General features: G+C 38.6%; 4 protein-coding genes across 9 annotated transcripts; all 4 read right to left on the minus strand.

Moving 5' to 3' along the window:
- Window positions 1–759: 759 nt before the first annotated feature.
- On the minus strand, window positions 760–18914 carry hgfa (hepatocyte growth factor a). The gene is made up of 18 exons (XM_079453995.1): window positions 18707–18914; window positions 15746–15890; window positions 15286–15398; window positions 14762–14876; window positions 11489–11631; window positions 11206–11326; window positions 11001–11119; window positions 9815–9980; window positions 8501–8634; window positions 7405–7498; window positions 6036–6172; window positions 5758–5790; window positions 5282–5390; window positions 5073–5147; window positions 3788–3925; window positions 3568–3674; window positions 2962–3104; window positions 760–2878 (listed from the first exon to the last, which is right to left on the minus strand). Exons 1-18 carry the CDS (start codon window positions 18768–18770, stop codon window positions 2696–2698), a joined length of 2139 nt encoding a protein of 712 aa, XP_079310121.1. The 5' UTR covers window positions 18771–18914; the 3' UTR covers window positions 760–2695.
- A 15967-nt stretch (window positions 18915–34881) lies between these two features.
- Window positions 34882–87395, minus strand: cacna2d1a (calcium channel, voltage-dependent, alpha 2/delta subunit 1a). The gene is made up of 38 exons (XM_079454090.1): window positions 87045–87395; window positions 78995–79076; window positions 77755–77871; window positions 69969–70028; window positions 67760–67795; window positions 67463–67562; window positions 62797–62928; window positions 62372–62444; window positions 62171–62221; window positions 60757–60856; window positions 59965–60123; window positions 59419–59526; window positions 59066–59144; window positions 58926–58975; window positions 58742–58825; window positions 58553–58615; window positions 57793–57867; window positions 57014–57088; window positions 56544–56615; window positions 56223–56294; window positions 55644–55705; window positions 55032–55108; window positions 50690–50750; window positions 50264–50364; window positions 45245–45326; window positions 44924–44989; window positions 44741–44853; window positions 44594–44665; window positions 44451–44518; window positions 44267–44305; window positions 43910–43981; window positions 42028–42180; window positions 40478–40530; window positions 40329–40384; window positions 39635–39761; window positions 39289–39395; window positions 38758–38840; window positions 34882–36316 (listed from the first exon to the last, which is right to left on the minus strand). Exons 1-38 carry the CDS (start codon window positions 87146–87148, stop codon window positions 36200–36202), a joined length of 3201 nt encoding a protein of 1066 aa, XP_079310216.1. The 5' UTR covers window positions 87149–87395; the 3' UTR covers window positions 34882–36199.
- A 7655-nt stretch (window positions 87396–95050) lies between these two features.
- On the minus strand, window positions 95051–108449 carry cdhr5-rs (cadherin-related family member 5, related sequence). Of its 6 annotated transcripts, none has more exons than XM_079455409.1 (15): window positions 108131–108375; window positions 105767–105854; window positions 105065–105273; window positions 104845–104901; window positions 104605–104697; window positions 104297–104434; window positions 103828–103938; window positions 103567–103737; window positions 103295–103385; window positions 103092–103198; window positions 102743–102943; window positions 102495–102626; window positions 102222–102300; window positions 98487–98680; window positions 95051–96427 (listed from the first exon to the last, which is right to left on the minus strand). In XM_079455409.1, the coding sequence occupies exons 2-15, from the start codon at window positions 105822–105824 to the stop codon at window positions 96389–96391; spliced, it is 1680 nt and encodes a 559-aa protein (XP_079311535.1). In that variant the 5' UTR covers window positions 105825–105854; window positions 108131–108375; the 3' UTR covers window positions 95051–96388. The 6 variants fall into 6 exon arrangements, with proteins under 6 accessions (XP_079311535.1, XP_079311536.1, XP_079311533.1 ...); XM_079455410.1 differs by having other exon boundaries at window positions 95052–96427; window positions 104348–104434; window positions 108131–108449; XM_079455407.1 differs by having other exon boundaries at window positions 95052–96427; window positions 104252–104434.
- Window positions 108450–118002: 9553 nt separating this feature from the next.
- On the minus strand, window positions 118003–123091 carry drd4-rs (dopamine receptor D4 related sequence; the record flags this gene model as incomplete). Its single annotated transcript, XM_079454394.1, has 4 exons — window positions 118003–118211; window positions 120034–120725; window positions 121507–121619; window positions 122855–123091. The coding sequence occupies 4 exons, from the start codon at window positions 123089–123091 to the stop codon at window positions 118003–118005; spliced, it is 1251 nt and encodes a 416-aa protein (XP_079310520.1).
- Between the last annotated feature and the right edge of the window lie 8130 nt (window positions 123092–131221).

The raw sequence follows: 131221 nt of genomic DNA on the forward strand, positions 1-131221 counted from the left end.
TTACCAAACCACTGAGGCATAAAATGAGTTGCTCGAGAGTCATAACAGACCGACAAATGATTCTCATCAGCACCGCATTCCTTAAACGCCTGTCAGATGCTGTGGAAATGTTGTGTTATTTCTCTTGATTAAATACAAAACCTCTGGGTTTTACAGTACATTGGAGTCCTATTGAAGATCGGCCGTTTAACTCTGGAATAGTGTCTGATCCAGAGCTTTATAGCTTATCTCCTCCGGGACCCCACAATAGCATAATTTGTTCCAGTCTTGAACTAACACATCTGATTCAACAATAATCAACTGCTATTGGATTAATTGAATCAGGTGTATTGGTTTAAGCTCATGTTCCGACGCAAATCTATAGGCTGGAACTAAAAAGAGCTTATGCATGAGAAATGTATCTTTAAAAAGAATTACTCTCAGCTATGATTGTTTCACCATACCGCGCTTTCACTTTTGACCGAAGTACCTCTGCGCTAACAGGTTTATAATTCCGGCTTTTCAGCGGCGCGAACTCTGACCTTGGACCTCTGCTGATTTAAGCGCTCTGAAGGAAACAGGAGACTATTGGTTTGGCTTCATGCGCCCTTTCTCTCACATAAAAGAAATAAGAGAGCTATTGGATGTGATGAGGCGGTTTTCATCAGCCATGGGTCGCCCGAACACAACCTGTTGAAAGCAAACTGACCTTTACACTTGATGTTGAAACGTCAAACGTGAGAGAACTGAAGCTCTCAAGAGTCACAGATAACACTATCAGAACATTAATGATGACTTCTTTAATGTAAACAGATAAAAAATACAGAAAAACACTTTCAGATGTTCTCCACAAATAAAATAGAAAACGGCGGCAGGAAGCCTATATGTATTGAAGGTTTAAATACAAATACAAAATGGTGTTTAAAATGACAGCAGCCAAGATGTTTATAATTAAAGGTACAGTTCACCCAAAAATGAAAATTCTGTCTTCATTTACTCACCTTTGAGTTTATTTGTTCTGATGAACACAAAAGAAGTTCTGGGAGACCATTGACTACCATTGTCATTTTTCTTACTATGGTAGTCAATGGTGGCCAAGAACTGTTTGGTTACAAGCGTTCTTTCAAATATCATTCTCCGTTTTCATCAGAAAACGAAATGTATGGAGATTGGGAACAAATGATGACAGAATTAACATTTTTGGGACAACTGTCCCTTTAAGACCATTGACGGCAGCAGCGTTAAGTGAAACCACAACACTGAGTTAAAACAAACCAGGTATAAAAATGGATAAAATGTCATTTATAAACAAAACACAGGCACCTTATATACACAGCAAACATATTTAAAACAAAACATTTTCTTGTTTGTTCACAAACATTGGAAAAATATACCCTGCCTGTTAAGAGCTATAGTTAACTGCTTTACCCTATTTAGCATCGCAGTCTCATGCACCCTTTGGTAAAACTACTTAAAAGACTCTCCACTTTGAACTACATACATGTGCAGCTTATGGACCTTTAGGGAGCCATCTTTGCGTCTGGACACTCTTTTACGGCACACCATATTTTCCTATAGTTGGACAATTGCTCATTTGTTTTGTTTACAAATGTTATTTTTCAAATCTACAGGCCAGATAAAACACAATAACCACTTTTGGAAGATAAAATGGCATGAATTTTGTAGATTTACAAACGTTATAAATAAATATTTTGCAAACTGCTTATAAAAAAATCAACAGATATATTACACCACGAGTAAGATAAGACTTCAGATACTTGTAAAATGAGATCTATAAGACCCACTGACATTCAGAGTGACATCAGCACACTCTCTGGAGTGCAGTAAAAATAATCCTCAACACACAAACACAGCCCCAAAAGAGCCACAGTACGCTCCAAACTGGAGTAAGGCAAGGTGCCAAACATTAAAATGTCTTTGAACCTTCTAGGAGTTTGGAAATAGATTTAAGACGCTGAGATAAACCCACTTGGGCATGTGAGGCAACCCCTGTGCATTTTACATTGTTCGTGAAGATGTATGTGGACGATGGTGTTTTAGAAACAATTATTCCAAATGTCACTTTTAGAAATGAAACAGACCATTGTCAGTGGCTGAAGGGGACAGCGACATTGTCCTGGCCCCCATTGGTCTGGTTCAGTCTTTAGGCCCGATGAAAGAAGAGACCGCCAGAAACATACCAGCGACGTCCGTGCCAGAGCCTGATAAATGAGATTATATCTCCGTCTCCACCTCAATAATCAGTGTGAATCTAAAGAAAGCCCTCAGAGTCACAAACCAAAGCTCCACCCTCCGCAAATGTTGAGTTATTGCCATATTCAAGTATCTCCAGGGAATGACACTTAGAATATATCTGCTATGGTCTAAGGCAAATACGTTAAAACGATCGAGCACAGTTCATTTATCCATCTGTTCTGGATTTTTAAGTGCTCACTCACCAACCACAAACTCCTCATAAAGCATTTAGAAGTCTTCACTCAGTTCGTTGGTTTACCAACATGTAACCAATGTCTGATCGCCTGAAATCTGAACCATTCACAGTCTGCAAGTTCTTCACCTTTTTCGCAGTGGATTAATTCCAACCTCCACACTTATATATGCATTTTTTTAGCAACCATCATGTTCTTTGTGTTGACACGGCAGAACCAGAACGTGTCACGAGTTCCAATACCACACTGGTGGGAAATGTAATTGTCTAGAAACCTGTCTCCATGTCTGAATAGTATTTGAAAACTTTACGGATCCACTCAGAGTAAAAGGCCACGTTGACGAACACGGCAGGACGCCGGGCGACTGCACACCCACGACCGTTGATGCTCACGCCCACTATGACCTTGCTCTCTCGTTCCTGGCACACCAACGGGCCGCCGTAGTCTCTCTACAAGAGATGAACCAATACGATTACAACTATAGAAGTGATACTGTTAAGTGATTCCCGAAAACAAAGGTTTTGAATGATACCTCGCAAACGCCCTGGTCTCTCTTGCCTCCAGCACAGATTTTGGTCTCGGTGATGGGCAGAATGCCCTTGTGGCTTTGAGAACACTTCTTGTTGCTAACAATGGGAAGTCCCACCATCTTTAGACTGCCCTCATCACCTGTGCCTAAACAGAGGTCAAAAGGTCAGTTCATTGGTGTTATATTATATTATATATATATAATATATGAAATAACATGAAAATATGAATATAACAGTATACACCATAGAATAGAAAAATAAATGTAACAGAAAATAAAATAGAATACAAAATGCCATAGAATAAAATAGAATATAATACTATATTAACCATAAAAGATTTGTTGTTAAATTAATATATAACAGTATAGACCATAACAGAAAATAGAAGAGAAAAGAATTCAAAACGAAATGGAATAAAAAATAGAACATAATACAAAATGCAGTAGAATAGAATACTTATACTATTATTTTCTATTATTTGTTTGAATTAACAAAACGCAAATATTTTAGTTGTTACAGTATAGAAGAAAATAAAGAAAAAAGTAATATAATACAAAACACAATAGATAGAATAGAATAGAAAATGGAATACAAACTGAGAACAGTACCTTTTGTGTCTCCCCAGCCATACATTAGGCAAAAAGTGCCATCTGCAACAGCGCAACCCGCGACAGGAAGCTGAATAGTTCGCACATGGTCAGAAAGAGGGGCAGGCCTGGGCATAAAAGCATGAATGAATGAAATGGATGAATGAATGAATGAATGAATGAATGAAGGAATGAATAAATGAATGAATGAATCCACAGGCAGATGGATAAACTAACTTACGTAGTGAGTTTGAGCAGGGCCAAGTTAGATCCCTCTGGCCCGCAGACCACGTGTGCTATCCGGAGACCCTGTGCACCGGCGGAGGCGTTGAGATGAAGAAGTCCCACCTGGACTGTGTACTCCGAGAGATCAGGAACACTGAGGAAAACACAAAAAACTCATGATACCCTACTTACAAGAGTATTCATCAAAACCCAACCCATTCACGAGAGGTCTGCCTGCATCTGAGGTATCGTAGTAGAATGGTGATAAGTCAGCCTTTTGAAACTACGCAGTTAATGCGGATCACAGGCAGAGCACATCAACCTTTCTACATGCATGAGATTCGCGAGTTGGCGCGCGTTCCTGCTAAACTCATCCGCAGACACCATCAAGGCGCAGAGGTCAGTTCAGCGCCTCAGCCAGAGTCCAGCAAGGTCTGCGTCTTCACGAGGAGCATCAGATAACTGAACCCACCAGGGAACGGATCTGGTAAATGAAGAGATGATCGAAAACCCAGGCATGCTCTTTCTCCCTCTCTTCTTTATCCTTTTCCCCTGTTTTCTACCTCTGTCCCCCTTTCCACCCTCAAATTAAACAGAGACAGCAGGCTTTCACTCAAAAACCACTGAGGCAGATCCGCGGACATATATCAAGCAGCCAAATGCAGAGGCTAAGCAGATGCACCAATGTCAAAGCAGAGAGCCATCACTCAAAACCCCCGAATGGGCCTGTCACTGCGCTCTTTTAAACCGGAAACGCTGGATCCGCATGGCTCGCGGAAAACATCTTCTGACAGTTAGAAACATGAGGCCGGTTTAGGGCTGCGTCCATATGGAATCACGCATACCACGAATGTTTATTATAAAACTTTAAAGCAAAATGATTAAAGCTATAATTTCGGTGAAATACAGTCCCTGATATGGAAATATGAAAAGAAAGTTGCTTTGCATTTAAATCCAGGAACAGAACTATCGGTTTAATATTTAAAGCAGCGATTTGTCGCTTCTTTTATAAAAAATAAACAAAACTGTTATTGAGAATGTTTCTGAGAAACTGTGATTCATAATGGAAACTTTTATATAATGATTTATAGTTTGAGCTGAAGGGCACAGTTTTTCCGGAAATGTCAGTTTTTGATGTCATGTGACTTCAACCCATGTAAAGATAAGTATTTAAACTAACCCCCAATTTTGAGATGGTGATAATAAAGGCAACAGTTAGTGTAGTGTGGTATGGTATGGTATTTTCAAATCTGAGGTTAGGTAGTTAATAAAGTGAGATATGAGTTCAATGGAGGGATTACCAGGTGGAGAAGCACTGTTGATCGGTAAGAACCCATTCCTCTCTGATCAGAGAGCCACCACACCAGTGTTTGTTTCTGTGGAGGGAGAACCAAAGAAATCTGTCAGATGATTGAGCATGAAGAAGCAAGAACTAAAACACAGAGCTCATTTTTTTTCTGTAAGCACCCACAGATCTGCTTCTTACCCTGATCAAACAGGAAGTGTATACCTTTTTTGAATGCTGACCACCCAGCTTCCATCCTCTGCCCGCTGCACCCGCATCCCTCCAACAATCCGTGTGGCTTTGTGAATAAAACAAGATGGTTTTGGTCTCCCACCTGCCGAAGAAAGGGTAAATACATTTTTTAGTTTGCTTGTTTATATATACTTATTTTTATACATTTTTTAGTGCCTATTGAAAAAAGTGATCACCAAGTAAGGACACATACTGTAGTTTTTTCTACTGTCCTGTATTCTGTGCAAATGTCTGCATACATGTATCTCTAAAACTTCTACAAGGTCAGCTGCAAAAACAACTGTGTCCACATCTTTCATGGCTAACTTTGTGTCTTTAGCCAAAAGAGGAGTTCATTCCATATGCCTAAGTGGTTGGTTTATGGTCATTTAAAGGTGTGAAAGCAGTCAAAATGTGAGACTATCCAAGCGTTGATGTTTTCTTAAAGTTAAAGGCATAAACTCACTTACTCATCTGATGGTCATCGGAGAACATCGATTTACCTGAATAACAGAGAATTTGTTTTTGACTTGTTCCCAAAATATAAAATCAAATATTTAGCATGACCACAAAAACTTGAAAGACAAAATAAACAACATAAACAAAGTTATCAGTTTGCGGAAAATATTAGATAAACTAATTTGACAAGCCAAGACCAAGTACAACCGATCCGTCAGCAAGCCCAGATCTAAACCAGCATAAACCGCTATAAAGGAATCAGATAAGACACATGAAAAAGGAAACTCACAGCGTTCCAGTCTGCAGTAATCCCAAGGAATGGAGGAGTTAGACGTGAAGCACCATGGCCCATGCTTATCACGGTCAGGATTCCTGCACAAGTTCAACTCCAAGCTCGTGCTGGCCGCTGCTGACCGTATGTCTCTCCTACACACAAACACACAAAGAGGAAATCAGCTACTATGCTGAGAGGCACAGGCCAGGGCAGAAGGGATGGAAACATTGACTTGTATGCGATTTTTTGACATCCCAAAAAGACCCTCAAGGAAGGAATCTTTTCTAGATTTTCTCCTCCAGTAACCATAAAAGATGAAACGAATGAACCTGGGACCGTCACTGTGGATCTGCGTATTACACCTCCTGTCATGAGCCAGCTCGAAACTGCACGCCAGGCAACTTTTACAGAGTCGACTTACTAAGAAAATAAATCATGGGGCGAGACGGACAGTCCTGGTTGAAAATCCAGAATGAAAAATGTGTAGGAAGCGGTAAGTGGTAGAGGAGAGGTAATTTCTCGTCCCCCGCGACCACTGAACAAGCCGATGTTGAGTTTTCTCAGAGACGACCTCTCGACCCCGTGTGAGGCAGACTCACTGGCTGGCCTCCATTTGAAGAAGCTGATTGGCTTTGATCTGCCCGTTCTTTGAGAGCGGGGGACACCGCTTCCTGGGGTCAGAGGGCGCTCCTGGAACATGTCCGTCTGTCTCTGCCATTTTGGCTTTTAAAAGTCCTGTAAATTAAGTAATGTTAACAGCTTATCCCGAGCGCAGGGCCTGCAGGACGCTGAGCAAGCTGCTTTACGAGGGCATTATTTGTCTCCCTGGAAACGGTGTGTGGTATTTTCTGTTCTCAGTGTGGCAGTGATGAATTTAACCTGCCCGGCTCCCATTTCTGCTTGTTATCATAGACCTCTTTCAATGTTGTAATACTGCTTGATAATGGCTTTTCAAAACAAACTCAACATCAGCGCCTATACGTGGAGTAAAAGCTGGAATAGAAGTTTTCCCAACATTCTCTAAGTCTTTCCATTTGCTGTTGGGTGACTTTATATAGTTTCTGATATTTGTTTCTGTTGAAATTCAATAGACACAGGACTGGAATTGTTGTTTCCTACAATTTTGTTTTATATTTTTCATATTATTTCTTTTTTAAGCAACTTAAAATGCAAGCACTTGCCTACCTGTCATTGGTTGAATAACTAGTCCCTAACTCACCAGTGTTTTCCTAAAATGACCCGATCTTAATGTATATGTTTTCACATAGTCAACCTTCAACCTGTTGTAAATGAACATTGAAATGGGATAAATAAGCACTGTAACACAAAACAATGAACCACATCTTCAAATGGTTTCAATCATATCATGGAAACATCTGTGTACCTGAATGTGTGGTCAGACCACAGTCCACAAGGAAATCCAGATCTTGTTTTTGACAAATTACCGCGGTAACTCTCTCCGTTGTCTTCATAACAATCTAGGACACATATATAACAGACATAAAACCATCATAAACAACATAACCCGCATGGCTGCAGTTTCCAAGCACGTGTTCACACTCACTACTCAGTTACGCTTCATTTAAGCAGCATGTTTGTTTAAGACGTTTCTCCTAAAATACAAAATGCACGTGAATGTGTTTGAGATCCTTCCAGAAACATGAGACACATGAGAAATTACCAGGGTCTTTTTCTCAGGAATAACATATAAGAAGCATATTGAGCCTTAAGGCAAAAATCTCGATTTCATTGGCATTTAATCTCATTGTCTTGGAGAATCAACTCCAAGATTTTAAAGAGTTCTCACTGTGATTTTACTTTCCTGTCGGAATTCCTTTAGTAAAATCCACACCTATTCACAGCTCCATGGTTAGATTATTTATGGATTTTCAGAGTGTATCCATGCAGTCGTGAAGCAAGCATGTTCAAATCGCATTTTATTGGCGGGTGAGGGCCAATTTCACGTCAGGGGCGCTTTACAATTGGTAGTTGGCAAACACGTAGAGGAAAAATGTTTTGGTCTGTGCCAAGATCTGACTGAAGTCAGAGTGAATCCAGAGAGTCGCTAGCCTGCATCGCTTACCTAAAACCTCAATGGGACACTTCTGGGTGAATCACAATGTTACAACGTACATGAAGCATGATTTTGAAACGCTTTCAAAATACAGGATTTACGTTGAAGAATCTTACATTTTAGGGGCTTGTGATTTGTCTGACACATTGGACTGGGAATGTGAGGGCACCGAAAAAAAACCACACTTGAGAGGGTGCCAAATATTTACAGGCAATCAATGACGGCGCCTATGCAAAAAACATCTTTCCTTCTCTTCATCATTAAAATGCTTGCGTATTATGATGAACTAGGATTTTTCAAGCAACAATTTCATCATGTGGCCAAATATGGCTTCTCCACACAATATAATACATGTGTGGGATTTTGCGGTTGTGTGTAAGCGTGTTAGAAATTTGTAAGGGCTCACCTGTGCTGTCAGAGTTCTCAGATTCACATCTGGGGATGTTGGTACAGAAAGCTTTGCGGATTTTGGGGTCTGTGGTAAAACACCAGGGGATTTCGGAGCCATCTGGATTTCTGCAAAAGTTCTCCCTGAGATCCCTGAGCGACACGCATACACAAAGTAACGGTACAATCATTTTTGTATGCATGTACAGTTTCTATTTGGGTTTTTTCAAAGCTGATTTAAAATCAGTCAAAAATTAAATGATTGTAATTATTAGTCAACTATAACTATAAGTCAACAGGAATGGTATACAAAGGCATTGCAAAGTATTCCCTATGTAACCTTAGTAACTTAGAATACTTATATTGTTGTGCTATAACTTTTTAGGAATAGGATGTGTTTTATAGTTGGAGTATGATAAATGGCGGCAAAATATCTTATACAATAATTTGAAGGGGAAAAAAATCTGGATTATTTTGTTCCGCCGAAGCTGTAAAATAAGAGCAACATGAATACACTGGTTTTTACAGTTGCAGAGCAGATATTTGGGAGATTTATTATTCCTCAAAAGAAACGGTTGAATTTTGCAACAATGGATGTTTTCTAAAGCCATGAAAATGATGAAGGGAAAGAGTGGCAATAAGGTAAGCAAAACCAGTGGTTCTCAAACGGGCGGTTGTGGCCCCCTGGGGGGGTCCCAAGATGGATCAATTTTATGAAATATAGAAATGTTTCATACATTTTCTGCTACCAAACATCAGAAAAATAAGACCAACCATAAAAATTGTCGTTTCAGCATTGTATAACTGAACATGTTTTTGGTTTATTTAAAATTCTAAGTTTAAGATTATAAGTCTTTATTTTTGGGAGTCGCAAAGCAATGCACTCTACACAAAGGGGACTTACAACCAAAAAGTCTGAAAACCACTGAACTAAACGCTATTACATTTATAAGTTGTCTTTATGTAGTTCATTTCTAGTTTTTAAATGCATACTATGAAAAACAAATATCAATCTAAACCCTACCTACTGTATGTTAAAAAACATACTTTCTCTAGCTTTGTTTCAAAAAGAAGAAAAGTTAAATTCGCCGAAGTATAATAGCCCCCCTTAATGCAGCTACTCAGATCACCCTAGCAACCTCTAAGCAATGCCTTTTAAACCACTCAGAATACCAAGCAACCACATATCAACACCCTGGCGACCATCCACAACACTTTAAGCATCACAACATCAGATTTTGCAGAGGCTGGCACCCACATATTTTCTTCTCAATGAGTTACAAGCTATTTCTAAAAACCCTGGCCTTATAAAACCAGCAGAGACCCGACTCACTTGCATTTGTAGTTGTGCGGCGTGTAAGAGTGATTATGAGGAAAGAGAGAGTCCCAGCGCTGACAGGTCACACCTGCAGAGGTGACATTGACAGTACCCCTGTACCCCTCCCCCTGACTCCGGAAACAAGATGTGGTCACATCTACTTCAACATCATCATTCAAGTCTGAAAAAGAAGATGCAAAAGAAAATGTCAGGAATTCGAGAAATGTTTCTCCAGAAAGATGAAATGCTATGGACGAAATGCAGAAGTAACAAGTGAAGATTTATGGCGAGCTGGAGCACCTGTCCTGAATACCAACTAAACTAAACACCCCAGATGAAGAAAGGCGTCACATATATTAGAAACATGTAGCTTTTATGCACATACATAACTATAACCGCCATGGAGATTATACGTATTAAAATCAAAAGTATTATAAGATAAAAATATATTTGTAATTGGACAATTGCAAAAGTATTTACCTACTCCTAACCTTATATATTCTTTGCACACATGTACATATATACAATCAGTCAAGCAAGAAAATAAAGCACGTGTTCAAGTTTACTGTAAAATGAGGACATTTTTGAGGCTCTTTAAAGGTGCTGTGTGTTATTTTTTAGCTGCATCTAGCTATAAGGTTCACTGTACCCCCCCCCCCTTCCTTTTCGAAGCAATATGGAGGCCAAGAGAGGATTAAGATATTGGCACCCGTGCTGTAAGTACCTTAATAGAAATAGCCAATTCAAAAGTAATAAAAACATAATGCTTCATTGTGTAAGGTCATTATACACCTCTGAACACATAGTAATGCATATTATACTGTATTTCTGTCAGTAGATCCTCAAAAAAGCTACACACTGGACCTTTAAAACAAATATCTAACTAATGTTCTTAATCATTTGTTTATTCAAAACAGAAAAAATAAAACGAGTGAAGATATTCAATCGACGGTAACTTTACATTACTGTTCAATCAGGTACAAAATAATAATTATGGACTTATTACACAACACACACATTATTTCACTAATATCTTTTCCCCCTATCATCATTCTCCTTTAACGCTAAAACATAGACACACGATCATCCTAATGAAACATAACCTGAAACATTACGCCCATAATAACCAAAGCAAAACAGTGCAGCCTTTAGCCAAAGGGCTTTCCTTTTTACAGTTAGAAAGACAGAAATGCGAACAGACCACACACGCTGATGCTGCAGTACTCCCAGGGTGTATTTCTGTCCATCGTGTAACACCACGGCCGCACGTCATTATTGGGATTACGGCAGTAGTTGTCATCCAGGCCTTTATCAACATGCCTGTACATATGGAACACATAGAGTAGGCTGTCGTAAATCAGTGCCCTGTGTTTGTTTGGCTGTGTACTGTATGTGTTTTTGCAAACCTGTGAGGCTGGTAGGTATGTTTATGAGGTTTCTGCGAGTCCCACCTCTGACACTCTTTTCCACCTTCGGTGTGATCCATGGGTCCTCTGTAGGTCTCCCCATTACACCTCATACACTCCACTACAAACACACACACATATGCACAGACAGCAACCACACAACAGACGCACACATGACAAATTTAGTATACAGAAGCATGAATAGCCTACACATGCTATCGACACAAAAACACGTAACATCGGTGAATGGCACAGAAATAACGTTTAATCATTAATATCTAACCGTCTGAACACTGGGGCAGACCGCATTCCTGATGTCGAGTCTCGGTGAGTTCTGTGAAGCACCAGGGTCCGCTCGGATCGTTGTCTGGGTTTCGGCAGAAGTTCTGACGCAGGTCAAATCTTTTGTGTCTGGCAGGCTTGAAACTGTTTGATAATTATATGGATAGACAGATATTGAGAGAGAAAAGAGAGAGAGTTAAAAGTCACACTGATTTTCTTTCATGCGTTATGGCAAGCAGTCAGTTGAAAATGACAGGATGAATTCAAGTCAAGATGATCAACCGTTTCAAGCTGTCCTATAGAACAAAGAAAACCTGATCAGATTAGACCAGAATCAATCTGTAGTTACAGTTGTGCTGGTTTAGCTGGCAGACATAGCATGGTTGTATGTTGACCAAGCAGAAAGGTCCCAAGGTGCTCGAGTCTACAAAATTGACTAAACCTGGTCAACCACCCAAACCAGTTTGGACCGACCAAGGAGGTTCAAACTGTTTAGAACCTTGTTAAGCCAGCTATCATGTTTTTCATGATTCATAAAGTCCATTGGTTTAATGTACATTGGATATTGCTTGTGATCTAGAACGTCTAAAGTGACCTGGAAAGACTGCAACACCTAAAATAAAGAAAAGACCTTTCACCCCGCATAAACAATGGCACCAGATCCGGAACACAGAACTTCATCTAAACAAAAACAAGAGAGCAGATTAAATCTTTGCCTAAACAACTGGGTTACAAAAGGCCCGTAAAGCTGGACCGGACTGCGTTCCTGCATCTGGATCTTGTGCCTGGTTCCACATGAGGCCTGTGATCTCTACGGCTAATGATGTTGTGCTAACAGATGTTAGCCAGCCATTCCTCTCAGGCTGCCAAGAGACACTCTGAAACTCTAAACCATCTTTAATTCCATAAACACACGCATGTTTGACTTTTTCACAGCAGCAGAAGGTCAAATGGGTCGGAAATGGGTCACTTATTGGAAAACTTTGAATTTGTTTGTGTTCGAAAATTGCGTATGTAGGTTCGCGTTGACAAAATGAACATTTCCTGGCAGTGTGTCGGCGGTAGTGATTCATTATCTGATAACTCGCACTTAGTTTCCTCTGCCTAGTAATGACGTAAGGACGCAAACTAGCTACGTCAATACAAATGGTGTCGCTAGCTACGTCACCACATAACCTGTGTAAACAAATCAACATTGCAGTAGATTTATAGTTTTGTAAACAAATTTGAACATCTAAACGATGGATCAAGCCCCTATGCTCTAACCCGAGAGTAGAGGTCTGCATTCATATAAAATGTTTGGGATAAAAGAAGGTAGCAGTCGGAACCTCTGTTACTATGGACGGGAGCAGGTCTTTGGACGGTTGCCCACTCCCTACATCCTTCTAACTGACCACAAGTAGAATCTGATCTGAGGACTGTGTTACAGATGTAATGTGCATTCACAGAGTGCACCTTAGAGAAGACAGAGAGAGCGTTCGTGTTTTTTAGAGGGGAGATGGTCATCAGGACATTTCTTGCATGGATGTTATTTTGCACGAGCTCGCTATAAGCCAACGGTTTTCGTTTATTCATATTTTCCTTAAAGTTTGAGTGAAAGACGACGTACTTAATGTATTTTTCTCTGTAACAATTTGTCTACTGTATTGACATTCAAATATAAGAACTATTTTACATATTGACAAGACGAAAAAAATAACTGATATGTTTTTGTATAGCGTATTTTATATTCGTTATGGAGAAATTTGTTATCTTAAATGTGAGATCTGGCGGGATTCGTTGGGCCGGGACGAAAATCATTCTAAGCACACGCAGATCTCAGCGGGTGAACATAGAGCGAATTTTCAGCGGGAGCTGGTGGGTACAGAAATCTAATTTAGCGGGAGGGACGAAAAAAAAGTCTTATTCGCCCTCATGTCATTCAAAACCTGCATGTGGAACACAAAAGAAGATATTTTGAGAAATGTGATTTTGATCATACAATGGGGGCTAGTGTTGTATGGTTACCACTGTTCTTCAAAATATCTTCTTTTGTGTTCTGCAGAGGGAAGAAAGTCATACAGGTTTGGAATGACATGAGGGTAAGTAAATTATGACAGAATTTTCATTTCGGATGAACTATCCCTTTAAGCAAGACTTAAATTTAATACAAATTAAGAACTCCTAGTTGCCGACTAGTAAATAACTATTTGCTTAGGCATTCACGTCCACATAACTCATAACTTCACTTCAAGGCCTCAATACTGCTTCCATCCAGTTTGGCTTGGTTAAACGGGGCAGGTGGATTCATTTATTCAGTGAATTGAGTCTTCCTGAGAAATCAAGACTGAAGTAGTAGAAAAATATTTTAATCACAAGAAAGAAAGAGAAAATGCGACGGGTTCCAAACGGAATCAAACTTAAAGGGAGGAGAGCATCAGCATCTGTGTTGAGCGTATTTTAATGTGTCTGCAGATTTGTGAGCTCAGCTGGAGGGCAGACAGAACATGACTTCAGTCCATAAATCCTCTGTCTCTATTTCTTTCTTTCTCTATCTTTCTTTCGTTTGCTCTCTCACCTCTAAAATCTTTACACAGCTTATAAGCAGCAAAGCTCGTAGAGCTAATAACCACTTGGCTAACGAGGGCAACGTTCTACCGCAATAACGGCAACTTTCCAGTTAGCGCAGTTGAGGCGTCACTCAATGTAGCAACTTCTGTTGTTGTGCTAATGTTCAGACTCAGACGACAGGGCCGAAAACAATCTCAACGGCAGCCTGAACTAATCTGAGACTGTTAACAGACATCACGCAGCGAGGATTATTATGAACACTGTTAGCTGTCAACGGCCATATGAATGAAAAGAGAAGCTAATTGAAAAAAGGAGTTTGAGTTTAGCGCACACTACACGAAAAGTCACCGCCCTGCATCTTACTTTTTCATTGTTGTTGCCGTTACGTCAGTTAACACAAATGATCGTAGACTAAGATCTTTCTACTCTCATACAAATTTATACACACAGTTCTTGAATGGATTTGAGTTTCAGATTGTTGAGTTGCCAGTTTCTAACACTGACTGCCTCGCCCTCTTCTCACAATTTCATTGGCCGCTGCTCATTGCTGCTGGCTTAAATGTCAAAAAACAAGCAAGGCTAGATTTTAAAATGTATTGTAGCACCTGTGAGTACTCGGAGACTGTCTCACATACGTACACGCTTATGTCTTGTAGTATATTCAATAGGCCTTACAAAGACTTATGTTTCTTGAGAGAAAGTAAAAAAAAGACAGAGTATTTACTTGTGCTCATGTGGTACGGACATATTCCAGGCTTGACACGTAATTCCCGTCTTCGTAAAGGATCTTCTCCCCTTGTAGTTGACACCAGAGCCGATGATACACTCCTTCACATAGTCTGTGGTAAACATTCAGCACACAGCTATTCAAATAATCTGAAACTGTAAAAGTTGTTTACTGATTATGCTTCTCTCTGACATCCTAGGGGGATTTAGTGCTAAACAAGACTTTTTAATTCACAACAACGTCATAAATCTAAATCCTCAAATCAAACTCTTGGGGGTCACATAAACATGCGCCAACTTCGCAACTTCACGATTTTTTATTCTGTTTGCTTCCAAATCTCTTAAGCGTATTTCGTTTATAAACGACGCAGGTGGATTTATACACAAGGAGTGCTTTTTTGCTCAGTAAGCAGTGTAAACAAACACGACTGTGGAGTTTCTACGTACAAAATGTTCGAAGTAGTGATAAAGTAAAACGTCAAGTGCGAGTGAACGTCTTCGATGGGAAATAAAAATATTTACCTTTCTTCTCGTAAAGGCCGTAGTTGGGTTTTCGTTCCTTCTGTGCGCCTTCAGAGAAACGGTCGAAGGGAAGCAAGTGGCATTTCCTGTTTAATTGGTCAAAGGAGAACGCCCTGTAAGGAGACAAGCAAAGAAAAAAGGATAACTGTAAAAAACGGCTTGAGAATTTAAGTATTCTTTACGAAATATAAAAATACGTACAAATGGGATAATTGTTAACTATCGTTTTATAGTGAAATCTGTAAATGTCAATTGCAGACTGCTGAGCAAATCTGAACATTGTTTGAATAATTGAAATCTCTTTTGAAACTCCAGAGAAGACGACGTAGAAACAGAATATACAGTTCAGGTCATTTGTGTTTGTTTTTTTCAATTAGAAGAAGCAACAGGATCAGATTAAACTCTCGCAAGAGCTGCGTGCCAGTGTGTTTGTTCGCGTGATTCAATCTGTGTCCGTCACCTGCAGGACTTCTTGCTCTTGCTGCATTTGCGTGCACAGTCGTCCAGCGAGAGGCTCTTCACTCGTGGAGACTCGGAGCAGTCTGTACACAACAGCCTGGTGTTTTCAGTTTTCTGGTACCTCTGCAATGTCTGTTTCTTGCACTCTGAACAAAAATGAGATGGATTAAACACAAACACATTAAAAAAAGTTGTAACGCATGGAGCAGTGGACACGAATTTCAACAGAAGGGTCATTCTCAGGAATCTGCGCCATTTATGCACCAGTTATGTCTCCATGACTTTCAAGGTATAAAATATTACAAAATTAATGATGTCTTTGTCCCTAATGTGATATTTGTATGTTTCTGGTCGTATTTCAGAGATTGAAAGTGTTTTGAGCCTCCTGTATATTGACAAGTGTAGGATTTCAACTCTTGGTGAAATATTGGTGAAATATTAACCTTTTGCTTTCTCGACCAAATGAAGCTCTGCAATAAAATATTGAGTAAATACTATTGTATGCTGTGATCATTTTAGCTGGTTAGAGACATGGTAATCAAATTTTTCACCATGTTAAGCCCAAAACGTTTTATATGTAACAGGGTTACAAAAATGAAACGATTAATAAGAAGCCAAGAATCTGAAAATGACCCTGAAACACGCAAACATGCAAACTAAACATTCTCACACACTTCTTATTACAGATGCTCTGAATCGAATGCCATTCGTAAAGAAACAAGCAAACCATCACACACTTGTTTATAAAACATGAAAGGGATTGCTCATTAGCTGTAATGCCCTTTTATTTGCATTTGTAAAATCCATTATGGCTCACTTTTACAAACGATTTTACAAACGATTTTTTCTACAGATTTTTTGACTCAGAAATGAATGAGTCAAGCAGAGGAGCTCCAGACACGTGTGTCATGATCCACTTTGCTCAGACTTCACTTACATGCATGTGCAGAGCTCACACGATGACCCCTGCCCAAGAACACATTCCTAATCTTCCAGGCAGGCCGCACTTTAGAGGTCAGGATGTTGTACCCCTCCGTAAGTTTATTTGTACGTTTACTGTGAATTTCGAATCCACACTGTGAAACTAAAAGAAGTAAATAAACTCTTTCCCAAAGGTTGTTTTTGCACTCAGCATGGGCAAGGACTTGGAAAGGCTTTGCTCAGTAGCCCTTGGCCCGCCGCTCGTACTATCAAGTGATTTGCAAAACTATTAAAATGTAGCGGTGTAAGGTAACAGACCTCAGAAGGCTTCAGACGAGTACAGTTTTGCGCAGCCGTATCCCCCGCCGAACTCCTGTGGCTGAGGTGGTTTTTGGTGAGAAGAACACATTATTAATGTTTGGGCCGCATCGGAACACATATGGCTTTCATCAGGCCGGTCTTCAAACATTGATCTTTTCCTTCAGCACCCCAATTAGACTCCTTTAAATTCTTCTCTGTGGCCTGTTGGGGGCATCTTTATCTCCCGTGCCGCTTATTAGATTTGGCGAAATCTCTTCCTCTAATAACAGCAGGGAAATGCCGAGCGTAACGCTTATGGTAGCGACGGGCAACGGCGAAAGATCAGCATTAATGGGTTCAGGCCGGCTCGCTAATGTCTTTCCTTTCCTTGAGCCTCGGTGAAAGTTTGAAGAGCCTCTCGTTCTGTGTTTACCCAGCACATCTGGTCCGATGAATATTTGCAACGGTGAAATATGGGAGAAATGGCTCTGTCCAGATGTTGCGCGGGGAGTCGATAACGCACGCTTTAAACAGCGCATTCGCTCCATATGTGCTCTTGCCCGGGACATGTGCGACCTGAGAGGGGCTCCTTCGCTGTGATCTGTAGCTTTTTTGGACATTTTCGTGTAGTGCATCTGCAGATGCACGTCAGTGCTATTTAGCATCAACTGGAACGTTGAATTCACTCCATTGAAACAAGACTGAGGCAGTTTATGTTTTGGGGTGGAGAGTTCAACTAATTACGCATTTAGCTGATGCTTTCATGCAAGACGGCTTTTATCGGCAGACCTCCGAGGGTGAACTGGGGTCAAAAGACTTACCAAAGGGCACGGTGCTGGTAGTTCATGGATAAATGTTTGTGAGGATTGAACAAAGATGTGATTTAGGAAGTGTAATTTAAGAATTAGCCATTGAGAAACCAACCTAGAACTGATACTATTGACTGCTATTCTGGGCATTGGGGGTAATGGTCTCAATGTCTTGGATGGCCTTGAGTTTGAACCTATGAACTTTTGTTACCAAGCATACCCTCTTTGACTATAAAGCTCCAACGTCCCAGGTTTACGTGATGGATGCAATGATATTAGGCTTTAGTTTATAAGACTGAAATATGAGATGGGCTCAAATGATTTGCGTAAACTCTAAACTAAATATACATTTGTGCCAATAGGGACAGTATGAAAACCTTGGACCTCTGAACATCTGTATATATACAGCTTTCTCGTTTATTCACCTTCCCTGAAATTAGATTTTTTGTGGTACTGAGAATTTACCTCCTCATTTGAGAAAATGTATCCATTAAACCCCAAATCTACAGGACTGTCCATGATCTTCAGCAACATTAAACACCAGAATCAAATGTTATACACACAAACAACTTTCATTCGTAGTTTCCCCTATACTGTTAAACTGTAAGATTCAATTGTAATCTCATTTAAGTTGTATACAACATGTCAAAGTTTTATTACAGTAACAACAGCTGCAAAGAGAAAACTTCAACACCCTGGCAGATATTCTATTCTACTGTAATTCTCTGCAAAAGAGACTAAAAAAGAACGTGCAATAACCACGAATCTAAAACGTATTCACAAAATTAAACGGTTTGGTTCTTAATATGCCTAATATAAGTTATAAATGCTACGTAGGAATACGCACAAAACAACTTGATAAGCGAATGGATAAAGCGCACTCCAAACTTACACGCGCATTGCGCATTACGCATTACGCACGGATCACTTACCCATATCCACGGACAGTAAAACGCACAGAAGAGCTTGATAAATCCACATTGCGTCCGATTTCATGATTCCCGATGTGATATTCCCGGATTTGGTGGACTGATTATAAGGTCTGGTGCTGCTGGCGTGTGTGATGAACAAGTAAAGGTCTCAGCGTATCCCGTTGCGCGATTTCTCTCTCTCCCTCTCTCTTCTCAGCTCACCGATACTGGAGCCTACCGCAACCTGTTTAATCCTGAGTTGGGGGGTGGGAATTGATCAGAACATGAACGAGTCATTTTATAGGACAAGTTTAAGACATGTCTAATCATGACATTGCGGTTAACTTAATTGCATAAAACCATGCAGGGTAATGATAAACAACACGCACTTGCGACTGTACAGATAAATTTATGAGAATGAGTGAAAACCTGATTTGTCAATAAATACGTTTGGAATGCATCAACATATTTAACCATAGCATAGTGCACACATTTTACAGATACAATGTATGCAAAAACTTTGTTTATATGCAAAAACTTACCCGGTTGAGCAAGAAATGGGAAAGCTGTGCAAGTGTCAACATGTTAGATTATAATGCGGTATACCCTTTGATATTAATGAGATTATTGTTGGTTACAGTTTCATCGCAGTGATCTAAGATCTACATGCTGAACAAGCTGAAAGAAATACAAATCATTTCAATTGTAGAAGGACTTTCATTGCTAATCGCCGAACATGCATTTAATCACAGATTAACATGTTTAAAACCACCAAAGTTGTTGATCTTTTTGCTTTACGTGGCATTCAATAAAATGCATGGCTCACAGAGCAACACTTTGGCTTTCAGCAGGCGTTCGATCCACTGAATCAGATAAAAAATACAGAACCAGTCCCAGACAGAATTTGGACTTCTGAGGAGTTACAGCACAAAGTCCTCCACCATAAAAATAAACTATCCGAGACGTTAAAGAAGTTGTCCGCCAGGCCACCTCCATGGCACACGGTTTTTAGATGGCAGTCTGAAAGAAATGAATGAAATCACACTTCAATAAAGAGCGGTGGAATGTGAATAGCTGACCACTTCACACCCTCCCTTGTATTTCGCAGAAAAGCCAATATATGCAATATATGCGCCACACCATCAATAAAGAGAAAGTTCTGATGGATCTCTCTCGCACTGGATGTCGGTTGGTCGGACACAGCTGGAAACAATCCCATTCTGATTGCCGTACGCTGGGCTTCATGTTTAACTAAGTGTTCTTGAGTATTTAGACATGAACCATGTGGAGGGCACAATCGTTATTTCACAGGAAATCCACACTTTGGCCGTTAATGGGCAGCTCTAAATGCCCTCTTGAGAGGGAGAGAGAAAGGGCGAGAGACATAGAAATAAAGAGAGAGGGGGTGGAATGATTTGAGGTAACGCACAGACCACAGATTCCTTCTCATTAAGTCGCGTGGAGCTTTTAAAGTTGGGATTACTGTTGAAATGTTTGCATTGCAGTGTGTGTGTGGGGGGTGAGCAGGTGTGCCCGAGCCGCGCGCCAGGCCGGGAGTGGTGGAATCCAGGTGTCAGGGTGTCACGTCAGTCAGAACGAAAGAGCTGTGCCTGGCCGGGCTGTTGGGAGAATATAGCCAGATTAAATGCCTTTACTTAAATACATAAGCCTTGGCTTTGACCACCACCCAATCCCCATGGGCGGCCTGTCCTAGTGAAGGCTGTACAAAGCTGTTGCAAAGCGACACAATCAAAGTCGCTATGAATTCCACCTTATCCACAGAGGGTTTAACAGTGAAAAGACTTTTGTACTTATCCTACGTTTTACGATAAGATGAAAGAGTTGTTATTGAGCAGCTGATAATGGAACAGCTCCATTTGTCAGAGCATCTGTCCATGTTGTGCATCACACTTCAGTATGACAGTGGTCTGCTTACAACAACATTTACAAGATTGAGCATTTTAATCTCTAGGACAAGAACATGCATGTACAGAACATTGTTTTTTTACATGATTTTACTGTTTTTTCACATAGTTTGAAATACGGTTAAAAAACTTGAAATTACAGTAAAGACTGCAAATTTACAAGAAAAACATTAAAAGCAATTCATTTGAGGTAAAAAAACTGTATTTTTCTGATGCCCAGCAGTTTTTGATAAGATTTTTTTAACTTGTAGCTAATAAAAGCTCAGTTATACATAAAAGTAAGTGTTTGAATGACCCTTCAACTGTTAAATAACTTCTGCCAACACAATCTCACCGGAATTTATAACGGTTTTATGAGGTGGCTAACTTGGATGAATTCATGCGATCTTAATCGTTCGGATAAGTGCTCTTTGCGCCTGTGAGGTAAAAGAGTAAATATTTTGAGATTTTTAAGGTCCTTCTTTGTTTTTGGAGAACATACACGGTGTAAAAACACTTAGATTTTCTAATAATAGGCAGTTATTGTTACCTTACTTCTTGACTGCCTCTCAAATGTTTCGATCAGCGATTCATTCGTCTAATCCCCTCTTTTCTGTCAGCCTAGTCTGATCTGATTGGTCAGATGTTCTAGTCTGCTGTGATTGGTCTACCACGTACATCGTCGCAGTGTCGCAAATGGAACTAGAAGTGAAATAAGAACAACAGACGAATCGTTTGCGTGATTCAGAGTAGACTTCTTTTTTCTCAAGCCAATAATTTTCTTATTTTCTTTCACTTTGCGCTTTACAACTCGGCAGACTGCTTACATTCACACACAGAAATACACTGTATGAAATGTAATTTTAAGGACATTGTAATAGTTTCTCTTTAAGTATAGAGCTGGGGTTAAAAGAGGGATTCTAGTATTGAGTTTTCCTAATAATTGGATTCACATCGTACGAATAAGCCATTTTGTAAAGTAGTTACGAATTCCTGTGAGATCAGGTTGGTTCTGCTTGTACCTTGTTACATTTTTTTCATGGAAATAATTCAGGCCACTTGTTAAGAAAAGATGTGGTATTACTTTTTTATTAATTCGACATACAATTGAACTTGGTAGATGATAAAATGTGTGCAAAAAATTCTTTAAGCCCTACAACTACAAGCAATGCAATACATTAACAGAAAAAAAGGTCTTTCATGTAAGAACCCCTTAGTCATTGCATAGAAACACCCTAGCAAAACCATGGCAACCTCTAAAAAAACCCTAACAACAACATTAGAACATATCACACAGAACATGGTGGCTGATGATAGAAAGTCTGGACTTCATAGCAGTGTCACTGGCCAAGGACTGCCTAAGAGGGTGATGGACAATCACAGACCATTTCGTTCAGCATCGTGGATGTTAAAAACATTATTTTTATTCTTCTGTTTCTTAGAAATCCTATACAATTCTAAAGTGTTTCCAGTTTGGTTTGCCTTATGCATCTCAGCCAACACTCTTAAAAATAACAGGTGCTACAAAATTTGGTTTCCCAATGAACCATTCAGTTAAAAGTTCAGAAATGTTCCTTGTGGAACCATACAGCAAAAAATGGTTAGTTGATGACGTCATGTAGCATCTTTATTTTCCATGGCCATGACATCTGAGGCGTGTATACACACAGCCACATAAACCCAGAACATAAATCCTGTTCCCTGTCCACCCTGCTCATCCCCTTCTAACGTAGCTTCCTTTATCTCGCTGACCTTGAGTGTGGCTACAGCATCTCGGCTCTGTGCCAGTAGAGCCATCAAATCATTGAGTTTGTGAGTTTACGAGTGTGTCTGTGATCTCGTTCCAAAGCGATTGCTGCTCGTAGAGAACACTTCATTAAACTACCATCAGAACTCCCGTCTGAAATGATCAGCTGCTCCCCTCAACCTCGGTCTCTTTCCATCTCCTGTCGTCTCGTTCATTAATTGCCGTTTCGATTCTTTGTGATTGTATCTGTTGCTGACACTCCCAAACAGTCTCACATATTCTCTGCATGGCTGCCTTTGCTCAAACGCTCCTCATCAGTGTGTGTGCTCTGTGTTCAGACGTTATGTTGCAGCTGGACAGAGTAAAGGCTCAAATATCAGGGGAGGGAAGGCAAACCACGAGCACAGGGGTCTCAGAGTCACATTAGGACAACTTAGGCCTTTTAAACGAGAACGTAAGAGATTGAGGTTCAAGTCAGCTTTGGGGGTTGACTTTGGTGCCAACAAGTTATCACCAAAGCATCTCCAATGAGGGGTGTTTAAAACTAGTTGAGTATTTTATTTCCAAGCAACATCTAAACCTCATGGCTCAGAAATGTATGAAATTGTTCCTTATAATAGTGAACCACATTTTTGCGGTGCCATCAGCATTTCTGTGACGTCACAGCCTTGCAGCACAGTCACTACATGCCCGCACACACACACGCATACGTGCTCAAACATAACATTTCATACACACCACTCACACTGGTTTATTTGAGGTGATATGGGCTTTGTCTTTCTTAGACGTATTTTACATAAGCATAGGCACACACACACACTACAGAAAGGTTCAATGCAGAGCTATCTTTCACACACACATCCACGCACGCATGCACCCCCACGAACACACACACACACACACACACACAAACACTGTCTGGTTTATTATCTCCGTGGGGACAGTCCATAAGCATATTGTTTTTATACTGTACAAACTGTAAATTTCATCCCCTACATCTAACTCAACCCCTAAACCTAAAGACCATAACTTTTAGCATTTTTTGATTTTTAAAAAGATTGGTCTGTACGATTTAGAAGCTTTTTTGCCCATGGGGACCTCAATTGTGGTTTGGTGTGCATTCAGGTTTCGGTCCCCACTGGGATATAAATACAAGGCCACACTCAAACACACAGAGGGAACGGAGGGTCCTCACACCAGAGGCTAAAGGGGAACACTTATTCTCCAAGGCTGGGGTTTGTCGATGTGCAGTAAATGTGTGCGTACTCACAAACACAAGTACCCTTCCCTTGTGGGACTAAAATTTTAACCCTCACAGAGGGGCCTACTTATTAGTGTGATCACCTTTCAGTGATCTTTGACCCCTGCTTGTCAAAGAAACAACCTTGCGCCCCTACATTCAGTCACCAATGAAAAGTTCTCTGTCTGCCGTCACTTCATGTTTGTCTTAGTCTCTCACCACTGTAATGTTACAATGTCGTAAGAAAGTTGATATGACATTGTTAAGGTGTTATTCTTGTTTTTAGCCTGTTGGTTGCTAGGGTGCTTTGGGTGGTTGCCAAGTACTGGACCAAGTCTAAATAGCCTATCCACAGGTCTCTTTGATATTCCGCTCCCAAGATGGTACTTCCCTTCTTTAATGAAACTCCATGGGACGTTTCCAACAATTGTATCATTCACAATGTAAAAAAATCATAAGAAAAGTAATAGCACACCTCTCTACAAAACGCTTGATTTAAGGCATCGTTCAAGTCTGTAACACAAAAAGTGTCCTTCCAAAGTGTTTACCGGCCCATGGTGAATTGAATTGATGCTTGCTTTAGCATTACTAAATCTATAAAAAAAGCATTGAAACAGTACAAGATGTGTGATCGAAGTAAAATTGGAAAAGGAGTTACGGGGAAAAAGAGAAAAGAAGATGTTTGGAGAGTTTAGTGGGAATACATACATGCACAGCAGCGACAGAGCGGCGAGTGATTGCATCCGCGCGCAAGTACCGCAGTTCCCTGGTGCTGTAATAAAGCAGCTCTATGGATCTGATGCGTCTGAGGCTTTCCTTGCTTGTTGTGTAGCGAGCGCCGGTCCTGCGCTCTAATAGAGAGCAGATGGCGTGCTATTTCACAAGTCGCGCCTTGGAAAAACATTCCTGCACATAAATCCAATTACAAACGAGCAGGTTTTTTAACCCTAGTCCGCGCCAAGGCCGCAGTTCAGATTGGTGCTGCTCGCGCTTTTTCCAGATAACAATGTAGGAAAACAAGGAAAAGTGGACAGACCTGACTTTTGTAACTTGATGTCTGTCTGGACACCCATGAATGAGTTTCGCTGAAGCAAAAAATACAGTCATAGACAGGATAAAAACAATGTGGAGAAATGCTGTATGGTTTTCAGCGCTTGTTGGCAAGTTGCAAACAGGGCGCACTCACTTTGAAAAAAAACTATACTGTATGTTTTCACGTAAACTTCAAGGAAAACAATAAATATAGAATAATCAATTGAACAGATTCAACATTAAATAAAATAAACATGAATTAGTTTATATAAATAAATTAGTAATATAAGCAGATAAAGGGTGCATCAGGACACTTTTACTTAATGTCACCAAAGTAATTTAATTATTAATCTTTAGATGTATCTCTTATTAAAATGAACCATGGTTTTACTTTAGTTTACTACAAATATACAAATATCATGGCAAAACTATACTTTAGTAAAACAATGGAAAATGTACTAAGACCATATTGGTAATTTTCAGTAATACTAGCACAAAGTTCACCTCAAAGTTAAAGGTCTAGTGTATGCAATTTAGCAGCATCTAGTGGTGAGGCTGCCAATTGCAACCAATGGCTGACTACACCACTCCCCCTCCCTTTTGAAGCACTACGGTGGCTGACACAGCACTAAGATGTTGTCACGTTTTCGCTTCTTTGCCGGATATAACATATTTACAAAAAGCGCTCTGTAGAGCAGTCTGTCTGTTTAGGGATAGTGTAGAAACAACATGGCGAATTCTATACATGGAGACCTGCGTCTGAGGTGTATGTAGATAAAAATAGCTCCTTTAAAGGTAATAAAAACATAACACTTCATCGTATAAGGTCTTTAGACACCTCTGAAGACATATTAATGCATATTCTACTGCATTTTTGTTCAAAATAAAAAAATACATTGGACAAAAAGGAACATTTAAAAGACAAAAAACCAAAAAAACTCATTTCAATTACACAAGGTCTCTATGTTGAAATTCTTTCCAGCGCCACATTTGGCTTCGGCGTTGACAGCTGACAGCTTTTTCATTCTGTTTGCAGAGTTTGACAATCCTGTCACTAACATTAAGAAAGACCGAAGTTGTAGTCGTAAAGCCTAAATCAGTCAAGATCCAGTGAAAACGTCTGATAAAGACCGAATGGGAAAATGTAGTCCTAAAAACATTACATAATTAAAAAGAGGTGTACAGGTTCATTGCCATTTGCTTCATAGTTGTCGTCCACTTAAAATGTTGAAACGGTGCCCAAAGAAAAGACCAGAGACCCGGCCGGAGAAAGGTGGAGGGTGAGAGGCTGGAGTCCCAGTACTGTGGCTGCAGTGAGCTTGTCTGGCACTTCATTGCTTCCTAAGTGGCTCCACGTGTGAGGGAACAAGCCCAAATAAATTGCTTTACCCTTCCTGCTGAGATCGTTCAAGACCAGAACAACTGTGGTGTCCTAAGAGGAGCTTTTAGAGAGAAAGAGAGGATGCAGGGAAAGAGTGCAAGTGAGAGACGGGTGTTAATGAGTGTCCTGCTGCTTTGTGAAGCCTCTCGTGGAGGTCTGCGTATGAGGTTTAAAGACACAGGCAGCAAATTACCTGGACCGCAATTTGACCCCCTTGGTTTCTCAAATACCACCACCAAAAGATGTTAGGAACTTCACACACATACTGTCTAGGGCAAATGTTAATTGAGACAGAAATGGCCTTTTAGGGAGTAAAGCTAGCCACTTAAAGGGATCGTACACCCAAAAATGAAAATTCTGTCATCCTTTACTTACGCTCATGTCATTTCAAACCTGTAGGACTTTCGTTCTTCTGCAGAACACAAAAGAAGATATTTTGGAGAATGTTCGTGACCAGACAACATTGGATCCCATAGACTTCCATTTTATGTACATTTCTTTAAAATATAAAAAATGACCTATAAACATTGAGAGCCAATCAAAAGAAGTCAAATTTAAGGGACTCAAACCCACAACCTTCGAATTACTAGCACTGCCATCTAACAGTTGAGCTACAGGAACATGGTCTCTAAGGCCCTACCAGCTCTCATTGTGGTCTCTGTGAACAACGGACCGTTTCACCTCACCCTCACCTCTAATGCACGATCAAGAACTGACAAGCCACATTGTCCACCGTCCAACAAATGTAGTCTGGTTAAAACCTTTCGGCGGATCCACTTTCTCTGCATATATCTAACAGCAAACGCTGATTGTTATCCACTGTGATTGGTAACGTTTGCACAACGTCCCTGATCTTATTTCCATGAGATTTGTGCTGATTCACTGCCAGAATGAGGCATTGCATTACATTAAAGCAAATCAGTGAGAAATCTCAGAGGTACATGTTAATTGAAACCCATACTAAGGGTTTTCTTAACTTAAGGGCTTTGTTGCAACTGGCTGCGAACCACATTCTGGATAAACTATCTGCACCCTGTTCTTGAGCTGCGGGGTGAGACGCTTGATTAAACCAGCAAGCCCAGAAGGTAAAATTAAAGCTATTTTCCTACCCGGCATACCTGGATTTTTGAATTAAAAGACCAACAGATGTTTCTGTCTGTAATGCTTTTAGAAGTGAACCCCAGAAAATGATTGAGAGACGTCTACGTTGACCATGTAACTAAATAGACTGAGAAAATGAGCAAAGTTGGTTCCAGAGTCATGCTAGAAAGTCTCTCTCTCTACTTGGGCCACACACAGACTTTTACCAGTTGCTGGAATACCAAAGGTGATGCTGAACTTAAAAGTCGACGATCTAGGTAAAGAACACGTGTGGGTCTGCGTGTAGAAATAAAACAAGCCCTGTGGCTGAATGACTCTATGGTTGAAACATAAAGCGAAGTCATACAAAACACTCCAGCAGCTGCCTAACATCTCACGCCGTACAGACACTTTTAATAAGACGTTCATGTCACAAGATCGTTATCACGATCACTGCTTCCTACTTCAAAACACATTGTTTTTGTGAGTCAAGGGGTTGTATCTAGAAATGTTGAGTCCTCACAGACTGCATCCCACACCTGCAGATCAAAAAGAACATCTATCTCTCTATCTCACACATAGACACACAAACAGATCCAGACACTTGAATAAGAAAGACTCCGGTAACTGAATCTTTAAGTGATAAAATTCTTTCATCACTTAAAATTCTCTTCTCATTTTAGACCTGTATGACTTTCTTTCTTCTGCAGAACACAGAAGAAGATATTTTGAAGAATGTTGGTAAGAGAACAACGGCGGTACCCATTCACTTCTATTGTATGGATACAAAACCAATGCAAGTCAATAGGTAGCCATAGTTCGGTTACCAACATTCTTCAAAATGTATTTTTCTGTGTTCTGCAGGAGAAAGAAAGTCATAAAGGTTTGAAATGACAAGAAGGTGAGTAAAAGATGACCGAATTTTCAATTTGGGGTGTACTTTCTATTTAATGTCTAAGTACATTATTGTGTTTTTAACAAAACCGTTTTTAAAAGATGGCTCCATTAATACAATAACACTCAAGTGCCTTTGGAATAAATTCAATTCTTTGTGTGGGTGTGGTATGACAAAACTCTGGAAAAATGCGGAAACTTTTGAATTCTAAATATATCTAAATGACAGAATATACAGTTCCAGTGATATCAAGATGTACCTTTTACTTAGTCAACCGACAATGAAAAATTTGCTGGTGAACAATAGAGTACCACAGAGATGACGTATTTTTGTATTCAACCCCGAAAGCAAGTTAGCATTTAGTACCATCGCCCCGACTTTTATTGATGGGTTTTTGATGAACATGTTTTTAGTCAAGTTTGAAAAAGTTATCGGGGCTTGGTGGTGGTGACGTCCATATGGTGGCTGTGGATTTAAAATCATGAAAGTACCAGATTATGTGCTACATGCTTGCGCTAATTATAATACCAAATAATAGTTTAGCAACATGCTAATCACGGCTCTGGGGGGAAACATTCCTGAAGGGTGTTATTTATGGATGGATGTGTACTATCCCACTTATTACACAGCTACTACACAAGTAAATCATTTGGCATTTTGAAATATTTTATTAGCAAATCTTTAGCAAATTCAAACCTGCATGAAAAAAAACAGTGGAAGGATACATTTAATAAGTATTACTGGTCAAGATGACGTACTGTTTAAGGGATGTAATCGGGGGAAAATAGACCTGGTAATATCACGGCTGACCAATCAGAATCATGTATTCCAGTGATCAGTGTAACAATAGTTTTAGAAATACAGTACAACATTGTCTATTTCCACCCACAGTTTAAAAATGTCCTCCCTGTATACATCTGTGAGAAGTTATTGTGTTTGGCTGTGCTGCGTGCGGCGGCCAAATCACTTTCACAACAGACAGCTGGACATGAAAGGACATGAAAACCAAAAGCGCTACCAGACTCCCGCCTTCAGAACGCGTGTCTCAAATGAGTCACAGGTGAGTCACAGACACAGTGGTTCTGGGGGTCTATAGAGTTTATAGCTGCTGGACAGTATGTATTGTATGTCTTTGTATGTATTGCGATGATCCACGGCCAGAAGAAAGGCAACTAACCATTTTGGATTGTAGTGGTTTTTTTCTACAGAACAGAAACGTTTTCTCACAGTGACTGGAAGTTTCTAAACATCTTGTGTATGACCACCTTTAGGACGGGTGATCGTCACTGATACTAAACCACTTCAAAGCAACAGGTGACCATTACTATGCCAGACGAAGATTTTTCAAGTTCTAAAGTAAGCACAGAAATAATGGTCACATTTTTGGGAGGATCTACGGACATAAATGCAATATAATATACATAACTATGTCTTCAGATGTGTATAAAGAGCTTGCATAATGAAGCGTCATGTTTTATTACCTTAGGAGCTATTTCTATCTACATACACCGCAGGTCCCCCTGCACAGAATTCGCCATGTTGTTTGTGAAAGTATCCCTAAACGGACTCTACATGATGTGTTTTATAAATACGTTATCTCCTTCAGCAAAAAAGTGAAAACGGGCCGACATGTTTGTCCTCTGTCAGCCACCGTAGTGCTAAAATCTCAGCATTGTTTCTTTTCTGAAATGTTAAATTTTTTAATAAAATGTATATTACATTGCTAGAAAGGTTGCTAGAACAATGCTAGTGGTAGTTTTCGGAGTAACTGCGTGTTGAAATTTAAGAAATATTGTGTTATATTGACCCCATAAATGTTTAAATCTATTTGAAATGACTCAAACTTAAATAGTTATAATTTTTTACTCACTGCACCGGCCGAATGTTTAAAATAAAATATTAAAACAAAACATAACTTTTTTATTGTATATCATTTATAATATAGTCAAACACAGTTTGCTACTGTTCAGGAAAATGTATTTTTGCTACTCCTGTTAAGCGTTCTGCTTTTTCTTCATTTATCCATCAGATTACTATCATGTGCCATGAACACCTCTCTCTGAAGCGTCAGATAGAAATACACCAGGCCCTGTCATGAATAATAAGGAGAAATGTATTTTCATTGGTCAAGAAAACATATTCTCATGAATAATTATGAGACACAGAGGCGTCATCAAGTGTATCCTTTGACGTTGGCCAGATGAGGATTTAAACCCAGAAAGCTCAAAATGAACAAGTTTTCTCTACTGTAATAATTTACAGTTACATAACTTAACATTGTTTTCTTTGATGTGCAACACAACCAACTCTTGTAAACTTAAAGATTTTCACAATCCGGATCCTTTTAGAAGTCGCTTTGGTCAATTTGAGGTTGACTAAAACCACAAGTTAAACCAGTGGTTCTCAAACTTTTTCGTTGTGGGTCCACCTTTGTGTATGATACATCGCTTTGTGCCCTCCCTCCCCCGAATAAAGATTTATAATCTTAAACCTATAAGTTGTATTAAACCAATAAGATATTCAGTTATACAATGCTAAAAAAATCAATAATTTTGGTTGGTGGGCTTATTTTTCTGATGTCTGATTGCATAAAATGTATGATCAATTACTATATTTCATAAAATGCCATAAAATCTGTGGCCCACCTTGATCCATTTTAGGTCCCCCAGTTTGAGAACCACTGATGAATATACATTTGGTTTGGAACATCATTTAGCCTTTATAATATAAATAACCTCCTACATTTTAAACAAATGAGATAAACATACCAAATCCAAGTTTATTCAAAAACAAACAAATTCCAACCTTAAAGCTCGCAAGAGACAGAAAATTATGACGAAAATGCGTCAATGAGTCACTAAACATTCTTATTTAAAAAGGCACACTGAATGTGCTACATTTGAAATGAGTGTTTGGCGAAAAGAAATGCTGTTTTAACACATGGGCCATGGAAACACTTACAAGAAAATTTAGTTGATATCTTGCTGAAGTATGTGAATCATGAGCATGTTTAGTTTTCAGTCTGTACTGTTCACTTTTGTTTATGGGTTTATGGTTGATAAGGAAAACATGAGGACACATTCAATTCGAGAGCCACTGCATCTCGAGTGTGTTGGGAAACAGGACCCTTTAAATAGGAGTGTCGGCAAAGAACACAGAGTTAAAGATCATTCAATTTATGCTGCTATTAGAACTGAGTTGGCAAGATGTTGTGTTTTACAGGTCCGATCGCGTTACATTTCGAATGTCTCAATCTCAAAGCAACAATGACAAACTCAGGCGGGTATTTAAAGCTACTTTAAATGGCAACGGCTATTAAAGGCCATTTTGACTTCTGCACAGCTGGCACCCGCTGCACTTTTCACACCAATTCCATCGCACAGTTAAATATTTATGTATTGCTTTACAGTCCACAAAATACTTCACATTTCTTCCTCGAACAGTCACCATTACAAGACTGACACTTTTAATAATGCCTCGGCCATTAATATTAAAGCACATTTCCTCCATCCAGTCTGTAAAATATGTCATTTTAGATTGCATGTGTCCTTTTGGTACTTCCCCAAGCTGTTTCACAAATATAAACGGCCCTTTCATTAAACGAAAACACTGCAGAGACTGATAGAACATATCTGAAACGTCCCCGAGCGCAAAAGTACCATTTGCGTGCTTTAACGGTCTCACATCGCAGGAGGCCTTTTAATATCACCAATAAACAGTGGAACAGGCACGGAGGGTTGTGGGGGATACCCGGTATAATACGCGCACCCAGCTGGTTCCATCACGAGGTGAAACTCTGCCGAGGCCTTCAATGTCAAAGCGAGAAGCAAAGCAGAACAAGCGAATACTTCTATGAAGAAACAGACTAGCGATGGTAGCGCGATAACGCCGTGTGAAAATATCGATGGCGTTCTGCGATTGGAGGCCCGTGTTGTGGTTGGCCGGGTTTGGGTTCTCTCCGATGACAGAAAAATGTCACAAGAGAGAGGAGAAACTGCAGACTTGCACTTCCCTCTGACATACATGGGGAAAAATGTTTTGGCCCCGGGACAAATATAAGTAGAGGTGACTTTGGAAAAGGAGAAAAACTGCAATCTGCGGCTGTCGAAACAGTCAAGGCAAAAGAAAAGGTACAACTCGCAATAATGATAAAACAGTTTTTTTTTATTTTCAATAAGCTAGAACATGAATTGAGACAATTCGGGAGTATAAAGAATAGGATTGTTTATGATTTCCATTTAAAATCATATTTTTGTCTAATCATAGATTCATGGTTATGCTTTAAAAGCAGTGGTTCTCGACTGAAATGACCTCAGGATCCAGATTTTACATTCATCATGTGTGTTTAAATGCATTAGTATACAGAAGCCCAAGCCAATATCCGAAACAGAATTTTTTTATAATAAACATCAACTAATCCATCTTTATAAATGTAGTCACATTATTATTATCAGAACAGACCCGTGACCCATTCATGACCCATCAGTAGAGAACCACTGCATTAGAGAAGGATTAAGGGTGACTTAATAACCCTGTAGATAATTCCTCCAAAACCATGACTATCGGTCAGCCAAGAGGCAAGCGGGGGCAGCGGGGATATTATAACTGACCGTTCAAAACGCGGTTCAAGCTATCTCAGAATTCCAGAGATGAAAACCCACACGGTCCAGAGAGAGATAGATGTAGATACCGAGAGTGAAAAAGCACACTAAAAAACTTTGAATCACATTTCGTGACTGTTTGGTTCCTGAGGTGACACAATTTGAACTCAACAGTGGACGCATTCAAATGGCTTTAGGAAGTGAAACGAAAAGCCTCTTTGCTCTCATCTTACAAGAAGAACAGTGGCGTTGAGTTTGACGATTGACTTGATCTTAGACAAAACATCTGTCTTTTTGATATCCTAGAAAACACTTTCACCTCTGCAGTCATCCTGTAAACAATTTCTTTCAGAAGAGTGTGACCCTTAATGCTTTCAAGCACTGGTCCCAAATCAGTTTTGACGTGCAGGGTTGGCTTTGACCTTCAGGATCGGGATAAAAACAGTAAAAAAGGCAGTGAAATTTAGGATATGTTTGGAGTGGAACATTGACTTTCTGCTTACTCAATACTACGCAGGCGACTGTACATTACACTTCACAGTATATTGCCAACTACATTTTGAAAATGAAAAGTGAAACTGATGGCATTATTCAATAATGAACAATTTAACCGTAATATGCTAAATTGTGATCTAGGACAATTTAGATGCATATTTTGCATCCTCATTACATTTTTGTCAAATTTGCTGATATTAATTGTTCCTACTCATCTGTCAAATTGGGAACTTGAATGTTCAAGTTGGGTGCATTGCATTCTGGGATACAGTATTTCAAGCAGATATCTCTGCTGCACACTGCACGTTTTGGCAAATCATCCAGGTATAGACGGCATACAGAAAATCGTGTAAAGCTTGTAATCTGCCCACATACGGCAGCAAAAGGATATGATATGATGCTACCGATTCTTTACAAACACGGATGCAGACGTGCACATGCGCTGCTTGCTTTTCCATTGCAACACGTGTGTAGAACTACACAGGATATAAGGAAGAGTCTTAAGTTTGAGTGTCCTTGCAGGTCAATAAGCCGTTTCAACAGCATTCTATGGCACTTTGAGTACAGGTAGACAACCGAAACTGATTTGTTCATCTATGCTAAATGTGAACTGACACAAGATGCCTTTTGATTTTACTGGAAATCAACTGATGTAATTGATCATTCAATGTAATGGTCTGGAACTGGGAATGTTTACTGTAATTTCTCTTTTCTTTCTGGCACAGCCAATTCACTAAGGTGCTTGTGTGAAACAACACAGTAAAACATTAATGCACGTCACTTCTGAAATGATCGCCGGGTTACAGCAAAATGCTGAAAACAATGAGAAGATCTTTAGAAGGATTGCTTTTCGACACAAGCCAATTCCACATAGTCCAATTAAGTTGTTTTGCAGCGGGAAATGATGCATGAAGAAGCGGCGACGTCGCCCTACAGTCTCAATGGCGGGTTTGATGTAGCATGTCTTCGTTTTTCTAAAGTGTTAGAATTAATAAGAACACAATGACGGTAATTAATGATGCATTAAAGTTAGTTTGACGCATTTCCACACATTTCCAACTTGCAATTAGTACATTTACACTCTAAAATAACACAGGATTGGTTGCCAAGGTTAACAGCGAGAAATCATATGTCTTGTCGCTCTGAATGGCAGATTTCCAATCAATATATTGGGTAATGGCCTAGTTAAAAAGGCGAAACGCTAGTTTGCACACATGCTGCTGAATTCCTTTTCTTGTTTTTCAATTCATATCATTCAAAGTGATTGTTCACCCAAAATTGAAAATTCTCTCATCATTTACTTAACGTCTTGTCATTTTAAACCTGTATGACTAGATTATATTTTGAAAAAACGACACCCACTCACCAACATTAGTTTTGTGTCCATATGAAAGAAGTAAATGGGTGCCGGTAATGTTTGGTTAGCAACTTTATTCAAAATAGCATCTGTTTGGTTCCGCAGAAGAAAGAAAGGCATACAGGTTTAAAGAGGGTGAACTAATGACGACAGAATCTTCATTTTTGGGTGAACTATCACTTTAAATCTTCCTATTTTATTTATGTGAATCTCATTTAATTGTATCATTTTTTTATTTGTGCTCTTACATTTCCCTAAATGTTCAAAAATATATAAATATATGTAATGTACGATTTGCCCATTTTGTATGGTGTTTTAGGGCCTTTGTATTTATTCCTTTAACATGTTACTGAAGATTTTTGATCTAATTTCCGATTTCTGAAAGAGGCCAGTGGTTTCGTTTGTCAGAAAAGATTTAGTCAATTTTACACCTCTGAAAAACAATTAGAGTCAGATAGCACATTGTGATATTCCTTCCCTTACTTTTTATACATATCCATTTACATCAAGGCACGTTGACAGGAAGGAAAAGCTCAGTCATGAAAGTGACAAATTGAAAAATTACACATCAGAGCACGCCAACGAAATGAACTTGAAAGACCAGCAAAACCAGGAACAAGTGGCAACATCATGTAAAAACTCTTAACCGGTTCCAAAGAATCTGTAAACATTGGTTGCTTTTTGTTCCACTTCTTTGAGTTCTTCGTTTAAGATTTAGTGTAAGATACAGCAAAAATATTTTTCATGAGTTAGTGTACCACTAATACAGCTTTCGTCCTAGCATTTGCATTTTCACACACACATTAAATATACCATAATAAACGCAACATTTAACAAACGCAAACGCTCATTTCAAATAACTTAATTGTCCTAAAACAACAGAAAACAAAACACACGCATGCAATGGCAGCTTTTCTCTCCGTAAGCCATTAGGTCAGGCCACCATTAAAAAGCCCTAAACACGATGTGGGCTGATGGGCCAAACGACCTGCTTGGCATAGAGTGCAAAGTGCAGCGAGACCACACAAGGGTAACGTTTGGCAGCAGTGCACTTTTTAATGCACCGCGGGCGGATGAAAATCGCAGCGTGATGGTGAATACGGGCAGCCACAGATGTATAGAGCGAGGGATAATTCACACACAGCAGCGGGAACGAAACCGATATTCCCGAGGCACAAAGGTGGACACCACTGGGAAAAACAGGAGACTTTTGCCATTGGGTCAGTCACTCATTAGTCAATGTTTTTAAATAATGGGGTCCGACCAAAAAAACAAGGCTGTATTTGACCCAACCCAGAGGGCTCCATTAAAACATCTCAGTGGCGTGTGTGGGGTGGCCATAAAAGTCTGACAGTTTGTAATACTGACGAATCACGCTTTATAAATATGTTGAAGGATGAAAAGGTAAAAAATAAAGGCATACTGGTATAGGGCAGAACTTTGGTTGGCAGTGTGGTGATTGGATCGTGGACAGAACAGGACCCACGTGCCCCAAGTGTAGATGAAGTGTAAAGGTCTGCCCACCCAGGTGAAACTGCCCACCCCGTCGCCCGTGTGGAGAGAGTGCGACCTCAAAGGTCAAATGTGGAAGGTCATTGCTCATTTATCATCCATGACCTTCTTTGACCTCTAAGGCTGTAAGTGATCATGGCATTGGTTTTCTACTTCCTGGGTCAGAGCCTCTCCCTCTGTGTCCCGGGTTGTGGCGTGGGAGTCCGGATGAACGTTAAAATGTGTCGGTATTTTGGCATTGTCAGGGGGCGTAGCGTGTCTGTGCTGAGGTCACGATAGGCAGTGTCCCTGTCCAATTAGGAGCCAGAGCAGGAGCAGCTGGAGGATGCCCATGGATACGATTGATGGAATCAGACCTGACGCCCCGCCACAGTCTGCTCCCTCTTCCTGTTGGCAGGCCATAAAGTCAGCCGATGCTTTCTAATGATGCGTTCATGTCATGTCCGACGTACTATAGTTACAGGTTGACTGTGGTTAAAGGGATAGTTCACCCAAAAATGAAAATTCTGTCTAAACACAAAGGAAGACATGTTTACAGCTCTGGAACAACGTGAACGTGAGTAAATGATGACAAAATATACATTTTTGGGTGAACTATCTCCTTAACTATTGTGATGTTAAATATAAAAAACTGTCATATTTCATGAAATATAAAAATGTTCTTTTAAAGAATTTTCACGTATTTTAGAAATGCGGTAAAGATGTCAAATTACAGAAACAGGCTGCAAATTTTAACGTAAAATAACAACATGTAATTTCACTTTACATAAATGCTATTTATGTTTTTTTCTAGCTTTCCCAGCATCTGGAATATTACAGGTATTTTTTCAGACATGACAATAACGCACCACAAAACATAATCTTTAACAAAACTTCTTTCTGTGTTTTCATTTTACAGCAATAAATCAATGGGTTTATTTTATGCAATAGACAGATTATGGTGTCGGTTTTTGATTATGCAGATTATGGAGTACAAAATGGACATATTATGATTTAGAATGAAATACACATCTAAAAAAAGCACCCAGATGAGTTAGACTCATGCAAAATTTAACATATGAGAGAAAAAAAAACATAGAGAAATTAACCTCAACTAAAGAAAGAAAGCGTAGGCAAAGAAAAAATAAACAAGAAAACTCTTTTGCATTGTTTAAGAAAGAAGTTCACTAAATGGAACAGTGAAAATTCAGTTTTTGGGTCCTGATGCATTGATGAAAGTGCCTCGTATTGTATATGCTGTACAGGGGTTGGACAAAATAATATGAGCATTCTTATTTGTTTAATAATAATAACAACATTTAATAATTATAAAACATTGTTTATTTGTTTGTGTGCCAGAACAAGTTTTGTTCAGCAGCGGTTAGTACCTGGTTTCTACCTTGGTAGCAATGGGTCAAATGGATAACTTGTCAGATTTATAAACAGGACAAGGCGACTGTTTGGTGTTTCATGAGCAACAGCTTCCACAATTAGGAGAAGAGCGAGAAGCAGGTTCACTGCTCCAATCTCTCTGAAGCAACTAAAACATCTTTTTCTGACAGACCAATAGTACAATTTCTATTTAAAAGTTAGGTTAAAAGTATTAAAAGCTATATTAAAGGAGAACATTGGTCCAACACCTTAGAAAAAAGAGCTTTCCCTTATTTACTCTGGTGTTCGCAACATTTTGTACAACCCATGTATCTGGTTTAAATTGGATTGTGAATATTTGGTAGATGCAGATTTTTCCACTCATACGTGCATAAACTGTTAAAACTGAAACAGAGAACAAGAGAGAGAGCGAGAGAGATAGAGAGATAGAGAGAGAGAGAGATGGACTGACCCGAGACAGCACATGAACACTGGCAGCAGTAACATGAGCGGAGAGGAGAGCAGTGGAGAGCCTGCATTTCTCCTACACACGGCCTCATCCTAACACACATTACACAGCCAAATACACAGCAGGAGAGAGAGGAAAAGAGGGAAGAAGAGTCATGCAGAAAAACACTTGACAGTCAGCAGTTTAACTCAAACATAAAGTGCTTGAACCAAAGAGTGTTAACAAGTAGAAGGAGAGAAAAGTATTAAAACAGATATGAGAGCGAGTTACAGTACATGCGCGGCCAAAAGTATACGGACACATCACACCCACATGTGAATGGGAATTTTCGCTCTACACCATGGAGATTAAAAGCTGCCATTCTTCTGGAAAGGCTTTCCACTTGATGTCTGAACAGGGCTGTGACATTTGTTCCAATATAGACATAAGAGCATCAGTGAGCTCATGCACTGAGGGTGGGTGATGGCATCTGGATTACAGTATACAATTCATCCCAAAAGTGTTCGATGGGGTTCAAGTTCGGGTCAAGGTCTCATCAATAAATCATTTCTTTATCAGCCTCTCTTTGTGCACAAGGGCATTGTCATGATGAAGCCCAAAAGGACCCTTTTGTACAACAAATGTTTGTCTAAGGAGTATGCATGGCCGCATGCCTGATTTTATGCACCTGTTGGCAATAGCCGTAGCTAAAATAGCAAAACTTGTTAATTAGAAAATGGTTTCCGCATACTTCGGCCATGTAGTGTACTGTATGTCTGCCTGAGATCAGAACACGACCAAGCTCTCCTACATAAAGATCTATCACACAGAGACACTGTACGTTTTTATTTTAACAGTAAACGTGACTGGAAAGTGTCACAATCACTCACGGTGGTCTCGGTTTGGTAGATCACGGCCAATGATTGAGCAAGATTAAGCAGCCATTTAAGAAGAATATGCAGCATGTGAGATTCAGGTATGACGCACGTGTCATCATGCTGTTTGTTGAGTAGGTGGCTTGGGGACTTACTCTTGAGTTGTCGTCAAAGCACTCTTCTGTACCCTTACGGTACCGTGGGCGCTGGGCTATCACACAGGGATCTGGACCCGGAGCTGTGGACTCGGGTTCAGGAGAAACTGATCAAAGCAGACTGATACGCTACGAAGACATTGTGCACTCGGTCATGCATAAAACACGCCACACTTTGGTTTCAGTATTCAGATTTGCACAGGATTGCTAAAAGAGAGCTAGTTGTCAATTGTGTTTTTGCATGCGTATTGGTGGTTGAGTTGCCAAATTGTGTTGTTCGAAGTCTAAAGTGATCTCATTTGGCTAAATACGCTTAAAATATCAATCGTTTGTATTTACAAAACATATTGTTGAACTTCAAAAGATATTTATCTCCTGGAGTCGTATGGATTATTTCGATTTTGTTGGGCTGAAAGACAGTCATATATACTCCTAGGATGGCATAAGTAACTAAATGATGGATTCAATTTCGTTTAAACAATTAAACATTCCTTTAAACATTTAATGCATTTGCCCGTGTTTAAAGGATACAAGGCTTCTCCTTGTGCGAAAATGGAGCTTCTTGGCATATTTCGCACTGCTTGTCAGCAACAATAAGCACCAAATTTGTTTTTGGAAGCTTTTCGGCTGTGAACTGCCTGTAGTCAAAAACACAAAAAAAAACACTCAATGTGCAACATCCAATGGCTTTGAGCGCAAGGGGTTCCGGCCAAAATAAATATTTTATTTTATCGAACAAAAATTGCAAATCATTAACGTTAGAAGTGGTGATGCATGTATTTCTGTTTCATTTGCGCTGTGGGCAAAATCCCTCGCCGAAAAATGACAGTCATGTCTCCAATTCAGTTCATCTTAACGGCTATGTTTGTACTCTTACCTGGAGCAGTTCCCACATTCAACTAATCCCTTAAAGCTCGTCTTGTTGTCCTCAAAGAAATACTGCGTCTGCTCCGTAATGCAACTCTCCTTAAGTGGCATCTTATACTGTTCGTCGTCTACATCAGCTGTGTGCAAAACACAGGTGAAATTTAATGTTGCATGCACAAAATATTAAAAATCTACAAGGGTGGAACACACTAACAGTTAACTTTCCCTGCATGTTTTGTACGGGCAGTTGGCATTGTTTTAAGGAATAGGGCAAATCAGAAAAAAGCGGGGTGACAAAATGCAGTTTCCCATTTTTAAGTAGTTGTAGAAGGTATGATCTATATTTTGACCAATTTATATGTCTGAAGGTGAAAATACAATTGCATTTAAAAGCATGACAATGACTTTAAATATTTGAGCCACAGTGTTACCTTAGCATATTTGCTGGCTGGGTAAACTGGGTGTTTAGTGATTTTGAAAGATGCACGTTTTTGCATTAGAAAACTGTTAACCAAATCTTATGAATGAATTCGTGTTTCTTTTTTATTTTGTTGTAAATGTTTCCTGACTCGTCGTCTAATATATTTATGATTGTGTTCAGCAACCTCCCAAGATTGCATCCTCCTGAATGAGAAGCACCCAGTGTCTACAATGGCATCATTTTTGTTTGATAGTAATTCATGAGTAATGATTCTGCCTCTTACCTGCCTCGAGGAAACTGGAAAATGTTATGCTGACAAACAACTGCTGCAACATTGACCTGAATAAACAAAACAAAGATGGATGTGTCACAAAACATCACATGACACATGATGCTCATTGACATTCTTGTGAGACTCAGAGCTTCGCTCACCAGGCGGCCGCTGACGCCCACCAACCGAGGTTCAGGATATTAGCTATGGTGGGCTGAAAGACACAAACAATGTATTAAACTACATGTCAAAAAAACGTGTTACTTTAGTGTAATTATGAACATTCGCTATTTACTTCTCTATTTATTTAGGAGCTCAACCAATAGGGTTTAACAGATGTCATATTGTAAAACAATCGCAGAAACTCTAGGATTTATTTGTATTGCGACATACATCCATACTGTTACACGACTGCGGCTGTAATAAAGTAATGTCTTCATCTTCATTTGGGGGCTTCTACATACGAATAAGTATATATGATATTGATAAATACATAAATCGAATTATTTTTTCCAATAAAACTTGTTATTGTATCAAATTAAGCACAATTATAGTTGCAAATATAAAGATTAGATTAGTCTGTGCATATACTATCTCCCGGGGCTCAGAATCTCATTATTCACTCAAACATTCTTTTCTAACTTTGTAGGGTGCATATCCGGAGTAGAGAAGCACCAAAACATCCTGATTTGTATTGGCAGTGGACCCCGCTCAGCCCTGCCAGACAGAAGGAATGCCGTGCCAAACAATACGGGATATATTAAGGGAAAGCTCAGCAGATGTACGCATAAATCTACAAACATGGCTTAAAGAAACGCAGGCTGCTCCGATTAGCACGACGGAGGAAATGTCTCTTCGTGATGATTCACGGTTGACTCGGTTTTGAGGGATTTAGTCACCATGTTTAACAGAACCGAAGACACACAGAGATCAGAGAAAGTATCGTGAGGGCAACCTATCAAGTAAAGTTCACCACAACACATTCTCTTTACGGTTGACAAAGCTTTATTGTCTAAAGAAAACAGAAAAAACATGCAGAGTATGCAAATATTAATGTCAGGTGTCTAAGACAAAAACCTTTTTGAAAGAGATCAAAAAACTGTGTGGTAACAGACAGGTTCGTGTTCATTTTTGCATTTGGCAGGCGCTTCAAAATGTAATTTATGGTGGATTTAATTAAACAGTTTTGTATGTGTGAACTTGTGAATTCATTATGTATTCACCCTTTTGTGAATACATAATGAAAGAAAATGACTTTTAGTCACATAAGATGACATTTTGAAAAACTTTGGTAATCAAACAACACTGGCCACAAAACCACTGGGACATTTCTAAAAATATCTTCTTTTGTGTTCATTTACATGTATGCATTTGTCAGACGCTTTAATCCAAAGTGACTTCCATTGCATTATACTACACATTTGTGCAAACCCTGGGACCATGTTCTAAACTACATGAAAGCTGTTGTTCAACAGAAGAAAGAGTCAAATACAGGTTTTGATCGACATGAGGGTGGAAAAAGTGATGACAGATTTCGTATTTTTGTTTGAACTACTCCTTTAAGAGCCCTCCATTCATGTTGCATAACACTGGTTTGTTTTTACAAGGACGCCTGAGACTGGATGAGGCTTAACTTCTTTCTTCCTCTAAATTCAAGATAATCTTTGTGTGTATTTACTGTGAAAAGTAACTGAAATCAAATTCAACTTACGACATAGACTGATCGGAGACCAGCAGCAGCTTTGGTTTCCTTGACGGGATCACAGAGAGACTGATAGTCATATGTTTTGATGACGGAGAACAGCGATTCGTTCATCAAATGTATCATCAGGCCAGGATCGATCATGCCAAAAAACTCTCCGATCTAAAGAAAAACCAAACACAAAAACACTTATTTTACATGGACAATTTTACATGGACAAGAGAACTGTGCCACCGTCTAATCCTGGACCAAACAAACACCTACTCTTATACAAAACATCCCACAGTGTCTCAAAGAGATGAAGCTGAACAAGTTTGCCCCTGAACGTCTAGCTGAGTAAACACACTTAAGAAGCTTTTCATCAAAGTGTGAAGCAGTATGGCGTAATCATACAACACTGCAAAATATAACAATATAAAAAAACATGTTCACCAACTAAATAACACTTTTTTTTACAATTCATTTCTTAAGCATTCGGTCTTTCGGTCTTGGAGCTTCATGCAATATGAGGACTAAAAGTCATAAATACACATCACTGATGTATAATATATATACAAATGTGTGGGGGTGTGTATGATTTAAAAATGTTTTTAAAATATATTTATAAAAAAGGGAAAGCATATAACTGATAATATACGTGATTCCGCACATAACTTGTTGTTAAAATCATTGGGGTGGTTTCCTGTACAGGTCTGAAGACTAGTCCTAGACTAAATGAAATGTTAATGCTGTCTAAACTGAAAACAGCTTGCACTGACTTATCTTAAAATACGCCAGTGCCCTTGTTTTGTCTTAAAACGCACAGAAGTAGTGCTTTTTTGTAAGGCATGTTTGTTAAAACTACTTAAATGTCATAATTCAACAAAGGCATAGTCCTGGCTTAATCTAATCCCTGTCCGGGAAACCGCTTTATTATGTTAACATCCTCGCTTCACATCATCTTCAATGTACTTCTCTGGAAACAGGTGTTAACAGCATGATATAAACAACATTTCTAGACTGTACAAATACGTTCTATATAGCGGAGAAAATGAATCGATTTAATAAGAACTGATCTAGAAGGCTAAAATATCTTACTGGCGTCTTAAGCCAACAATGCTACATTGTAGTAGTTGGTAAAAAAAGTTAAAAATGTTTCCAATAAGAGCGTGTAATCTTATAGCAGGCGTGTGTCCCTGTCTATGAGTCGAAAAAGATGTATATTTCCACCAGTCCTTTCTGTACTGCTCATGCAGGAAACTCCATCCTTCAGTGTTTAAAGATTGAGGACCCGCTCGTGCTCAGGGGAGGCCAATAGGATCTGTTCTAATCGTATTAGGGCGCCCTACTACATTATCATAATTTAACCCAAAGAACGAGCTGTCTGTGAGCTCAGAAAACCTCTCAGGTGTTATATTGACTGTGACTGCATGGTGCGAGAAAGAGAAAACACTCCTGTTCTGGTTACTGTTAAGAACACACACAGCTTAACTTCCAGCTTTGGATTAGAAGTAAAAATGTACGAGCTTGTGCGTTCGAGACTATAAGTCAGTCCAAAGGCGATATAAATCCTGAAGTGTACAGAACGGCCGGCGTTCCCCGTGCAATAACAGCCGTAATGAATGGGCGGTCTGCCCGACGGACCCGGCTGACCCCAGGAGGGTCTGCCCACACAGAGGGGGAATAGACGGTATTTAGGGCAGGATCGGTCCCTGCGGCTGCCAAACACTCTGGCCGTGATTTATCCTGTGCACACTCCTCTCTGATTGGTTTCCCTCGCTGAGCTTAACTTTAAACATTGACGCTGCTGCTGTCGGCGGGGCGCGGGTGGCCGATCTTCAGGGGTCAGGAAAGGGTAATGTGGAATGGAAGTGGGGCGAAGTGGTTGTGATTGGGTAAAAGAGAGGCCCACCTTGCTGATGTAGTCGTCCTGATTGGCCATGATGAGAAAACCGCCGTCGTCCAATAGGACGCACTCCAGATACTTTGAGAAGAAAGGAGAGAATGATAAATGGGTGGTTTACACATAAAAAGTCCACATCGCATTTACACCATATGGCCGAGGTGGACACACAGATGACCACACCCAGATGTCTCGAACCATACATCGTCTAAACGTCTTTGAAGGTTTTTCAATAGATGTTTAAACGTAGCTACGTTCCAACAGATGCGCGGTTGTTTTCATGTTTCCATTTTTGACCAGGTATATGTATAATGTATATGTATAATACGTATAAATAAAAACCACATTGGGTAATTGCGATCTTACCGGATCATTTCGTTTGCATCCACAGATTTCACCGTTACACTGTACATGAAAAGGACAAAGCAATATGACACACACCATAAAAAAACACAAATGCAATTCCACTTAATCACACTTTATTTAATATTAACGGATAATAATATCACCATGTCTTTTACAAATGACAATCACCGCCAAGTATTATTACCTTTGATGTGATCGTAACATTCATAAAGCTATCCATCCACATCTGGACGTCCAGTTTTACTCCAACCACTGAAACAGGAATTTTGACAGCAGATTCACACATCGTCCAATCAAAAATGATCATTTAAAATCTCAGCCCCCTACCTGCTGGCTTCAGCCTGAACTCATCGATTCTCAGGTCCATTGCTCTGCTCACTAAAACAGACTCATCGGTTCCTGATAAGAAAACGGTGCAAAATGTTTATTAACGCGTACGCAAAGAGTGGATAACAATCACACGCAAACACTTACTGTTTTTGCCGTATGATGGTTTGGATGTAAATATGTAAATATTATTGTCCAGACTCCTTTTGTAGAAGCTGCACTCGTATGTTTCTGCCTCTTCGGTCCATTCAGCGCCAGCACTGCGCACACACAGTTTTAGTCCAGGTCCCACAAGACTGTTATTTCCTTTCTTTTATAAAGTAACTCTACCTTTCAGGATAGACTCTCGTAATGCCACCGTCTGTAGCCACAAACTTAGCTCTGATTCTGTCGTTCCTGCTTGGACACAAACACTTTACAAACACTATCATGCGGAAAGCAGCGCACAATAATCACTTCTGCGCAAATGACATTGTGTGATGATTGTATAGAAAGGTTGTTTGTGATGTATATTCCGCTGAAACGTTACATGTAAAACATGTTTAAAAATGAAACACAGAATTAAAATAGTTCAGAATGTGAATTAAATTAAAACTTGTTTTAAAGGTTAACTTCACTTTTATTGTTGTTTTATGCTTCAGCGAAACTCACGGTCTCTGTTTGCTCCAGTGTTTGGACAGTTCGGCGGTGATGCCAGCATCCAAGAGAAGTCTGTTAGTCAGGTTCATGTTACCTGAGAAACACACAGAGCAGACGCAATTCGTAATAGTTTTTCAACCATCACCGTGTTCTTTTATTTCCACTGGTACAGCACAGTGCTTGCAACACAAAAGTCATGTGTTCGAATCCCAGGGAGCACATATAAAAATGGTAAAATGCACACCGTGAAACCACAAGTCGCCCTGCATCAGTATTTGTCAAATGCAAATGTACAAAACGACTCCCACACTACAGAAGCAAAATCTAATGGAGGATCAATAGGCCCACAACCAAACGTCAACCTCAGATTTAATGAGATAAATGCATAAACACCTGGTCATGAATAACAACGGCTCCACATACTGACCTTTGCAGCAACCGATGCCAAAGTCATAAGAAGTAGGACTTCATAAAAAGAGGGAGAGGCAGACGCAAACAGAGGAGGGGCGCTTGGAAAAGTAACACGTAGATTAATTTTCCGAGACGTGGAACACGATTGTATTCTTCGGCTGTATGAAACGGCACTAACTGTTCAAAGGCCCGTGTTTTTTGCGCGCTTCGAATGTTTTATAACATCTCGCTGCAGTTCATTACCGCGAAGCCTTTACGACAAAACACGCACACTTCAGAAAGAGCAGCTGGTGTACGACTTTATCCCGTCCCCCCATGCCACACTCCCCCCTGCACGCTGCATGCTTTTCATTAGGACCTGATTGAGAGCAGCTCGAGGACACAATTTAACCGATCGGCCTGTGTTTGACAGCAAGGAAATCATAGACTTTCAATACCGGAGAACTCAAATTGCCATGAATATAGTGGCATGAGTGTTTACAGTGCGATGTTTCGCTGGTTATGCAATTTCATCGGCTATGAACGCAAGGAATTATGCAAATAAACATACAAGCCTCTTTCTCAGAATGGAAACAAACAAAAGCAAATTGAATGAACTGAACGATTGTTTGATGGTGAATGATAGAGAATGTGTGTCAGTCTGCTAGACTTTAGGACATTGGTATATTGACCTTTTTTGGCCCATTTATTATATTTATACAAATATTCATACATTTGTGTTGCCTCTGTGTCTCTGTCTGTGTGACATGTCCTGTTTTTCCTCTTTCACACAGGGTAATTGGTGCAGAATGTGGGTGGATGGTTGACGGGGGGGGGGCTCGTAGGTATAGAGTATTACAGCCAAACCTACACATTTAACACATGTGCACCAAACCAAGTGATTACCGCACCACCAACTGATCCTGCTGAGATCAAAGTGGCCCGCAGAGAGGAACGTGTGTGTGTGTTTGGGGAGGGGTTGTGTGTGTGGGGGCAAGGGGAGGTGCTTTATAAGAGAACAATAAATTTGATTTGATTAAACCTGAAATACACAAGTCAGGGTTTCAACATTGCTGTGTATTTTAAATACGCTAATTTAAGAAAGAAGGAAAGATGGAAAGATGGAAAGATGGAAAGAAAGAAAGAAAGAAAGAAAGAAAGAAAGAAAGAAAGAAAGAAAGAAAGAAAGAAAGAAAGAAGAAAGAAAAAGAAAGAAATGAGTACTGCTGTCACGGTGTGTGGACAGAACCCAAACGCAGGCAGCAGAGTTAAATAACAAAAACTTTATTTAAACAAAAGACCCTCGATGGGGAGAACATGATCTAAAACAAGACAAAAATGTAAACTAAAACTTTCCACAAGGGGAACAAAACAAACAAAGTCCTTTGAATAATAAATCAACAAAATCCACAAACTTAGAACAGGAACAAAGACGATAATCCATAGACAGGAATAATCCAACAAGGTGACGTGAGGAGGTACGATAATGACAAGATGACAACGAACCGACAAGGGACAGAGTGAAAACTGGGGCTTGATAAAGGGAAACACTAACAAGGACTGATGACACAGGGAGAGTGGCCACAGGTGACAAGGATGAAGCACTAAGGGAAAGCTAACAGGAGGATTGCACGAGGCAGGTGAGGGGACTGAAACACTAAGGGAAGGATGGATCAGGGCTGGAGACAAGACTAACACTAATGGACCGCTAACCGGGGAAACAAGGGGGCGGGACTAAAGGACGAGACACTGGAGAGAGAGCATGGCTTCTTAAACCAAAACAATGCTCTTTCTCCACACAAAACACATGGGACTGACATGATCCTGCCACAAGACTCGAAAACCAAGACAAGGAGAGGCAGGATCATGACAGAGCGCCCGCCTTAAAGAACTCCTCCAGGAGTTCTTCAAGATCACACTAAACATGACAAGACTGACAGACAGGAGGACAGACACCACAAACACAGAACAGAACACACTAGGGGCAGGGCTGACATGACTAGAAAGGGATTGGGGTTGGACAATAAAATAAACATCAATGGGAAGGGGGGAGGCGGAATAGGTGGGAAAAACTTGGGAACATAACTGGGTGGGGACTTAGGAGGGACAGGACCCTGCTTCCTAGAGCTGGGCGGAGGGGTGGGGTAGGAAGGTCTGGGCATGGAAGGGATACCTCTCTTGGAGTGGGAGGAACTAGAAGGGGTAGGGCATGACAGGACGGCCGTAGTAGGGAACGGCTGGGGCAAGGCTGACTGGTTTGTAGGTTGGAGGGCCGGCTGGGCAGGACTTGACGCCGGCTGGAAGGCCGGCTGGGCAGGACTTGACGCCGGCTGGAAGGCCGGCAGGGCAGGACTTGACGCCGGCTGGAAGGCCGGCAGGGCAGGACTTGACGCCGGCTGGAAGGCCGGCAGGGCAGGACTTGACGCCGGCTGGAAGGCCGGCAGGGCAGGACTTGACACTGGACTGGGTGCTGACGGGACCACCGGACTTGACGGGACCACCGGACTTGACGGGACCACCGGACTGGACGGGACCACCGGACTGGACGGGACCACCGGACTGGACGGGACCACCGGACTGGACGGGACCACCGGACTGGACGCCTGGGCAGGGCTGGATACCGGCTGCTGGGCTGGAGAGGATGGTGCCACTCTCCTCTGCCTCTTCCTCTTTGACCGGCTCACCGGACGTGTGGCCGGCTGCAGAGTAGCGGTGGGGGACCCCACTATCTCTGTGCTGGATGAGTCGGACGGGGAGTCCCACGACTCCCGCCGTCCACGCCTACCACGGAGGATAGCTGGTGGAGCAGAGGCTGGTGGCGCGGCGGTTGTCAACACCCCGAGCTTCAGGGCAAGACCCTCAGGGATGGGGCCCAACGGAGATGCAAAACATGGAGCAGTTGAGACCCTGGGCTCCGGTCGGCTCATGACAAACCTGAGCACACCCTCGAAGTCCAGCGGTCTCAGCCTCCTCATCTCCGCTGGAGATAGGGGAACCCTGAGGCCGTGGATGAATGCTGCGGTCACCTCCTCCTCTCCGAGGACCACCTCTCCTGCAGCTTCCAGAAACCTATCAAGGTAGTCCGCCAGGTCTGAGTTATCCTGGCGAACGCTGCAGAGGGGACGAGGCTGGCAGGACCTTGCAGCAAACACTGCTGCCTGCTGGGTTCTTCTTGGTCGGTTCATTCTGTCACGGTGTGTGGACAGAACCCAAACGCAGGCAGCAGAGTTAAATAACAAAAACTTTATTTAAACAAAAGACCCTCGATGGGGAGAACATGATCTAAAACAAGACAAAAATGTAAACTAAAACTTTCCACAAGGGGAACAAAACAAACAAAGTCCTTTGAATAATAAATCAACAAAATCCACAAACTTAGAACAGGAACAAAGACGATAATCCATAGACAGGAATAATCCAACAAGGTGACGTGAGGAGGTACGATAATGACAAGATGACAACGAACCGACAAGGGACAGAGTGAAAACTGGGGCTTGATAAAGGGAAACACTAACAAGGACTGATGACACAGGGAGAGTGGCCACAGGTGACAAGGATGAAGCACTAAGGGAAAGCTAACAGGAGGATTGCACGAGGCAGGTGAGGGGACTGAAACACTAAGGGAAGGATGGATCAGGGCTGGAGACAAGACTAACACTAATGGACCGCTAACCGGGGAAACAAGGGGACGGGACTAAAGGACGAGACACTGGAGAGAGAGCATGGCTTCTTAAACCAAAACAATGCTCTTTCTCCACACAAAACACATGGGACTGACATGATCCTGCCACAAGACTCGAAAACCAAGACAAGGAGAGGCAGGATCATGACAACTGCATGATTATTTCTCAAAATAAATAGCCAATGTTATGTCCAAAACAAAAAATCTATAAATAAATCAAAGAAATAATTATATAAAATATAAATAAATTATGCTTTGAAGTGAAAATATGGTTGTTTCTTAAATAAATAGCCAATGTTTGGTACAAAACTAAAAACTATAAAAAAATCTAATAAATAAGTAAATACATAAAATAAATAACAAATTATGCTTTGAAGTTAAAATATGATTGTTTCTTAAAATAATTAGGCAATGTTTGGTACAAAACTAAATAGTAGAAATAAATAAAAAAAATGATGCTTTATAGTTTAAAATATGATTGTTTCTTAAAGTAGATCGCTTACGTTTGGAACAAAACTATAAATAAATAAAATAAACATGATATCAATACATACATAATGTCTTGAAGTTCTGCAACATGTAGCAAAATATTGTATGAATATTTTAAGAATGTGTTAAAGTACACTGAAGTTATCAGAAGAGCACAACATGTCCACTGTACGGCTCCAAACATTTTTCTCTTGTTTTTCCAAACTCAACAAACACACATTAGCTAATACTGGTTTAAAATCGCATCGTCTCTGGGATTGGTTTATTCAAAGTACAATCTTCAGCGCTACTTCGATTAAAATTATGACCCTATAAACTGCTCTCTTAAATCTCTCGGCAGTCCCGGGGATGAACTCTGAACCCTTTAACTGGTGGTATGAATCCCTGACCTACAAGCCACCGTGTAACAGCTCGCTTTTGAATTTGAACCGGCAGGCCAGACTGGCAGAGCTGGTAAAAATGATACTTACACTGTGGGTTGTTGGGGGTCTTCCTGTCGATGTATTCGTTGAAATCATTGAGAAAATCTTTGTTGCTGTCGCTCTGAGGTTCGAGGTCGCTGCAGTACTCTCTAATAGACACCAAGAGAGTGTTTGTCAGTATCTTTTGCAAGATACAGAATTCAAATCCAAATACTGTGTTCTGGTAACATTTCCTGAACAGTGGTGCTATTTTAAGTTATTTCAGAATTCAAACCTCATGCTTGGTTTGCTTATACAAATGTTTATGTGTTTGGGAAAACATAAGCCTGTAAAACGTTTCAAAAGACCGCCATTTGTGTTTTCATGTGTTTTTCTATTAAATGAAGTCATGTGTGTTTGCAACAACATGAGGTTGAGTGAATCATGACAGAATATGTTTTTAAAAATCCTAAGAAATTTCTTAAAGAATCTGACCTGGGTGCTATGAAAGTATGTCCATATTCTTCAAATTTGTTAACCTGCAGAGTTTCCGAGACTGAAAGAAATATCAAAAGATCAGAATTTCGTTATTTAAAGAAACTATTTAAAGACACTTTTGTTACAAATCAGCACATTAATAAAACAAATATTAAACACATAAAGTAACTTCTCACTCCAAAATGACCTGACAGTGCAACTCGAATCTACAGAGAGCCGGCCGCTACACAACGGCTTGTAAAAATATGAGGATCTGTGTAGTAAAGCAGTAATCGGCTGTGAAACCCTGCTGTTCAGACACACGACCCCTCATATGGGTGGGCCGCAGAGAGAAAGCTTAAAATTAGCTAGGACAGAACTACTTTATCCATTCATCCCATTGATATGCTACATAAACGTATCCGATATATACACGGTGTTGTCCAAAAATCTGTGATCGCTTTAAAAACAGTGGATTAAGTTAAACCAAACGTTTTAGGGTTCTCACATGTAATAAAATAGAATGTGGAGTAAATAACAAAATATTGTTAACAATATTTGTTTTGTAAATAACAAAACAAATATTGAAGTTATCTGAACAATGGACTAATTTGAAAACAATGGAAGTCTATAACAAACCTTTGCATGTCTGACACATAACACATCAGGGTTTATACATGAAGGAAACGACAAAAGGGAAGAAAAAGCTACTTGCCTTCTTCTGAAGGGCCAAATGCCGAATGAGGGAAAAAGGGGGCGATCGACCAAAGAGAGGGAAGGAAAGAAAGGTAGAGAAACAGGGTAAAACCACGGGGGTCAAAGGTGATCAATATTTTTGCACAGGACAAGCCTTGAATAAAAATATTGCATTCTGATCTAAGGGTTTTTGCTCATTGTAAATTGAAAGACAAGCTATATGGGTCTTACATGTGGCCCAGCGGTCTGTTTGTGTGATTATGGTGTCATTAATGAATTATGTATTCACATGAGCCATAACAGACGACAGGGGAGGTGCAGAACTTCATGTGAGCAAAGACAAATAAATGTAACTGTACTTTACGCATTGCATACACAAGCAAATGTGACCCTGCACAACAAAACCAGTATAAAGTCTTTACGTTTTAAGATGTCAATATAAAGTCCTTAGAATAGCACATACCGTACAAAAATAACGTTTTTATATAATAACTACAAAATATCTTCACGGAACATGATCTTTACCAAATATGTTAATGATTTTGGTCATAAAAGAAAATAGATTCATTTTGACCCATGCGATTGATTTTGGGCTATTACTAAAAATGTTCCCAGTCTACATAAGACTGGTTTTGTGGTCCAGGGTCACATATCATTGAGGCATTGCGAGGTTTGTAAATTGCAGCTTTACCTAAGAGTGTTACCACATTAGCTTAAATTAAACTATTTTAATTTATCCTTAAAGGGATAGTTCACCCAAAAACGAAAAGGATGTCATCATTAGGTAATCCTGATGCTGTTTCTAATCCGTAGGATTTTAGGTAAAACTAAGTAATTAATGGATGTCTAGGTCGAAAAAGCACCGTGAAAGTAACACAACTCAATCACCATTACCAAAAGTCTCAAATATGAATATGAGGAAATGCAAAATACATCTAAACACATTTGATCAAGACCATATCAGTATAATTTGCAACATTTTATGGCATGGATGTTGGTTTCCGGGTAACAGAAAGTACTATATTAGTACTTCAGAATACAGAAAGTATTATAGTACAGAAAACAGAATGTAGTACATAGATTGTATTTTATATCTTAAATAATGTTACAGTGCACTCAAAAGCTTATTTTTGGAGGTCCACTGGTCAATATAAACTATAACTGTAATTGATGTTTTATTTTACAAAAATTTCGTGTATATTAAAAATGCGTGAAAATACATTGCAGAAATAAACAGCAAATTTACAAGTTGGTTGTAAAACAGCATAAAAAACATGTATTTTACAGTGTTTTTCTGGCGCCCCAGCTGCCGGAATATTACTATTTTTATGGGTATTGTTTTACACTGTATACATTCATTGCATTCTCCAAATATTTTGTTTTTACATCGGACCAACAGGGATGTATGAATTCAATTCAGTTTTATTTCTTAAGGTCTATTGCCAAATGAACATTGTGGCTTCACAAAAAACATTTTAATACAAAATTATAAAAAAATTAACTTTGGGAAAAATTCCACTAGGTGCCAGTACATATTTTTTTTCCAAAATCTCCATGTTAAAGGTGAACCAATCCTTAAAATAACTTGCTTGACGATTTTTACAGACCGTTTAAGAAAGCTTTGCATAAAAAAACGTATATTTTCGCATGATTGACGTTAAACTTAGTTCAAACTGTGTTATCCAATCTCTACGGTGAGATCAGGTATTAAAGAACCTGCGGGTTTAAGTGCGTAAAATATAGTTTGGTGGATGTGCTTTTACAGAGGGAAGCAGAGATCTGCCGGCGAATGCGTGATAGGTACAGACTGTAATTTCGGAACAGTAACGTTAGAAGCCTCAGAATAACACTGTCCTGTTAAAATTTTAAAAAAGACCACACGTACCAAATCCACACCTGGACATGCCCACACAAAGAAAAGGAACTTTTTGAAGAGCAAGGCCTGTATTTGGTTAAACTGTCCCTTTATGAGACTTTTAAAGCATCCAGATGATTCAGAGAGCAAGAGGGCGGAGATAAAATCTGTGGTTAAGATGGTGGGGAGCTGCACTTGTTTTCTCTGCGGTTTCACCTTTAAAGACTCTAAACATCTCCTGATGCGCACACACTGCTCTATTCTGGCATGGGATGTAATATCTGCACATTCTGATTGACATGTAACATGTAAATCATCTTAACAGCTTTATTTAGCTGGAGAACAGCCATACATGCAAAGCAGATGCACAAAGCAGTTTACAATCTGCATTATCATTGACTGTGATTTAAGCAAGTGTACAGCAGGTGTGAATATTTGAAACAGGTTCATAATCAGTTCTTTAATATTGGGTTTACCTATTCAAACAGAAACAAAGAGGATAGGGATTGGAAATGTGTTAGGCCATAGATACATCCACATGCATGCACATGCAAGCACACGCGTCAGGCCTTGTAATGATATTTGCATTAACTGTCTGCTTTAACTTTCCTCTTTTTCCATTTACAAGCCAAACAATATTGCTAAACTAGATCTTAGATAATGAAGTCTTGCTAGCTACCTGAAAAATGACACATCTGGTTTAATGGCACAAGCATTTGAACTTGCCTTGTGTAAAAGCATGTGGAAAATGAATAATGTAAACGTAAAACAACGTTGACTTGATTATTGGGGTTTCTTATGCAAGGGTAATGTAGTTATGTTTTTGGCCTATTCCTCAAATTAAATTATGTCTTTCTTTCTTCTGCAGAACAAAAAAGAAGATGTTTAAAAAACCCAATTGACTTTGTGCATGATTTTGTGTCCATAGAAGTCAATTGGGACAGAAGTTTTATTTTTATTTTTTTTGGTTACCGACATTCTTCAAAATATCTTCTTTTGTGTGTTGCTGAAGAAATAAAGTCCCACAGTTTTAAAATGACAAGCGGGTGAGTGAATTATGACATTAGGTGAGCTATTCCTTTGAGCGAATACAGGCAATAAAACCAGTTCTGATCGGTGCCACTAGAGGGACCAAAAACTACACACATTTGAACAAAATGTAGTATTCATTATTAAAAAACACTTTTCGTGATTAATGAAAATATTGATTATAACAGATCAGTCAGATACCACAAGAGCGAGAGAACAGATGAAAAAAATACTTGCCGGAATCTACCGAGGGTTTCCAAGCTACAGACAAACAGGGGAACGGGCGAGAGATATGGAGAGAAAAGAGAGAGAATGAAAGGGTTATAGGGAGGGAAAGAACATGAGGGATTTCACAATATTTTATTCAACCCCAGAAGCTTTGAATAAGAATATTGTATAGAAACTGAAGGTTTTCCTGAGGGGAGGGGCATTCGAGATTTACTTTCCTCTCCCAAAAGCCACATGAGAGGATTAGAGGGTAAACACGGGCGCAGAGGTGCGTCTGGAAGGAAAAAATGGGGTAATACACACGGGGCGAGGCGCTTTTGCCATTAAGGGGGTCGTCGGCACCATCTGGTGAAAGCTCCTGGAGACAGACCACAACTGAGGAACCTCGCTGTTACATCTCCGGGTGAGGTTTGGGTGTCAAAATAGAGATCTGGAATGGACCTGAGGGCGCGGGCTTGAACTTAAGGGGCTGCCTGGATAAAAACCAGCAGCTGAAGTTCCTCTGAGTTTGATAAAGGTGCGTGAGGGAGCCATGGTTTGGTGGGTACTTACATTTGGCTTGAGTAATGGTGTCTCCGATTGTGGCATTGATATAGTGGAGACTGTACTCTGGTAGAACTAAAGCAAGACTAGAGGAAAATGAGAGAAATAAGTGAGGTCAAAGAGCATGAAACTCCTTGAAATTCTTTATGATAATGTCCATGCCCCACAAATTTTGACTTTTGAATTAGTTTGATCTTATTTTACAATCTATGATTTGATAATGTTCTTGTTGACAAGAGGGTGAGTAAATGATGAGAGAATTTTCATTTTGGGTTGAACTATCCCTTTAAGAGGTGAATGTAGTATTTTCATGTGATTTGGTGGGTTATGGATAACATTTTCTGAAGCAGTTTATGGATTCAAAACAGAGGAATTACTGTGATAGCTTTCCTATTACATCCATTATTTAAAGCATTTATTTAGCAATAACTCCATCACTTTTCTCTGTGTCCTTGTGCTGCTTTGATCTGTTGGACTCTTGCCCCCTTGTGGCTTTTTAAGCGAAATCCATATGTCCACCTACTTCTACCACACACATGCAGTACTTTATATCATTTCAAAATCATAAGGTATATTAAAACAATTGAGAAAGATAGAGGGAAACCATCTGGACTTATTTACCTGTAGTCTGACCTTTTCACTGGAACCCAAGTGTAAGTTCTTATTCCACTGTCGATGTAAAGCTGCAATGTGAAGAAAACAAATAAGAGGTTCCTAAATAAAAAAAATTGCCATTTTAATTCCCTTTAATAACCATTCTTTGAACTGAAAATCAAATGGTGTGTGTATAACAAACAATCTTTGTTCTGTTTTAGGTTGCTGTATCACGTCCATTGTGAAGCCAGTGGTCCCGAGGTGAAATGAGTTAAAACAGTTCATCCAAATATAAAATGTCTGTTTTTGGCTACCATTGACTCCCATAAATGTATTTGTTCTGATAAACACAAAAGAAGATTTTTGAAGAATGTGGGAAAGCAAACAGTTCTGGGGCACTTTTGACTACCATTGTCATTTCCCCTATTAAGGTGGCAAAGAACTGTTTGGTAACAAGCATGCATCCAAATATCTTTCTCTGTGTTCTGAGTAGCAAAGAAATGTATATAGATTTGAAACAACTCGAGGGTGAGTATATGATGACAGAATTGTTATTTTAGGGTGAATTGTCCCTTTAAGACTGACTGCTGTAGCATGTGTGATTACCTCATCTTGAGACTTTATAAGCGTGTGGAACCTGCGGCTTCCCTTCTGACCATCTATCATGTTTTGTCTGATCTATAGACAGACAGGAAATAAGACAGACATGTGTGTTACAGTCCTGTAGTTACTATCTGGTAAAATGAGAGATCCTTGTTTTTCACTATTGTTAAACATAGTAATACACCTATAGTCACTTCCAAACTCAAAAAACGACTAGTACGTTTACGTAGGCCGAAAATAAAAAATAAGTCGATATAGGCTACATGCCCTGTTTGTAAATCTTTTTAAATGTCCTTTTTAAACTAGAATTGAATTTGTACTCACGTCTACTTTCATTTCATCTTCCAGTTCGGCATCCAGAAAGTCCAGCGTCACAGGTTCCTGAGACTTCAGATCCTGATAAAATAACAACATTGTACAAGGTTACATAAATCAACACTGGACACAACACGCCATGCTCTCGAGCTAAAATATTTACTCGTGAGTCACTTTTTCCTCTAAATGGTGTTCCGATGAGAAAGCGTTTCTTGGTATTCCTACATTCTTCCACATGAAGTGTCAACTACTCTCACGGGTCACTGGCTTAAGGTTTACTAATTGCCGTGACATGTTTTGAATCAATTCTCCGTTTGCCGTTTTGTCTGTAAACTAAACGAAACAATTGTGTTTGGATTGCACAAATGATTATTATTACAAAGGACAGATGACTTATGCGGAGGAGGGTGGCCTACATTTTATCATCTCACATGAAGGAGAATTGAGAAATACAAAGGTGGCAGAAATGACAGCTGTACCTTTGGCTGAAGGTTGGGATGGAGTATCACATAGCCATTGGGGTCGATTGCGAAGTAATATCCGTTTGGGCCGAGCTGCATGGTAGAAGAGACATGAGTGATAGAGATTTTGCCATTAATCCACAATTATGTGTCATTTAGAATTACACTAACTGTCAAAAGTTTTCGAACACTTAAATAAAATGATTCATATTATATTAAAAACTTTTGCTTAAATGAATGAAATTAGTTTCATAGACAAAAATATAATTGTGCAAATATAAAATAAAATTATTAAAAAAAAAAATTATATCTTTGAAATGGATGACTTTGCCTAAATCATGAAAAAGAGCAGCCGGCACGATTTCAGAATTGATGGGAACTCCTTTAATATTGTAAAAGAGTATTTCTGCAAATTCTAGGCAAAATGTGACTACATTGAAGATGCTATTTTATTGTTTTATTGTCAGTTATGATGAGCTCACTATTTGTCTAAAATGTGGAACAAATATGAATAAGTGAGCGAGTGAGTAAGTGTTCGAAAACCTTTGACTGGTAGGTTAAACGCTTGCTTTAGTACTGTACCTTTAAGACTGTTTAATACAAATCAATGATCTAATTTCTTTCAAAAGAGCTATAAAATCTTGTTTAACATTATTACTTTCTTTGTCATTACAAACAGAAGACAATATTTGGAACACAACAGCACTGGTAAGGAGGAATAACACAAGTCTATTGTGCAAGTCCGATGATGTTGCAAACCAAGAGTTGTAAATAAAGCACCACGGATCAACACTTACAGTGAACCGTGGAGTCACTCTCTTGATTTCTCCCAGAGACACGTCTACGGCCATCACCCCCAGGATTAACTGGTTCTGGTTTATACAATAGATAGACAGGTCAAAGATTAATAACACACTACGATTACACATTAAACTAACAGTATTTGTGATTATTTTGAGCACTTTTTACAGTTTTTGTAATGGTTAAACCACCAGTATGTGTAAGCCCTTTGGTCACTGATGTATTTCTAATGTAAAATATAATTATTGTTGTTATCAATGAATTTATGCCAAATACAGAACTTTATTCAGTTGTTATTTCCTTGCAGTCCTTTATAGAAAAATACATTTTAATGGTTGAATGTTAGGCCTCATTAATTCGGACTTCTGAGAAAAGTAGTATGTGCCATCATTTTGGGTATAAAAACATGAATAAAGACTATTTTGTTGTTTCAATTTGTTATTTGCCCAATAAATATTCCTAAACTATTAGTGTTTTCTTTTGATCATGACAGATGGTCTTATACATTTGTAAAGCTGTGCAGATAATATAAGTTTTAAGCTAAATGTAGCTCATTTATAATGTTTACTGTATAATATATGATTTATCAACATATATATATTTTAATATATAAACATATTTATTCACCGTGCACATTCCATGAGAATTTAAACATTATCTTAACCAGCGACATGATCTACTACAGTAGAATGAGGAGAAACCCTGAACACTATGTGTATCCAATTGAAGTTTGACACCACAAATGTGCTGTAGTACCTTATTCGTGGATTTGGTTTTATTGAACACTGGTAGAGTCCCTGTGATCACAAGTCCCAGCTCCTGCAACACACACATACAGGAAAATACAGCCCATCAAAACCTTAAGTTGCAAGCAATTTCCAATTTTAAGTTTACAATGATTCAATGATAACATTACAGCCCAACTTAAAAGAAGAACTGACATACCAGAGCGTCCAAATAAACGTTGGTCCACTGCACAATCTTTTTGCGCGCTTTTACCATTGGTCTGCCAAGCACATCTAGATATTCCTGCATATAAAAGACACAGGTTTACATTCATGCGAAGTTAAATGGAAACAAGTTTTGGTTGAGACATGCTGCAGTGATGCTACTCTACAGTATATAGTACCTGGGTGTTGATCCGTATTGCTCCGATGGAGGGGATCTCATAATAATAACCTGTTGGGTATTGCGCAGCATGATCATACATCACGCCAGCACCACAATATGTCCCATTAATACTTCATGTTGTTCTTGTGCATTGTTTACCTCTGTTTTCGCAGGCCATCCATTGAATTGGCCCCTTATCATAGTTATGCTGGCCAACGGAAAAGGTGAATATTCGAACCTGACAGAAGTGAAACAAAATATAGCACAGGCACGATTTAGGCAGGTCTTCTCTGCCATTTATTGTTTAGTCCAGTGGGCTTTCTATTCATTGTTCTAGATTTAAAAACTTGAAGCACAAGAGGCCAAAATGGTTTGAACCCTGAATCCTATAGGTGGTGTGTTTAATGCTTATAATAAAGTAAAAAAATGTGTTCAATAAACAACTAATAGAATACAAATGATATCAATAACTAGGTGACTATTAATTATAGTGTCTGCGTGCAGACTGTCACCTTATTTTTATCGTTGTTGAACTCTTTAAAGATGTCCGCTGCTCTGTCTTCTCCTCCATCGGTAAACAGCATGATGATCTTGTTGCAGTGTAACTTTGAAACGTTTAACTAGTTCAAGAAATAATATAAAAAGTGGTTATGTTTTGTTTTAAATCAGACACTTAAATACACTTCTGCTGCTAAAATAAAATAATACAATGCTCTTTTTAGTGTGTTCAGTGATTTTTTCTGCCACAAGATGGCGGAATACACTACATTATGCCTATTGGGCTCAGAACAGAAAGCCAGGTCTCATGTGAGAAGGTTGATTTGGAAGGTTTGCTGCAAAATGATATTTATGTATATCTGCTTAGATATGTCATATATTTTTAATTGTTTGCTTTTAATGAAATGAAACCTAAATACATTTACAGAGATGTAGATTTATCTAGCTGAACTGCTAAATTCATTATCTGAATGAAAACAAACAAGGCGCAGGTAAATACTTTCATACTTTTGTGCCGTAAAAATCAAATAATTATACATAATGTGTAATTGTATTCTTACCGAGTAGAGCTGAGAGAAAGCCTCTTTTAAGCCAACTTTGTAGTCAGTGGTGCCATTCGCTGCTATCTTATATACCGCCTCCCTCAGAATCTTCTTATTGCGGACGTTCGCTTGAACCAGGCTGTCAAAGCAGGCGATTGACTTGGCTGTACTATTAAACTGAAACCATACATTAGCATTGTGGTTAATAGGTTCTCGGTAAAAATGCATAAACAAATTCGTAACGCACACACACAAGAAGTACATTATGAAATCAGTTTCATCATTTTGATTCAAGACTAAATTCCTCTAAAAGTCCCATGGCTCCGTGCCAGCAATATACTTAGAGCCCTGTTGCTTATTTCATTACTGTCAAGCAACCGTCCCACAACTGCCGTCAAGACAAGAATTACAACCAGGCCATTAAAGGAAGAAAGTTAATTGAAATACATAAACATACAGAAATGAAACTGCTGCTGAGATTACGTTATTTATTTCTGTCAATAGTCTCACAAACAAAATCAAATGTACAATTGCATTTCATAAATGATTTGGGAGCAAGGTATGATGGAAAACAGCAATAATTCTTAGTCCGGCCATTTCAGAGGTGCCTTACTGAAGCAGAGCATAAATGTAACCAAATGTTTGGAGTCTTAGGAATGCCATTTTCTTCCAAAACCCTCATTTTTGGAGACTATTCTGGAAGAGCTACAGTTTATCATCTCTATAAAAATACTGTTATTTTCTCCAACACACACGTGTACATAAGGAGAAAAAGATGCATAATTGATACGCGATATGTTTTAAACTCACAGAGACGATGTTGACGTAATCATCGTCGGACAGCGTTTCCAGCATCTCACTAACAGAAGTACGAATGAGCTTTAACGTGAGTCCAGACACACTTCCACTCCTGCAAAAAAGTAATATATAGTCATAACATGCTTATTGCATGTTTATAACCAATATGAATATGTAAAAAAAAAGATCTTTACTGTGTAGTTATTAAACAAACTACACTAATAAGCTAAACGCCCATACAAAAGCATCATCATTACGGCCGTGCAATATCAGAAAAACTCTTCAAGGCTATAAAACTGAACACGATAAAACTAATTACGTATTTAATGAATAAATCATTACAGTGTATAAATAAAGTATAAATAAAAACATCATTACGTGAATATGCATTCATTCATGATAGATTAAATTAATAATGTATTAACTGTATGTTGATTGTGATTAATTCTGTATGATATGCTGCCATATCTGATACTTTGTTGAAAGAACCGATATAATAAGCTTTATGCCAAGAATGATTATAATGTTGCATCATGCTTTTTGAACGAAAAATATTATTTTAAAAAAATGATGTGGTATCACAACATTTGGAGTAATGGTCTTAGGTGCACTAAAGAATGCAAGAAAGCATCTGCTTGAAAAAGGTTCAACGGTAATATTTATAAACCGCATAATTTGAAAAATGATTCAGATACCCAACAGCCTGCCAAAGATTTCCTATCTGTTTCAAGAGTAAAAAAAGCCAAAAATTGATTTTTCATTTTCTTCGCTTTTACCTCTCTGTGGCTTAGTGCCACACTGTGTCAGTCTGTAATCAGTTCTCTCTCTCTCTCTCTCGCTCTCTCTCTCTCTCTCTCATGCTAATAAATGTTTCTAATGTAAGTCCAAATCCATGTAAGTGGAGAGTGTGGAATTTATCACACACACTGTAAAAACCCCTGTAATTTTTCAGAATATACTGTATTTTTTAACAGATTTTTCACATATAATTTTCTTTGTCAAATAACAGGAAAAACATGTTATTTTACAGTCTATTTTTGAAATACAGTCCAAAAACGTCAAATTACAGGAAAACACAGCAAAGTTACAGGAAAAACAGAGGGGAAAACCATGTAACAGGACAACATTTTCATTCATGGAATATTTCTGGTGCCCCAGCAGCAAAATTGTTAATATAGAGAAAAACATCAGAAATATATACAAAATATAACGTAGATTTAATATAAAATATTGTATAATTATTCATATATATTATATATTATTTTAATTTCTATTTTTAAATATGATTGTATTTATATTGTTGGCTAAGTATGTAGTATTTAGATTTCATTATATTTTTAAAACAATAAACTTGATATTGGTATTTTATATGCGTGTAAGTATGAGCGCAAACTAAACATCTAACTGAAAATCTCAATAAACTCACACATCAACCAGGATCAGCATGTTCTTGGGTGACGCTGCACCCTGGATATACCTGCAGACACACACATAGCACAAACAGCAGAAAGTCATAATCTTAAACACAATGAACAGCCAGTCACCTAAAATAACAAGTTTAAAGAGTTTGAGGACAGGTTGTGCTTCTTCTCTCCCACAGACAGGCATACAGTACATGTTCACTCACCAGGGTCTCCTGCGGACATCATACAGGTCAATCTTCTTATTGGTGTTATTTTGTGTGTCATCCCAAGGAGAAGCTATGGGAGATTGAAATTATTAAAAAATAAATAATTTGTAGTAACAGTTCTTTAATTGTATTGTACTGGGTTGTATTTTGTTGTGAGACTTTGAATGCTTTGGGCTGAGAGCGACATGAAACTGATGATACAGCTGACAGCTCATTGCAATGACTCAATGTTTATAACGTGTTTGTTTATGACCTGACTGAATAAGCACAGTCAAACGAAAACCAAACATTTAAAAATATAAATAGGGAACATGGCTTGAAAGGTTCATCTTAGATTTATATCAGTGTACTTTGGGCAACTCGTGATGTTTTGGTGAATAACGGTCTGTAATATGTAGTTCCCGATTATTACAATGTTTTACCCGGGAAGTATCGGGCCAGGCCCGTTGCACTGCCAAAGACCTGCCACAGGAGGAAAGGGTCATCTTCTTTGTTTTTCATGAAGACGTCATCCAGACCCGCGGTCCAGTTCAGCTCATTTAGGATTATGGCGGCTGTTAAAAACAAATACAGACGTCAGAATGAATAGGTATTTTCCACACGTACACTATTTGGTCAAAAGCATCTTCTGATGATTATACTGTATATCACTTAAAGCTTTTTATGAGATTTCTTATGAGATTTTTAGAGTTCTCAGAAAGCTTTGTTTATACAGTATACCCAAATCATTGAAACATCATGGCTGTTCCACATCAGACACTGACTTTTAAAACTGCAAATTTTAGCATGCTATGTTAAATCAAAGAGATAAAATGTGTAAAGGAGAAGTTTAAAGGGGAAATGACAAAATGAGCAAAATAACTATTAGCTAATGCAGCGTTAATGGAATTAGAGGGGGAATGGGAGCGTTTTTACCAGAAAGTCTGAATCTGACACTATCTGATCTATGTGAGAGTGATGCTCGCATATTCATGTGTGAACATCTCACAAAAGTGAATAATATTTTAGTAATACATTATTTTACAGTGTTCTTTACAGACACATATTACATTAGTATTTGTATTTACCATAGCAATATTACAAAATGATGCCTCAACTTATCGGACTTGTTATTACATTTCTGAGCAATCAGGCATTAAAATAGGCACACATATGCCATTGACTTACACTGAAAAGGGAACTCAGAAACAACAAAGAAAACTACAGTAAGCAACCAACCTATACACCCTAGCAACCACCAAGCAACATGCTAAAACCACTCAGAGCTAAGGTGTCTAATAAAAATAGCCGTTTCTCATCACCCATGGGTAGTCCAGCCCCTATCAACCATTGTAAAGAAGGTCCATCATCAGTCCAGGGCAAACTGTAATGCCACACACTGACAACGTATTTATCTCTTGCCTCCTGAACCTTGCTCCAGAGACCCATTTGTCTCTGAGAAAGGAGACAATGAGGAGACAGTAGGCCGAGGAAATGCCCGACCGCAAACACCTGTGGGAGCAAGTCCCTGGCACAAACACTTGCCTCTTTAATTCCTTTAAAATCGGATTCTCTCCTTTCTTGGATCCTTTCTCAATTCAATTGACTTCACTCCAATTCACTTTCATTTGGTTCAGAATGGCCTACAGTAATTAATATAAGCTATGCAACGTTTCAAAAGCTTAAGTTAAAGGGATAGTGTACCAAAATAATACAAATTCTGTGATCATCCTTTAACCTCATGTCGTTGAACATCTCTACCGTATATGAGTCTTAATTCCACAAAAAAGATATAGAGAAATGTCTCTTTTTGGTCCATACAAAGGAAGTTAAAGAGTCCGATGTTGTTCGGTTACGAATGTTCTTCAAAATATGTATTTTTTGTGATTTGCAGAAGAAAGAAAGTCATACAGTTTTCATTTTAACCATAGCATGAGGGGATATCCCTCCTACACCCAAACACACAACATCTCCTCTATCAACATAAATTATTCAATGAAAATGATATCATCTGTTTACCTTCTCCTGGCCAATATTTAATAAAAAAACGCTGTCTTGTGTATCTATATGAAACCAGCTCATGAGGGCATCATAATTTACTATTCCTTAGAGGGTCATGAAATCCCCCCTTTTCAGCTACCTCGCTGTTGTTTTGAAAAATGCAACTAAAATGGGTGTGAACTCTGAGAGAAGAAGAGTGGGGGAGTGGCAAAGTCATTATCTGTTTTATAAAGTCTATGGTCATTTCAAAAATCGTACATTTAAGCCACAGCGGTATTACAGAAACCACTGAATGTAATTTGAGTTTTTATTTTTAACAAAAAGTTATGAGACCCTGACACCTCATCGATGTACTATCATACATCGCCACCTCGCATCCTTCGACATTGGCCAGATGAGTCATTTTAAACCCTGAAGGCAAAAATTGCGCGAGAAAGCTCAAAATTAACTAGTTTTCTCTACTGTAATAACTTACAGTTGCTAACATTGTTTTCTGTGATCTGCAACAAAACCAACCCTGTTAACATTTCAATGAATGTTTTTTAGTGTTTCGTGACGCTTTAAAGGAAGCGCATTAGTGGATGAGAGTTTTAGCGAGGAGCAGACAAACAAGCAACAGTGTGTGGGTGAGAGTGGTTCCAGACAGATGTGGTTTCACACCCCTTCCTGTTGTTCATCCATCAGTCTGACGTTAGGCATTAAGCACAAATCCTTATTAGCAAACACGCACATCTGTTTCACTTTATTAGTGACGACATCTTATAGACAGCCAATGTTTTCATACCATGCTAATGATGTTTTCTGTCCCCTAACCTCACACAAACTTGTTGACGTTATTAGATTGAAAGAAAAAACAAGGTTTAGCCGATTTATGAGGTAATTTACCAGAAAGGGCCACTGTCCTCACAGCTTGTTTGTTGTGAAGTCATTTATTGAATTGGCAGTACACACACAGCCGAAAGCTTATTTAACCCTTACTATAAAAAGTAAGAAACGTCATTGTTATCACATCTCATTACTGTCAAATGTCATCACGAATCATTACAAAAATGATCTCCGTCCAAACCAAAATGTACTGTAATGTCATTTTGAATGGTGTTGTTAACACCCATTCACTTGCATTGTTTTAGAAATGAATGGATGCCAGCGCTATTCGGTTACCAATTGTCTTCCAAATATCTTCTGCGGTTGAAAGAAAGTCACACAGATTTGGAATGACATGAGGGTAAGTAAATTATAGACAACTCTTTCATTTTGGGTGAACTATCACTTTAAGAGCTTATTCTATCTGTGAGCTTTTCGTGACAGTCTGTTCATTACAGGACAAAATTCACGGCTCGATTTTCTAAATCCCCAAAAAGCACATGAGAGGGAGAGAGATGCAAAGAAATAGGCTGTGGATAGACAGATTTCTTGACTGGAGCCAAACTTTTAGCGGTTTAAATGAATCACGCCAATTATCCAACAGAATATGGGAGAGAAAAAACAATCGGAGCGCTATGAGCACTGCCAGAAGGACCAGTGTTACAGCGTATGCGTAATCATGCTGATCTGTATCTCACACACGGTCAGAGTGTTTCTATGTCCATCTTGAGATTGAGTTGACAGCTGACACGCTGGGTGGAAGCACAGATTCATGTCTTAAGACACACGCAGAGACAGCCCATAGCTTCTGAGTGATAATACAAACACACACGCACATATATATATATATATATATATATATAACTAGGCACTGGAATCAGCAAACCGGATATCTAGGTCATATACTCTTAAAAATAAAGGTGCTTCACCATGCCAAGAAGAACCTTTTTTGTCAAAATGGTCCCATAAAGAACATTCAACATCCAAACAACCATTCTGTTTCGGTTTTCCCTGCTATAAATGTATTTGTAGTTGCTGAAATAATATGAACAACAACAAATTAATGCTGTATAACCATTGTAAGCTACCTTGTAAGTGTTAATGAAAATAATATTAAAAAATAAAACAATTTAACTAATACTTCTAGTATTTCTGCAGTAGGCAAATAATGTCAAGATGAATGCCTCATTTGGAAAAATTTAAAGTCTCTGTGAACCGGAAGTTGCAATCGTTTTTACTTCCGTATTCCGTGTTTTTAAATGGAACTGGCATCAGACTGACAGTTAAAGGGGAGGAGTTAACAGATACTCCGCCCAAGCCATCTAACATACATCAGTTAAGATGGATAGTCAACACGGAAGTGCATTTTCAGATTTTAACTGGAGATTATGAAGGCACATGAATTTAAAAAAGAGAATGACCCACATTGATAAGTTATTTCCAATAAATGCTGCAAAATTTCATTAAAAAAATTGTCATTTTTTATTTCACTGGTACTTTAAAAACACAAAAATAACAAACTTTTACTTTTATATAAAAATCGAATACGCAAAATGATTTGATTGTACCGCAACGTGATGCATTCTCACATATATTTTGCGCATTATGCTAGAACAAAATATTACGCAGTAAGTGCACAGGTATGAAGCACAGCAGTTTAAGAAACTTCTTCACACACAGTGAAAGCATCTCTCTCATCTTCCGTCTCCCTCTCTTACATTTGTTTGGGCTCGCATCTTTTCACTTCATTTCTGCCATCTCAATGTCTCTCCTGACACACTCTCCCTCTTTTCTCATCTCATCTCACCTCACCATCCCGCATTTATATCAAGCGTATGGTCCTTCATCTCTTTGAAATCCGTCTTATTCCTGAATCGAGCCTCTCCATTCTGTCCTTTTGAAAGACCCGCAGGCTTTGTTTGAGGAATACATTCATAAAAGATTACAGGCGTCTCATCTGAGTTCACCTTCGTGTATTTCACGTGTTTCGTGCAACTCTTTCAACCAGAAACGGACACAAGGGACTATAGATACTGTGTACATACAGAGACATCATCACACAAAACAAAATTATAATAAAGCAGTTTGATCCAAACAGCTTTGGGAACGCTCGTTCTGATAGATCACATTCAATGAATGTAGTACAAACTGTACTTCAACATTATTTGATTTCAGATTATTTATTTTTAGTAGTTTGTTTAGTACTAGTATGTTGTAGTATGTAGTTTGTCATTATATACTCACAACCCTCGTAGATGTCAGTGGGGATGTGCACTGCTGACGTGTTGTATGAAACTCGCCGCTTGAAATCAGGATCTTCTTTGAATTGTTGTGTGGTCTGGTTCTGGAAGAGGTGTGTTTCTGGGTCATTAATGTCAAACTGAGGATATGAAAATACACACGCCAAAAACCGCAGCGAAAAACAGCCACTATTTAGGTCAGATGGCTGTATCTACTTTACCTATCAGCCGAAGAAAATCCGGAGAACGCGTGATTAAGTAAATACATGCATTTTAGTAATGAACAATGAAATTGGCCTACCTTGTCTTTGGCATTATAATAAAATACTTCATCCTCCTGTTGACAAAAAGTTGGAAAAGAGCTCAGTGAGCTTGTTTTTTATGTTGTATTTTTCAATTTGCAATGTTTGTGTATTGTGAACTCAGGCTCATATGGAATATGCAACCGCAAAACTTGAAGTTCAGTACATTCCCCATATCATTAGCAAAATAATGTTATGCTTTTTTATACTGTACCCAGTTAAAATATTTAAATAAGGGTAAAATTCCACAGATTGCCAATCAAAATCAGCCAACCAAATATGGACCTAAAATATACTGTTCCATGTGAGCCATATGTAAAGACATCAAAACGTCAGATCAGATTATTGTGTTTATGTATTTTGTAGGTTGTGTTTGTGCATGTGTTCATATTATAAATAGCTAAATGTAGTGTATTTAGTATATCTACAATGTGTTGTGTTTAATACAAATGTTCTTTAATGAACAGTATCAATGAGTATATTGTTATACAAGCAGAGGTTTGAAAGAGATAAAACAGAGACAAAGAGATATTGTTTCATTTTTGTACTCAGCATTGATGTAAAATATTACTCTAGGGTGTGTGTACGTCTCCTGGGGTTGTTCCCCTCACAGTGTGAGGGTGCTGTCAGGACCAGCGATAGTGGGGCGCGAACATGCAAGTTCTCTATCTGACTTACGGCAGCCTTGGAGACACAGGAGTGGATCATCACCGACTGGTTCCACCTGTCCTGTTAAGTTACTAATCAAGTGGTTTTAGACCGTAGTACACTAATCGCTGAGACACGGATTCACAGGTCACCCCTACATGGAATTAAGCCTGTGAACTCGAGATTGGGCGTTGAAAATAATATGTCGCCTGCATTCGATCAATAACTAAATAAAACAACTGTCATGCCTGCATTTATGGATGCAATGCTATTGTTCTGTTTGTTGTGCCTGAAACTAAATGTCTACTTTTTCAGATCCACGTTTCCTTAGCTTTCAAAATGGGGATGTTCCTTAGACTTCTATCGCTTGCAATTAAATTAGATCTGGCACGGCACTATTTCAGTAGATTTGGTGTCAGTGTATGTTGGACTGCAGTTTAGTTTAATGCATCTTAGTGAATTAAATGCAGGGTTTGAGCTGCAAAACAACACGATGAATTCGTCCCACAGTCTGATCCTGACAACACTTGACTGGTAAATCCATAAAAGACACACACATATTCAAATTGATATTTCAGTTCATAAGAAATGAAAGTTCAGGTGCATGGTCTGAGAGATCAGGATTGGCAGCTACAATCGAACAGACATTGCAATTGTGTGTGTGTGTGTGTGTGTGTGTGTCTGGTCTGTTATCATATATTGATAGTCAATGAATAACCAATTAAAAAGTATGCATTAGTAAAAAGTTAGAACATTTTCAAAGGGGTCATATGACGGAATTTCATGTTTTGCTTTTGATTTAGTGTGTTATACTACAGTTTGTGCATGTATAAGACCTCAAAAGTGTTTTGAGTTTTGCACAAAATTATTTATTCTAAATAAAAGAGAAGTCTGGTCCATTTCCACGTCAATATGTTGTTATGTTTGCCTAAGGCTGCAGCCGCCATGTCACAACGGAAATGCACAAGACAACATAAAAACAATTCTACTGTAAAGCGACCTTCTGGTCGATCCGTTGGTTTCATCACCCTAACTAGGTTTGAGGGCAAAAATGATGCTGGTTTTGCTGTTTGTGCACTTTTGTACTTGTATTTATGCTATTTATTGTAACCGGTCTGACGCGAATCCACTCCGAGCTCCGAGTGGGTGGCAATGCGAACTGACAATAGTTCCAGCATAAGTGCTGCGCGCTCTGGGTTTTCACACACTGTCTGGCCTTTGCTGTGCTTGCATATGCGGGGTTTATCATTATTTAATCTGACACTGCTGTTATTAGCGTACTGTTTGTGCAACTGTTATGATGCGAAACGAGTGAGAGGAGAGATGAACTGACAATCGGCCTCGTCCTGGAGGTTTGCGGTTATGGTGAGGCCGTAACATTCCCGCCACACGCTTTTATATTTAGTCTTTCACAACGCATTGGTCAACTGGCCAATCAGAACACAGAACGACAAGGTTTGAATCATGTCATATGACCCCATTAGGATTCAGAAGTGTAATTTCTTTTGGCATGAGCATCTGCTTTTGTGCGTTTACAAAAATGTATGTGTGAGGAATTACGTCAATATCATCCTTCCATTGGTGATTCATTTCGAGGACCTCAGCAGCATTGGCCAGTTCCTAAACACAGGGAAAAAGAATGTTACGGTACACATGCACACAAAAGTATATTTCACATAAACCGGAATAAGATATAGATTAACAAGACGATGCGTGTATGATTTCTGTGGAAGTGAGTCACGCTAACATCTTGCTCCAGACTTCAGATCATAACCTCTGCACTTTTGGATAACTAAACTAAGACACTCTACAACCAAATTAAAACTCATATCGTAGCACAACCACGATACAAAAGTCAAAACAGATGAAAGTCTTACAATTCTGAGTTTCAATAAGATTAGCTTTTTATATCAAATCAAAGGAAAGGAAATAAAAAATAGACACAATTTTCTCAGAATAACCCTCATTCAACCTATACTCTATATTCTCTGCCCAGGAGAAAAACCCTCCTTGACAGTACACTAGATTTAGACGCCAGAATAACCTGGGACTCCACAACTGATTAGGTTAATAACAGCAAAATGGCACTATCGTTAAATCTGAACTCCGCTGGAAACTCACTGAACGCCTGATTTCCTGTGGGAACTTTAACGTCTTAGTACCGAAACTTTATTCTTTTTTTCCTGCCCTTGAAATGAGATGTGAAGATTAGGGTTTGGGGTGTCAAATTAATTTTGATAACCAGGGGACCAAAAGCAAATTAAGAAAAACTCATTTGATGCCCGGTAACAGAGTTCACACTCTATGAGATGAGACTTCGAAAAAAGCATAAAGCGTGCTCAGTTTGTCATTTCGTGCTGTTCGTAGTGAAGTCTGAAATGGTTTTGCCTGTTATTGTCACTTATTCAAAGATATTGTGAGAGGATATTATGCTGCCTTAAAGTCCTCCTGAGAAGTTAATACATAATGACAATATGATGTGTTCAAAAGTTTTGGGGAATAGAGACATTGGGGAAGAAAGCTTTTCCTAACAAAAAATGATTCCTAATAGATGTGAATGGTGCTTAGATGTACTTATGCATTCTAGGATTTGTGCGCTGCCATTTTGTGAAATGCAGTTATGTAAGCGAAATAAGGAGAATTTTGTAGTGAGCTTGACTTTTACTTTATTATTTTTAAACTGGCATGTCCCAACATAGTCATGGTTCAAAGTATATACAGTGTGAGTGATAGTTATAATATTGACATGGACTGATCTCATCATTCTGCCATAACTTAAAGACATTAAAACTCTTCTTAGTATTCCACCGAGATGAACATCAGCATGCTATCTCTCTGCTATTAAAACCAATTAAAGCCAAAATACATACTCATTGCATAAATCTGAGAGTCTCTTGGTGGCTTTTTACATTGTCGTTTGCATAGTAATCAAGATGGATTGGTTTTTTATAGTTACTATGATACGAAAGTATCCCCAAATATTGTCCAATCGCTCACTCCTTCAGGGTTAATAAACATAGTGACGATTGGCTAGATTATGAATCCCCTCTCCCACTTCAGACATCCCATAATAACCCTAAGAACTAAGAACTAAGAACTAAGAAGCATTTATATATGTGACTTCATTTAATCGGAATCGTACATGCATCGCGATTCATCTAAGATTGGAATATTCTCACATTTAACTAGAAAAACTATCCAAATGCCTCAACTATGCAAATACATTTTTTTTTATTAATTGTATTATAAAAAATATATAATTTAACACCCCTTAGCCGCAACACACAGACTGCCATTATGATTTCTGGAACTAATCTGTTGCTCTTGTAATAGACTGAACACAGTGAACATCTGCTGCTGTTGTGTATGTAGTACCTACACTTCAAGACGTACACAAAAAAATCTTCAGACAGAAGTAGAAACTGGGAAATACCTGTGTCCTCCGGCTAGACTAATTAAATGAATAATCCTAGAAATAATTCCATAATAAACGCACAGAACTGCTTTGATAAAAGTAAAACTCCATTCAAAACATCCACCCCATTCACCGTCTGTGTAAAATAAAGAGTTGCCAGGCTCGCCTGTTTCTGCATGAAAAGGATAGGGAGAACAGCTCTCGTATTCCCCATTAAAACTGGCACATTTTGTCGGGCATTGACAATTTTTAGAACATCAGCCAATTAGCCTTTGAAGCCTGCCACATGGAGGAAGTGGCGTGAAACGTTGTAGGGCGGATCTGTCATCTCTCCCTGCTGGCGCAAACATGTTTCATTCAACCAAGTTCCTTTAGTGGGATCTGAACTGCCTTTGTTGTCTTATTTTTGTTTATTACTTTCTGGTTTCAACAGCTGTTGGCTAGAATATGAGTAGTAATTACTGTAAACTCAACAAAGCATGAACGACACATCTTACATCAAATTTACAACATGTGTGTTTGAATCTTATAGTAATGTTCTCTATACCAGAACAAAGAAGCGAAGCAGCAGCTGGGAAACAACCAGCACAAAAAGCTCATAAGCTGCAAAAAGCTAAATCAAAGTTTCAAAAACAAACATTTTGAGGAAACACAGTAATGGTAATTGAGTAGTTTTCACACCTTTTAGCACAGTGCCACAGTCTTTGTGAACACAATTTATAAATAAGAGACTCTGATTCCTATTAATCTTATTCATCCTGGCAAAGGCTGATGGGAAATGGAGCCATGTTGCCTTGATACAGAGGAAACTGCAATGGCTTGGCAGAGACAGAAGTGAGATGCAACAGGAGCCATTTTGGCTCAAGCAAGTCTTTGACTATAGTTTGTTTGCATTCGCGTGGTTTTTATGATGCAGAAAGCGCAGCTGGAGGGCAGCAAGTAATTTTCCTCCATAGGAATTGACTATCACAAACTCAAAGTACCTATGAATCCTTTTTATTAAATGGAAAAAGAGAAAAAATGTAGTAAAGCGTATAAGAACACCTTTAATGGTTTGATCGATTTGGATAGTCAAAAACGACACAAAACATAGGCATGGTGAATTCCAATGGCGAAAATCACTTCCTGCCCTCCGTCGGCCATGACGCTATGTGCAAACCCAGTGTACAGTAACTGGATAAAGCTGATACAGCGTACAGGAGGACAGCACGTAGACAAGTGATCACATACCACCACTACATGCTTAAAAGAAGATGGTTCAAGTGTGTGTTTGAGTCAGGTCATGTTTAAATAGTGGGACATTTCTCAAAATAGAAGAAAGTCTTTTACAGACATGAGGGACACGTGTCTTTTTGGGTGAATTTTTATTTTTGGGTGAATTTAGCCTTTTACAGACTAAACAAAATCAAAAACGATTTTTAAGATGATTGTAGAATTGGAGAAAACGCTCTCTATTTAGAAAAGATCTCTCAAACTATGTTTTTTTTATTTTTTAAAACTATGCGTTATGCACATTCATTTTAGAGATCTAAAGATCTCCCACAGTACCTAAGGACAAATATGAGACCGTTGATAATTGAATAAAACATTAATGAGATCTCCACTTTGTCTCCAGAGATAAAAAAGAACAACTGGTACAAATTCATACAGCCATGCATATATTCCTATAGCAGCCTCTTGATTCTATCTTTGTCTAAATAATTACAAAGATAAATGATATAAAAGAAGTAAGATTGCATTGATGGTTCCTAACGTTCTTTTAAAGTTCCCTGTGCAGGGTGTTTAACGTGAAGTGAACATATTCCTGATAAAGTCCCAAAGTGGGTGGACAGCACTGCAATTATTCAGCTCGTCATTGGTTCACATTAACTACTGCCAGCTCCCACACTAACTGTTCATTATGTGTGATGTCAGGTTGGAAAGTTTTGCAGGATCCTTCTATCATTTATTTCTTACACCGTTTGTTGTTTGAAAAGAAGATAGCATCTCAGTTGCAGTATCTTTGTATGTAGCAGCGGTACATTAGCAACCAAGCATCATGGCAACCATCCGCCACTGATGCATCTGGTAGCACAACTGCAACTAAATCTACAATTTGCAGTTAAAGGTCACTCTTTATTTTCTAAGTTTTATGTCAATTACAATGAGATTAGTTTTTAATATTCAGTACTGGCGACATCAGATCAAAGTGCTTATGGGTATTGTATATCTGACATCATACCCTTCCTCTGTCTTTGAATCCCTCAGTCTTCCTTATTACAATGAGCAACTAATTCAGGACATTCCCAAGGTGCACCTCACCTTCCTACAGTCTAATCAGTCAGTCTAGACTTCTACTGAAATTGAGTACGACTAACTAAAACTTGTGTCGGAGTTGGTGGAATATCTTCATAATTTTTAAATATATCATGCTATTTTGGGCTCTACCAGGAAAATGATATCATAATTTTGTGCATCACGGAGCAGGTGAATTAAAAAGAGAAGAAAGCTAAACATGATAAGAATGTGAATGAAACTATAACATGTAGAATTTCAAAGGTGATGTATCTTATGGTGTATGTATAGTCTAGGTACTTTAAAAATGACATTGCTGTGTTGTGACTTTAACACTTAAAGTTAACAGGTTTAACACTTTTAGCAAAGGTAACTTACAGGTTTTCACATGGTTGTTGCCAGAGCATTGCTATGTGGTCACTAGGGTACTTTAAATTCTATTTTTGCATGTTACTATATGGTTGCTAAGGTGTTACTAGGCATGTGAAAATACAATCAAAACGAATGCGAATTTCCTTGCAATTTACACTGCAGCAGCATTTTGGGGGATTTCGAAGTGCAAGTATTTTAAATGATATCATTATCTCTTTGTGTAAACTACAAAAACTATGTGAAACCGAAGTCATGCAAAATACTGTATATTTTACACAACTACTGGTCTGGTGTGCATAATGCAATGTATTTAATGGAATTACCGTATAATACATACACACACAAGCTTTGTTTTAAAGCTTAACAGAACTTGCTTAACATACAGGCATGCTCCCATAACAAAGGCTGTTCCCTAAGGAAGGCAGCACAGAAGTGTCACTGTCCCGTTCTGTTACCATGCCTGTGTCACCTGTGTTTCCCCCAAGAACTCCAGTTTCCATGCTCCTTCACGTTCCATCACCAGTCCCTTGTTTGTAATCTCCGCACCTGCCAGCTAGTCCATCATTACCCGGACTTTTAGTATACCCAGTCTTCTGGACAATGCACTCATTGTCAGTTTGCTGTTGTGTTAGCTTTTGTTTATTTCTGTGTTTATACGCTTATGGACTACCATGTTATATTTTTTAATCAACCAAGCCTCACCCGAGCCTGTGCATTGACACTCACCCGATCTCATCGAAGTTTCCCCTAGACCTGGAACAGTTGTTGCGGGAGTTCGAAATTGCTATTAGTTAAAGGGGACCCGACTTTGAACCTTCCAAGTCTTCCGAGTTTTCCAAGATGTCTTCAGAGCCTTCCAAGAGTTCAGAGCCTTCCAAGAGTTCTGAGTCTTCCAAGATTTTCCAAGCCTCTCGAGTTTTCCGAGTTGTCTCCAGAGCCTTCCAGGAGTTCCAAGCCTTCCAAGGGTTCCGAGCCTTCCAAGAGTTCAGAGCATTCCAAGAGTTCCGAGCCTTCCGAGTCTCCCAAGCTGTCAGAGCTCCACGTACCCTCAGAGCCTTCCCCGATAGCCACCGTGGCGTGGGTGCTGGCATGCGCCATGGCCATGTGGGCACCCCAGAATTTCCCCAAGGAAATGTTGGGTGGGGGGCTCCTGTACCCTAGCTGCACAAGAACCCTAACAGTCACAGGGCACTTACTCATAGCGAATGTCCTGGCTGTTTCCAGCGGCCAGGACAACCACCTCAGCCTCCATGTCCACTACCATGGCTGCCAGCACCACTACCATCAGTCCTAACCCCAGTGGCTGCCATCCTGGACTCCCCCAGCTCCAACACCCCTGAGTTCCCCATTCCCACAGGGTTGTCCCAGAACGCGCTCGGCCCCCTGAACCATCAGATCCCCTGTGGTCTCCCTGCCTTCCCCAGGCTGGGAACACCATCCTGGATGCTTCCTGTCTCATCCTGTCTTTTCCCTGCACTAGTGTACAGGACACCCCCTCCCTTGTTGTTTCTTCAAGGCGCAAGGACAGGTTTACTGTCACAGTCCCATTGATTACGGTCACAGTCCCATTCTGTTTCCATGCCTGTTTCCCACAAGGACTCCATTTCCCATGATCCTCCACGTTCCCTCACCAGTCCCTTGTTTGTAATCACCACATCTGCAAGCTTCTTTCACATGCACTCATAGTTCGTTCTCTGTTGTGTTAGCTTCTAGATTATTCCTGTCAATATACGCTGTTGGTCTACCCTGTTATTTTATTTAATACTGACGAATCTTAGTTGGATCTTTGTCTGCTCTCGTCTGTGGGGTTCTGTGACAAGAAGTTGGCCAAAAGTATATACTTTAAAAATTAAGGCACTTCATCCCTCTGAGAATGCAAATCCAGAATTTAACGGAACAAGGTCATTGGAAAACAACAGTACTGTATGTCCAAAAATTATAAACCAAAATGTAGTCAAATTTCATTAAATGACTATTTAACTGATTACATTTGTGTAATACACATATTAAGTACTGCTATGTTTACAGAAAACAGCTGGAGAGTTAAATAAAGTTACAATAGAGTGCTGAAGAGTGATGCAAGCAATTGAAGTTTTAGGCATTAACATGATTTAAACACTTCCTCTGTCAGCAGCCTGCACCTTCAATTTCCTGGTACATGGCATAACATCCTGATCCCACATCAAGCGACGTCTGTTAACTCATACGGACACTGTAGACAGCTGCTGATGGACAGATCCAAATTAAAGACACCCACTGATCAATTTAAGCAAGCTGCCAATCAATCAACCTGTCCAATCCAATCACAGCATACCACATTAACGTTTTGCCTCAAGATGACCCAGGCTAAATTCAAACAGGTCTGCATAGATATGGATTAGAATAAGACATGATGTGTGGTCATTCTGTGCAAGAACGACAGCAATGTGATAACTGCCATAACGTCTGGTCTACCTCTTGCCAATAAGCACAAAGATTTCCAGTAACAGATTCACATGCTGTTATGCTTTTTATTGGGATATAACCATTTTGGTTCATACATTCTTAGAAGAGGACAGTGACCAGGATGGGCACTATGAGTGAAAGTAGAGACAGTTAGCCAAAAATACACACACACAAATGGACACAGAAGCAAAGAGCCGTCCCACCATTAGAGATCCAATGACCTAATAGCCGTTATTTACATCATATGAGGTGTGTTTGACCATGCTTCCATATCCATTAAAATAAGAACACTTAATTCAGGCCAATTACACATGTTAAGAAGAACCGGCAGAGGAAAGAAGGAAAATGGAGAGCGAGTTAAAGGTCAATACATTTATTTAGCGTTGTCTGTCAGCGATGTGTTTTATGACCATCGATAAAAGTATCTCCACAGAGACTGCATTATACATCACCTGCACTTCGGAGGCAATGTTTACATTTATGCATCTGGCAGACGCTTTTATCCAAAGTGACTTACAGTGCATTAAAGCTATATCAGCATGTTCCCAAGGAATCCCTTACATCTCTGTTGCAAGTACATCTCAAGCACTGTTTTTGGAATGGTATATTAGTTTCTAATACTGAGCAGTATATAACTAGAACATCGTACCAAGTCAATTGTCTTTAAAGACTTGTATGTGTTATACTTCGTCCTATCCAGATGCGGCTTGATGTTGCAACACATAACAAAGGGTAACAAAAGGGTCTTTGGCTAAGATATGTAATATGCGAATGTTTCTTTTAAAAGAAATCAAATGTATACTCAAAATGTATGGGTATTGCCACATAAATAGTACTTACTTTTAGAGCTTTGGAGCGTTTGTCGAGAAGTGTCTCAATTTCAAGTGCAGCATTTGCCACCAGGTTTGAAGCGTTGTTGTTTTTTACAGTGTAGTAACTTCGAAGTTTCAAAAAAACCTTAGACAGACAGAAAGAGAGAGAAAGATTTAACAAACTCTGTCACTTTCTATTGGTTTTTCCCGCTTGTTTGAATGCGTCTCAAATGCCAGTTAACAGTTAAAAGACAGGAAAGATAACTGTTAAACTGTCATAGCCCTGACAGGTAGCATTTATTTTAAAAGTCACATAAAAATGTAATCCTGAAAGCTATGCGGTGCTTAAAAAAATGTATTGATTACAAATCCTTTTAGTCAAGCCAATATGAAAAACTAGCCGATTAACATAAGACATGATTGAATCAAATTAACGAAGAGTTATTAATACAGTACAAGAGTACAGTATTTGATTATGAAATGTATTTCAAGAGCAAGCAACTCCATCACATTCCATAACAACTTTTGATATAAGAGGATCTTATGACCCTAATAAGATGACCACCTGTACCATTATAGACCCACACCACGTTAAACAGCAGACAGAAAGCATTGAGGATTAAAGTGATTTAATTTACCCAAAATGTTTAATTCTGTCATCATTTACTCACCCTCTTGTCATTTCAAACCTTTATGACTTTCTTTCTTCCGCAGAACACAAAATAACATAATTTTTTTTTTAAAGTTGGTCACTGAACAGCACTGGCCCTTATTCACTTCTATTGTATGGACACAAAACCAATGCAAGTGAATGGAGGCCAGTTAACCTTCTTCAAAATATAATATTTGGGTGTTCTGCGGAAGAAAGAAAGTCAAACAGTTTTGAAATTACAAGAGGGTGAGCAAATAATGATAAAATAATGATTTTGGGGTAAACTATCACTTTTATGCAAGTTTTTTGCTGTCTCCAGTTGGAGACTCGTTCTTTCAGAATGGCAATCCTGTTGTCATTTCCAATTTTCAATTTTGTGAAGCTCGTAATAAGCAGTGTTTGGTTGAAAGTGGGTCACAGACACACCATGTAGTAAACGGGTATCCCTGTTGACCTTATACTGTTGTTGAAAATTTACAGTATCTGTGGTGCCAAACATCTTGTGTTGCTGCCAAATACTGCCAATGCCCATCTACTGTGACTCACCTCACTTGTGTGGGCAGCATATAAAATACGTGTATAACACGTGCTTAAAGGCAGAGGCATGTGATCTTACCTCTTTAAGAGTATGTATGCCACTCTCAGCATCGATCAACTGTATCAGCTCCTCCTGCATTTGCTCCGCCCATTTCTTGGTCCTGTGAACACAAGGGACCAATCAGATCACATTTTTATCATGCACTGGATGAATAATATCCAAACAAACACCACCAGTTCTGTAAATCTACTCCTTTTAGGCCTAATTTATGTAATCTATGGTTTTGAGATTGCCATGACATGCACACTAAAACATAATGGGTGAGACTTCACAACTTGCATGCATTTTAGGGGGTATAAACAAAGTACTGAGGTTCCTGAAAGATTTTACACATGCTCTGTGGTCGGAAATGGAGAACAGCTGTTCTCCATGCACGTTCAGCGATTTTAAACAGAACCATAGACAAACTTGACACAGATGCCTTTTATTCTTCTTTATAGGGTCGTTAATGGGAAATGACCCATCTTAAAGATACAGCTCACCCAAAAATGCTAATTCTCTTGTTTTGTTACCATCATGGCATTTCAAACCTGTATTATTTTCTTTCTTCTGCCAAATGCAAAAGAAGATGTTTTAAAGAAAGTTGGTAACCCAACAACATAAGCCCCCATTGTCTACCGTTGCATGGATACAAAACCACTGAGACATTTCTCCAAATATTGTCTCGTGTTCCACAGAAGGAAGAGTCATAAACATGTTTGAAATGACATGAGTGTGACTAAACAATTACAGAATTGTCATTTTTGTGTGAACTGTCCCATTCAAATAGATCTATTGTGCTTCATGCTCACCTTAGAGTCAGTATTGCAAGCCTTAGCTCTACATTTCAACTTTAGGGTTTCTTTCAGATATTATCTTGCCTCACAGTCATATAGCGCAGTTCAATATCTCTTACTGTACATCAGCGTTTACTCATTCTTCAACCCCGCCCAGAGTCTCAGATTAGCCCACTGCTGACCAACCACCTGCTGTTTAAAATAAACAACATCGCTCTAAAACTGATGAGCAGACAACATGCCGACAACTCCATCTAAGGGCTCTACAGCAAAACAGGAGGTGCAAAGGGAGAAAGAGGGGTTTTAAGGGTGGGCTACGGGTGTCACGTAAGTGAATCTGTATCTGATCATCACCATCATGAATCTGACTCAAAACCAGAAAATATCCCTCTTTTCGGAGGTCAATGAGTCTGGGGAGAGCCTGTAACGGAAATGATTTCTCCTAAAATAAAAGTGTAATTTGAGGAGACAAGACATGTGTTGAGTGGCAGTATATTTATCCAGCACCAACTGGTACAGACATACAGCATTTCTGAAATATCAAAGAATAATAATGCCAGGATCTACAGTATATCACATTCTTATTGAGAGGCAGAAGATTTAGACAAATATATTGATGAGATCTCATTTGTGATTTTCTTTTGTGGCTTATGTGAAGCTTTTCTCCGACACTCTTGAGACCTATTGAGATTTATCATCAAATCATTTATGGCTAATAAGTGGTTGTTCCTTCAAAATCCAACCAAGACATGAAATGTGGGCCAGCCCTTTTTGAATTGAGAGAAATGTGATTTTTACAATTACAATAGCAGTACATCATACAAGAAATCGCATACAGTCAACATGATGTGATCATAACCATCACAGAAAGTGAAACACAGAGCACACAAATGTCCAGCGCAAGCTTGGGGAAAATGGATACGATGACGGAAACTTGGAGCAGTAAATGGAAAATTGAGATAAGAGACCCTTTGATCCCTCCCCTAAACAAATCCTCTGGAGAAAAGGGAAGCCGGGGCAATCCAGCGGCCTGTAAAACATTATATAAATACACATGGGCTGGCTCATTCCAGACTCCAATCTTCTTTTTCTTTGTGTACTTGTCAGAAGTGCAGGATACGTTTGAAAACTGCATTAGGAATGGGTTGAAACAATTCATTTCCGTGAAGTTTGCTTAGAGGGAAACTACTTAGATTAGTGGGTGATAAAATGTTGTTGACTGCATTTTGCCCTCTGAGATAAGCATTCTCTGATTGGCTTTTAATGTGCAGCTTTGTGCTTTACTTCACTTTCCGTGTGGATGGATAAAAAAGTCTGTAAAAATTATTTGTTGTTTTTTGTTGTTTCAGCCTAAAAATGGTTGCCTTAAAATGCCAAGTTAATTCAACTTAAAAGTATTAGTTAACTTATTGAATGTCTTGAGTTGACTAATATTTTAAAGTTGAACTTCTTACGGTGTAAAAACAGTTTGTTGATAAAAGAAATGTCAGCCATATATTGTCGCTTACTGTTGGAGCCTGTGGAGTGACATTGGCTTGTTAAAATGCAATGGACATTTAGAGCATCAAAGGTCTCCACAACAATAGGTTACAGGTCAGAGGTCGAAGCAACAGGTGCTGCTTGTTTACAGAAAACCACAAGCATCAAGTGGTAAGACAAAAACACATTTGCTGTAGAAGAAAACAAAAAGGCAATCAGAGGGTAACAGATATTGGGTATGAACACACCACAGTGTCAACACATCCTGTCAGATAAGTCATGACGCCTGGACAACCAATTATTAGATGCAGCGCACAATGTATCCAGCCAATCAGAGTGAGTGATACATCGAGCAGCCTTTAAATAGACTCCATGAGTCAGATTTAGAGCCCCGCATCTCGACCTCTGGCTTCGGTTCACATTAACTCTATAAAAACACACACGGATAAACACAAATCATAGTGGTCATCACTGTTCTGTTTTCTCCACTTCGCCTCCTTTATCTTAATTCAGTTCAGTGAGTTCAGTTTCCTTATTACAGGCAGCAGACCAACCACAGTGGGCAGAATGACTGTACAGTAAACATAGTGTGCAGCCGCAGAGATGCTTCAGCTCAGATTTTCCATATATAATTTAAACAGCTGTCGATATTCTTAAATGGGAATCTGCTGGAAGGTCTCGATAATGTTGTTTACACATTACAGCAACAAACTATACAAATTTTGTCTAAGAGAAGAACATGTCAAGACAATGAATAGCTTGTTTCTAATGGGTGTCTGTTGGTCACAACATGAAGCTTATCTATTTGTGAAAGTCTAAAATCTTATTTTTTTCACTCGTTTGTTACATAATGTTCTACACTCATGCCAGACTTATTATTAATTTGTCACGAAATAGTTAAATTCTGGTTTGTGTTTGGCTAGATGCCGCTAAAATCTCCATATTGCCCCAATAAATGAAATGCTTAAATGAAACAAAACCGAGATCTTCAAAAATGCACCCAAACGCCCAAAATTAAGAACACTGGGAAGTGTGGAGGTGGTTGACCCACCTGAAACCCAAACTGTGCAGGCCTGCTATATTCAGCACAGTACCATTACAGCCATTCAAAACACCTCTCGATGCTGCTGCGCTCAAGTGGGAGGGGCTGGGAACCAGACAAAGTCACGGTGACATTGTGAACGCCCAGGAATGTTCTTCTAATACAGTCTGCTGTATTATTAGACGTCGTTAAAACTGAGATGGTTTGCTTGAATGGGCTTTCAGACCCTCAGACATATACAGTATGTACGCCAGTGTGTCTAAGTGAGTTAACACAGCAATTCAGCAATTCAGGTTGATAATGCCAGCAAAATATTTCTGAAAATAGAATTTCACGGAAATACTATGAAAAATAAATGAAGGAATAAAGAAACATTTTGTAAGATGGGATGGTCTGTCTGAGCCTGTCTTATAAAACCTAAACCTCTATTTCGTTCTCTTCCTGTCTGAGTTTAACTGAGGTGCTCATATTGAAATTCCTTACTAAAACTGATTTGTGTCAGAATGATTTGCTATATCTGAGCCAGAAATCCAAACGTGCTCTTTGTGCATCCCACAATAGCACCAAAACGTGTGTGTGTATCCATCAAGGAAAGTGTAGGATTTCTTTACACATTAGTATTCTCCTCTGGCATTCTTGCCTGTCTCCACAAATATCTCTCTGGTTCTTTCCATCTCTTTTTGTCCTTCCTTCACTGATGGTTAGAACATCTGTCTATCTCCCCAGCAATTGTCGCGCCAAAAGACGTCCAAGCTGCACGTGTACGTTTAGTCCAATGAACCAAGTTCAAAACGGTGAAAACATAAACATATCGTACTCTAATTCAGACCTAAGCCTTAAAAAGTAGCTATGGCACAACACAAAGACACATCAAATCAGCCAATAGGCCATATCAGCTAAGAAAGTTGATAAACTGCATTATTTTCACAAAACACAAAAATCTGTAGAAGATGGTCAAAATACCACATAAAACATCCCCTGAGCAGGAGTTCTCTAGGCAAATGGCATGATTACAGAGGACACCGGGGAATGGCCAAACTCCACTTGAATCACACAGTATGAAACTCATGTGTAAGATCTCTGATGCAATACTAATGAGCCGCAGGACGTCAATATTTGTCTCTCTGTCTCCTTTCTAAACCCACAAGCTCTCACAAAAAGAGCATTGATCTGTTATTTTGAGTATAATGGATTCACTCCTTAGCACACATGTGCAAGGATTCTGGGATATGGGCCCACGTTTCCATTAGCACTTGTGGAAACAGCACACTGACTGTAAATGCAAACAATATTAACTGTTTGGCTTTCGCCACCTGTGAAGTTCTGCACTGTACATAGTGTTAGCGCTGGAAAGCAGATGTGCTTCCTGTATAGAAAGGGCACGGGCATTTACACAGCCAAGCAGATGCAAGCAATTTAGATTCCAGTTAGCGTGTTGAGGAGACATTAGAAGAATGTAACGATTCTAGAAAGCTCCTCCATATGGTGTAGAATAATATGACAGGATGAAACCAATTGCTTGAATCCATGAGATTCCATTAGTTGGGGGCTTGTGCGGATAAATAAATGTATGCAATACATCATGCATACTTTGTCATGACACAAAAAATGATCTACAGCGTAAACATATTTATTATTATTATTATAGTATTATTCTTTTGTAACCTCGACACAACATGCAGCTAAAGTCTATACGTTTCTCCCGTAAAATAAATGCTTAAATGAAACAAAAAGGAGTTCTCTTGAGAAAAATGCTACTGAGAAACCTCAACAACGCAGTTCAAAATAGAAGTAAATACTGACATATGCAACAACAGTAAACAATAACTGTGAATAATGTTATGAATGTAATGTCAAGAAAATTTACTTTTAACAATATCTTTAGATGTGTGGGAATTGGAACAGGGAAAGAATAACACTTGGTTGGGTGTAAAAAATCCCTGACGTTGGAAAAACCTCCAATGGAAGGATTCCTACATAAAATTATGGAAAAATAATATAAAAACCTACAATTAGATACATTCGGTAAAGGTCTGTGGTTTTGTCTCCAAAGAACAAATTTACAAAACAATATCATTACATCAACATAAAAATAAGTAAACTCCCCACTGTGACCCAATCTTAATATAGATAGAAATATTATTAACTTCGTCCAGCCACCTACACAAGAATATTCATTGGAAAGACAGAGACATTCTGGACCATTGCTGTTCGCCCTGAATATGACTGCGTTTAAAGTATGCCTTTGTATTTGAGTGACAGAAATAACTCTCAGCTGTTTTCAAAGGGTTCAGAAAATAAACCTACAAAAGCGGCTCCCTGCTTTGAACTACCCCGTACACAACAAGAGCTACCTAAGGATCGTCTTTTATACAGAACCAAGAAGATCCACAACTCCAAGGTTTTAGTCCCAAAGCTGACAGATGTCCAGAGGGTGTCCCTTTGGTGATGGGAAGAATAAGCCTAGTAGCGGGAAAGGCCTGTTCTGAACTACTTAGCGTTCAATTTGATTATGTTTGCAGTCTAAGTGGAACACAGACGGCAGAGAATCTCACATTTACAGCATTTGAATCAATGCTGAGGCCCAGAAACATTAGACAGGCCAAAAACATCAAAGGCTGGAATGATACAGAATTCACACTGTAAATCACATTGCTCGGTCTTAAATGGCAACATCAGCCCATGCGGTCCGCCACTGAATCACAATCACACTTTGCCGCACGTCACGTTGTGCCACCCTATGGTCTGGTGGACGGCACAGACTCGGGCTGGCAAGCCAAGGCCACAGAACTGCAAGACCACACCATGTACCTCATTTGGGACGGGACCAACGTTTTTAACGAAGTACAATTTTATGCAAAACAATTCCATGTTTGAAGATGAAACGCAGGATAACAAGAGATGAAGAGAAAGACCGGTACCAAACCGAAGCTAACGGATAACAGCAAATAAGCACAGATGCGCTACCTGCACTGAGAAGCTTTCGAAGACAGAAGGGATGACGTCAGACTCTGATCTGAGGACATTAATTATTTGCCTCACAGAACAGCAAGAGCCAGAAGACAGTAGGAAGAGGTGGGGGCGATTGGAGAGAGAAAGAGGACATGGAACATCTGAAGCAGACAGGCTCTGGCATTAGGGTCCGGGCACGAAGACGCAGTCACACAGATCAGTGCCAGGGAAGGAGAAGGGCTCAGAGAAGCATGAAGTGAGGCAGAGGGGGGACAAGAAGAACACAGGACAGCAATGAAGACGAATGTATGAGGAATTAAATGGAAGGGAATTTGTAAATGCTCAAATTAAATAGAAACACTTAATAGATGCTTCTTTTAAAGTCAATATAAAGCACCAGCCTTACATTTTCTTTTAATGTATTGAATAAATAAAATTTTCGACTACAAAAACATATTTACGTTTATTTCTGCAAGAACTGACTGTTAAAAGTAAATTGTGAAGGGATCCGAAATGTGAGTAAGTAACATTTCTAATGTCCGTCAAAATAGAAGGCTGTTTAAAGACGAATACAGACCGTTTTGATTTCACGTTGACTTTAACTTCAGGTAAAGCATTCCTGAACGCAGCAATGCCAGATAAAACACAGGCCGGTTGAATGAAACTGTCATTTATATATTTCTCTTGTCCATGAATCCGGTTGGTTGCTTTTGACAGTTGATTGTTTCTATGCCTTGAGCTGTCCTCGTGTTGATTCTGTCAAAGGGAGGTCTTACGTCACGATGTGGTGAAGCACACCGAACAAAAGACTCAACTTTGTCAACTTTTTAGGGCCAGAAAATGAGGCTACAAAATAGAGTATTTATAAGATTGCAAACATCTCTTAGTGGGCAGATGCGCAGATGTTAAAACATGAAGAACCGACATCCCCTAGATACATACAGTATAGTGCACCCAGAAAACAAAAGGAAAATAACCATGGCTTTGGTCATCGGACTGGTTATTTGTAGTAAAACAAGTGTAGTGTTTGTGACAGAACTTTTTTTATAGTCACTTTGTAGCTAATAAAACCATAGTTAATACTGCAAAAGGATCATTCGGGGAATTTGTTTAAAATAAACAGCCTAAATAAACAAGGCAAACAAAGCCAATGTTATTTTACAAACGGCAAGTAATAAAAAGACGCTTTGATGTGTGTAACATGTAGAGTTTGAAATAATACAGACAGGTGACACGCTCCGTTCAACTAAAAATAACTCACAGGGCTTGCGTCCACTCCAGTGACATTTGTCTGCTTCTAAAGGGGGTATTTAAAAAACCGAGGACGTGCAATAAGCTCAAAGAATTATATTTGCTTAGATTTGGAAAAGTTTTCACGGGTCGCGCGTAGTTCTGCGCAAAGGCGCGACGCGCATTGACACTGATTGAATGAATTCGCTAAATGACTGACACGCGTTCACCATCAGAGACTGTGAGAAGGTCAAGTTCATCCACGGCTAAATAGTTCAAGTATTATACTTCACGTACGTGTTACAAATGTAGCCTGCTGTTTTATAGCTTGCGCAGCGAGAAACGCGACGCGCAAGACATATTTAAACGGAACGGGACTCGAGGCGCGTTGAAAGTGTATCCAATATTGGACGCATGTGTGCATACTTATAAAAAGGAACACACCAATGTGTCCCTTATGAACTCCAACAAGTTCGCTCTCAAACGCAACTTGTGGAGAACATCGCCTTTCACACGGAAAGATTTCACAGTCTACAACTACAGAAGAATAAACAACAATGTCAGCAAACGTTTTACGCTTCCTACTTACAGTACAGAATCTGGAAACTGTGTTGTGTTTCCATGGCTGAATAAAGACACAAAGAGAAGAAGAGCCGCGGAGAATCTCAGCGTGTCCATTATTCTGAGTGACATATCCAACACGCGCGTTTCTCCCCCTAAAATCCACTAATAACCTTCTGAAGTCAAGCAGCCGCCATCAGAAATACTTCCACAAACAAATCACAGATGCTTATGGTCCCTGAGACTCTTCTGGAGGGTTTCTTGGCTAAGTTTGTTCAAACGTTATCTCCAGAGCTGTGGGGAATAAGTGGGGAATCCTGAGTGGGGTGTTTCCGTATGTGTGCACGTTATGGAATCTGTTTTAGACTGTGCGCAGATCAGTTTCCTCACGCTTCCCCACCCCATCTGCGAGCGATCATCATCGCGCGTTCAGCTCCATACAAGGAGCTCGGACCGCCCGCCTTATAGACGACATGAATGAGCCATTATTTAAAAGTAAAAATAATACAATGTGAGGGTTATTATTCGATTTAAAGAAAATTGGTCAATTGCATGTGGGAAATTGCAAGGAGTGCATTATTGACCAGAAAGAAATGGACAGAATGCTCCTAGGCCTGCTTTAAAAAAATCACCTGATTTGATGTCAACATATACAGCCTTTTAACAACCTTTTGTAAGTTACAAATCAGATTAGTTAAAATAAATAAATAAAATCACAGAATTGTGTGCAGTACCACAAAAACTGCACAGTATCCCATACAAATCTTAGAAATATCACAACCTTGTGATGAAAATATTTCATCTCAATATAAATAGATTTTAATCACTTTTTACAGGTTAGATTGCTCTCTACGGGTATGATTTATGTGTTATGAAAAGATATGCAGTGTTTGCTGTTTGTAAGAATACAGCCGAGCGGAGGGTGAGCTCAAGCATTTACAGATCAAATAAGCAGTGAAGTCTGGTCTAAGCAAATATGAGGATTTACACTGGGGCATATTTCAGGAATTATGTGCGTTAGCAAATTGACTATGTGAGAAACCAAAAGAAGAGGACAACATCTAAAAATATAAAAAATGATACAAGAAACTTGAGATTTAATGATAGACAAGACACTCACTGTCAATGTTTTCATTCCCATGAGATTATTCCTTTTATCAAGTGTTTTTGTTTCCTAGTGAGACACTCAGCTACATGAAGACGGAAACTCATTCTCATAAAAGCTTTCTACGGATCCAGCGGCACCCTAATAACCTCATTTTAAGTGGATTACAGGGCTTTAGTTATATTAGGTGGTATTAGCAAGAAGCAACGTACAACACAAGCACAACCAAAAGAGCAGTGTCGGTCAATGTGACATTGAGAATGAAGACTTCATGGTTATCGTGGGCAAAACAATTCACGGTGACAATATCTATTTAAGTTTTTTATTGAAAAAATGATGAGTCAAATTTACTTTAAATTTTGTGGGGTTTTTTTGGATAACAAATCACACTTAAAAGTTTAGTTGATAGAGATAAGAGAGAGAGAGAGTTAGTAGCAAAGCCAAAACTTTAAATTTTTTACTTAATATAATTCAGCATATATTACGTAGAATTAACATTACTTTCTTTACCGGTATATTGTGATACCCCTAATTCATATAAAAATACGATTTATACACAATATGTTACACTAATGCTCCATCCCTAACAGTCAGGTGTAAACAAATGAATACACACAAAACATACAAATGAGGTTGTGCAAATACGCCATTATTTTGTTAAACCATAAAAAAATTATAATTTGTCTTTTGACCAGATTTAGTTTTTTTTATTTTGACAAAACAATGACTGTTGCTTTGTAAGATTGTGAGTGATGATTTCCTAATAAACTTATTTTTATATCACAATAAACAGTAACAACGCTTAAAAGACATCTTGGTGCTTTATCTCTTGGGTGAGATGCTTTTCGTTTGGATACGCATGCATGGGGTCATGAGGAGTTTGTAGTTTGCCCCAGGACATGAGTTACAAGACAGGTTGGACAAACACTGTACACACTATGCACAGATTAACACACCGTCGCTTAGCAACCCTACACTATCTATTTACTGCCACAGCAGCTGAAGAGGACACAATCTTACAAAAACATGAGTTGAATGAAGGAAATACGCAAAAATGAGAAAAGCCAGAGAGAAAGAGAGAAAGAGAGAGAGAGAGAGAGAGAGAGAGAGAAAGAGAGAGAGAGAAAAGGGGAAGAAAAGCCAACATACCCTCTTAGCAAAGTACTCAACTTCCACTCAATGACATCATGAAACCTGGCAGGATATGCCAGAGAGAAAATTGTGCATTTACTGAACACAGTACTGTTATGGATCCCTCTGCTGGGATTACACTGAGTGATGCAGGTGGGTTTTATTGCCACTTGGGAATGGCACAATTGCAGTGGAGGCAGAGATCATAGTGGGGCAAAATATGGGCCATATTTTTGTGTTTTCCCTATGGTAAGCTATAATGCTTCGTCCTCTTCATGTGGGATGTTTATTAGACGAACCATGTTGGCGTGTTGGTAATTCATACTGTACTTTTACTGTACAGTATACTCTATGCAGCCCACATCTACAATCTGTCCTGATACATAATGATTATTCTGATGCCAAGCTGTGTATTACAGACATCACCTCGGGGGATTCTCTGCAGTACATTTTGGTTCATTGTTCGGGTGATTGTTGAAATATTATGAAAGTCATAAATTATGAATGCATACATGAAAAGGATGAACAGAACAGCGTGCTGGAAAAGAAACGTTGTCAAGATAAAAGAATGATGCAAAAAATATTTGAAGACGGATCCTCTATTTGTAATGGGCGCTAAACTTTGACTAACACACCATGTAGTCTTTCGTTGTCAAACATGCAAACCTGAAATAAGATGTATAGAGATAATAATAATGTTAATAAGAATAGACTATATTTTCACCTGGTGGGTTGCTTGAATTTTTAACACAGTCATTTGGCAGGCCAAAATCAGCACTACTCTGTATCTGTCTTAGTAACTGATGATTGTGTATTCATATTTAATGCTGGTCTAATAAATGTCCCGATTAGCTCTTTAGGTCTGGGTACATCTATACAGAAATAGTTTTCAAGAAGGAACATTCAGAATACGTTTTGGGGATCTTGGACATTTAGTTAGGACACCGGAAGCCACGAGCAAGTTTTGTAAATAAGTCTGAAAGGGGTAACTGGTTAAAAAAGTAAGTTGTTTATAAGCAATATATCAATAAACAATACGTTTGTTTATAAACACAAAGTTCTTCATGTTTTACCTAAATTTGGGTCAAAAGGTCAAATTTTAAAATGTTATCTTATTTTTGCTTTAGATGCTGATGACATAGGTAAGGTCTTCTTAAACAAACAATCATTTTCGACCTACTGTAAGCTTACGCTATGTCAGAAACACTTCAGTTGGCTATGATGGAGGGCATCTCCGTCCTTTTTATTGGCTGTGCTACTGAACATTTTACGCTTTAGGATTATACTTTCACATTCACTTTCACTAATGTTACAATGCGTCTCAAATGCATCTTTGAAATGAAATCAAAATTATTTGTTTGCTTTTAATAACCGTTCTAGACGATACATCATTTGTTGGTACAACATAATTTCTGTTCACTTGAGAATGAGAAGATTATTGAAAGAATCATCCACAAAACATTACGCCTTTCCTCTACTCATGGTCGCCAAGTGTAATTTAATAATTAATCCGTCCCATGGAGATTGTTTCCAAGGCAACTGAGGACATCTGCACTTTAACTGCGTCAAAGTTTGGGAGTGTTTGGTGAAAAGCTTGAATTTTACTGTTTGTCTGTAAAACTCGACTTGAACATAAAAACATGTGACTACATCAGCGTATTACAGTAGATTCATCAAGTCTAAAAATATATAAATTTGTATGGAAATGGATATACTGTTCTACTGTCACGTAGCTAGCCTGATATGAACTGCAGTCACCAACCAGGACACTTGAGGACGAGACAGACAGCTCTAACCGCCCAAGCAGAAAGACAATCAAATTTTACTGTGTAATGTGGGGCTGGTTTTCTTCTGCTTATGATCTATATCTGGTTATGATTTACAATATATCCAAACGTGTTGTGATTATGTCTGTCGGACATTGCTAAACCTCCCCTTTTTGGCATAATGTAATTTTAAAAAAGCACAGCCGACTCGACCTTTAAGACCAAGTTCATCTCTGAGCGCAGAATCTAAAGGTTTGCTCATTCAATAAGAGCGCAGACGGGTAGGCTGTTTATTGAGGTGTAATTTTATTACTGTATCTAATGGCTCTCTTCATACGACCCGTCACGTGCCAAAGAGGGAGTAACAACAAGCGAGGGAGGAAAGCCAGGTGCAGGCTAAATGCAGGGTTTGAAGTCATTATGAGTCTTTGCAAGGCTCTGAATGGTTGTAAGGTTGTGAATGATACTAATATGTACACTACCATTCAAGTTTGGGGTCACTCAGCTGATGTTTCTGCATGATCCTAAAAGGATAGTTCACCCAAAACTAAAATTCTGTCATTGTTTACTTAGCCTCAAGTTGTTTCAAGCCTGGTTTTGCTGAATACAAAAAAATTTTTTGGAAGAATGTAGGTAACAAAACAGTTCTGTACCATTTTTCTCTACTTTGTGCCCCAAAATTGATTTGTTTCCCAATATTGTTTAAAATAACTTATTTTGTGTTATACATAAAGAAATACATACAGGTTTGAAACAACTTGAGGATAAGTAAATGATGACAGATTTTTCATTTTTCTCATATGTTTATATGTTTTACATTTGTTATATAAGTGTAAAAAACATTATTTATTTTGTTTATTACATGAATACAATTTCATATTGAAAAGAAATGTTTTTTAAATGGATGACTCGGGCCAATTAAAGTTCAGAACAGATAAAAAAATGCCAAGAGTACATTTTTGCTCATTTTTAGGCATTCTGTATATTGTAAATATTATTTTAGTTCCATCATTGTTTTCAAATTCATTCGATAATTTCTATTTGTTAACTAAAGTATATCGTTTTAGTTTTATAGAGTGATCATCGTCTTAGGTAAGAACGAAATCTCACATCTGCCGATCACTTTTAAATGCTTGTGTCTTTCTGTGAGCAAATGGTGGACAAACATCAGACATAATCAAACAACAGGCTGTAAACTGCCAGCTATGTAAGGTTTTGCGTATCTGACTCATCAAGGACAAAACCAAGAGCATCACTGCAGATCTGTGATAAACAAACAGTTCTTCAGAAGTTCAGATCTGAAGCTTTCAAGAGAGAGACACAATGGGGATGAAAGAGAGACGAGAAGTGAGACAGGTGTCCCCTGATCAAAGTGGACGACCACTAAGTCTTCGTCCTCTGTTGCCTCTCCTAGCATAGTTAACAAATCTGTTACATAACGTTACCTTAACAAAATCTGTACTCCAAGAACAATAACGATTAAAATAAAATAGATCTAAGAATGGAAACTGTGGAAATATGCAAGTATGTGAATGCAAACACTTCTAGCTACATTTCAGTTCATTCTGGTTTGATCTGCATTTTTCGTAATTGTGTCAAATACAGAATGGTTTTGGCCTAATAAAACAGGAGAAACAAACACATGAGATGGTCATGCTATATAAACACACCCCTTTGACATTTGATGACATTTATAAAATACAGTTTAAAACCGCAGATTTTCTGCTCCTCCATAAACACAAATAATATAGACGCCTGTCTTAGCTCCTGGTAGCCAGGTAGACAGATGTCTGTGTCTCTCAGCCACGAGCAGCAGATGTGCCTCATGTGGCAGACATCAGAAAAGAAAGCTCTGGATTACAGATCTAACGCTATAAAGATCTCTTTGTCTCATTCTGAGATAAACATCCCATAAAACAGGATGTTGTAGAGTTGATGCTTTTGTTGACGTTCTACACGGATGACAATGGGCGACACTGACATGGGATAGTGTGAGATTTGCTCAAGACTGAATCATCGTCTTTCATAAGCAGCATCTCCCTCTGGCTCTCTTCGGTTATGTGTCAGATATACAATCTGAGACCACATACACAAATATTTCCACTCTTTCTCTCTTTTCCATAAGATTCTTTAATACAACACTAAAACAATTGCAAAATCTTTACACGAATTAAGCCTCATCTGAGGTTAAGGGCTCATAATTAAGTCTTGCGTTGGACTAAACACTTCCGGACAGGCTTCCCAGAACACAGAAGACTTTGATGGTGACGGATGGTGTGACATTTGAGCTGCAGACGCAGCACATAAACAAGAGAAACTCGCCAGGCCGCAGCAGGTGGAGAGAGAGGTGCGATCCATCACGGCAGTCTGATGTCTTGCTGGGTTACTCGCACATATCTGTCACGGACCGGGACAGCTGTAGAAACTCCTGAAACCGGTGGACTTAGAGCTTCACACAACACCTGGATGCCAGTTAATGGAAATCTCTCTTACCTTTGCTCAAAATTGATTTTTTATATCATAAAAAGGTCTAGGCAAGACTTTCAGGTCCAAATGGAATATCAATGCAAAACTGATTGCTAACCACAGAAAAGAAGTATTACCTTGTCCTTCAGTTTGTTAGAAACAAGCAAAAACGGTGTATTCACTTTCAGTGAATATCTCTAAGGCAATGCATACATCAAAATAAACATCTACAACACTGTTTACTATACGATTTTAAACTTTACAGTATACGCTTTACCATCATTGTGATAAAATCCCTCAATAACCATCCGTGCAGGTTATATTCCATATTTCTCCTATATATTACTGCCATGAAAATATGAAAAAACTAGGTAACCTTGGTCTGATTTATGCAAGAATAACAGAAAGAATATGTTTGCACAGAATATCCACCCACAAAAATTATGTTGACCAAATCTGCCAGCACAGTAGTTAAACTGCTGAACAAAATAAGTTACATTTAACAGCTTAAACAACATTTTTGCACTGTAAAATCTAGAACCCTTTTCATCGATTTCAAGTATATGTACACAGTATTTTTGTTTGTTTTTATAAGCTGATGGACGAGTCGGAAACACTTCATGTGTTTGTCAAAAGCTTGCCACAGATGCTGTCTTTTATTTCACATTTATCTAACTGTTAATGTGGAAACGTCCTTCGTTTCTTTTGTGCCTTTGTAAGATGTGCTTTTAATGATGTTATGTGGAGTAATGAGTTATGTGTTTTTAAAGGTTGACAAAGTCAACAACATCCAAGAGTTCACAGAAAGAGACAAGCATTTCGGCATTAAAATGTATTCAGTATAAAACTGATTCTCGCTCACTTACCGCTATTAGCTGATTAATCGTAGGTGTGTGTGTGTTGTGTGTGTGTGTTGTGTGTGTGTGTTGTGTGTGTGTGTGTGTGTGTGTGTGTGTGTTGTGTGTGTGTGTGTGTGTGTGTGTGTTGTGTGTGTGTTGTGTGTGTGTGTTGTGTGTGTTGTGTGTGTGTGTTGTGTGTGGTGTGTGTTGTGTGTGGTGTTTGTTGTGTGTGTTGTGTGTGGTGTGTGGTGTGTGTTGTGTGTGGTGTGTGTTGTGTGTGGTGTGTGGTGTGTGTTGTGTGTGGTGTGTGTTGTGTGTGTTGTGTGTGTGTGTGTGTGTCCACCCTCACATTAGACCGCATTGTCCAAGTTTGTGTGCATGAGGGAATCAAGAGATATATTTACTCAAGCAAAAATAAAATCTAAAGCTTCATGCGACTTTGCTATCATACATATTAACATAACAATGCTCATACAGTAACAAATGACCTAAATACTCCCATCTTATATTTAATGTAACATATAAACACATTGGGGGTTTACTAAGAATCTTTAAACAATGTACTTGCTAGACAAAACGTGTGAGAAGAGCAGTGGGCGTGTACCTACAGTACGTGTTGATGTACATTATGCCATATGCTTATCATGTGTCAGCTAAACAAAGCAAACCAGCAATGCACCCTTCCAACTGCATCAACAGAGACACAATAAAAGTACAGCCGAATACACAGTTTTTAAAAAAGTGCATTTTATTAAGCTTCTTTAAAAATGTTTCTGGTTTAAGACACACTGGCCACTGGCTCCCTCTGGCGGTCACGGTGTTAATAGTAACATGTTCAAAGTAATGCAAAGTGTTTCATCGCATAACTGTTTTACTTTTTAAAACCTTGTTTTGCCTTAACTTTTCTTATACAACATTTACATTGTAAATTAAATGGTTAAGGTTAAAGATCATGTTTGTACAATCCATCAATGTAGTCCTAAAAGTGGTGAGCGTCGATTAAACAATATTTAAATGTTGTGTAATGGCGCCCTCTTGTGGTCACAGGCTATGTATGACAGAACAAACTGAGCTAAACTGGAGTTTTATGTTCCGATTATGAACTAGCAATACTTAAGCATAAATAAATAAAATAAATAACGTCGCGTTCAAACCCAGTTTGGGGTTTAAGCAACGTGACAATCACACTGAATCGACACTTTTACTTTTAGCATTTATTGGCATCGTCTATGTTAATATGATGTGTGAGGGATTTTGTTACCTTCAGAAATAGGGGCTGTGGGTTATCTGAAGTTAAAGATCCAGTCGGTCGCTGTCAGGTTTGTAAGATGTTCAAACCTTATTTATAAATACAAACGAAAACTTTCGCTGTTTGTTTATTAAAAGGCTACTGAAGGTGTTTGTAAATTGTGACACGTTTCCGGTCTAATTGACGTCGCCATCTTTTTTTGTCATCGTAGCTGTCACTATGGATACGGGTGTTCTCGGCTATCGCGAGATTAAAATTGACCGTACTGACAATTATTTGCTTATTCGTACACAATTCGAGTTGCTACAGTTATTAAGTACAGTTATTAATAACAAATACTTGTTGTGTGAATGTCTCGATCAGGTGCAATGGGACTCAAATAATAATTCGGTTGCAAAATGAATCATTTAATAAAGCTCTCGTCTGACCCCTGGAGGAAGACAACATTATTGTATCATGAACAGAGGGTTTGAATCAGTTTAATTACTGATCATTTCAAAGTGCAGTGCAATAGAGTTGAGTTATTTTAAGTATACATTTCGGTCACTAATGTGGCTTTTAAGAAACATACAAGCTGCCACGATCAGGGCTCATGAAGGCAGTCCAGTGGATTGCATAACTCGCACACAAAATACACAATAAATATTTCTATAACAATACAAAATGCTACAAAATCTTGATGCCTTAAGATGTTTGTATAAGCAGAATACTGTAGTAAATTGTATCTTCACCTCAATATGCGTTAAAAAGTATTTCATGGTGCTTGGTCTTGGCACTCTCACTTTTTTCGGATATGATCGTGATGTTCCTTTATTCCTAAAGATCGTGGCGAGGAGAAGTGGGTGTCATTGCCTCCTGCAGATAGAGAAATTACACAGTTGAGTTTAAAGGACCAGAAGGCTTTATAAAAAATAAAACATTGGTCATCTTTTGGTTGCTCCCCAACTGGTATAGATTCGGACAAGTTTTCGTACATTATTTAAATAAAAAAGTAGACGCCGAGCCCATTTACTACCTTTTCTTTAACAAACGTTGACATGGTTAAACATTTATTTATATAAACATTCAATTTATATTTATAAAAAATACACACAATTGACATTTAGTGTTTATCAACAATCTCAGTCTGAATTCTTCATTTTTTTTCTCACTTGATCTGAATTAATGTGCATAATGAAGACCAAGTGTTTTCAGGGCAATTTACTTGTTACTTGTTTAAAAGATTACGACAAAAATTCAATTGAGTCCACAAAATGTAGTCCAGTTGTTCTTGGTTGAACCTTCAATTTCCAGTCTGCTGGCCTTCTGTCGACTGTAAACTGGTTTTGCTCATATTTGTAACAGTGCCGTAATTCACTAGACTCATCATCCACTGTGTCTTCATCATCGGTGTAGCAAAAATGAGAGAGCATGGCTTTATATGGATTTACATCATTATTACCGGCATTTACAGGCACCGTCATTAACATTAACATGATAACAAATGTCCTCAAAGCTTTTCTCTGGGGTTTCATTCTATGTTCCTGCTTTATTCCCAAAAGTATCTTGCTGTTGGACAGGCATTCAAATATCCTCTCTGGTCTCCATGTCATTGTCTAAAAAGTATCCTTTCTGGAAAAAAATCTCTTCCGCCATTCTTGGACCTTCCTCGCCCATTAAAGAGAGATCTGTTCCCGCATTTGGTTAAAACAGAAGATGAGTTCATTATTGAGGTGATATCTGGAATCACCAGAATGGGCAGCGTATCCTGCAGTGTGGGTCTACCAGAAACTTTACAGCTGTATGCCCTGGTTGATGGTGGGGTCATTTCACCTTTATACCACTGGAACCAGAGTTTTCGTGGTCGATGTTTGCTTCATTGTGGTAGGCGTCATCTTCTATGAGTGGTATGGAATATCCTGAATCTACCTGATGATCACGGAGAAAGGGCATATAAGGACTTCCACATGTAAAGTCCGCAGATGGGGTCCAGTGGTGATTATAAAGTAGATCAGTGATGTATGTGTGTTGAGAATAACTAATAACTGCACTATGATACTTTCTTCAATCTTTGTTGAGCTTACAAAAGAAAGTCTGTGTTTCTTTTACTGTGAGCACTTTTTGTTCTGGGCTTCAATTGTATTTTATGAACAACCGTCGTTCGTGTAAAAATGAACACAATTTCAATATTTCAATTTTTGACATTTAAATACACTTTTATACAAAACTCAACCGTTATTTCCACCGTGATTAACAATTTGGGTCATAATTGACTATCGTAAAACTGTATCTACATGACACAATAAACTTGATGTGCTCCATATACTGACAAACGTTCACAACTCCCTTTTAACCAGCCTTTATATTAGCAAACAGGTCTCACCTTCAAGATGGACACGTCTAACTCTTTAATGTCAAGTGCTTACCTGGAACCACCTTAAGGTCTTCATGGGAGAAATTTAAAAGAGGGCAAATTATTCAGAAGTCTCTGAATATTTCAGTTTCAGGATGTTTCCGATTGTTTCCTTTGTCATATTTCTGTCATGTTTCAAGTCTGTTTGTTGTTGAAAGTTTTGCTAAACAACCTCCAGGCAGAACCTGATGTCTTATTTATGTGGGACCACAAAGGGGGCAGTTTTGACAGAGAAAATAACCCTGATGCAAATAATAAAATGCAAATAATCAAGGATAATTTTAAAAACTGAAGACTTGAGTTCTCATCTCACAGAATTTGATTTACAAGCATTTAGCTAATTTTCTATTAATCCTAAAAATGTAAAACATGACAGCTATTTTAAATCATTTTAAATGCCTAATAATACCTATTAAGGGAAGACATTTCTTTATCTCCTGTCTTTTTTACGTCATGCTGTAAAAGATCTTCAGCTCAAGGTTCCTTTTGAATTCCTTTGGTATATAGTAAAGTAGCTCTTACCACATTTGGGTTCTTTCCAAGAGCTATGGCACCCCTCTCTGCTGGATCCTGTCTCTCTCTTCGTCTCTTGATCAGCCAGAGGAAGATGAAAAGTGTTGTTATAGCCACTATCAGAACAAGACCAGCGATGCCCCCAGCCATCCCTGCATTCATGTCTCCAAACAACCGTTCCTCTCCAAACGGACTTCTGGGAACTGTCGCAGAGTTTCGAGAAAACAAAAGTTTATGCATTTGGCAGGTGCTTTCATTCAAAGAAGTTTACAGTACATTTAAGGTATACGGTACAGCAGTATGTGTCTTTCCAGGACTGTCCATATTCGACCCCAAAATGGAAAATCCAGCATGTGTCAGTTTATAATGTCCAATTACACAAATTTACATTTAGTCATTTAGCAGACGCGTTTATTCAAAGCGACTTACAGATGAGAGGAAACATTGGAAGCAATTATAACAACATAGGCAACAAAATGCACAAGTGCATCAAAACTAGTCCATTAAAGCCTAGCACAGTATACAAAGCTAAGAATAGTGAGGTTAGTAAAATATATATATATTTTAAATAAGAAGACAGAAAAGAATAAGAGGTTAAAATCAATCAGCTACATGTTGACGGAAGAGATGGCACAGATGGTCGTTTTTTAAAGATGGCAACAGAGTCTGCTGATCTTGTAGCAGCAGGCAGATCATTCCACCAATGTGGAACAGATCCGGTGGTGATCTTGTGGGCCAGGAGCATAGCTTTGAACTTTATGCGGGCGGCAACAGGGAGCCTGATGAAGAGCGGAGTTACATGCGCTCTCTTCGGTTCATTTCTGAAAGAGATCGCAATTCTGGATCATCTGGGGCCTCATGTACAAAGACTTGCATTGAATTCATACTATAACATTGCGTACGGACAAAGCTGTAAATGTGCGTACGCACAAAAAACCCCAGATGTATGAATCTCTGCGTACGAAGGATCCCACGCATTTTCTCTTTGTACATCCCAATTAACGTAAAATTGAGCGCACATGCATGAGCAAAACGCCCCACCCCAGTCTCCTCCCCTAATTAAATCAATTTAAATATGGTAATGAGTCCACTTTGGCAAAAGATAGCAGTAAGAAAATGGCTAAAGCAAGCGGCAAGAAACGAAACTTTACGGAAAGTGATTTGGAGGTGCTACTATCGGAGGTAGAAACTAGAAAAAATATTTTATTTGGAACTTTGTCCTCCGGAATGAATAATAAAAGGAAAAAATATGAGTGGGAGAGTTTGGCTGGAGCCGTCAATGCGGTGGGATCTGAAAGTCGCACTGTAAATGACCTTAAAAAGAAATGGTCTGATATTAAGGTCGACGTTAAACGGAGAACTGCTACGCACCGACAAAGTGTGGGCAGAACAGGCAGTGGTCAAGGGGTGGATGAACTAACACCCTTTGAGCAGAGAGTTGCCTCAATTATAAGTGACACTTTACTCTCTGGAGTGGTATCTGCTGCTGTGGGAGACTCAGATTTACTGCAGGACTGCCACGAAGGTAACAATTTCTCATTTGTTTTTACTTTGGTACATATAGCGTACCTATGTCATTATCAAATGCGTGCAATGTAGTTGACCAAAAGTACACCAGAGATTTTACGTATCCATAGCATTTATGGAAAATGCGTGTGCCCCTTAAAAATGGAACGGACTCCAATCAAAGTTAACATTTGTCTGTGTTTATTTAGACTCATATGGTGCAACAGCCGAAACATCCACTGGCACGCACTCGGAATCCGTCCCTCCTGAGCAGCCAGCGCCCACTGTGCCCAGCGTTTCCAGTGCTCCCGTCTTGACGCATGCTGCTTTGGAGTCACAACAGCAAATCGTTATGGCCATCGGAGAAATTAACAGTCACCTTAAAAATATCACTGACGCACTCACAGACATAAGCCAGTCATTAAAGGAATTGGTCAAAAAATGAACTTTGTCTCCGATTACCATTTATATTGTTGCAATCACATGTTGACGGGCCTGAATAGCTTGTTGGTTGGGCTGAACATACATTGGTCCTGGGTCAGGGTCACATGGCGGTGCTGCCACCTCACCAAGTGGTATGCCATGCCTGTGCGCGACATTGTGCAACTCAGCACAGAGCTCCAAGAGGATAGCCCTTGGAAATCTGAAACGGCTGATAAGCCGGTCATCATCCTGGGCCAGAAAATCATTGTGGTCCCTAAAAACTCGTTCTCTTCGGATTCTGCCATTAGCAATGTCCTCTAATAAAGCCAAAGCTGCCATTGCCATAGAGTAAGGGTTGTATCAATTTGCATACCGGTATGCTTTTATATGTTCTTATGTAATTGCATAATTGATATAATTAATATAATCCCATAAGGCTTGTGAGACAATATATGTCAATTATTTATAAATTGCTAATTTTTACAACTTCACTTCGTTGCCTGTAAGTGTCGCCAACGGACAAAAACAATGAAAAATGTACGTACGCCAGACATGAAATTGGCTTGGAGGAACGCACATTCTCGCGTTAATTTCACCGTTAGTACATCCGACCGTGAGCGTGAAAGCTGGCGTACACAAAGTTTTTCTGCGACACAAGGTTGATACATGAGGCCCCTGGAGGGGTTTGATTGTGCAAGCAGGAAGTCAAGCCAGAAGCGCATTGCAATAATCCAATTTGGACAAGACAAGAGCCTGGACTAGGACTTGCGTAGAGTGCTCTGATAGGAAAGGTCTAATTTTCCTAATGTTGTAGAGGATGAATCTACAGAACCGGGTGGTGAATTGCATCAATTACCACCCCCGGGTTTCTGGCTGTGCTGGACAGTGTAATAGCTGATGAGCCTAGTTGAATGGAGAGGTTGTGGTGGGATCACAAGCAGTTCCGTTTTTGCAAGGTTTAGCCGCAGGCGATGATCCTTCATCCAAAGTGAGAAGTCACTCAGGTATGCCGCAATGCGAGCAGAGACCGTCGGATCGTCCGGTTGAAATGACAAGTAGAGTTGTGTGTCATCCGCAAGCAGTGATAGGAGAAGCCATGCTTCTGAATGAACGAGCCGAGGGATGTCATGTAAATGGAGAAGAGTAGCGCTCCAAGCACTGAGCCCTGTGGCACCCTCGTGTTGAGCTGTTGGGACGCGGAGACATTATCTCTCCAGGATACTCTGAATGACCTACCCGAGAGGTAAGACTTGAACCATTGCAACGCCATTCCAGAGACACCCATAGCACTGAGAGAAGAAAGGAGGATGTGATGATTGACAGTGTTAAAAGCAGCAGACAGATCCAGTAGGATGAGTACGGATGACTTGGGTGATGCTTTTGCCGGTCTCAGAGCTTAGATGACTGAGAGCAGTGCAGTCTCGGTCGAATGACCGCTCTTGAAACCAGACCGATTACTGTCCAGGAGGTTGTTCCGCATGAGAAAGGGGGAGAGCTGGTTGAACACAACTCACTCCAGAGCTTTGGCAATGAAGGGAAGATGGGACACCGGCCTGTAGTGTAGTGTTGAGGGCGGGTTTCTTCAGTAGCGGTGTGATGCAGGCCTCTTTGAACGCTGTGGGAAATGTCCCAGTGGTTAGCGAAGAGTTGATGATGTGGGTCAGAACAGGCACAACTGCTGGAGAGATGGCCTGGAGGAGATGGGTGGGGATGGGATCCAGTGGGCAGGTGGTACGGTGGTTGGAACAAATTGCTTTATAGTTTATTAAAAGATTTGATACATAGATCATAGAGATTACAACCATCACTCTTTACCTGGTTGTCCCCTCTGTAGAACTTCAATGTCCACTGAAGAATGGGCAACCTCACCTGATTCTTCATCTGTTGCAATCACCTGTGACAAAAGAGTTCATTACATCATCAGTGATTTCAAAAGTCTTCATGTTGCTTCTTTATATTTTCATGATGCTTAAAAAACATTTGCTGGTCAATGTAGATGATGAAGATGCTCTTGCTTGTCTGTATATAGCTAAGGCGCATGTACAGTTGCTGTGAAGTCATATAGTCATACACATCCATTATTGTCACCTCAAGGATGTGGCGATCAAAGGCTCTCAGCCGGTCAGTCTTGGCGATCACAATACCATCCTGAGTGATGTCATACGGTTTATATCTGCCTGTCATGGGCTGGAGCGTGTAGTGAATTTTTGGGTTTATTCCCTGCAGAAAAATTCAACATGAATTAAGTCTACAAATCCACCATTGCATTTCAGTTTATCTGAATTCATAATTATTCATTCATAAAATAAAATAAAAGATAGTTATTTTCACTCTACATCTCTGAAGTCTCCATCAATGGCCTGGACCACCAGGACACGATTCCCATATGTAGTGACCAGTGTAGCAGGACTGGAGTTCTCGATAAGAAACCCTTTGTAAATGGTTTTGTTGAAATAAGGAGCAAAGTGGTTTTCGGATATCACGTGCACCAATGCCGTTGTCACTGAATATTTCTTTGGGTCGTTCACCTGTGCAGCCTGTAAGAGTTTAATGTTTTTTTCCCTTATTGTCTCACAAAATGTATTATCCTTTTCATATAAAGATGATGAATTATATCTGAAAAGTGCAGGTGCCAGGTTTATTATTTGTAGGTTGTTCATAAGCATAGGTATCGTTAAGCCGTACCATTATGCGAAGCGTGCGTGAAGGGGTTTGGAGCCTGTTTTCCACACGGTGCTTTAGTGTGATCTCTCCTGTTTGAGGGACGATTGTAAATCTACCATCGTCATCACCTATGATTGTTTTTATATGAACCAATGCAATTCGATTAGTCAATGCAACATACAGCTTAAATAAAAACACGCTTTGAGGTTGCATGATTTACAAACCTGACAGTATGCTGTAAACCAGAGGTGTCTGGATGTCTTTGTCTCCATCTTCAGCATGAATAGGACCCGGTGAGAAATATAGCACAATGTCCTAAAACATACAGATCATGTTTTAGTTAAAGCATTTTACTGTATTGCTGTTGCTAGATGTGATGCATTTAGTATTTTAGTGGCACCCTTATAGACGCAATGTTATGCAAACATTAGATATAGACATTCTCACACTGCGTTACATTTGATCTTACAACAATGTTCTGGAAGAAATACCACACCTCATCTGTCTCTGTGATGTTGACCGTATAAACAGGATTGGTACAGATGGTATGATCTCCATCTTCAGAAACAGGCAAGCAGGGCAGAAACTGTGGGTACTGATCATCACCGTCCAGAACATTCACCGTAACGGTAGCTGTTGTGCTGTACTTTTCTTTTGTATTCATTTCCTTACATGTAAGAGACACTTTGTTTGATTCTTTTAGGTTACATGAGCATCTTAAGTGAACACGGAATCGGATAAACAGTGTTTTACGTACCACAGCATGTATGACCACCAGCAACTGAGAGTTGGTCTCAAAGTCCAGAGGTTTGTCCAAGATCACCATCCCACTGTTGGGCAGATCTATTCTGAAATAGCTGGCATCTGGCTGAAAGACAAAAGTGCTGTGTTGTTATTTCTCCTGAACTTTGGAAAATACAATTCATAATTCACAGCCTTGGCGAGGAAAATAATCTGTATTTATTTGGCACAATGCAAGGTTGCACAAGGCATTCTTTTAAAGCATAATAGTTTGCAATGAAGTTTTAAATGGTAAAACAGAATTTCGACAGAATTTTGGGGTGAACTATTCCTTTAAGATAAACAATTTTTCAAACCTTTCTGGTCGTCAAACACATATAGTTATGATATTTCTATCATTAATGTTATGAACCGTATATGTGGTTGTTCCGCTAGTGTACCTGTGTGACATTGAGGTTAACTGACAAACATCCATTAAAAATGACCTTGGGACCTTTCGGTTGAAAGCAGAAAAGTGCTTCTCGGAAGTCACTCACTGAAGATTTATCGGTCATGTAAGCGATTTTGTCTTCATCCGCGTCTTTGGCTTTCACCGTGAACGCCATGGAGTTAACACCCATCAACTGCACAGAGAGAAATCTAAATTTAAGCATCAGGGCCTTAGAATAAAACAATCATATTTTAAATGATATTAACAGATTCAATAGCCGTTTTAGGGATGCAACATTGTTAAAAGCTGAATCATCATTTGAGTTTTTAGAATGTAAAGAACTAGACAGGAGAGATTTTTTACCTCACTTATGTATCGTGGTTGAATTGTGTCCTCCAGGAAATGTGGCATGTTGTCGTTTTCATTCAATATTTCCACCAAAATTCTGTATCGACTCTAAACAAAAATATAAGGAATGTTTTTATACTGTCACTGTGCCCAAGATCACTATCGTAAGATTTTTGTTTGAATAGGCAGGTAAGACAGGGCTGTGAAAATCGTAGTGCTCTATATTATCATGTATTATTTATGTGTTTACAGTACCCGTATTGTTTCATCCTCATAGCATGTCAAAGCAGCTATCAGGACCGATCCCAAAACCTACAAAATACAACAAAAAAACACTTAGACCACATCTATTGACCATTGGATAAAAGCAGACAAAAAGATCAAGACTTTCTATTACAACAAACACTATCATGGTTTGAAAAGCCTGTGTTGGTTGGCCCCACATGCAAACATTCAGGAGTCAGTTTTTAGTCACCTCTCGATCCAAGGCCTTTGAAAGCGATGAGTTCAGTCTGATTGTACGACCTTCGAGGTAGAACCAATCGGCATCCACTCCCGTGAGACACAAACGGATGCTATTGGATCCCAGGTCTCCGTTGATACTGAGGTTGGCTATGAATTCACCGGTGGGGCTGTTCTCTCTGACCGTGGCAAATATATCCTGACCATCGAGGCATAAACTGGCTGCCATTCAGACAAGAGACTAATTGGATTAAAAGTACAACACAAATCATCCTATAACAGATTGCACGTATGATATTTAAGATAGTCAGTAAGACTATTAGTATGGGTCCCAAGGTCAACCATAGAGATATGATTACGCCTAAATAATTCTTTACAAATGAGAACTGTTTTATGTCTCAGAATTGCTCTTAAACATCAGTTAAATCCAAATGCATTTCTTCTCCTGAGAAAAACATCCCGAAAGCTGACAAATGTCTCCATTAGAGTTCCAGAAGAGATCTCTAGTGTTGAAGTTTTTAGTAAAACCTCAAACATCATTTCCGTTTCTGGGATGCCAAAGACTTGATTTTGAATTGGAATGATAAAGAAATTTGAGTGAATTTGACAGATTCTCAACTGCAGCCCCATAAACCTTTCTGGCATGTGTTTACGGTCAATAAATCACAGACCAGTGACTCACAGTCACGATTCGTCTCTGTTGTAACGGATTTACCTTTCGCAATGTGATAGAATGCCATCTGCCAAAGAAACAATCTCCACGGTGTCAACATTGTTGATATTCCCCCGGGCTCTCGTCGCAGCTGCGAAAAGAAATGCCAAGCCCCGACTTTAAATCACTCCAAAGGATTTAGAGTAGTCTATTGTGATAAACTGTGCACTTTCTTATTCAAAACTAAAGGTCAATTTAATCAAACCACATTTACACTATTGAGTCACACTTACATCTGTCAATGTGTGATGATGGCATACATCACAGTTACTGAGGTGTGTAAAAAACCTTTAAGTCTTGCTTGCTCTCGACCTCAGAGCCTTTGCTAGTGCTTAAAACTTATTATGGTGTCTTCATCCTCCGTCAAGCCACCAGCCTGGCTGGCAGTGATGTCGATTGCGTGACCATCGGTTTGCTCTTTTGATCTCCAACCTTACAACTCACCAGCTTTTCAATTCCTCACATAATACCTGGAAAGCTCCCTAAGAACTTTATTTATTAATGTTTCATGTTTTGCCAGCCGCCTGGGCAAACATAATCCAAACAACCAACCGTAAGTGATTCTATCACATGACAAATGACTTGCGAAGCAAAATTCCGTGTTTTCTATGTGGATGTTCAGTTAAAATAATGTAGTAACATCAGTTTACCTTTTGGGGGCATCATCCTCCACATCCTGGGAAGATGATAAATGACAGTAAAGTGTAGGATGAGTAATGTTGAAAACACAGTCCGTGACACCAGGGTGCAAGGTAATCTCAATCTGATTTTAATTGAGTACAAAAAACTAAAACGATGAAGGTAAAGCTCAGAGTTCAGACGTCTGGGGAGACTGCAGCCTTGCTGTGCATGACTCAGTAGGGATAAACGTATATTTCATTATTCAGGTTAAACCAGCATGCAATACTTTTTAAAGGCTTCATTTAATATTTGTATTCAAATAGATTGAATAAAGAGATTAAATAAAGATAAAATGTATGGTTTTTAGTTGCTAAGATATTCTGGAAGGTTAAAAGGTTAATAGGTGCTTAGGTATTTTGTACTGTAGCTTCTAGGATGAAAGGAGGGCTCAGTAATGCAAAGGGGTCCTGTTTCTAATAATGTCCATGCTATTGAGGTACTTAAATGGTTAGTTCATCCAAATATGAAAATTATTTCATCATGCATTACCCCTCACGTCATTCCAAACCTATATGGCTTTCTTTCTTCTGCAGAACACAAAAGAAGATATTTTGAAGAATGTTGGTAACCGAAACAACATTGGCCCCCATTGACTTCCACTGTATGGACACAAAACCACTGAGACATTTCTTAAAAATATCGTCTTTTGTGTTTTGAACGGTTTTGAACGGCATGATCGTGAATAAATAATGAGAGAATTTTTATATTATCTCTTCTGTTACCTTAATATAGCACAAAAAGTACAGGATGAGTTACATGCTAACGTTTGTTCTGATATTATTATGTCCATAATACATTCAGCTACAGCCAGGATGACTGTACATAGATTCCATGAGATTAGGGATTAATTGGAGTAATAACTGTGAAACAGGAAGTAGGTCTCTGCCACATAAGATTATGGGATTACAACACAATATGGTTTAATATTCTTTGAGCTTGCTATTTATTATGCAAATGTGTGTTTCTGAGTCTATGAGCGAGTGCAGATCGAAACCACTTTGCCAAATGCATTCTCTTCTGAATTCAGCATTAGCATCGTTTTTATTTATTAGTCTAATCTCACTTTGCAGAGCCCTCATCGTAGATCTCAGTTATCTGGAGAGGAGAACATACACTCCGCCGTCCATGCTGATTTTATAAAGAGATTTCGGAAGATGAATCAGTGGAATCGATCAGATTCGATCAGATCAGTGGAATCGATCAGGATCGATCAGATTCATTACAGTTGCTTTGGAAATTTTTTCAAGCATAGCACAAAACAGCATGAAGCAGTCTAGATCTTATGCCTGAAGAAATACTTTATAATATTATAGAGCAAATATGTCTTTATGAATAAGTGATGAATAATGCAATGACCTTAATGTAATCACAACATATTTATGTGTATGTCACAGATTATAAAATCAAGGCAAATGAATGCTTTGGGAATCAGATTGCTCAGAAAGAGATATTTTCTAAAAAGGTCAATCTTTATGTCTGTTGTGTGGTCTTCAAATACACCTATATCCCAGACACTTATCTTTTTAGCATTCACTCTATCTCTAAAACTGGATCGACCAACTTTGGCGTTCTGGGAAAGTGATCTCTGGTCAAGATTTACAAAGCAAAAAAGCAACAGTTGTTTCATCAACACACTTGAAAACACACACTCACACAATCTCTCTCTTTAAACACATTTTCTCTCACCGCTGCTCAGTGGGAAATATCCTTTGTTTTCACCTCAGGGAATCCCGTTGGCCTCTCCTGTTCCTCGCCACATCTCTCTCTTGTGTGGGGGGCCAATACCTGCGCCACAGGGGACAGCGGGTAGCCACAGCACGAAACACTAAAGATTTCACAGGCTTGTTAAGTCCGGGCTGCCGAGGAAAAATGTGAGTGAGAAAGCAGAATGCGTTTAGCTGGAAAGAATTAAGAGCTCTCCCACACAGCGTGCAGAGTAAGGGCTTAGAGAGCATTTCCAGGATAGGATAACTCTGGCTGCTGAGAGGGAGGCTAAACCGAGAGCGTTGGCTAAGAATCTGGCGCCAACACAATCCGAGGTGAGCAAACGTTTTCGAACGCTTTACCTCCCTTAAAACGCACAATCCAGCTCAATGGATTTTTAGACAGTCTGAGAGACTACAGCATCTTTGGCATTTGAAGGCCTAATCTGTGTCTGTAAAGTTGATGTACATGTAGAGTGATTTAACATCAAATAAAAAGAATAAAGTTTATTTTTGTTTAAGGAATCTGTTTTCAATTATTTTTACAGTAAAAATAGTTTTCATGATGACTAAGGTAATTTGTCTGATCATTTTACCCCGAATTACCAAAATACCAGCATATTCATATGTAATTGTAATGTAATGTAAGTTATAAATGGTGATTCTCTCAGGCATTTGCTTTTAAAATTAAATGTCATTTTTTAAATTAAATTACTAAACTATAAATAAATAAAAATACATTTGATTTAATTAATTAGTTATTTATCTAATGTATCTAATTATGTTTTGAGCCTTTATCTGGACTCATCTCGAGACGGGACCACTGCTTAATGATGGTATGAGGGGAGATAATTGGCTCAGAGCTCTTACTTGGGTGTCACTAAACACTTTGGCATTCACTTCCCATATTTAGCAGCCGGTAATGAAAATATAGTTGCTCGAGAGATTCTCCGAAAGACCCTTCAGGTGCGGTTCTCTCAACCTTACAGTCAAACGGTGGAATGCTTGCCATCAATCCGAGGATTTGTAGAGGAGTAAATTATCCTTCGAGCTGATCTTCGTTCCTTGTCCTTCCCTGTCGACTCTTCACCTCTTATGCACGTTCCCCAGCAATGATCTGCGGGGTGACAGGGGTCGCTGGAGATTTTCCTGTTGGTCTAGGAATTGGTGGATCTTAGACTGACTTCACCTTTAGATCCGACAGGTCGGCCTGATCTCACACATAAAACGAATATATTTTCATGTAAATTAAAAATATCCTATACATATGTGCTTTAACGTATTTAGAGTGCCTTTTGCATATTATTTAGATGTAATTGCAGGATCGATACGTATCTTAAACTATCGCAATTTAAAACACGTACAGATTAGAACGTGTTCTGACCAGTCAGTTATCCAGGGTGAAAATAGTTTCTTTTAAATGCGTATATTAATTTAATATTTAGATAAAAAAATATTTAGCAGTTTAATAATCACTGTTTGCTATAAAGACTTATGAAATGTGTACTATAAATGTTGTGATTGCTTCTTTATTTAGGACAATAATCAGATGAATAGACGGCGTTCCCGACCGGATTTATTTCAGGATTACCAGCCTGATATTACACATCAGGATTCGACCCAGCATGCAAAATGCATGACGTCGCTTCACGTGCTTTATACGTACGAATTTATACGTTATCAATGTGAAAATACGTGAGATCCTAACGTTTCTGAAGCCTTTAGACGTGTATATTATACGTAGTCGAGTCTAAACGTCACGTACACACGTTTGCTAAAGACAAATTTTACGTAAAAAATACGTATTTTCATGAGATCACGTTGGACAGGGGTACCCGTCCCGATGAGGAGATAACTCAGCATGCACACACATGCACATACGCTCACATGCATACGGGACAGGCCTGCATGCATTTCAATGCATTAAACACAAGGCTATTTATGTGTTTAAACAAGCTGAGAACCAATTTGACAAAATTAAGAATGTTACATGTCAGTAAAAAACTGCTTAAACTAGTCTAAATGTGGTTAGATGGCTTTTACTGGATTCAAGCTGTTTATCTGGTCCTCCAAGATGACATTGTAAAAAAGTGTCGCAATCCCATTAAAACCATCAAAAGAAACCAACTTAAGAAGTCTGATTTAAAAACCACTTTGGTTTCTCTCATAATACCATTTACCACCGTAATTGAACTTTTTCGCAACATTGTCATAAAAAAAGAGATTTTAAAGCATTTTTCGGTCTTTAGGAGTTGAATTTCTTCCAATTTTGCATATAGTAACCATATAATAGTATCCAAAATGTGGTGAAAGCTCTCAGAGAAAGAGCAGTGTGCATAAGCCACTCTGTGATTCCGCATTGGATTCTGTACTTATCCTCTGTTTATACACTGTTTTTATTCCTTTTATGAGTTTGGTCTCACCCTGCACAAGCTGTTGCCACGAAAAATATGTGATGTGACAAACACAAAGACATCTATGTTAATGCGAAAAATATTCCACTCCAATAAAATACTTAGTACATTTTTACACTATTTTCACCACAATGCCGATTTCTGTCTGCCTGTCTGTCTCTCTCTCTCTCTCTCTCTCTCTTTTTTTGTGTGATTTACTTATTTTTCCATTTTCTTTCTTTATTTGTCTTTTCCACTCTCTTCTGTCCACTGCTATCTTCTATCTGTTGTCTGTGTAAAGGCCAATTTCCTCACATGGTTTGATTTATTTTAGTGGCCGCTTTTCTGATCTACTGACCTTTCCCTCAGATCTGGCAGCACAATTAAATAAGACTGGGGGTCTAACCGGCCCTTCCTGCCTTAAGAGGTGGCTCAACTGAACGTATCCCCCTTATTCGTGTTACTGTTGATTGTGAATTTTCTTATGAAGTTAAAATTGATTTTAAATTAGCAAGTTATATTTTTATGTTAACCATTTAGCATTTAGGGACTTTTATTTTTTTTACACTCAAGTGAGGCGCAAGGGTTTTCACCCAGCAGCTTGTGATCACAGCTCGGTTTGGATTACTTCAACTTTTCTCAGAATGGCACATGTGATCTCCTTGATTTGCTGCCATTCTGAATTCCATTATTGTTTAGATGGTGATGTTACATGTAGCTGTGAATAGTTTCTGGACGTGTCATGATTGGATTGGATTGTGATTGCAATTTGTCGTTGAATGAGTTTTGTTTTTATTTTTGAGCAGCATTCATGTCACTAATGGTAAATAATGCCGGGTTGTAGTGCATTCTGTGTTGTTTCTTTGTTAAGACTATAATTCATTGTGACAGTGAGGATGAGCACAAAATGAATATTTAATGTAAGAAATTACATACCATGGTCATTCAGACATGAATTATGAAATTTTTTAAATTGGCCAATTATACTTGCATTGTACATCGTTGATGTTTGTGTGCGTGTGTGTGTGCGTGTGTTCGTGCGTGCGTGTGTGTGTGTGTGTGTGTGTGTGTGTGTGTGTGTACATGGTATATTTTTTGTGTCAGAGGTTGTAGAACTGTTATTATATTTGTCTTTCCCTCCATAAATAAACGTCTTGCTTATCACTGAAAAAAAACAAATGAAAAACTTGAAATGGCTACGAACTTCTGTCAAGACATTACATTAGAACAGTTCTAGAACTGCAATTGAGGTGTCTTCATTATTAGTGCAGGCTATAAGGTTTGTTTTGTTAACTTCTTTTGTTAAAGCCACATTATGGAAGAATTATTTGGAAATATCCAAAAATCACTTGCACAGTGTGATATATTTCATGTGACATTATCCCAAATGTTCCCAGGAATGTGCAGATCCCAAAAAATTAATATTTAAAATAATGGCCCGTCCCATAAATCCACTCTCCTACATGTCATTTAGCTTCGCCTTTTATTGTTGTTTCAAAAGTCCACCATCTAGCATCTAACAGTACAAATTTACATATTGTGGCTTTAAGGTACACTAGCAAAGCCTTATATTAAAATAATTATTTATCAACACATTATGGAAAGTTTTCATATTTAGCAGAATTACGATTTATATATAGGCTATATATAGACTATATTTTTCAACATATTGTCTAATTGCTGTGTTGTTCTGCTACATGTTGAATCCTAAAAATCCTTAAATTTCTAGAAGCAGTTTAAGACTTACAGTAATATCAATAACAGCATATATTAGCATATTCTCTACACATCCTTATATAATACATCTCCTGTTGAAGGCTGCTATTCCCAGAGCCTCTTACAGCTGTTTACTGCCTGACAAATCGTTATAAATTTGTATAATAATGCATGGAAATGGTTGTATTTCTGTCCAAGACAATTGCTTTCATGTTTGTCTGTTTATGCTTTGCATAATAACAAATATCAAACAATATGGCATCTGGAAAATATGAAACTAGCATGATCTTTTTGCCTTTAATTATAAACTGGTCATTTTATTTGATATATTAAGTCAATTGAGACACCGGCCATTTAAGAGTAACCAGAGGTGTAGTTCATCATAACTATATGTTCCACCAATTTTTTTAATAATGTACAGTAAATATATAATTGAAATACCTTTAAATGAAAAAGGTCTCATTTGAAATTGCGCATCAATTATATATTATTTGTGTAAAGTAAAGCCATGTGTTTTCAAATGTCTATTACAGTACAGTACATTTCCTACAATGTCCTTGAATGTTTTGCTGTGTCCAGAGTTCCAGGAGCAAAATACACAAACATTTGAAGAGATTTTTCCTTACGATTAATGCGCACAATTTGAGACTGAAACCTATAACAGCCTGTCAATACTCTTTACCAGCATGTGAGAAGATGGTGGACAGTTTATATGGCTATATTATTGAGAAACTGTCTCTGTCGTGTGATAGATTCTGTAATGATTCTCAATAAGGTCCTCTGCCGATTTCTATATCTACAAATACAATCCGAAGATGTATTTTAGTAGATATAAATAATGAAGAAAAAAACCTGGTGACCCCAGATCAATGCGCAGGTGTGATTTCTGTGTAGCGGTTATTCGTTTTTTAATGACTTTTTGAACCTTTCACACAGAGAAAATTGGAAAACAAGGTCTTTTAAACAAACCTGATGTTAATGAAAAGTGTTGTGTATTTAAAAGCGTGTGACAGACATTTCCACCAGCAACACTGATGCCAGGGAATTCAATAATGTACATTAACAAACCACAGCGCCATTTTAATAGCATAGATTACCTTGGCCATAACCAGAGGACACAATTCAATTCTTGAAAGGAAAGTCATTAAGCTATTAATAGAATGGAAATACATGAGCTGTAGCATTTATTCTCAGTAATGAGTTTTTAACTCTGGTCTATTACAGCACAAACTGTCCATTTAATCCAATCTCCATTTTCTGTTCATATTTTATCCACATCTGAAGCTGTGAAATGTCCTTGTACGGTTGGAGATATGTGAGAAAAATATCTTAATTGCTTTTCTAAGAAAGAAATTAAATTCAATGAATAGAAAAATATAGTAATGTTTACTGTATATAGAAACTTCGTAATTTCGATATAATAATTTCTCAGCAGATTCTACAAAGAAAAGTTTTTAACAGGAGAAACATCTGAGACAAATTTACACTAAACAACCAAGAGTCTCCTGAGCATTAAAAAGGCAAACTATGAATAAAAAATGTAGCGTACATTACCTAAACCTAACATGATTTCAAACATGGGTGTCCCATACTAATACCATGGTACCATATTTTGTACCATGTAAATAGTAAAATACATCTAATAATATGACACTATTGATGTACAATGATTCAAGATATTTCTTTTCTAAGAAAGATAAGAAAACCAGATCAGTAAGGAGCTCAGGTTGTGTATGTCTTACTTTCTTTAAATGGAAGCAAATGACAGAAGCTCTGAGAGGTGTGAACTGACACTATGAGTCATGATGACATTATGGTGTGAATAATCCAGCCTGGAAATAGGGTTCTTTCGCGGCCGCTTCATCAATAGGGTAGATCTGTGTCGAGGTCATCCTTTATACACTTTTAAATTATAGAGCTGCTCTCAAAAGCTATCGTGCAGCACTCATGCGCGTGTGTAGCCTACTGTAAGTGCGCTCGCATGGACAAAACACAAGAGGAAACAAATAATGACATGCATGCATGAACATTTTCTGTGCAATGAACAGTACTGAGTGGCATTGCACAAATAAAAACTGGTTTAAGGTAAACAACTGAGAAAGTCTAAACAATGTCAACGCTGCTTTGTTTTTCCATTAAATCTAAATAAAGGGGGAAGAAGGCTAATATTAAATTCGCTTAATGTGAATGTTACACATTTTTATTTGTTGCATTTGTATGCGTTTCCACCGCAATTTGAAGCCCTGTGGTAACTGTATGGCGTAATCACTGATCAACGTACAGAAGCATTTTTTATAATTATAGAATATTTTTTATAGAATAAGAATTAAAGGGACAGTTCATCCAAAAAAGAAAATTCTGTCATTATTTATTCACCAAAATTCTGTATGACTTTCTTTTTCTGCAAAACACAAACAAATATTTTGAAGAATGTTGGTAACCCAACAACATTGGCCCCAGTTGACTTCCATTGTGTGAACAGAAAAAACACAGAGACATTTCTCAAAATATCTTCTCTTGTCTAGTTTTGATTTAAACTTTCACTTCAGTTCCATGTACTGTAACGCTGTACAAAAATCCATGACGCTCCAGTGACCTAACATCATTTGTAGACTCATTAAATGATTCTCATTTGCTGATAATTTGACATTTAATTCTGGAGATGCGGCTATTATGCATGGCGTTCAGATGCTAGGCTGAAAATCTCTGATCCTCTATCTGCCCTTCAGAGGATGCGAGACCCTGCTCCACCTCTCTGTGTGTTGTTTCCCTGGTTACTCCACACGCCGCTTACACAATCCTTTTAATCTATTTTTGTGTACCGCTGTGAGTGTGGACACCCACCTACCGAATGAGGCACAGAGGAGTCATCAACTCTTGTTAAGCAAACCAGCGTGTGGCTTGTTCTGGCAGCGCGATTATTTCGTGCGAATAAAACCACATCAAAACAATGACTGCCAGCTAACTGTTTACTCCTAGTGCCGCATGTTGCCTCGAATTGAAAGCTTTTTCCAAACGGCTGCTGTATATTTGTTCCAGCTATCAGTTACCCAGGAGAACATCCTCTCCACCGCCCAAAGTCTTTATGAAGGCTCCTTAATGCATATTTCCGGCTAAGTAACTATATACTGTAGAACATAAATTGCCTTAATTTCCTTCGTCTGTCTTTGTTGTGCTCTCTGGGCTTTGACAGCTGGGATTATAGTGCAGAAATAGGCAGATCATTATTGGAGGGTTGAAACATCATACTTGAAGTGAAACATGCGTGACTGGTCTTTCTGCTGGAATAGACAAGTGCCACGTTCATTTCCACGGGCCAACAAGTTTTTTTAACTATCATTATAGTCAACCTTACATTGTTTCAATACTTTTCATTTTATTAAAGTTACAGTTAAGGGCACCATTAAAGGTTCAATGTATAATTTTTTGGAAGATCTATTGACAGAAATGCATTACAAACGTAACTATGTCTTCAAAGGTGTAGTATACCTGTTAGCTCGTAATGACATTTACATTAAGTCATTTAGCAGACGCTTTTAGAATTCAGGGAGCAATAAGAGATACACCGCAGGTCCCCATTGCATGGAATTCGCCATGTTGTTTTACAGTAGCCCTAAACAGACAAACTGCTCTGTAAGAATGTTATCTCCTTCGGCAAAGAAGCATGACGACATCTTAGCCCTGTGTCAGCCACCGTAGTGCTCCAAAAGCGAGGGGTGGACTGTTGGTTGCAATTCGCTAAAATGTACACAAAGGACCTTTGCATATTTCCTTCACTCTGCAAAAATGCTGCATTACATTTTTAAGTAAGATGAAATTGTCTTTTAGTCAAGTAATCTTTCCTACTTTAAATGTCTAAATTCTAAATAGGTAACGCACCAGTTTCAAAATAATAAATTGCAGTCAAATGATGATCTCAGAAACAGTCTGCACCTGCAGCTCCCTAGGGCACAGCAGAACTAATTTGTACATCAGAGGCTAAATGGCGTTACATTGCACGGTGTCAACCTGTTTATCATTCATAGATACGAAACAATGCTCAGCTCAAAGGCTGTAAATGTTGTTGTTTTTTGGAATGTGGTGGTGTGATTGTTATCTGTTTTATGCAGGAGACCATTTGAATCAGATTGCTTACATGGATTTTAGAGACTTCTGGTGTAAATTATGTGCATAATAATGGAATAATAAAACGCCTTTTTTATCCAAAAAGATAAAACAGTTTAAGGTTTATTTTCTTACTCTGTCGAAAACCTGCCTCGGTAATGCACATTTATATTTATATGTAGGGCTTTAGAGATTACTATTGGTATTACTTGTTAACACTTTTTCATCATGTTATTATGATTATAAAATGTTTTATGTCCAGCGTTTGCTTTAATGACAACATTCACTCATGCCCTCCACAGTTTATTTGATTATTTGGTACTTAATGAAGTGAAATTATTTTGGTTTTGAGTGTGGTATCAGATAGACCAACCCAACTATATAGAATATCCATATGTTGTATATGTTTATAGGCAGGACAAAAACGTTCACATCTCTGAAAAGTGACAGATGCACCAATGATATTGTACAACAACAGTAATACTCATTTTTACAACACCAATTCTTATAAGCACAATTACTATAATGCCATCCAGACAATCCCCACAATCCCCAACTGCAATGATTCTCAACGCTACTCTTCTACATGTTTTGTGAATGACACTCGGGAAGAAAAATGCATCCAGTGGATTTGGAATCATACTGTATACACCTCCAGCAGTTGGCACATTCTTCGGTTGTCTGAACCCACATGTCTTTTTCTAAACCGCTTAGTGACTTTTTGGAAGCTAACAGAGTTTAAAGGTTATCTGGGTAGAACATTTTTATTGTTACTTTCATAAATCATGCACTCGTTTTCAACAAACAAAGTGGTCCTTTAACTGCACGTTTTACCTTCAACGTATCAGTATAATACTACAAAATCTCACCATTACGAGCCAATGGCTGTGTTCAAGACTGTGTGCTGAGTATGCTGTATACAGTATCCAAACTGTCTGCATGGAATACCCATGTGACCCACAACATTTACCAAAATATGCAGTAATACAGTAAACACTACACGGCGAGACAGGGCCTCAGCTTGACATTCCTTTTCCATTGACTCTGCAAATTCTTTTAGGCTTTTTTATCATACAGTCTTGAGTTAAAATGCAAAAATGTGGAATCACTTTTTTGAGCCAGTAACACAAAAATTTCCTTTTCAGTTCTTACCTGGTCATTCGAATGATCTAAATGTGTCATCTCGCTATACCATCACAAAAAGCCGCCTGTCCATTCTTCAAATCTATTCACAAACACCTTCAAAATAGGATAAGAAACAACACGGCCATTTGAAATATCATGAAATCAACACTGATATCAATCACACGACTGTTATTCTCAATGTGGACACTTTCACATATTTTATGCCTCTGGGCTATGAAATCAACAGTTTTCTGTTATCTGGTGTATTCACGAAACAATTTTACAAGAATAGTTTAGTGAACTAAGGCATCAGTTTTCTCCAACGGTACAATCTCCAGTGCTGTCTATGTCCAGAGATCCATTGGTTTCTTTCTTTCGGTTAATCCATTCGTTTAAGACCATTGTGTGCTCAGATCACAAAGGTTTCTTTCAGTATGTGGATTTGTGTATTTTGTCATGAATAGTGAAAAATCATTATGTTCCTTACAGCAACCGCCGAAGACAGCTAAAAGACCGCTCACCCTAAGGAGCGACAACAAAGCAGTTTGTAAAAGACATTCCTGAACTCCACGTTGAATGCGGTGTAGATGATGGGGTTGACAGCGCTGTTGACATAACCCAGCCATGTGACCACGCTGATCAGCGTCGCCCCGATGTCACATGACTTGCACAGTACCTTAGTTACGTGGACCACAAAGAAGGGAGTCCAGCAAGCGAGAAAAACACCTGGGGAGGAGAAGGGCAGGACAGGTTTAGGAGTTGACATACCTTCTCCCATCATGTAGCTTACTGCTACACATTCTGTTAAAACTGTGCATTGAATGCACTGCACATCACTGTACAAATGCATACATATAAATGTTGTATTTTAATACATGAGGATCTACGCTGATTATTCTATTTATTCAACCGTCTCTGCATGATTCAATACACTATAACAGGGGTCCGCAACCTAAGGCGTGCCAATAAGAAAATCAACGGCATGCCATGGACATATTATTTGTTTAGTTTAATCCAACCCAGTCCGAATGTTTTAATGACCGATGGAAATATCGGAGGCATTGTGTAAATGTGATAGACACAACATGAGGCTGTATTTCTTTTTTAACGTGCTAAACATTTGGATGCAAATTTCGGACACTATAGTATGTGCAATTACCTTTAACCTTTAAGTACTGATATTTAACAGTATACTTTGATAAACTCAAAAGTAGGTCCCAGATATTATTGAAATACTACTTTTAAATATAGTAAACAAATATACTACAAGTACATTGATATTACCGTAGTATACATAAATCATCCTTAAAGATATACTTGAGCTTTACTTAATATACTTGTTAAAATAAAAATTGGGTGAACTTCATTTTTAAAGAGTCCTATGTGTTGTTATAATGTTGGTACAGCTTTTTCTGTATAATCTGGCAGTTCGTGTCCAGTTTAAGGCACATAAAGTACCAGACCGTTGAGCCACAATAAAAGGTCTGGCTAGACCAGACAAAACAGACAGCAAATCCATTCCAACATGTCTGCTCACTGGGCACTTCCAGTCTTAACTACCCTTTCATTCAGATTTTCGTATTTCTTTATTTACACTGTTGTACTGCACCAGACTTATCTCATATTAGAATATTACTCTGTATAAACTTCAAGAAACAAAGGCAATCATTTATTTTTTCACGCCGCTTTCTTTGACCTTGACACAGCCATATGTGTTTTTATTATAAAGAATACGTCTGAAAAGCAATTCTCATGATGATAATCCACGAGCAGCAGGTGTCACGCCAAAGCATTGAAAGTTTTTATATATTGCTGTGCATGACATTTAGCTGCGTTTTTCATCACGGTTGACCACCGACGGCTGTCATTTGGTTTTATTTTTCGCTCATACATTTATTCATGATTAATTATTTTCACATACATTTACGGTCACAGCATTACGTGCTATATCTACCGCACGAGTGGATGACTACAAACAGGACTGCAGACCATATCCATTTATGTATATTTGCATATGCCTGTTTTACGGAAAGCTCTAATCGTGGTACGACACTCTCAGCAATGTGTGCATACTTAAATAGTGATACTTCCTAGGTCAGCCCAAGGTTATTAAAGTGAACTGAAACTAAAAACTGAAGCAAAAATTTTATTCACATAAAATAAATAATAAAATGATAAAATAAAAAATCCCTAAATGAAAATGAAGACAAAAAAATATAAAATAAAAGTTATATTATTATAACATATTAATGGTTTAAATATAAATAAAATATGACTAAATAGTATTTAGATATGAATACATTTTAATAAAACACTTTATTAATTAAAACTAAAAATAAAACAAAAATAACTGTTTTTATAACTCCATTTTAAACATTATGCTGCCATTATATTATGTTTTTTATTGTGTATTTGTTAGTATTACTTAATCATAATTCAACTGCAGTTTGATATTAATTGGAATGCACAATAAACATGTTTTCGAATAAATTAATAAAAAACGTTTTGTTTGGCAATTAAAAACAGTATGAATACAAATAATACATACCCACAACTACAGGCAACACCTTCATAGCTTTCCGCTCTCGTCTGCTCACCCTGTTGCTCTTGCTTTGGCGTCGCCCCGTATGTCCCCGATGGTTCTTCCCCACACCGTTCTCTCTTTCATCCTCCGTGTGCCTCTCAGCATTCTCCGCATCAGATATACTGTCCATCTGTGTGGTCATGGGGTCATTTTCTGCCGCTGGAGTCTGACCCTGCTCTTCTGTAGTAAGGGTAACTGGATTAGTTAAGGAGACCGGAGTAGTCGGAGTAGTGGATAGAGATGTAGGGCTGAGACCTCCGGGCATGAGGTAAGCCACCTTTTCCCTCACTCCACCCTTGTCCTTCTGAAGAGCTGCTCCCAGCCTCAACGAAAGGCTACTGTGCCCCCTTGGGGCCCGACGGAAGTTCGAGCGGCTACGCCCGGAGCTCCATCGCTTTAGACCTCTGAACATCCAGTAGTAGAGGAGGAGCATGACCGGACAAGGTACGAAGAAGGAGCAGATGGAGGAGTAGACCACAAACTGGTCGTCCTCTAGTTTGCACACGTGAGGGTCTCTGTTTGGCACCTGGTTTAAGCCAAATATGACGGGACTGGCGACAACCAGAGAGAGCACCCAGGTGGCTGTTATCAAAGCCAGCTGACGAAAGCTAAACTGGTTTCTGTTGTACTTCAGAGGAACCACTACTGCAATGTACCTGCAACACATAGAGGTTTCTGGCTTGAGTCAGATTTGGTTCAACTTGACAAAAAATCATACCTGTCACCTTTAACCCATGAATATCAATGATGTTGATTCATTTAATGTATAATTCATATCAATGCGTGAAATAGTGAGTGACAACTGCTTTAAACACGTTTTGAATGCCTGTTTATATTTAATCACAGTGACCTGCTGCGGCACCGGAAGATTTTAGCGCAATCATTTTAAACTGCATGAGACCTCATAAGTCTGATTCATCCTTTTAATTACCTACATCCTTTCAAACGCAAACGGGCGCTCTTTGTTTTTGTGTGTGGGTCTCAGTCTGGGACCTCTTGAAGTCGCTGAATATTGTTTATGGATGCGGGGCTGCTTGCTTCACTGTGTAATTAATGATATTCAGCGCCACGTCATGCAGGAGCGCAAACGGGAGCTGCAGATTCATTAGCATCCCGCAGGACGAACAAGCACACATTAGCACTAGGTTGAGGTTCATTGTATGAATCTTGAAATGCACAGAGCAGAACTGTCTATTTAAAGATTTATGAAGCATATCCTGAATGCATGGCCTCAAGGTAAAAGGTATCTTTTACCTTTTTTACATTTAAGATTTGGGATTTAAACAACTTCCTTGTGACGTGTTGCATTGACGTGGCATTAGGTTTATGAGAATGGGTCAGGTATCCATCACGTAAGTTTGTGTTAAAGTTTGCTTTAGTTTTAATAGACAGCAGTTGAAGTGGGTATGCAGGTGTGCGTGGGGGTGCATGTCTCACCTGTCCACACTAATCGCACATAGGTTCAAAATAGAGGCCGTGCACAGCATCACGTCCATCGTCATTTGGGCATCACAGATGTACATACTCAGTGTCCATATGCCTCCCAAAAACTAAAAAAAAAGAAATGGGGTAAGACAACAGAATACACACTAATCCACACCTGCCCCACCAAAGTACCATAATCAAATGAGGTAGGACATGCTTATTTGTAAAACAACAAGAAGAAAATTATTCAATTGTGAATCGGACTGGATCAGTATAAGGAGTCTCAAATCAGCACTGACTTGTTGAATCAAGAACAAGATGTTTTTAGGACATGCTTGGTTCCTAATTGCAAAAAAAATACATTAATATGCAAATAGTATACAAAGAGTATGAGTGTTCCACTGGGATTATACTGTGAAAAAGTACTTTAATAGCTGTCCTAAAACATGTACTGGTAGTATGTTCGATATACTTGATTGTATTGCAGTTTTATCAACAATCATAACACATTAAATAGCAGCTTTAAGAGATGAACAGCAAAAAAAATCTTAGTTTTTTTGTCTTGTTTGCCAATGCAATTGTCAAAAAAAAAAAAAAGTCTAATAAATCTTGAATGAAGAGTCATATTTTCTGCAAAGTCTTTTTTCAGTAACAAAATCAAAATTCAGCCAGTTTCTGCCTAAAACAAGCAGAAATATCTGCTATCAAGATAAGAAAAATTTACCTAATTCAAGTTTCAACCCACTTTAATAAAGTTAATACAAGTTTATTTTTCTCAAAACGTTGGCGGATATTTATGCTTATTTCAAGCATAAACTCGTCGAGTTTTTATATTTCTTTCAGGAAAACAAGACTTTCAAGTCACATTCAAGGTCGCAGTTGTCATCTAACATCATCATCTAGTATTAATGGGAGCAGATGGTAGGTGTTTATCATTCAGGGGTTTTAACTGATTGAAATTAAAAGGTTGAATCCATTCAACCAACCAAATCCTTTGTGACGTACACTACAATAAAGAAAGGAGGTTTCTTAGGGATATAACTCACTGAAGTGCATCAGGATTCATTTCACAAACAATACTAATGAGATTCAGGAGAACTTTGGAAACAGAAACGCAAAACAGTTTAAGTCCCAAGGCAAGTTGTTTTAGAATGCCAAGGTAGTCTAAATTAATTTATATCTGCAGTAAAACCAAAAGGTTGTAAGTACAAATTTATTGATAGACAGTCTGTGAATCATGATTTTGCCCTTGAGCAATGCACTAAAACCTATTTGCTCCAGGGAGACTGCAGTGTATAAAATGCACTGTCCCTCCCTTTGGATAAACTCCAGACTTCCACAAAAACATATCAGTGTTTACCTCAGAGTAGACGTAAAGCGGTAGGACCAGCACCGCCAGCAGGAGGTCGGCCACAGCCAAGCTGACGATAAAGTAGTTGGTTGCGGTTTTGAGTGACCGTTCTGTTAGCACGCTGAGGCACACTAGAACGTTCCCTAAGATGATGATGAGGATGAGAGGCACGCCACATATCAGGGCGAGGTAGTTGTACCCCTCATGGGCCGTCAGTGGGTCTGTACTAGGCGTCACATTGACCATTGTGCCCGAAGGTTCTGTTGCCAACCCGGGTTCAACATCTGTGTGGAGGACATCGGGCAATGGGAGAGAAAAAGATTGACGCCAAGAGCGTGGCATGTTTATGAAGATGAATGGGGTTTTGTGTATGTAATGCATGCTAATGTATGTGCTTGTATTCCTGTGCATGTGTTTCAAGGACACAAATGACGGCATGATGAAACAGTAAATATGAATGAGTCACCTTATTATTGAAAGACATTCGTATGCGTGTTTTGTGCATTCATATGGCATATGGCATGTTATTTTTCTTTGACAGTAATAGACTCCATTTGTCATCTCTCTCATGTTTCTTCCATATCTGTTTGTTGGGTCGTATGTTTACTGCACTCACCTCTCACCGATCGATCAAAAGTGACATTTATAGCTACGTTTCACCTGCTCCCTTTCCTTCTCTCTCTAATCCAAGTTTGACAAAGTCTAGCCAAAGTTCGTACCTTGAAAATGTCACAAACGAAGAGTTTCGTAGAGGTTTGTACAAGATGTAGCGTCGTCTGACGTCAGACTGCTTGTTCTGGTAGCGTGCACGAGTCTCTCCATCGAGGTGCACGGTGGCCATGTTTAAAGATTCAACGCCTCATTCCTACATTCTGATATAGCTGGTGGAGAAGAAAGGTGATAATTGAATTTTCTCTGCTGATTTATATAGGCATCATCATCATCTATGCATGTGACTGACGTGATGGTTAAAAAAGGACGGACTTCTCCTAGTGGAAGTTTGACATGCAGTTGAAGCCGTCACATTTTATAATTTGTTTATAAAGTTTGGAAGGTATACTTAAAAGTAAAAACGAGGCAAGACTTTTGAAGTGTTCATTTATTAACAATTAGAACAGTCTGTCTCGATCTACTTCTCATCCTGACTGCTGTAGGTTAATAGCTTGCTTAATAGCTGATCCAATCATTGTATTATTGTAACACTTGCAAGTGCAGTAAAACAAATCATCATAATTCACATTTTAACTCTTGTGTGGTGTTCATGTGGGACCTGTTTTCCATGTTAATTCTTTTTTTACCCATGTCATACATTTGTATCATTTTTAAGTACATTGTTTAAAAAGAACAATAGCAATTTTTTCATAAATGTGATTTAATAGTGGTGAACGAATAATATTAACCATATATGCTGTCTATAGCTTGTACAGGTCATCTGTAATACATTTTTACATCATATTTCTTGCCGTATTGACTTAAAAACTGAATGATCCTGTGGGTGCACTAGACTCACAAACAGGCATCAGCATCTTCTGGGCCAATTACTGAGGAGAGCCTGTCTAGAGATTATAATAGTATCATATAAAGCTATACAAAGTAGTGAAGTGGCTTTCATAACAGCGTTCTCCCAAGTTCATTTTATTCCGTGCGAGATACATCGGAGTACTGGATCAGAGGAGAACTAGCTTCTGTGATAACAGACTGTTTGAAATTCTCCCCTCTCGCAACAACAGGTGAAGATTGCCATGACGACGACCAGAGCGTGTGCGTGTACCACAATAAAAGAGGGAGGCACTTGTGAGCATGTACATAAATAAAAAGCCAATCGAATTCGTTTCAGTTAACATCACCGTTTGGTAACTAATGAAAACGTTCAATTGGAGATGTCTTCTCTTTGGTCGATTATTCGTTGGAGGTTCTGTTCATACAGGTCTTGTTGAAAGATGAAATGTGTGATATTCAGAATTGAATCCATAATGTAATTTACATTACAATTCACTTGCTAAGTTTAAAATGGGGACTGCTAACAGGAATGAGAAAGATTTTAGGAAAAAAAACTACAACATATAGACGGTTTCATCTTTACAACATAAACAAACGTTACTCTTGTGATCCCAACTTAACTTCCTGTACACATTCACAAACAATACAGTGCCTGTAGATTATTTCTGATAACAATCGAAAGAAACCAAGAAGAACCCTTAGTTGGCTAAACTTGTCTCTCCAAGCTCAAGCCAAACACAAACTGGTAGTTAATTGGGGTCAGGCTTGTGTGCGTCTGATGAAACGGTCTATTGAGCTTTTAATAATAAATGTTTTGTTCAAGTTTAAATTACCCTTAACTGCACATATCATTGTTGAATTATATAATTAAAGTCAATTTAATTAAAGATATTAATACAAACAAAGTGTGTCACAACCCTTACATTAAATGGCAAGAAATGCAACCCTCAATGCCACTCAAGCAAAGGAAGTCCCGCCTTCCAGTAAAATGAGCCAATCGTCAATCAGTAAAGCCTGACGCTTTTCTGTGGCGGGGCCCTTGTGAGACGCTTGCCAGCCTGTGCACAGGCGCAGAAGATGAAATGATCTCGAAAAAAGTGATTTAAACTTAGCAAACCAAAGATATGATACATTTCATGTCATGTTTAATTATTGATTGGAAATATGCTGTTTAATTGTGATTTTTGAGAGCGATTTCTTTCTTTCAAGATCCTATGAGACAAAATTAATTCAAATTGCAACTCATGAAATTTCATGAAAATTCCTTAAATTAAGAATATTATAGATGGTTTTATCAGATGCACTTGCCTGGCCCGAAGTTTGGTGATCGATCTGGCTGGTTGGTGGCTAATAATGTAATTATTTATATTTGATTTAACTTAAATTAATTTATATCAATATTATATCGTGTGATAACTGTATTAAAAATAATATTTGTTCAATTGTATTGCATATTAATTTTACTTAATAAACAATTTGTTAAATGGGTATTGTCTATATTGCCCAAAAGTACAGTACAGTACTGCATGCCTCCTGTACAGTACATCTCGTCATTGTGTTGGAATGAACAGAAATCTAAAAAGCTTTGCATGTGGTCCAAAAGTACAAAGATACACAAGCACCGTGTTTTGGCAGTTGACACTCTGGTAATCTATCCCCGTAGTTCTTGTACCCTGCACTCTGCTTGTAAATGTCATCCTAAGCAGAACATTGCCGGGTAATGAAAACAGCAGGTAAAAGACAAAAAAACCTACTAGCACACACTGCAAGGTTATCAGACCGCAATGTTTCATACGGGGCACATTGATAGCATAACCATCAACACCCATTTCTCTCCTGTCCCAAAATGTCCATCTGCGAGACCTGCGGAAGCACAAAAAGTCTGTATGTTGACAGAGGACACGCTGAATAATCTCCTACACCTGAATGTCGTTTTCCCACAGACGCCTGCCCTGGAGCATACGGGCTCAGAAGGTTGCATCTCATTATGCTCCACCTTCAAGCATGAACTGTTTGACTTTGCACACGAGAGCCTGTTGAGGTGTTTTATTGGGATTAAGTTCATGCAGAAAGGTTGTTTCAGCACAGGTGGAATGATTTCAATATTTATCCCCTAAGCGGAAGTGTCCTTTTGAGGCTTCATATCTTTTGACCTTCTCGAAGTGTGCGTGTGCATTTTACTATAGGGCTGCCAAATTAACATGCAAATTAAATACAATAATTATTCCAAATAAAAGAAAGCTAGCGCATTTAATTGTTCCCCATTACCTGTGCATAAATTTCATAATGTTGTGTTCTTTGTGAATGGCCCCCTATGATACAGGTACCCGTTTGAAACATTGATCTCTGTGGACTGTAGACCAGTCTCGTACTGTAATGATATGTAAATAGTCAATATACCGACTACTTAAGTTTACTTTTAGTTATTGCTTTACGCATCTGCAATAATGTAATGGTCTCATTAGGATCTTTACTTAAAAAACATTGACATATACGATTCATTGCAAATAGTTTGATTAGATATCTGACCAATAATACAATTCTGTAGACTAAAGCTTTTTCATTGATTGGCATTTCTTTCTGTTTGTCTGTGTTGTTTCTTCGATAGGACTGGAGCATTTATTTCTCTCTCCTTGATGTTCATACATAGACTGTAGTTCCCTTTCTTAGTTTCAAAAATGGTGTCACCTTCAAGCACATCCAGTTTCCCTCCGTAGCGGTGACAGCCAGCTTTAATTACAGACAGAACGGTTCATAACAGCTATATTCCATCATAACGGAACAATGAAAAGTGATCAAGGTAATAACTGTCTTCATCGCTTTAGTATAGTGATTTCCTCAGTGCTAATCAAAAACTCAAAGACATCTGTGCCATCCACGGACAGTAATGAAGTCAGATTTTTGCATAGTTTAAATGTAAGACTAAGATTTTAGTAGAAGTAAAAGGTTATGTCTCTTTTGTCAATTTATTTTTCAATGGCAGCAGAGAACAAAACCGAAGGCAAGAGTAAACCAGACTGAATGTCGCCGGTCAATGCCTCACTATTTGAGCTGTTTGTCTTTCTATGTCTGACAGAAAGAGTTTCTCAACCTTAAACGATTTGATTCATGCGAGGTGTTCAGAGATGGTAGATCGTGTGATGGCCTGTGGCATTTTCTTTGTGTGGCTAAATGTCTTTTGGAAGATTTATGACCACGGGGCCGTACAGGAAAACGTTGAAGGGGAAAGCCGAGAGATGAAAGAGGGTCATTCACAGCGACAATAAAATCTTCACATGAAGGTGAAGGGATGATAGGTTTTAAAGGAGGCAATTGTGCACATGTTTGCTTGAGTGTGTGTCCAGCGGGAAAACAGTATCATGTAAAATCATCAGACATTAGTGTTGTTAATTCTTGCAGGTGATGTGATTGCTCATTTGTTGATTTGTGTGTTTGTGCTGTATGAAAAAATTATAAATTAAAATTTAACCAAAATTATATAACTAATATGGTAATGTGATTTCCTGTGATTTATTAGTAGCAAGAGAGCACAACAGTTGGTAAAAATAAAGTAAAAATCACATTCATTTTCCCACAATCAGCCTCGGAGTATGTGCATGTTATTGACCTGAATTATTAAAAAACCCAGACATTAAATCTATAGTTTCTTTTTCATTAAATGAATTCTCAATCATTTATGTCCTTTGCAATGCTTCATGCTTTGAAAAGAGGATAATACTGATCCAACGAACTCCATTTGGATCCGTGTTAAAAGCCTGCTGGTGTTGTCGAATCAATGTGAATGAGAATCTAGAATGTTGGTGTCGGAGTTTGTTGGTATTTGTTGGAGTGCGCATTAGCCTTAAAAGCTATTGAAATAAAATGAATAAGCCATGCATCAACATCCTGTTTCCAAAAGAAACCGTACTCATAATCTTGTATGTAGATATTTGTAGGATTATATTTTTGTTTCTATAAGTCATCAATGATGGAGTGCAGTGTTAAAGACTGATAAAACATCTGAGGAAATCGACAAAAGCTTGGGTGTCAGCGCCCATTCGCTTTGTTAAACGACTCTAAAATCCATACGCAGACCATGATAACATTTCAGCTTCGTTGAATTGAACAAAACCGAAGAGATGGCTGATAGATATATGATTGCAGACCCTCTATTGTTCTTCATCCACCATTAGGGCATTAAGAAAATTGCCCTTCTGCAAGATCTCGGTCATTGATTTTCATGTCTTAAATCTTCCAGATCAACTGGAGGATTATTTATAGCTCACATCTCTTTTCCTCCCCCGCTCTCTTTTTTTCTCATGTGGCCTTTTAACATTCAACGCAATTAAGATTTGTAAGAGAAAAGGCCAATTTACATATTCGCTAAACAATTCTGGCACTATAGGGGAATATCACAGTTTATGTGTACTAACAGAATAGCGTTAACTGCACTAGAAGAATATTGCAAACTTTTACGAATAAAGGACCCAGAATTACTTTCACTGTGACATGAAGGTGGTGTTTGCACAAAAAAAATATTCATAATAATTCATAGAAATAAAAAAAAACTAAAATAATTCATTTAAATACAGTACTGTTTCAGAATATTGCACTCAATAAGATGCAAGTTTTTGCATTATCCTTACAGTGGAAAAACAAAGCATTGGTTTAGCAAATTTGGCCCTATGTTTCGTTAGTATGCCCTCATGATGGGGTATTTCAGTGATAACCCATACATTATGTTATGTCAAAGCAAAAAAGGAGCCCCCCTCTACCAGTTACAAAAACAGTGTTGTCACCCACATGGTGAAATTTCATTAGGGGTCTGAATAACCTCAACGCTTCAGTGGTCTGCATACAGCTGCTCATGTGGGAGGTCATAGTCCTACAGAGGCATGGCCCTCAAACTGTCCAATTAGATAAGGAATATGGAAAAAAGACAAGATAGGACAACCTTATTTTAAAATGAGATAAGTATTCTGATGGCAGGATGAGATTAGATATAACACAGGCTGGGTGAGAAACTGCAGATCAACTCCACAAAATTATTTGTGTGTTTGAGAACATGCTCATATACAATCTGTTTTATTTCACAGATGTTTAAAATATTTACAGTTTTTAAAAACTGCTTCAGAAAAATTATCTGTCACATAATTTACTCAATAATAATAATTTACATTTTAATAAATATTTAAAATCTTAAATTTTGGAAACAAGTTGTACTGTTTTTAACAAACAAAATATTAAGTACACTATATTTTTTAAAGTGTGTCTTCAAACAGTATCTTACAGCCTGCTCTTTAGTCATGATGAATTAAACACTGCGTTTACCCTGTGATTAATACAACCCATCACGCTCTCTAAGATCTCAAAACGCAGGACTTTTGATAATACCTACAATAACTAGATCCACCAAAGGGGGTCGAGCTTTCTCATACGTAGCACCAAAACTCTGGAATAGTCTTCCTGATATTATCCGAGGATCAGACACACTCGCCCAATTTAAATCTAGATTAAAAACGCATCTTTTCAGCCAAGCATTCACTTAATGCAACATATGCTAAATAAACCACCACACTGAAAAAAATAACTTGTAGGATTTACTTAATTTTTTTATCGCAAGTTTTTGCATTCACTTTTGTAAAGTAAATTTTACTCTTGAAACTAAGTAAAAGTTATTTTGAAATTGTGAATAAATCTAAATTCTTTTTTTTAGCTGTATATAATAAGAAGGTTGTGTAAATCTAACTTGATTATTTTAAGTAAAATCTACTCAGTTTTTATTTTGTAAATTTAATTTGAAATTTTGAGTAAATCTAACTTATATTCTTGACCTGTATGTTATAAGAAAGTTATGAAACTAAAAATTGATTTGTTTTGTTGCTGATAACAAAAATAATAATTGGACTCAACTGTATCAAAAATTATTTAATAAATGCTTTATTTAATTAAATACCATTGCAGCATTTAGTAAAATTTACAAAAAAATTAGCAAAAACATAAAAAAATTACAAACAAACAACATCAAGAATGTTTTCTATAGCATAATCATGTAACCAATTAAATCAATCTGAATACTGTAAGTATAAGCATCAACACTGGTGGCTATTATAATGCTTCAAAAGTTGCAAACGTTTTGATGCATCTAAAGGACGTGTTTTGCAAGGCCACCTCAGGCAAAAAGAAAATTTAAGGTTACAAATTGATTCCTGAATTCCACCTAATACAGTCTTCCAATCTTATGTGTACAACTGACAGCTCTCTATCAATCTTCAGTCCTTTTGAACTCCTCCCCCTCAATTTCCTGCAATTAGACAAAAAATATTGAGTACACCATATTGTCCTTGCATACATACACACACAATTAAACCGTAACTATAAATAAAGAGAATACATGTGAACTACTATTGACCTCTTTATTATATAGTTTAGTTTTTTTAACCCCAATCAATACTTTCCCTTAAGGCAAGAAAATTAGACTTCATATCATAGCAGGTTATTTTGCAGTATATAAAAAGACGTATGCAAGTTCATTTAAGAGCTAAAGTATATTAATGATAGATAATCCGTGCAAGAATTAATACATGAGTATACATAAACATGTAAAGAGACAGATCTGTGCAGATTACAGAACTTCAGATGTGCTAGAAGTTTCAAAGTAGGCCTATGTCTCTCTGCACTTTCTATTTTAAAACGTTTACTTCCAGCATTTTAAATGGCGTGGTCCATAGCTTAGTTTTATTCACAGGGCAGCTAAAACTCTGCAAACCAACGATGTGCGTTGTGTACCAATGCACGGCAACGTAAATGTACCCTATATGTGAAGAAACATTTTGTTGCTGCGGTCGGCCAAGGACTATTTATTCCAGCGGAAGGATCGCCATTAGTTATTTTACT

Source organism: Barbatula barbatula (genome assembly GCF_947034865.1).
Source record: "Barbatula barbatula genome assembly, chromosome: 4".
Taxonomy (NCBI): domain Eukaryota; kingdom Metazoa; phylum Chordata; class Actinopteri; order Cypriniformes; family Nemacheilidae; genus Barbatula; species Barbatula barbatula.

Bases quoted from the DNA above. Each gene is read 5' to 3' on its own strand.
- cacna2d1a (XM_079454090.1), bottom strand. From the start codon at position 87,148: ATGTCACTCAGAATAATGGACACGCTGAGATTCTCCGCGGCTCTTCTT. The intron at 57,089-57,792 runs GTAAGTGTTGAT...TCTACCATGCAG, and splicing joins GAGTGACTCCACGGTTCACT to CTCGGCCCAAACGGATATTA. The intron at 38,841-39,288 runs GTATCCTTTAAA...CCGAGTCCACAG, and splicing joins TTCGCACAAGGAGAAGCCTT to CTCCGGGTCCAGATCCCTGT.
- cdhr5-rs (XM_079455407.1), bottom strand. From the start codon at position 105,824: ATGTTGACACCGTGGAGATTGTTTCTTTGGCAGATGGCATTCTATCAC. The intron at 105,274-105,766 runs GTAAATCCGTTA...TCTGAATGGCAG, and splicing joins ATTCTATCACATTGCGAAAG to CCAGTTTATGCCTCGATGGT. The intron at 103,738-103,827 runs GTACGTAAAACA...CTTACATGTAAG, and splicing joins TGGTGGTCATACATGCTGTG to GAAATGAATACAAAAGAAAA.
- hgfa (XM_079453995.1), bottom strand. From the start codon at position 18,770: ATGAAATCGGACGCAATGTGGATTTATCAAGCTCTTCTGTGCGTTTTA. The intron at 11,327-11,488 runs GTTAGATATTAA...GTGTGTTTGTAG, and splicing joins TCTGCCCCAGTGTTCAGACG to TGGAGTGTATGAGGTGTAAT. The intron at 2,879-2,961 runs GTATCATTCAAA...CATCTCTTGTAG, and splicing joins GAGACCAGGGCGTTTGCGAG to AGAGACTACGGCGGCCCGTT.